General features: G+C 34.5%; 9 protein-coding genes, 1 long non-coding RNA gene and 1 pseudogene across 10 annotated transcripts; 4 read left to right on the forward strand and 7 right to left on the reverse strand.

Annotated features, from left to right (window-relative positions):
• Positions 1–4,499: 4,499 nt before the first annotated feature.
• Positions 4,500–15,981, forward strand: LOC127813329 (respiratory burst oxidase homolog protein A-like). The gene is made up of 14 exons (XM_052354255.1): positions 4,500–5,648; positions 5,756–5,915; positions 6,122–6,170; positions 7,296–7,409; positions 8,262–8,684; positions 12,644–13,030; positions 13,131–13,226; positions 13,404–13,519; positions 13,826–13,993; positions 14,087–14,246; positions 14,371–14,568; positions 14,657–14,785; positions 15,295–15,373; positions 15,481–15,981. Exons 1-14 carry the CDS (start codon positions 4,988–4,990, stop codon positions 15,588–15,590), a joined length of 2,850 nt encoding a protein of 949 aa, XP_052210215.1. The 5' UTR covers positions 4,500–4,987; the 3' UTR covers positions 15,591–15,981.
• Positions 15,982–18,230: 2,249 nt separating this feature from the next.
• Positions 18,231–19,162, forward strand: LOC127813527 (late embryogenesis abundant protein At1g64065). The gene has a single exon (XM_052354537.1). The coding sequence runs from the start codon at positions 18,270–18,272 to the stop codon at positions 18,927–18,929; it is 660 nt and encodes a 219-aa protein (XP_052210497.1). The 5' UTR covers positions 18,231–18,269; the 3' UTR covers positions 18,930–19,162.
• A 1,418-nt stretch (positions 19,163–20,580) lies between these two features.
• Positions 20,581–21,264, forward strand: LOC127813439 (uncharacterized). The gene has a single exon (XM_052354400.1). It carries the CDS (start codon positions 20,581–20,583, stop codon positions 21,262–21,264), a length of 684 nt encoding a protein of 227 aa, XP_052210360.1.
• Positions 21,265–24,275: 3,011 nt separating this feature from the next.
• LOC127812578 (probable membrane-associated kinase regulator 2) lies at positions 24,276–25,869 on the reverse strand. The gene is made up of 2 exons (XM_052353008.1): positions 24,613–25,869; positions 24,276–24,518 (listed from the first exon to the last, which is right to left on the reverse strand). Exons 1-2 carry the CDS (start codon positions 25,670–25,672, stop codon positions 24,457–24,459), a joined length of 1,122 nt encoding a protein of 373 aa, XP_052208968.1. The 5' UTR covers positions 25,673–25,869; the 3' UTR covers positions 24,276–24,456.
• Positions 25,870–32,261: 6,392 nt separating this feature from the next.
• On the reverse strand, positions 32,262–33,989 carry LOC127813440 (glycosyl hydrolase 5 family protein-like). The gene is made up of 3 exons (XM_052354401.1): positions 33,573–33,989; positions 32,869–33,451; positions 32,262–32,701 (listed from the first exon to the last, which is right to left on the reverse strand). The coding sequence occupies exons 1-3, from the start codon at positions 33,987–33,989 to the stop codon at positions 32,262–32,264; spliced, it is 1,440 nt and encodes a 479-aa protein (XP_052210361.1).
• A 4,706-nt stretch (positions 33,990–38,695) lies between these two features.
• LOC127813750 (uncharacterized) lies at positions 38,696–48,236 on the forward strand. The gene is made up of 3 exons (XR_008026181.1): positions 38,696–38,898; positions 40,292–40,354; positions 47,875–48,236. It is a non-coding gene; the product is annotated as an uncharacterized LOC127813750 (long non-coding RNA).
• Positions 48,237–55,631: 7,395 nt separating this feature from the next.
• Positions 55,632–56,309, reverse strand: LOC127813442 (secreted RxLR effector protein 161-like). Its single transcript, XM_052354403.1, has one exon. The coding sequence runs from the start codon at positions 56,307–56,309 to the stop codon at positions 55,632–55,634; it is 678 nt and encodes a 225-aa protein (XP_052210363.1).
• Positions 56,310–75,692: 19,383 nt separating this feature from the next.
• On the reverse strand, positions 75,693–82,048 carry LOC127813444 (glycosyl hydrolase 5 family protein-like). Its single transcript, XM_052354404.1, has 5 exons — positions 81,461–82,048; positions 80,757–81,339; positions 80,211–80,619; positions 79,905–80,097; positions 75,693–75,995 (listed from the first exon to the last, which is right to left on the reverse strand). Exons 1-5 carry the CDS (start codon positions 82,046–82,048, stop codon positions 75,693–75,695), a joined length of 2,076 nt encoding a protein of 691 aa, XP_052210364.1.
• A 7,961-nt stretch (positions 82,049–90,009) lies between these two features.
• On the reverse strand, positions 90,010–90,793 carry LOC127813445 (uncharacterized; annotated as a pseudogene).
• On the reverse strand, positions 90,595–91,453 carry LOC127813031 (phytosulfokines 3-like). The gene is made up of 2 exons (XM_052353710.1): positions 91,269–91,453; positions 90,595–91,118 (listed from the first exon to the last, which is right to left on the reverse strand). Exons 1-2 carry the CDS (start codon positions 91,380–91,382, stop codon positions 90,927–90,929), a joined length of 306 nt encoding a protein of 101 aa, XP_052209670.1. The 5' UTR covers positions 91,383–91,453; the 3' UTR covers positions 90,595–90,926.
• A 33,615-nt stretch (positions 91,454–125,068) lies between these two features.
• Positions 125,069–126,969, reverse strand: LOC127813448 (glycosyl hydrolase 5 family protein-like). The gene is made up of 3 exons (XM_052354409.1): positions 126,382–126,969; positions 125,678–126,260; positions 125,069–125,508 (listed from the first exon to the last, which is right to left on the reverse strand). Exons 1-3 carry the CDS (start codon positions 126,967–126,969, stop codon positions 125,069–125,071), a joined length of 1,611 nt encoding a protein of 536 aa, XP_052210369.1.
• Between the last annotated feature and the right edge of the window lie 2,281 nt (positions 126,970–129,250).

The following is a 129,250-nucleotide window of genomic DNA, read 5'->3' on the forward strand; positions in this document are numbered from 1 at the left end:
CTTGTTAGCTAAGTTTTGACTCGCACAAAAAGTTGGCGTAATTATTTAGGCACTGTCTCATCTCGAAGAAAGACTTAGTGAAATAAAAATATTTGTGAAGACGGGGACTATCTCTACTTAGATAGAAAGATACTATGAAACTCTACTATTTCATAGGATTGGCTTTGGGTTTTTCTTGGGTGTAAAATGTAAAATTCATCATCTTAAAGGCTCTCCACACACTATCCCATGCACGTGGAATTGGTTAATCACGGTACAAGACAGCGCACCAGATAGGAGACACAGTGTATGGTGCCCACAATGAGTCACCCTCACAAGAAGGTGGAACTCCCACACTGCGACTACAATAACTCGAACCTGCATCATTGAGTATACAATCTGCTACTTAAGAACTAACCGTGCTACGCTCGTAGGGCGACTTTGGGCCTTTCTTAGGTGGAGGGTCGAGAAACCCCCTTCTAATAGAGAGGGGAGTGGGCTCGAACCATCAATAAAATACTATTTTGAAGGAGTTATAATTTTAATTCTAACCTTATGTTAAGATTTACGAGTCAATGGACAGTCAGTAGACAATTTCTGTCTAATTAATCACATGGGTTCATTCATGGCCTTTTGCCGCCCAGACCAAACCCTACATAAAATGTGTTTTAAAAAGAACAAATAATGAAGGGAGCAAAGTGCATGCATGTGGTTCATGTTACAATGCATATATGATATGTCTAGCTAGTTTGCTAAAGTTAGTGCTAATGTAACATATTCAATTTTAATATTATTATTATATGAATTTTAACAGTACTAATATTTATTTTTTTAAAAATAAAATAAAATAATTTTTTGTTTTTTCACTACATTTTTTTCAATTATTTAATACATAATTAAAATTCAATTATATGTGGGAGTCCAATTTGGTAATTTAGCAATTGGGGGTTGGTGGGATATTGACTTCGGCTGATGGTGTGGGGGCCCATTTAAGATGTGGGCCCTGCCCTTGGGAGGTGTTTCTAGAAGCCCACCAACTTACCCCCCCCCCCCCCCCCTTCTCTCTCTCTATGTATATATTATATAAATAAATACCTACTTTTTGATCATATTATGAATTCTTATTAATAGAATATTTTTAAATATTCTTTACGTATATTAATTAAAAAATAAAAAATTAATTACACTAACAATATTTAAATTCATAATTCTTAAATAATAATTAAAAAGTAAACTATAATAGTCACCCATCCACTATATATGTACAGATATACAAATAAATAAAATTTATTTTGTACTATTTTTTATATCTTGAGCCAATCACATACTATTATCCATTACAATATTATAAAAATACACAAACTTTCTATATAATCACCATCAATTACAATGTAGAAAAAATTAGTATTATTAAGATACCTCGTGCTAGGAGTGTTCATTTGATCCAAATCAGACCGAATCAACCATAGATTGGACTGGGCAAGGATTGAAATCTGCAAAAAATTTAGATTGATTAGGGTTAGAACTGAATAAGTTCAGTCCAAATCGACATATTTCTTTTAAAAAAAAAATTAATATAATATTTAAAAAAAAAATCATTTGTGTTATGTGTATATAGTATGCTATGTATTATGTATTATTTTTTAATTTAATTATCATTAATATTTAATAACTATAACCAAATTTTGATCTTAGATAAAAAATAGACTGGAGTAGACTAAAAGTCAATTATAGTTAATATTAAAATCATAGTTGAACAAACCAAAACAACTCTTATAAGAGTTGCAATCGTGTTCTTTTTTTGCTTCTTTTTTCATTTGAACTCTTACTATTCAAATTATTATGTAGAGTTTTCTCAAAGAGTAGGATTAATGTATACATATAGTGCTTTTCTCCAGTTTTTTTTCTTCAAGTTTAGTGTATTTTATAGGAGAAGTCAATTTCTTTGAGTGGAAAAGATATGATATTTACTCAAGAAAATGGTTATCAATCAGCAAATATCTCATCTACCCATTTGAAAATGGTGATTATGTTTAGAATATTCTGGTTACCATAATGTTTTATAATCACATTTTCATACAAAATAATATAATTTATATATTTCAAAAGACACACAACCATTAAAAAGATGACTAAGCTTGTGTTTGATTGCACATTTTTTTTCATGGAAAATGGCCAATTTCTACCCAAATTTGAGCTTTTGTAGTGTTTGATTAACCAATTTTTCACAATTTTTTTTTTTTCACTTTGGCTCATGTGACCCTCATTTCTCACTTTTACTAGAATTCATTTTTCCAATGAAGGGTGGAATAGATTTTCCAGACAATGAGAGACGGAGCGATCTTCCAGAGGCAGAGGAGAAGAAGAGTGGCCGAGGGGACAACGTCGATGGCGACAGGAGAAGCTCGGCGGCGACAAGAGAAGCTCGACAGCGACAGGTAATGACGGTGGTGATGGCAGTGGCGGCGACGGACTGAGCAAGAGAGAAGGCGGGCGAGAGCAGTGGCCAGTGACAATGGCGATGACCATTGAAGGCGGCAATGGAGGTAGCGGCCGTGGCCATGACATCCTTAAGCTGTATGTATATATATTTGATTTTTTAAATATTTTATGTAATATATTTGATTTGTTTTTAGACAATTTTTTGAAATTCAATTAAGCCAATCAAACACCTTCAATTAATATTTTACTTAAAATTTAATTCTATGTAATTCATTTATTTAGAATTCATTTTCTTTTCACTCAAATTCTACCATTGCAATCAAAAGCACCCTAATTGAAATGGTTGAAATTGGTTGTCTCAAAATTTGCCTCCTCAAGAATGCTTGTAAGTTGCGTAGAGTTTGAATCTCTCAATTTACCTTTTAAATGCTCATGTCAATAAAAAAATATTGGTAAATAATATCTTGGTTGTGAATAAATATGTCACACCAGGTTATATAATTATTCTATTATGTGAAAATTTTATTTAAAAGTATTTTTACGAATTTATTTTATTTTATTTTTTTTGAATAATTGGAGACCATATATATTGAGAGGTGTCTAATAAGAAAATTTAGAATGATAAAAGGGGACATATTGTGGCCAAATAATTTAATCCATGTGGCCAAGCATCTATGAGCCTTTCGTGGCTCATATTCATTCAAACCTTGTTTCAATTGTGCCACTGCCCACATGACTCCATTTTTGTGCAGTCCCCCAAAAGAGGCTTTGTAAGACAAAGACAAGCAATTTAAGCTAGAAGAAGAACGAAGAAGAAGAAACATGTAGGAAGGGGATGGGATAGATGATGTTATTCCTAATGATGAGATCTATGATTTTTTTTTTTTTAGTTCGATCAATCTTTGACGTGTAATTAACAATAAGATGCGTATCAAATTAACTTTACGAAGCTCTAATTTTATAGACGGGAAAGATTTAGAAAATTCTCGTATAACATGTCGGGTCTTTTGGCTAGATTAACTTTTTTCCCTAAAAGGGAAAATATTAGAGAAAATTTATATTGCTTCTAATATTATTATTTTTTATATGAGAAAAGTGACTTTTGTATTAAATTAGTGTTTTGAAAATTGAATTGGGCTATTGAATCAAAAAAAAGAGAAGTTAATGGTTTAGCAATTTGATCGAGGTTGAATCGATATGTATTTTTATAAAATAAAATAAATATATTTTGATTAAAATTATGATATAAAAGTTTTTAAAAATCAAATTTCTCACATGTTATTCAATATATTTAAAAGTACATTAAGTGATATTAATTATCTTACAAATACATTTTTTTTACAATAATATTAATGTAAATTTATGATGAAAGTAAAAATTAAAGTTATGATCAAATATTCAAGTTAGAAATAAAAAATTAAATGACAAATTATTCATATATTATCAAAATGATAGATCAGATTCAAATAGTGGAAGTTAATTACATTTAAATATTTTAAATTATTATTATTATATTTTTTAATAAATAAAATAAAAAAATTTGACCGATTCAACTAGTTTGGTTTGGACAAATGGTTAGTTCAACTAGGGTGTTAAAAATTCGGTCAATTTTTTATTTTTGTATTTTTTGTGTCTTTTTGAAAATTAGAAACTAACTGTTAAACATCTTTTAACTTATATTAAAAACATATTTTTCATGAATCATACTTAGCTTATAATCCAAAGTTATATGTTATATATATATATATATAAATAAAAAATTTATCTAAATATGTGAGCCCATAACCAACATGTGAAGCTGATGAAATGGAAGGTCAGTCATGCAATGGCTGCCCCACAAAGACTTGCAATCACCAGGTTTATTTGTCTTTATTTATTTATTTATTTATAAATTTCACAAATATTTAATATAACTATATTTATATTATAACTCTAAATTATAAATTTTAAATAGAGGTGATGATGTGGTATCTCCCACTAAAATTACCAAAAAGAAGAGTTTGACTCGGACGATTCCTACAGTCGGCTCAGAGAACCCACCAAACCGTCGTCGGTTTCATTCACCCATCTTCCTGTCCCCTTCCCGCTGAGTCTGACGAATAAATCCCGCGAAATTCCCTCTCTTTCAGTCTCTCCCACAGCCACTTCTCTTTTCTTCTTCGTCTCTAGTTTTCACCATAAATCCCCTCGCCACCGTCCACGCGTTACCGGAATCTGCCACCCACGGGGAGAAGACGCTGACATTCTGGCTTTTTTCTTTTGTTTTTTTTTCCTTACTGTTCCTGCTCTGGGTCCGCCGTTTCTCTCCCCACTGAGCTTGTCTGTTTCACCTTTTCTCTCTCCCCTCTACGTCTTGCCTCGCCACATTCCGTTTTCTCTCTCTAGCTAGGAGGCAGCGACTCTACGCGTACATGTCTTATCTCAGAGATTCCCGACGCGTTTCACCACTCCACTGCTTTTAGAAATCCGTTGAAAAGTTAGAACAAGTGTTCCTTTGCGAGAGATCCTTCTGTCTTCGCATTAGTGTTAGTGGTATTGGTATGTGTAAGGAGTTTTTGTCTCGATAATGAAAGAGTTTGCTAAGCATGGACGCCGGTGGGCGTCCGACACCGTCCCGAGCAGGGCGGTAAGTGTCGGATCGTCGCCGGAAAATGAATCTGTAGTATCGCCGGGGGAGGAGTTCGTCGAGGTGACGCTCGATATTCAAGACGTCGACACCATCGTGCTCCGGTGTGTCGAACCGGCGACGGGCGTCCACATTGAGCGGGACGGAGGGAGCGAAACTCCGGCGTCGGCGTCGACGTCGGGGTCGATTGGCCGGAGTTCGTCGAATCGGCTCCGCCAGTTCTCGCAGGAGCTGAAGGCGGAGGCGGTGGCGAAAGCGAAGCAATTCTCGCAGGAGTTGAAGGCGGAGCTGAGGCGGTTCTCGTGGAGCCACGGCCATGCCTCGCGCGTGCTCTCTTCGCCTTCCTCGTCTTCCCCGTTTCAGAACATCGTCATTGGAGGCGGCAACGGCCTGGAGTCGGCCTTGGCCGCTCGAGCGCTCCGGCAGCAGCGAGCGCGGCTCGATCGCACTCGTTCCGGTGCTCAGAAAGCCCTAAAAGGACTCAGATTCATCAGCAACAGGAAGACGAACGGCGTTGATGCCTGGAACGAAGTTCAGAGCAACTTCAACAAGCTCGCCAAGGACGGCTACCTCTACCGAGCCGATTTCGCACAATGCATAGGTCTCGAGCCTCTTAACGGCAGTTAGAGTGATCGCAATTGTGAATTTTGCCATGAAAGAACTCGAATTCAGTGTGTTCTGATCCATCGCGATCGTGTTTCTATATAGGAATGAGAGATTCGAAAGAATTCGCGCTGGAACTCTTCGACGCATTGAGCCGGCGGCGGAGATTGAAGGTCGACAAGATCAACAGAGACGAGCTTTACGAGTACTGGTCTCAGTTCACCGATCAGAGCTTCGATTCTCGACTCCAGATCTTCTTCGACATGTACGCATTACCATACTGCCCTTTTTCCAAATCCTTTAATTTAAATTAAAAAGTAAAATAAATAAACGAATAACAAAATTACTTCCCAGTTTCCATTCGCTGCATGATCACCGGGCAAATTGGGTAAATTCGGGGACTCAAGGAGGTTAAAATCGTCTTTTTGAGTGGTCATCGAATATTCTAATCGTGTCTCACTAAACCTGCAGGGTGGACAAGAACGAGGACGGCAGGATCACTGAAGAGGAAGTGAAAGAGGTCACCTTCTCCACCCTCCGCTATTATTTCTGTGAATTTTTATAATGCAAAATTAAAAAAAATAAAAGCTCATTTACCAATATTCTCCCTGGGGGCATGACGGTAATTTACCCTTAGTGCTAGCACTATGTTAAAACAAAATAAATATAATTTTTTTTTTTACATAGTCACCCTTGACCTATGAACTTTCAGTTCAAGTCTTGTCACATGTGCCACTATAGTCTGGGGGGGGGGGGGGGGGGGGACATTAATCCAAATATTTTATTACCTAATCTGATGAATTCATTGGTTGACACCTGAAACTAAATGCCGAATTTAAATGCAAAATCCGTACGAGTTGCCGTCTTTGTATGAGATGGGAGGGAGTGGTTGGGGATGGGTTATGGTTACAGGTCTCATTTGGTTAGGATAGATGAAGTTGCAGGCGCGATTGGATCACCCTGAATCAGAAAATTCCAAATCCACCAACTCCAATACGTATAACCCCCCATTGCGTGTTCAAATACCCCACTTTTCCTATGTACCCCCATCTGACGTTTCCCACATGTTCTTCAGCTTCTACTCCTGAAATTGATATTTGAGATGATATTATATATTAGTATATTATATTATGTATTTTGATTTAAGTATTTGGACATTTCACTTTCACTACCAAAATAATGTATTTATTTATATAACAAAATTATTATGTTACTCACGTCGAAAAACGTAACGTTTGTCTGATACAAATAAAATTAAAGAGCGAAAGTGGCCCCTCTCTTGTATTTTCAACGTGAACAAGATAATATTTATTTTTAAATAAAATAAATAGATGAATAGATATACATACAATTATGATTTTATTATTATGTTGAGAGGGGAGCATAGGTCCACAGGGGATGGTGGAGCTCACACACCAGCCGCTAGGTCGAACATGAACAACATAAGAGGACTTGTTCACGATAGGACTGTGTATTAATTAATATATGAATGGCAAAATATAGAGTGCCTTCTAGGAGGGTAATGTAATATTTAATAATTACAATTTTTAATTATCAACCACTAAATTAGACGTTTCTTTCTGTAGATCAACATGCATTGAAATATTCTTCTTATGTTAATTAGCTTCTGTATCTGGATGTGTAGATCATAATGCTGAGTGCCTCGGCAAATAAGTTATCAAGATTGAAGGAACAGGCAGAGGAATATGCAGCTCTGATCATGGAAGAACTAGACCCTGAAAGGCTTGGCTACATTGAGGTTAGCTTCTTTCTCTATTTAAATATAATACTTTAAAATAAGAAAAACTTATTATAGAGTGAATATATATTAAACTCTTATGATATTTTAGGTAAGAGTTAGTGCCTGTGAATGGCCCCAGCCCGGCTACTTGCCTAACTTGAGACTTAGCTTAGTCATCGGTGGTTGAACTGTTTTCCTTTAAATGTAACTTGAGACTTAGCTTAGTCACGACTATTAATATTAAGTGTGACATGAAATACTAATAAATAATCACCAAATACTTTTTAACCATTAATATTAAACGTCACCCGAAATATTAAAACTCCATCCCTAAATAACATTTCCAGTATATTATCTTTGTCAAATCCTCCCGGGATAGTAAGTGGAAAATGATGTCTAGTAACTGGAGAGTGAAAGAGACTTGTGACTGCCATATCATCATTTTCCCTAGCCATAGTCCTGCCACGTTTCCGTCCACACTTGCATTTCCCATTTGGATCTGTTTGGCCCCCCCGGGAATACGCGTATTCAGCACATGCACAGAAAAGCAAAAGATCCCTGCAATGTCCAATAGTGATATATTAATGGGTAAATACTTAAATTTTAATATGTATGATAACATTTTATATTAATATCTTATATAAATTTTGCTTCTGATCTGAATTTTGCTTCTGATATGCGTTTTTTTCGCAATTTTTTAGTGCTCCATTATTGAAGAGATATGAATGAAAAATTCTGTCTTCAAAGGGGTATACCTATTTTTTAAGGCCAATAAGAAAAGGATAATTATTTTCTGCTTTTATTCTCTTATTGTTTGATAATACAAATTAGACAACACAATAGTTTGAAGCAAGGTAATGATAAATGCAGCTATGGCAACTAGAAACACTTCTGCTACAGAAGGACACGTACCTGAGTTACAGCCAAGCCTTAAGCTACACGAGCCAAGCCTTGAGCCAGAACCTACAAGGCCTAAGAAACAGAAGCCCCATTCAAAGAATGAGAACAAAACTTGCATGGTACCTGGAAGAGAACTGGAGGAGACTTTGGGTTCTTCTGCTGTGGGTGATGATCATGGCTGGGCTTTTCATTTGGAAGTTCCTTCAGTACAAACAGAAAAGCGCGTTCAAGGTCATGGGTTACTGCCTCCTCACGGCTAAGGGCGCAGCCGAGACCCTGAAGTTCAACATGGCTCTCATCTTATTGCCTGTGTGCAGGAACACTGTGACTTGGCTGAGGTCCACCAAGCTGGGCTTGTTTGTACCCTTCGATGACAACATCAACTTTCACAAGGTAGGCCATGCCACGCCCTTATTCTTGCATTGCCTTGTTTTATACGTTTATCTTTTGGGCCCACTTGATGAAGTGGCTGTTTTTTACAAAGTCAGCTTCATCTGTTCATCTCATCCTTCAAGCAAAATGGTGGGTGCATTTTCTTCTTTACACACAGTAGTGGCAGACACACGTACTTGCAGAAAGTTATAGAACACCCAGCAAAATTTGACAATTAGAAAAAGAAACTTATCATCTAGATCCATGTCTTCTCATGTGTATGCCTTATCCTTGATTCTGGGATAAATAAGAGAAAAAAAACTAGAAATATAAAGGAAAAGATGTTCAATTTAAAAGAACGTATGATACAGCACAGGGGAAGGGCTTCTCTCTGTTTCTATTGCAAAAATGCTATCGAAACCTTTTTTATTCTTTAATGTTTTTCTGTAAGACAGTAACAGATATGAGATACCAAAACAAGAAAACGAGATGGAACTCTGTCCTTTTTATTTTATTTTGTCATTTCAGCAGTAGTTGCACATTTGCTAGCATGATGTGCTATGGTTAATTTATTTCATATTTTAGGTTCAAGTGAATTGATAACAGAGTATTTGGGTTTAATTCATTGTATTTTTGTTTCTGTTATTTGCTTCTGTTATTTCATTTCTAGTGTTGCTGTTAGTGTTGCTGTTTTGAACGAACGATGGTATTTTGGTAATTTTGATGTATTAGTTTTAGGGCTAGTATTTAAAGGCTGAGATCCATTTAATGGAAAGATCGATGAGGCTATTTACATTTTGTGTCTCTCTCCTCTGCTTTGTTAATAGATAGTAATTCACCTTTTAAAGCCTAATGCCTCTTTGAAACAACAACAATAATAGGACACCAAGCCTTGATCTTACAAAAACTTAAATAGGCAGTGTCGGATTATCTTCTCATTGTATTAATCAATATAAAGAGGTTATGGGATATGGTTAGAGAAATATATTCATTTTTCTAATCACCTATAGATTTTATTTGATCTAATTTTTACTCATTCAAGGGCTAGTTATCCCAACTCACCCACACGCCCCCCCCCCCCCTCCTCAAGATGGAGGATCCATTTCAGACTCCGGTCTTGCTCTGGAGCTACAAAAATCTCTATTTGGATAGAGCCTTAGTCGTGGCACCTGCAAGCTAATCTTTAGTTGAAATGTAGGTAAGTTTAAGTTTTTCAGGCTTGAAGTTATTGCCTCACAAAATGATAATCCAATGGAAGATGCTTCATCCCGAGGGAAAGATCAGTTTGCAATGAGAAAAGTGACTCCAATGTTATGATAGTGCACTTGAGGAGGGTGAGCGGGCCGGCCCAACCCTTAAGCCATGTATGCCACGACATTGCTGTGGTGTTCCCAAATCCCAATATCCCATAAAACTCACATATTTATAGAATGAAAAGTTGCTCATTAGTGGTGAATTTTATCTTTTTAATACTATCAGTTTAATGTTTTGTTTTATTTCTTTCTATAAGAGAATCATAAATGTATAGTTTTTTGCTAGCACTCATCTTTTTAGAGTTTCAAGAAAAATTAGTTTTATTTTTCTTTATTTATTATTGTAAGTTGTTTGAGTTTTTTTTCTTATCTCTGAGTTATTATATTTTAGTTGAAAATTTATTATCATTAAGAGATTATTATATTTTGTAGTTGATTGAATTTTAATTTTTTTATTTAATAAAATAATAAAATATTTGTGTAAAAAAATGTATTATTTATTTTTTTATAAAAAAAAATAATACTCGAAGTCCTCAATAAATCCTTTTTGCCTAAGGCCCCCAATTCTATTGGGCCGGCTTTAAATGAAATACAGGCTCTTGGAGTAGGTTTTCAATTCAACTGATTTTTATTGAAGTTTGAGCTAATGACCTGTGTTCTGCCTCTGTAGAGCAGTGAGCTACTTTTTTGCAGAGAGGATTTCCAAGATATGATGTTAAATAACATAGGTTGTTATGGAGGACTTGTCATTCTGGATCACCACCCTAATCAGCATCGTTAAATGCTGTCAAATATACGAGGGAGCTCTTCTTAGGTAGGAGACCATGAAAAATTATTCCTGTGAGATAACAGACCACTCTTTAATTCCTACCATTGTTGCTCAGATGGGTTATGCATGAGTTGGATAGTTTCTTTACAACAATGGCCTTATCAAGTCTGGTTAAGGACAAGTATCAAAGAGTGCCTACCTGTTGTTGGAAAAGAGTAGCATCTCCAGGGGCAGTTTCATCACACCGTTTCAGCTCTACTGGGGTGGACAAAGGGAGTGTGAACTTCTTTGGCACCATGCAATCTAAAATCCTAAAAGATATCTCAGATATATTTTTAATGAGATGGAAAGTAGTCCTGAGGCACGTGGATCATTTCAACTTCTAAAAAGTAATTAAGTTCCCGAAGAGCTTTCAAGGAGAATGATATTATTGAAGCACCAAATGGTGTCGTGTGACTTAGCGAATAGGATGGCTACGTGCGGCAACCGCAGGCTGCCATTTGGCACCTATAGGATGGTCACACGCGGCAACCATCCGCTCTGTCCTTAAGACGCCCAATTGTCTTTTTGTTGGAGTAATCGATCATGTTGCACGATTTGATCTTAGCCCCTCATCCAAGCTTTATGAGTCTCCATCCCAGCCATCAAAAATCACTATTAAGCTCTCTCCTCGAGATATGATTGGTCAGACGGATGAAAAGGGAAAATAGAGGGAGAAAGGGTGAGTCATCGTCTTTGGGCTAGGGTTTCTTTTGGGGTTCCTTCTCGTGCTCTGTATAATTTTTCTTTTCATGTTATTTGGTTCTATAGGATCAGCCTCTAATCTGTATTTATGATTATTAGGACATTTTGATAAAGAACCATTGGTGTACATATAGTATTTGTGAGTGATTTGAGGGTGTAATCTCCATTCTTCATTATAGTGCAATGAGCTCTTCTTGCCAGAGTTCAACGTGGACGTAGCCCTATTTTGGGTGAACCATAGTAAAAATCCTTGCCTCTCCTTCATTTTTCTGTTTACGTTTCATATTTTCTGTGTGTATCTGTATGTATGCTTCCAGCCACAAAGGTAAGTTTCCTCTGATTGAACTCATCCTATTTTACCCTAGAGTTCCTTGTCTGTTCGCAACAGAGAACCCTTTGGAGTATGGGGTTGATGGTGATAGAGGTAGTGCAGGAATTTTCTTATGCCGTGAACGGATTGATCCTTTAAAGCTTCTGAAGGTCTGATACCATATAAAAACATGGATAGGCAGAGCTGTATTCTTTTCTCATTGTATTGATCAATATATGGAGTACATAGGATGTCGGATGTGGTTATAACATATAGAAATATAATCAAAATTCTGATCACCTATGTATCTTATATGATCTAATTTAGACTTCTAATACACACACACACACACACACACACACACACACATATATATATTCAAATTTCTAATTTAGACTCATTCTCACTGAGAAGTGAGAATGAGCTGTTGGACAGCTCTCTTACAAATCCCATTAGTTGGTCGGCTGAAAGATCTAACAATTTTTGTGCTATGTAACCACTACCTAAGGCAACCCTAGTTACCTAATCTTTCGTGGATGAAAAAAAATTGAGCTCACCATTACAGACTATGGATAATATACGTAATTGCTTAATAAACTACACCAATAAGATTAACCAAGTATCATGAACTAAAAGGAATGATCATATTAGCTTCCGGGTACAGCAAAACAGGTATGCAATTGCAAGTATGATCGGTTAGTAAATAACTGATTGAATTTCTGCTGTATTAGATCCTTTTTAGTCTAAATGCTGAAATTATGCAATTTCCCTAAAGTTTCATGCCAGCTATCAGAAATTATCTTATTTTTGTGAAATCAATCTAGTTTTAGCTTATGCTTCTTGTTTTTGTTAATTTATTTATAATGTCTCTTTTTCCTCTGCCATATGTTCCTCGGCATTGTAGACTGTTGCGGCAGCCATAGTAGTTGGTGTTATACTTCATGCTGGAAACCATCTGACTTGTGACTTCCCAAGGCTTATAAACGAGTCAGAAAAGACGTACGAATCTTATTTGCCTGGTGTTTTCGGTCCTACTAAACCCAATTACATTAGTCTGGTTCGAGGGGTTGAGGGTGTGACAGGAATACTAATGGTGATCTTCATGGCCATTGCTTTCACGCTTGCAACCCGTTGGTTCAGGCGGGGTCTTATTAAGCTGCCCAAGCCTTTTGACAGGCTGACAGGCTTCAATGCCTTCTGGTATTCACACCATCTTCTTGTCATTGTCTATATCTTGCTCATCATCCATGGCATGTATCTGTATCTCGTGGACAAATGGTACTATAAGACGGTATATAATTTTGAAATCCTTCGCTTTAATTCTTCAGAATTATTTTAAGTTTGAGAAATGTTAGCTTCTCCTGTCTCAAGAACAAACATTTTGCTTGCAGACATGGATGTTTCTTGCTGTTCCTGTTCTCTTATATGCTGGGGAGAGAACCCTGAGATTCTTTCGGTCTGGCTTCTATACTGTCCGACTTGTAAAGGTTAGCATCCATGCCTACAATTCTTGCCATACCATTCAAATATTTGCATGTTCTGCCCCACATTTATAGAGCATTCATATGACTCAGATTATTGCCTTGTATATGGATCTCCAGTGTCTAGCTATCCTCATGTTTCTTTTTTGGCATCCTAAAGCTTTCTGAACTGTTAATTCTCAGGTTGCCATATATCCAGGCAATGTACTTACCTTCCAAATGTCCAAGCCTCCCCAGTTCAGGTACAAGAGTGGGCAATACATGTTCGTCCAGTGCCCTGCTGTCTCTCCATTTGAGTGGTAAGTCACACTACTTCACACCCTCCAACATTCAATTTCCATTTGTATAAAGTGTAAAGGGTGCTAGTGCACACAATTTGCTTAGGTTTTTCCTTCTTGAATGTCAGTCCACCGTGGAAGAAAAACTTGCATGTAGGTAAGGCATTGTAGTATTCAATTTGGTCCTGATCCCTAACGATCTACAGTAAATGTCAAGAGTCACAAGCAAATAGTCCATCAGATAATGCTCGTACCAATAAACTTTTAGTTAAAATATTAAGGGCTTCAAGATGCTCAATGCTTGTGCCAATAATTTCTTTATTCCAGGCATCCATTCTCCATAACCTCAGCCCCCGGTGATGACTACCTTAGTGTTCACATCCGGCAGCTTGGTGACTGGACGCAAGAGCTTAAGAGGGTATTCTCAGAGGCCTGTGAGCCTCCGGTTGCCGGGAAGAGTGGGTTACTCAGAGCTGATGAAACAATGAAAAAGAGGTATATTTCATCTCGTATGTTGTATGGTCTGTTTCTACTGTTTCTATTCCTCGATTGCTCCATTCAATGGTCAAGTAAATCGTCATGCTACAGTTTGCCAAAGCTCTTAATAGACGGGCCATATGGAGCTCCAGCGCAAGATTATAGAAAATATGATGTTCTTCTTCTTGTTGGTCTTGGAATTGGGGCAACACCTTTTATCAGTATTCTGAAAGATTTGCTCAACAACATTGTTAAGATGGAGGAGCAGGCTGTAAGTAACATTTAGGATGATGGTTTCATTTTGCTTCATTTGCCTTCATGTTTGCTGCTACTTCAATGATCACTTTTTATATTACAAGTAAAATCTTTGACCGTGGTGACTCCGTGCATTTCAGGAATCAGTCTCAGACGTTAGCAGAAGCTCGGATCAGAGCATTAGTGCCTCGGATTCTTCATCTCATGTTAAGGATCATCCGAAAAAAAAGAAAACCCTGAAGACCACAAATGCTTACTTTTATTGGGTAACTAGGGAGCAAGGTTCATTCGATTGGTTCAAAGGGGTCATGAACGAAGTTGCTGACCTTGATCAAAGGGTAAGTTGAAACAATACAAGATCCTCCCTTTAGTTGCTTAGTTTTGTGGATTCAGTTATTGTTAACTTGGCCATTTGGATAATCTCAGGGTGTCATTGAGATGCATAATTACTTGACCAGCGTTTATGAAGAAGGGGATGCTAGATCAGCACTCATCACCATGGTTCAAGCACTCAACCATGCTAAGAACGGGGTCGACATTGTATCAGGCACTAGGGTAAGATCAATCACTTCCTGGCCTCCCTATTGTCTTCTTATAGAGCAGATTTGTTCAGTTCAGCTCATTTACATCTAAGCAATGTTATATATTTAGAACTTCAAAAGCAGAAATTTTATATGAAATTATGCATATCTCCAACTGTTTGGTACCCAGCACTTGCTTGGTAACAAATAAAAATCGCAGAAATAAATTCTATCGCACTTGCAAAAGATCAAAATTAGAGACACGGATTTAATGTATTTTGACAATGTGTCTACATCAATAAACAAAAAAAGAAACAAAAATTCACTATGTGGATAATGGGCTACAAAGAGATCATAAACTCTCACTCGCAACCTCCAATCCCCAATACTCCAAATCTCACTTTCTTCTTCTTCTTCTTTCTTTTTTTGGGCACAATTTCCTTGATTGCTTAATTTGTGCCTTCCATATCTCAACTAAGTTCTGAAAGTTTCAGTTGGCATGTTCATGTGAATGAAGTACATTAATTTGCTTTCATCTTTCAGGTGAGAACACATTTTGCAAGGCCTAATTGGAAAAAGGTTCTCTCCAAAATATGTACAAAGCACGCCAATGCAAGGATAGGTGAGCCAAGCCAAACCCCTACCAGAACTAGTACTAGCTATGCATGCCATTGTAGCTCTTCTCCGAAATACTAATTTTATCCAAATGGTTTTGAAACTTTGGGGCAGGGGTCTTCTATTGTGGGGCACCTGTTTTGGCCAAAGAACTCAACAAACTCTGCCATGAGTATAACCAAAAAGGTTCCACCAAGCTTGAATTCCACAAGGAGCATTTTTGAGGAGCTCTATGCACCATCACCACTCAATCACTTTGTACAGTATTTGAAGGTACTGCAAGCAATGGAGGCATGCAGAAGATTCATGCCGGGAAGAACTTGCACATGTCACCACCCGAATAGACGGGCTCTTATTAGTTGATGAAATGAGCTACACGTGCCTTCGTCCTGCTAGTTGTACAACTGGCAGTCGACTCAAATTTTAGAAGGTATGCACCAAAATCAACTGTTTTGAATAATCGTCACATGTATTAGCACGTAGGATGTACGTGTTTGTAATGTAAGTACGGGTAAATTTAAGCAAAAATCTAAACTAAGCTGTATGATTATGATTCCTGTTTCCATAGAAATGTTTTTTTGGACAGGAAGATAGAGTTATTCAAGTTTTAACCTATATTTTCTTGTAAGCTTTCTTATTACTCGTGTAAGCTTTTTATTCCTACTCGAGTAAACTCGCTCATTACTCGAGTAATTTCTTATTACTCGGGTAATGAGAAGCTATCGATTCTTTAACATATCCTATTTTCTGACAATATATAAACAACTTGATGCCAGTTTAGCTAATTTGCCCTTCTGATTGACCAAACTCATCTGCACCCAGTACAACAATTGAATAAATGATTAAAAGTATGCCATTTCTTAGTCTGGATTGAGATACTTATTGCAAAAATGATATATGGAGAATACTTGGAATCTTAAATGGTAATAGTCTGGATGTCAAAATTGACAATCGTCACAAACAGCAATAATCTAACCGAGGTGTGATTAACACTATTTTCAACAAGTCACTAAATTGGTTCCCTTTGGAAACTCTTTAATTAATTCTTTTAATACTTCAATTGCAGAGGAAGAATTGCAACACTTGAAGAAGTCAAATTGCAATTGAAAAATGCAATTTGATTTTTGATGTGTCATCATAAAAAGGGTCCATTAAAAAAAATAAAAAAGAAAAAAAAATCTAAAAACCTAAAATAATTAAACTTTTGTAAGTTCAAGTTCGAAAAACAGTAAAGGTCTCTCGAAAACCGAAGCCGGGATGACCTTTACGGTATCCAGGAGACTTGCGCACCATAATTAAAAGCAAGACGGAAGCCACACGCAAGGCCAAGGAAAGCCAGCAGGCGCAGCAGTTGCAAAGGCTGCAGAGGCGAGCCGCAATGCACGAAGCAGCAGCAGGCGTTGCAAGCTCGGTGAGGCAGCAGGCTTTGTGGCAGTCGTGGCGAACCAGCGGCCTCCGCAGACCCCCTGCAAATCCCACTTCAGCTAATGAACTATTTAACCAAAGAAAGATTGATTATTTAATTAAAGAAACTATGAGCCTTCCAGATGCGCGCGCGCGCACACACATGCGCGTCGTGATGAATGGATGTGCTTTAATTCACAATGGACAGGGTTTCGGGAGACATGGCCCTGTTTGTTGCAGCTTAATTAAAGAAATTATAACTTCTAGTTTTTTAGATTATAATTTTTAAAACTTAAAATAAGTTGTGAACCTGTTTGTTGCAACTTCTTAGAAGTTGTAGTTAAATAGTTGTGGTATTTGATATCATAAGCTGTAAAATAACTTATTTTTGTATAATTATCCATAATACCCTTAGTAGTTATAGAATGATAATTTAAAAGTTAATTAGTGTATATATATAAGTTTAAAGTATTATAAAAAAATTAATTAGAGTATAGAGAGAGAGGAAGATGGTGAGAGAGAGGAAGAAACTTGAAAATGGAGATGGTGGTGAAGAAGAAAAATCCATGATTGCGTAGATAAAAGGGTAATTCTTTGTTAAAAATAAAGGTAACATTGTCAAAAAATATAATTATTTAAGCAGAAGTTGTAAAAGTTGGGGTATTCCAGTTTTGAAAAAGCCAACTTCTACCCCTTCTAAAAGCTAATAGAAGTTATAAGTTAGAATTCCATAAGTTGAAACAAACACTACATCCCAACTTTTTTGAAGTTAGAAATTAAAAGTTGTAACTTTTAAACTACAACAAACAGGCCCATGGTCTCTCGGACTCCCAGAGTTCATCCCGGTGACCATAGGATGAGGTGTGACATAAATTCTGTTTAGTCCATAAAAAGCTTTGGCTTTGGGTTCTCAAATTTATCTCTTAAGATAATTCATTAAGTGCTCACTAATTCTTTCTAACACAATTAACATAAATAATTTTACCTAAAAAAGTTAAATTAAAAAAAATTACGAGTAAAATTAACAAAATATCATTATAATTATATTATTACAATAATTTCAATCTATTGACTATCTTATATAAATTTATATTCTGATAGATACGAAAAAGATAAATCTTGTTAAATTATAAAAATAATTTTTTAATTATAATATGTCCCAATCACAAACAAATTTGAACTCCTAATCACAGAGAAATTTAAGTTTCGGGCTTATATTATAGAAAGTTAGCCTTTCATTATCATTCATTCGAAAAGAAAAGAAGAAGACATCAAGATGAAGCCGCCCAGAAACCTTCAAGATTAATTAAACCGAAGCTGTTTCTGGAAGCTTTCTTACGCGTACCTGACGAGTGACGACGGTCTCAATCTTCAATTCATGCATATATATATATATATATATATATGTAATTAAGATTACACGCTTTGATCACAACTGTGTGTGTATATATATAATTCACAATTATATCTCTCTTCTTATTTAATCTGATTCTTCTTCTATGGAAGAGATCATGATCAGACAAGCCGATCCATTGGCGCCGGCCAGAATCTTTCCGAAGAGCGACGAGGAGAGCGGCATGGCCAACCCCAAGAACGCCAGCCGGCGGCGGCGGCCAAGAAGCAGCAGCAAGTGCTTCGTCTACATCCTCGCGGCGCTCGTCTTTCTCAGCCTGGCCGCGCTAGTCTTCGCTCTAATCTTCCTGCGCGTCCAGCCGCCCAAACTGGAGATCACCTCCGCCGCCGTGAAGAATCTCAAGTACGCCACCTCCCCGGCGGCCTCCCTCAACGCCACCATCACGGCGGAAGTCAGCGTCAGGAACAGAAACTTTGGGCCGTTCAGATTCGAGAGCAGTAGCCTCGTGGTTCTGTATAAGAATGTGAGCCTCGGCGGCGCGAAATTGGAGGGTGGGGTGGCCGGAGCAAGGGGGACGGAGAAGGTGGGGGCGGCGATGGAAGTGAGATCGAGCTGGGTTTTGGCAGAGAATGGGGTTTTCGGGGATGAATTGGGATCGGGATTGGTGGAGCTGAGAAGCCATGGAAGAGTGGAGGGGAGAGTGAGGGTGATGAAGATGAACAGTGGGAAGAGGAGCGTGGAGATGAATTGCACAATGACCCTCAATCTGAAGATCCAAGCTATTCAGTATTTAAATTGCAGCTGATTATTTATTTATTTTTTATTTGTGAATATATATATTTTAATTATTTTTAATTGTTGGGGGTGTTACAATAATTATTAAAAAAAAAATTATGTCATTTTATAAATATTCAAAGGAGCTATGCCAACTCTATCTTAAATCCCTCCCGATAATAAAATAAACATATCATTAATGTATAGAATAACAAAATTCAAAAAATGATGAATTTATTACATAGTGTAATTCATCCGAAATTCAAAAGGTGAAGGTTGAAGGTACCTTGAATTAATACAATAATAAATACAATATTCATGAATTGTGAAAATCAAGAATGAATGTGCATGTTGACAGTGCTATTCTTTTTTTTTTTTTTTTTTAATTTTTACACTTAAACAGAGTTGAAGTGAATCATAAATTTTAGATAATATAGAATAAATTCGAGCCAAAAATAGTCTTAATATTAAGGATCCTCGAGTTTTTGTATATACTAATTAATGATGAATCTAGAAATAATTCAAACTTAGTTATCTCAGGTTCGTGATAAATTTGTCGAACAAATATAGATAACATTGAACCTAGTTAATTAGAGTTGAGTTCTCTAAAAGTGAGTTGAGATATTTAGAATAATTTCTAAGATGCTTAGATATCTCGTGTTAGTGGTGAACCAATCGAGCTGGGATTATCTCCAATGCCTTTGAGTTTGGTTATTTTTAATCGTATTGATAGGTGTCGAGTTTCTCGATATTAAAATTTGAGAGTTAGATTACGTGAATTTTGTCCCTTAATCTTAGACAAGAAAAAAAAGACACATGTCATCTCCTTATTGTTCATCAATAGTGACATGTGAGAAGATAAGATTGACTGATATCACCCTTAAATATTTCTTAGTCCATTTCTTTACAAAATATAAATAAGTCATCTCGTTATTGCTCATCAATTGAGACACGTGATATTTAAATAATGTTTGTTAAAATGAGTAAAATAAAATTTAATTAATATAATTTATTTATAAGTTATTCGAAAGGAAAAGTGATAAATTTATCTTGAAAGTTCCAAGATGGAAAGTCATGTGATTTTTTTTATAAAATTTAATAAATTTAATAAAAAAATATTTTTATTCAAAATATTTTTCATATTTCATATTTTTTATTCTATATTTTAATTAACAAACACTATATTACAAAATAAAAAATCTCATAAATTGTAATTGTAAATTAATAATAAGAAAATTTGGTGCTTAAAGGTCAAAAGTCTCTTACTTGCAGCATAGTGCCAAAATGGAGCACCAACAATTCCCACTTTCATCCTCTCGACTATTTGTCAATGAAAACAAGAATAGAAACTTCTATTAATTATTAATTAAGTTCTGTTTGGGGAAAAAAAAGAAATATCGGCCAAGCAAAATTCCACAGTCAAAGTCAAGCGTGAACCAGCCGGCTGTGGCGAAGAGTCGAATAGTCGCGCCATTCATTCGGAACCATCAAACACTGAATGGGAACGAAATTTACAATGTTGACTAGTATAAATTATATCACCAAACAAACACGCCCCAGCCGCCCCCACTAACAAGAGCTCCTCTCTGGAGCTCGACCTTGGGATTTGGTTTGAAAGGCTGACTGACTTCGGCACCGTCGAAACGGTGATCGTTGATTTGATCAGAGAAAGGCCGCGACACATGGCCAACGACAGTCTGGAGGAGAAACCCCTGGCCCCAGCCGCCGCCCGCCGCCTCGCCATCATCGATGAAGCGGCCCCGTCGCCGAAGCTGAAGGCGGAGGAGCACCGGTGGCGGCACGGGACATGCATCAAGTGCTGCGGCTGCGTCTCCGCTCTACTGCTGGTCCTCGCCGTGATCATCCTTGTCCTCGCCTTCACCGTGTGTCACGTCAAGGACCCTGTTCTGAAAATGGAGTCCGTAAACATCAACGGTCTCGACGGGATAACCAACCTCACTGGCGGTGCCCCGGCGAAGAACCTGACCGTTGTGGTCGGCGTTGCGGTGAGGAACCCTAACGCAGCGTCGTTCAGGTTCAGCAACGCCTCAACCGCCGTGTACTACGACGGCGTGGTGGTGGGCGAGGGCCGGAATCCGCCGGGCGTGGCGAAGGCACGGCGGACGCTCCATATGAACATCACAGTCTATGTTATGGTGGACATAATACTGGGGGTTTCGAGTCTGAGTGAGGATCTGAGGTCTGGGGTTTTGCCGGTGAGAAGCTACACCGAGGTTCCGGGCAAAGTGAAGATACTGAAGATTGTGAAGAAGCATGCTGTGGTGAAGATGAACTGCACCATGAACGTTAATATCGAAACCCATAGAATTCAAGATCAAGATTGCAAACGAACAGTTTCATTCTAGATCGATCGGATTATGGTTCGTGAGGCCGCCATATTGATGAATGGATTTGAAGCTGTCCATAGATAAATGAATAATAATATATAGTTTTCACAGAAGGCAAGGAAATGCTATTTCTATACCCAAAAGATGTATTTTGTGTGGCATTCGAGTAAGGAACACAAGCATTATTGTGACAATACACAATTGAGTAATCTACACGCAAATTACCCAAATGTCAGGACTCCATTTTGGACCAAATTAAAGACATGTCCTTTTATTTAAAGGTTGTAATATATATATATATATACATATATGTTTTTTTTTTCAAATTTAAGTCAAAGGTGATGTATTTCTATAAATAATTATTCCAAGAAGGGTTTATTCTGGCTGAACTTTTATTCTTTCCACCGCACTTGGCGCCATGGCTTTCTCCTCATGGAAGACTTCTACCGCCACTTTAAATTGGTAGGGCACAAACCTACTACTACTACTAAGGGCTACTACGAAATATTTGTTAGTTAAGATAAGAGAAAAAAAATGTTAGATATGAAAAATATTTTAGATATTTAATTTTTCTAATATGTTTGTTAAGTTTTTTTGACCATTTTTAAAAAATTCTTCACGTAATCTCTTATCTTTTCATTTCAAGATAAATTTAACTGACTCTTATCTTGTTCATTTTAACAAATGACTCCTAAATGTGTACTAACTACCAACCACTGCCATACGAACAAGCACATGAGAAGGGCGGAGCTCGTTGAATTTGACCATTCTAGGTCACTTCATCCCACCCAAAGCTTCGACCCTTTCATTGCCTTCAAGTTAGAGTTCGCTAAAATGCACTCCATTAATCCTACGAGCTTGACTGGCCGGCCCTGGGCATAAGCTAGTCATCTAGACTCCTTCATCCGATTACTTTTATTTTTTGATAATTTTAAGGAAGTCTATAAATTAATATTTATTTTTTTAATAATTATCATAATTTAAATTATTTTATCAATTATCATAATTTTAAATTATTTTATTTTTAATTTAACAACAAAATATTTCAACAAAAAAAAAATAATAATGGTGGGAGATACCCTCCCGCCTTGTTTCCTTATCAAATCTTTAAAGTCTAAATTCTTATTGTCTTTATCTCTCTCATATACTCTTGTCTTCATCGTCTCTAATTAGTTGATCGTCGTTGCTCGTCAGTCACCGTTAGCGAAATGCGACTTCTATTTAGGTATGCACTGCTCTCTAGTTTACTATTCGAACTTGAAAATTTTGTTTGACTTTTCTTTCTACTAATTTTAAATTTTACAATTAAAAAGGGAAAAAAGAATATTAAAAATTATTTTTAATGAGCAAACAAGTACACACTAAGTTTTCAAAATTTTTGGTATTAGTGGGTCTGGGATTGTTTTGTGGGTGATGAAAAATTCTAGAAAGTGCAATTAATTTATTCTATTTTTTACTATTGTGATCTTCTGTTAATTTGTTCTACAAATTTCAATTTAAATATCACATCTAATCAAATTCTATTGTTCTTCAATTACATTTGAATTTGAATTTGATATTGTATTAATTTTTATATTTGAATTGATTTATTATATCTACTAAAAAATATTTGTTAATTTTTCATCTAAAAATGTTAAAATAGTAAATTTAAAATAAAATATTATGAATTTTAAACTTTATTATCGTAAATTTGAATATTTTTATATAATAAAAAATTTTATTCTTATTTATTACATATAATTTTATTTTTAAATATAGAAGAAGTAAGTATAGTTTGGGTCCCTAAAATTTCAAGGCGACCCTGGTCGAGTGCAATACCAACAAATAACGATATCATGGAGCCAGATCATTTTCCCAACTTAAAGGGGTTTAAACCCCCCACTTCCCACTCACCTACACTTGTAGCCTTCTTATCTCGCCTAAGTTGGCACATTAGAGCTCATGACTCCCCTCTTTTGGGTTTTGGATCTAAGTGGATTTTAGTGTTATGTCTTCTCTAATTTTTTAGGATCATTGTTTTTGTGCAATATTCAGTATTCGTGTCTTTGATAATGTTTGAAAAGATAAATCGTAAAAATTGAGTTTTTGACACTTATAAAAAATGATAATCAAATTCATAACTTATCAAATTAACATCAATATATTCCTCATCCGATCTCTTATTTGCCAATAATAATGGGTTATGGTGTACTGTCGTATTATATTTTATTTGGGTATTCGATCATTTGGTTGCTGCAACCATCTTAAGTTGTGTTACATTTTTTACTAGGCGGCTGCTGCTATAAATTTACTGGTCCCGAACGGCGCGTCCGCCCGCAGGTCGGCGCCGGCGGTACAAACGTTATCCAGTGAGTAGAGCGGAGATGAGATCCTGAGATTGTGCTTAAATATTAACTACTAAAATTAAATATCTATGCGTAGGAATCATGATTGCGATGGAAAATGGTCAAACATAAGACAAGAAGAGCCTGCAATAAAGCGACAACTTCAATCTCCCATGTCCTGTCCACTCACTCCCCTTTATTATTTCACTTCACCATTCCCCATAACATACAAACACCCACCCACCCACATATATATATATATATATATAGATATGATGCGGCTTCAATAATCAAAATCTTCAGAAGCTAGTGGACTATAGTCATGTGGTGAGATCGTACACATAAATTCAATGGGCGGTAACCATGGTAAATTTTCTATGTTGTTATACTGTTTATATGGTGGGTATAATACAATTCTAAGTTTCTAACTCATCTTTGTGTTCATTAGGTGAGATCCGTTGAGTCAACCTAAGTGTGTCGAGATATAGAGGCCAAAAGAGTAGATAGTTGAACCAAATGCCATCTGAATCACTAGTTGAACTGATTGTTGCAGGCTATAGAGACCCGTAGTTCAACCAAGAAGTCCTTTTTGGCGATGCGTTGGCGTTGAAATAGCTCACCAGTAGGTGATCAATATCATTATTCTAAGACGAAGAAGAAGCAAACTGAGCATGGAGGAGCAACTGGATACAAGAGACAAAGGAGGAGGGGGAAAGGTTCAGGCTTTTCTCTTTTTGTTTTTGGGAACGAATTTACAGGGAAGAAAGTGGCCGCTGGTGGGTCACTTTAGTCCTCAAAATCATACCGAAATTAAAGAACCAAAGTGAAAAGACGGTTTCCATTATCGGCTGCTTGCCTTCCTCCGCCTCTTTGAACGCTTTCTGCGCTACGATTTGTCGTGGGATGGATCGCTCGCCGACCTCGACAGAAGCGACGACGGCTCCAGCTCTGCCGGAAGCAAAAGGAGAATCAATTGCAGCAGAAAGAAATTAAATGGGAGATCAATTCATTGTTTGTTTGGTATCTGTATGTATAGCTATACCTCTGGATGAAGCGATGAAGGATCGCTTGCAGTGTTGAATGGCGCCTTGAATCCCGTCCTGCTGCTGCAACAGCGAGTCGTCTCGCCGTTTCGCCTGAACCGACCCAGAAGAAGGCGCCGTCGAGGAGGCCGACCGGCTCTTCCCCAAATGCTTCGTCACCACTCGCAGCCCCGCCGGCACATTCCCCTGCTTCTGACCCTTTTCGTTGCTCGCGCGCGGTGACGGTTCCTTCTCAGCCGCCACTGAGGTGTTAGCCGCCGGCGGAGGGGACGGTTTCTCCGCCGCCGTAGAAGGCGGAGAAAACCTCAGTTTCTCGGCGTACCGCTTGGAGACGCGGATGTACAAAGGCTTAACCATTTTTAAGTACCTTAGAACGGCGTCTTTGGAGAAGGGCTTCTCATCCATCGCTGATGTTTCGTCGGAGATTTGCTGCTTCTGGGACTTGTTGGTTTCTCTGGCGAACAGAGACATGATCGGCACCTCCTCCACCTTGAATTTCACGGTGAAATGCTTGCTTTTCGGTTGCTTCGGCAGCTGCAGCTGCTGCTGCTGCTGGGTCTCCTCATCTTTGGGCTCTGGTTTCTCGGCCAAATTGGTCTTCGGTTTCTTGAACTTCAGCATCATGACCCTAAACTTTGTCGCCGACTTAAGGAGCGAGAACTGCGACTTCGCCGCCGTCGGCTCCGCCTCCACCGGCACGAGCCGGCCATTGAAGAACAAATCGTCGGAAGGCGACAGCGCGACATTAGGATCCGTCCGGTCGGCGCTCGAACCGGATGAGAGCGTGAACTTGAAATCCCTTTCATTCTCGCTATCTTCCTCCTCGCCGCCGTCCGTACCATCCCCTTGCTCATCCACTTCGCCGTCGTCCGGCACGGCGAACTCCAAATCGAAGAAGGGTCCATCGTCGTTGTCGCCCTCTCGTTCATTGTCGTCCATCTCACCCGCCTGGTGGCTGACGGAGGTGACAATGGTCGTGGTCCCGTGACCAGCATTAACCCCTCCGTCGAGTGTTCCGCCGCCTCCGCGCCAGTACCTGAGCAAGCTGAAAACTTCCATGGTTGGGAGAGCCAGGGCCAGAGAGAAAGAGCTAAAAGGCAGGGTTGATAATGGAGCTATAAAGGCAGAGAGAGAGAGAGAGGGGCCTGGCTTATATGTGTATTTCGCTTTCTTGCCTGTTACTTGGTTTCAGTTTCAGAGCAGGGAGCAGAGAACAGAGAGAGAGAGTAGCCATGTGAGAGAGACCAGTCTGCTTACTGTCAGATTAAAATGCTTAACACTTTTATATACGTTGTTTCGGAAATTGCCATTTTCACCCTAATCTTTAACATAATATGATATTTTAATATTTTTTGTATAATGAGTGTTAATAAAGTACCAACACATTTGGATTTAATTGGAATAAAAATGACACAGTTAACAGAATTAAATCACGTTTTGTTGGAGAGGTTAAAAAAAGGTAAACCCTAATAACTATTCTGACGTTTAATTTAAAAGTCAAAAAATAACTCATTTGACACTTTTTAAATTATATAGTGAATAAATCACTCATAAGTCTTGTTGACTTTTGTTAAAATTTCAAATATATATATTTACTTTATTTTAATTTATTATTATTTTAATTATATTCTTAAATTTATATTTTTGAATATATTTTCTTAAATTATATTCCTAATAACTATTCTTAAATTTCAAATATATACTTTTACAATCAATTTAATCTATTTTTTATTTATATGTCAAAGTATAATTGTTAAATTAATTCAAAAATATAGACAAATAAGTGTAATCAAAATAACAAGAAATTTGAATTGTCATATAAAAAAATTTAAAATATAAAAATTAAATTCATTCAAAAATATAAATATATGATTGTAATCGAAATAACGTAAAATTTAAATAATCACAAAAAAAGGTAAATTATATGAAATCTCCCTACATTTTGGGTCATGTGCAACTTATCCCTGTGTTTTCGATTGCACAAAAAAATCTCTTGCATTTTCAAAATGTTATAATCAGCTATAATTTGTTATTATTTTACATAATTTTGTGCAATTTATTGGTTAATTAATGCAAAATTTTATATTTTTTGATATATTAAAATTATATATGTATAATTATGTATTTTGTATGTAAATTATTATATAAAATTATATAAAATAACAACAAATTGTGAGTGATTGTAACATTTTGAAAGTGCAAATGGGGTTTTTGGTGCAATCGACAGCACATGAGGTAAATTGCACATGACACTAACTGCAGGAGGTTTCATATAATTTACCCTAAAAAAATATAAAATTTATGAGGCAAAAATATGAATTTGACATTTCTTAAAATACAATAGTTAAATTAAAATAATTACACTTGATATAATTTTTATATTTAAAAATACATTAATTTTAATTTTATAATTCTAACTGCATTTTTTTCTTATTAATATAGTAAAAAGTCTTATATTTTAGAGCTATATTTTTTAAATGTAAAGAATATTTTTATTTTTTTATAAACATAAGGGGTGCGGATGGTAACTTTACATCGTGCCACGTGGCAACCATGCAGATGAGTAGCGGGAGCAGTTACAAAAAGATTTGACCTTTAGATTGAATTTCCCTGATTGGATCATTACAGCCGTTGATCAATCAACCTGGGGTGGGCCCGCGTCCGAAGTGCCAGGAGATGAAGGGTAATGATGAGGAGGTAGCGACCGTAGGAAGTGGGGTCCTGCTGGTGAAGTATTTTAGCGGGACCCTCTCTCACGTGACATATCCGTGCCTCCTTCAGCATTAATAAATGCCCCCAACCACTCCTCGTGGCTTTTGTTTCTGGGAAGTAATATTTAACCTCCGTTTGTTTTTTTGAGGAGAAGTAATTTTTTTGCGGGGTGGGAAATAGTTTTTTAGAAAATAATTTTTTAAAAGTTGTTTTTGTATATGTATTTTTTGTTATTTAGCTGTAATCTGAAAATGTTATTAGAAAATTATTTTTAGTGTATGGCTTGTACTTAAAAAAATATAATATTTTTTTCTTTATCACAATATATATATCATAAAGATAAAAAAGCATAACAAATAAAAAATATTAATAATAAAGATTAAAATATAATAATATCATATATATATAATAGTAAGAAGAGAATGAGTTAGATACAGAGTTTAAAGTTTAGAGTTTAGGATCAGACAACAAATGATGGTTGACAAGAGATTGAGTGAGATAGTGACGATGAGAGATTGGGACAATTACTCATACATAGACTAAGAGAGGCTAATTTGGCCGAAGATGGACAAAGATGATGATACAATTGGAGCCCGATGGATAGACGTAGCATTCCAAAAAAATTGAAAATAAGTAAAAATAATTAATTTAGATGTTTGAGGATATGTTAGAATATTTGGAGATTTTTGAAAAAAAATTTATTTATGATATTTTGAAGAAATAGAAAATTAAGGTGATTAATTAAATTAATTGAAAATATTTATGAAAATAATAAAATAACATATAAGAATAATAATAATAATAATAAAATATTTAATCAAATTAAATTAGTTAATTAATTAATATATATATATATATATTTGTATGCGTGGCCTTGTGTTGGCCATTACCTTTTTTGGCTTAAAAGCCACTTGAAGTTGCTATATATAATGCAACCTTGGGCAGCAAGTATTAAGGCCAAATTTGGCCGTGTTTGAAGCAGAAGGCAGAAGAAGAAATGGGAGGAAGAAGCAGGGGCTGCGAGCAGCACGGGAAATGGGAGGAAAAATAGGTAAATAAGGAGAAGAATTGGAAGATTTTGAGATTGTTTTATGATTAAATTGGTCAGGTAAGTGGGTCAAATTAATATAAGTGTTATATGTTGAAGTCATAAATTTTATATGGTTAGATTTAATTAATATGAGTCACAGTTTTAATAATTGCTATTAAACGTTTTATTTTATAGTGGAAGTGCGAGAAAAGCTATGATTGGCTATTATCAGGCAAGCTCCTAACCCTCTCCTCGTGTTATTTATTTCTCGTGAAAGTCTTCGAGGTTTCTTGTATTTTAAACCCTCACTCACCTTGACTCGGTTCCACGCTTTAATAATAATAATTCGCGTGGCAATTACTTTATGATTTATATTTTATTAATGAGGTTATTGTTGATGGAATAAGTTAAGCAAAGTTATCTTGGTGTCTTTCATTTTAACCATTACAGAGCTTTGTATCGCTCCATTTTCCTTGGGAATGATGTCGAACCCACTGGCATTAGGTTCTTAGAAAATGATATGATATTATGGAAATATGTTAAAAGTCTATTATGTAAGATGAGATGGTTTTTCTACGAATAAGAAGGAAATGAAAATGGTATCATGATGCTATGTGGATATGTACATGAAAAGTTATGGAGAAATATTGTGTAATGTTAAGTTTAGAGGATATAAAGTTAATAGTGTCAGTAAGTGTGTCTAAGGGTATGAGTACAAAGTCATTGACTGTCGACCGTGGGTTGCGGCAGTTGATGGCTAGATGTATGAGCACCAGTCATCGGTTGTTACGATAAGCGTTAGATGACCAGAAGAGTTGGTACTCCGGATTCCCGCCTTGGTTTGTGCATATCATGATATGTGTGCTACAGGGAATTGGGTTGCATTCATGTGGGGACATGCTTGTGTGTGATGGGATGTATGAGCATTTGCATGACTCGATTGGTCTAAGTGCCAACTTGGGTATCCTAGGTGAGCATATGCATTTAGAGCATATCGTATGTGTGAATTCTTATGTGTGGGCGTAGCAGGGTTTGATGCTTGGTTTATGGGGGCCTTGTCATCACGTTTATGCTACAGAAGCCTTTGCATTTCTTATGTGTTGCATTGCATGATTCTAATGTTACTGTTATTCTGGATGGGAGTACCGTGCCAGGTGTCAAGAGTACCGACTCGGTGAGCTTTGGCTCGGCTTAGATATTAGCTCGGGGTTGGCCCGAGGGAAAACCAAGATTGAGTATGGGTGGCGGCGTGATCCACGATAAGATCTTAGAGTGAGACCCACGGCAACATAAAGACCTTGGGGTGAGACCCACGGCAACAGTAAGACCTTGGGGTGAGACCCACGACAACAGATTATGATGTGGGCGACAGGAATGAGCATGTAAAGGAAATGGTATGGGGGTAGCTTATAAAAGGCTGCCAACAGGTATGTATGTTGGACTTGGGTGCCAGTGTGTGTTTTATGTGGGCCCCAAGAACCGTTTATATGAGATTTATTATATGTTTGTGCATCTAAAAATAAGACAAGTATTGGGCATGGCATGATATGACATTGCATTGGCAAGATTTGTATGGGGTGTCATGTGAAAAGTCATATCCTAAACCTATAGCCTTCATTTCTAGAGCTTGCTGAGTCTCGCGACTCATGTTGTTTTACATCATTCCAAGTAAAAGAGTGTCCCGAGATCGCAGGTGTGTTCAGCAAGGTTTGGGTCTAGGCCGTCGTGTCATGGTAGCAAGTGCAGAGTTCTCCTGAAATTAGATCTTGGGTGTCATTATGCCTTTGTTAAGGTTAATGTTTACGTTTTTAAGATTGTCGTATGTTATGTAAACCCAGGTGGGCCCAAGTGATGAATGGTTTTGTAAAGATGTTTATGAGATGTTATAATAAAAAGAGATTATGATTAAATAAGGGTTGTGTTATTGTTCGATATCATTTTAGTAATGACCCTCTTATGGATCCTCTATGCTAGTAGGGGGCTCTGGGAGGCGGGCCGTTACAATAGAGATGGAGAAGGACATAAATGGTGACATAGAAGGGCAAATTTGGATCGAGACAAGGCTCACTAGAGATGGTAAGTTGGCGATGCTCAATGGACAAAGGCTGCGATGCAAGAGTTGACCAACGGGCCCACAATGTAGGAGGAGTTATGGATGGGCGTGACGAAGCAAGAAAAGCTCAATGTAGGCAAAAAAGATGCTGTAAGTAGGGGTGTTAAAAAAAAATCGTTAAACCGTGAAAATCGACTACACCATTTTAATAGTTATGACATGTGTTTGAAAATATGTTTAAATTTGTATTTTAATTTTTGATTAAGTTGTAGTTAATTTGTTTAAACTATTTACTAGTATAGTTTCATTTTTTTTTCTTGTAAAAAAAGTTAATTTTGAAATGAACAACTCAAAATATATTAAAATGATCAATCAAAAAAGATTTAGGCCCATTTTGTTAATCTACTACGCCCAATAGAAAGTCCACTCGGACAAATTGTGAAAACTGTACAATATTTTGCAATACAATTTGATGCGGTTTATGAATATCAAATTAGATAGTGCAGCTTAGAGTAATCAAAAAATTACATATATAATTTAACATATTAAAAAGGAATTAGAATGATCAAATTACACCTTGAACACCCTTAAACTGTAGGATTTGGATCTCTACTAGATCTCCTAGTTTAAGATAGTGAATTCTTGATTTCAACTCCAAAGTGACTTTCTGACTTTTGTTTTAGCCTTAGGAGATTACTTTCCATTGACTAGAAAGTAATTTCTTTTGACTTTTGATGTTTTATTGCTGCCAAACATAAAAAAAAAAAAAGAAAAATCCAAAAAAACACTTTTCTAAAAAATGTTTTCTATCAAGCAAACATAGCCTTAGACACTTTGCTTTTAATATTTTTGACTAGTAGATCTATCAAATATTTAAATTTCGATAATATAAAATATAGCACATTACTGTATAAATATTATTAAGGCTTGCCGCCAATTGAGCTGCATGATCTTCACAAGGGTTATGCTTTAGATGCCTTAATGCCACTCCCCAGAGAACAAATTATTAGTTTTGGATCATCCTCCCCACATTTAATAAGTCCTAAAGTTGACGGCCAGTTTGGGTCACTAGGGTCGTAGGGTAGTGGGAATTATAGGAATATGGACTGTTTCGTGTAGTATAAGATATTAATATAAAAGGTATTATAATTAAGTGTTTTCAATAAATGTAGTATTGATGGATACTTAAGATCGAATATATTATGTCAACACTTAATTGTGATATGTTTATTGATATTTATGTAACAATTACATTAATAATACATCGATACACATTTTATTTAGGAGGCGTTTGTTAATCAAGATATGGGATGAAAAAGCTAAGATATATGATACATTCTGAATTTTTATCATTTTTTAACATGTTTGTTAATCTGAAAATTCTTAAAAAAATCATTAATGATCCCTTATCTTGATCTTTCAAGACATGCTTATCTCTCCTCCTTTAAGATAAGCATATTTTAATCTTTATAGATAAGAAAAAAAAAGATTTTTATGTCTTCTAATGTATTTTAAAAAATTTAACAAATAACTTGATAAAAATCTTAGAATGCTTTTTAACCTTATCTTGATCATTCCATATCTTGATCCGAAATATATTTCAATCTTATTTTGATATCTCTTATCTTTCATTTTAACAAAAGCTCACATACAATATTATCACAACTAAACGTGAAAATAACATTTAAAACATTTACATCTTATAACACAATCTTCAAAAACTAGTCTTTTTTATTCAAATCTGAACAAATTTTTGAAGTTATATCGAAGAGACAAAACTCAAAACTCTAAACTCTAGTCTCAAAAATGGAAACTCGAAACTAGGAACCCTAAATTCTAGTTGGTATTTATTTTCATTTATGATTGGATGGGATCATCTTGAACCACTGTCTCTGGGGATCATCCTCGCAGCGAGGAACATCTTGAAGATCAGATCCCAAGCAAAGACACTTGTTGGTGAGGATTCTTGAAGAGCCAGAGGCGCCGGAAGAATCCCAATCCAAACACAGATATCTTCCATGTTCGTCTCTGCTGGCTATATGAAGCTTCGACCCAGAAACCATGTTCCAGTTACTCGAGCAATTACTCGTCACGATCGCCGGCAGCCCTTCTCCGACCGCCGCCAGGCACCTCCTGTCGCCGCCCATTAAGCTGATCGGACCGCCTTTGAGGTGGTTCCACTTCGCCCAGCTCTTGCAATCTCTCAGGTAAATTCCATCCTCGACAACCTCCGCGCACTGCCCGGTTTTTGGATGGAATAGGATGTTGTAGCTTCGATGACGTGCTTTCGGATCTGCAACCAAATTGATATAAATATGAAAGAATCACATATCTTTTAGGGTACAATATGATAGAGATAAAGTTCCGATATTCAATCCAATTTGAGATAATTTATGGATATTTATCCCTAAATTATCCACTTAATTGGATAAGAACAACTCAAATTGGCTGTCAACATACCCCGGTTCATTTGTTGAATAAGCTGCAACCTTGACTGCATCTCTGAGCTTCGAAAATGGTCCCAATTGGCTGTCAACATTCCGAAGGATTCCTCCATCCCAATCTGACCTTCTCTAAAAATGTAGCTTCCTTGCAGAGTCCACAAAGCCCACTCAAGATCTTGCTCAGCCACATGGGCAAGCAAGCAGCTCATATACCTATCTTGTTTCTCTTCTACATCCTTCATGTTCATGCCAAATTCACTCAGAAAAAATGGAAACTGTGTTTGCAGAAACCCAATTTTATCAATGAACTGCCTGGTGGCATTGCCGCAGAACTCGTTCGGTTGGTACAGCCACTTCTCCGTTGGGTCACCAAATGGGTACCAATGACCCTCGTAGACCAGCTTCTTGCCTATGTTCAATTTAAGGGGCTTTTGCTTTAGGAACCTTAGAGATGTATCATAAGACAAGCCTGAGACAATCACCAGGACATCTGGGTTTGTCCTGTGAATGATTTCTGCACCTTTCTTTATGTACTTGTACCAACCTCTCCGGTTCTGGCGCGGCCCTCTTAGCTCGTTTCTCATGCTCATCGCAATCACCTGTAAACGACAACAACATATATATCAGGCCTTTATAACTCGGTTATGTATATATATATATTATCAGCAAGAGTGTTTTCAAACAAAGTATATATCAGGGTTCAAAAAAAAATTCACCCACCCCAGGATTGCCTTTGTATAGCCTAGCTACGGTTGCTAAGCCTTTCAACCATTCATGGGGATTGAAGTACTTGTCTCCGAAGAACCCGTTGCCATCTTTGTCGGCACAGCACCACTTGGGTAAGCTAACATGGTTGTCTAGCACCACCATGACATCATGTGCTGCAAGCTCGTCGATTACAGCTTTCTGAGCCTCGAGGAGGTTGAGGCCTAGAACATGAGGGTTGTGCTTGTACACCCCGGCCTTGGCATCGGTTAAGTTCCATCTCTCGAGGGACTGAGCCACAGTTAGATTGGTATGGTGGCCCCTTGTGAACATATAGGTAGCCCAAGTGAGCCGAACACAGTTAAACCCTAATGAAGCAACCCTAGCCGCAATGTCCTTCACTGGCTGCTTGTTAATCCCCTCTACCACCATGCCATGTAAATGGCCCGACCAGTTCACGCATCTCAACTTGATACGATCCCCGGATGAAGAAACCACCCATCTTGATTGTGTTGACAGAGGCCATAAATCGGTACTAATACTAACTACTACTTGACTGAAGAAGAACAAAGTGATTAGGAAGAAGATTGTCAACTGCGGATGCCTCATGATTTGCGATACAAAACAATGAGATTTAATTTGAAAAAAATCTCTCCCTTGAGAGCCTTTAAATAGGCTATTAATTCCGCCTAATTTCAGATAAAAATAAAAAAAAATCTTCATCCAATCTCTAAAGAAAGGATAACTATAACCACTTTTTGAATTAATTTAAATATACTTTGACTTCATCTACTTATTATCCCTCTGTCAAGTTATTTATCCCATGAATAATATATTAACCATAAATAATATAATTATTTAAAACATCATAACTCAATCTCAAAATGCCATTTTTGCATGTGGGCAACAAATTCACGAATTGTCTAAAGAAGTCAAATAAGGGAAGGGAATGGTTCATGGAGAATAGGGCTGGCAATAAGTTGAGCTGAGCCGAGCTAGGCCCAGCTCGAGCTGCTTAGCTTAGCTTGATTGATTTTAACTTGGCTCGTAGCTCGGTTCGAGCTCGATATGAGGTGATTTTCTTAGCTCGAGCTCGGTTCGATGATGACTACGAGTTAGCTCGGCTCGAAATTGACTATTACCTTACTTTTATATATATATATATATTTAAATAATATATGCAATATACATAATATATATTTAAGTAATATATTATAAAATTATTAAGTATATATTTATATTATTGAGTATTAAGTAATAAATATTTTTTTATTTAATAAATTTATAAAATTAATATATATATATAAGTATATCGAGCTGGATCGTGAACCAAATGAGTCGAGCTAATGGTAGTTCAAGCTCAACTCATTTACTAAATGAGCCAAATATTTGAGCTCAAACTTAACTCATTTGTATCATGAGCTAGCTTATTGAGCCAATTTTCGAATCGAGTCTTGAGCCAGCTCACAAGTAGCTCGGCTCATTGCCAGCCCTAATGGGGAATGATAACCTCACCGCAGTTGGTGTATATTGTAAATGTAAATCAAAACAAAACCACATAATTTAGTTTCGTTTGGTTGGGTTTAAAAATTCACAGGGTAAATTCTACTCAAATTATTATTTTTTATTTTAAATTATTTTTATGATGACTGTTTATAGTATAAAAATGATGCCAAAAGTTTTTGTAATTTGTGTTTCTTGTTCAGGTACACATTTTGTCATTAATGTCGATAATTAAATCATAATTAAGCTAAAATTATCCTTAACTAGGGTTCTAAATAAAGTGTAAATAAGATAATTTTGACATACAAAAATACTTATAAGAGTTCTAGAAAAGGATAAATATTATCCACAAGAATATCAATTTTAATGGATAATAGAATATCACAATAAATATTATCCATAAGAATCATAATTCTAGTGGGTCTAGGAATGTTAAAATAAATGTTATCCATAAAAATCTTAATTTTAGTGAAATTCAAAATATTAGAATAAATATTATTTGGAATAATTCTGCGAAAAGGATAATTCTGACATAAAAAAATACCTATAGGAGTTCTATAAAAATAAATAAATAAACATTATCCATAAGAATTTTAATTTTAGTAGATAATAGAATATCACGATAAATATTATCCATAAAAATTGTAATTCTAATGCATCCAGGAATGTCAAAATAAATGTTATCCATAAAAATTCTAATTTTAGTGGAATTCAAAATATTAAAATAAATATTATCTAGAATAATTCTGTGAAAAGGATAATTTTGTTATAAGAAAATACCTTCAAGAGTTCTACGAAAATAATAAATATTATCCATAAGATTCTTGATTTTAGTGGATAATAGGGTATCAAGATAAATATTATCAATAAGAATTCTAATTTTAGTGGATTTGAGAATGTCAAAATAAACATTATTCATAAAAATTCTAATTTTAATAGAAATCAAAATATTAGAATAAATATTATATAGAATAATTATGTGAAAAAGATAATTCAGAAATACGAAAATACCTACAAGAGTTACGTGAAAATGATAAACATTATCTATAAGAATCTTAATTTTAGTAGATAATAGAATATCAAGATAAATATTATCCATAAGAATCATAATTCTAGTGGATCCGGGAATGTTAAAATAAATATTATCTATAAAAATCCTAATTTTAGTGGAACTTGAAATATTAGAGTAAATATTATCTGGAATAATTATGTGAAAAAGATAATTTTGACAATCGAAAATATCTACAAGAGTTATGTGAAAAGGATAAACATTATTTATAAGAATCTTAATTTTAGTAAATAATTGAATATCACAATAAATATTATCTATAAGAATCCTAATTCTAATAAATTTAAGAAGTCAAAATAAACATTATTCATAAAAAATATTAATTTTAATAGAAATCAGAATATTAGAATAAATATTATTTGTATTAATTCAGGAAAAAAGATAATTCTGACATACGAAAATACCTACAAGAGTTATGTAAAAATGATAAATATTATTAATAAAAATCTTAATTTTAGTGGATAATAGAATATCATGGCAAATATTATCCATAAGAATCCTAATTCTAGTGGATTCGACAATATCAAAATAAATTTTATTCATAAAAATTCTAATTTTAATACTAATTTTAATATGGCTTTTAAATCTTCAAGTTATTTGTGTTTAATTTAAGTATCGAAGTGTTTGCATAGTGACTTCTTTACATTGTTTAATTAATTTTTTTTTTTGTAGAGTTCAAATGACTTAACAATAATGTTTCTAATTAATAAATCTACTATTATGTTTGAAAACGACAACAACAACAAAATTTAACGAGACAAATGTTAATTTACTATTAAATTAATTTAAATAATGAATCTAAATTTAAAAACAGGATTTACCCTACAAAGAGGCCGGCCGAATATTTTATTGCTAATTCAAAGATTGCATATACAAAACCGTAATAGATTTCATGTGCTTGGAATGATGCACTTTTCCTCAAAGGGTTCCAAATTTTCTTTAAGATTCCATGCGCCATTTTGGGTATAACTCTATTTGTGTGTCCATTGTGTTTGCTTATTAAACTGAACACTTGAAGTTTTGCAATTAATTTGTACCAACTAAGTCGCTCGCTTGATTTCTAAATTTAAGAAGAATAATTGCTAATTGTAAACAATGGGGTTTAATTTGAAAAAATCTCTCCCCTTAGAGCCTTTAAATGGGCTATTAATCTCCGTTAATCCAATAGATAAAAAGGGATAAAAACAGACCAAATCTTCATCCAATCCCTAAAGAAAATGTAATTGTAGCAACTTTTTGAATTAATTCAATAACACTTTGACATTACAAGAAAACAACGAATTTGAAACAAATTTTTAGATAAAAATTTCAAACGGATTTCGAAATCGAAAAATATCCATCTTAATTTGAGACAGAACGATTTCCTTCTCAAATGTGATACGGATTTTAAGACAAAAAAATTTTCATCTCAAATTTAAGACAAATTTTGAGACAAAAAATTAATCGTCTAAGATTTGAGACAGATTTTGAGATGATAAATTATTCATCTTAAATTTGAGACGAATTTTATATACGCGTCAAACTTCAAATGAATTTAAAATATTAATTTATAAAAATTAAAATTTTTATTATAAATGTAGCCCAAATTAAATATATTTATTTAAATTAAAGTCTAAGTATATTTATTTAAATTCTAAATAAATATATTTCATGTGCATAAAATATAAAATTAAATATATAAAAATGTAAACTAAATATGTAAACATTTATAAATTAAAATATATATTAAATGTATAATAATTAACTATTGATAATATTTATTAAATGTATACAAAATAAAAAAAAAGGGAGAAGAAGGAGAGAAAGAGGCATTTTTGCATTTAAAAAAATTAGAGTATGAATTATATTTTGTTTAATGTGAAAAGTATACTAAAATTGAATCGAATAGTATTTAGGGAATATATAAATACTATTCTTAGATTAAAGAGATTATATAAATATTAGAGTAATTATTTTATGAAGCAACTAAGTTAGAATATCAAATATGTTGTTGGCTCTAAGGAGTTTATAAATTTTAAAAAATTAAATAGTAGAATCATGCATTTTATTTATTTTAAATTTATGTTATGTTATAATATATGTTCATTTATATTATTATATAAAGCATACATTATATTTTAATATTATAAAACTCTATAAATAAAGTAATTTTTTAAAATATCATTTGTATATTTTACATAAAAAATTAAAAATTTATAATTACAAAAAATTTAAACTTAAGAATATTTCTAACATACGTTTAACTTAAGAAACTTATGTCCAAATTTGTTTTTATTTTAATTTTATCTACAAAATTAAATTATAACTATTAAATATATTTTGTGAGTCATCAGATTCAATCTGGGCCGTTGATGCGAACAGTGCCGACGGTATTGTGCGCCGTGTCCGTTCATGTCTCCGAGGCTAAACGGCGAACGTTAAGCTTGACGTCGCCATCCGCACGTGGCGCGATACGATGTGGGGGAGAGTAACGGAGGGTTATAGTTGGGGGCTCGATGAGGGAACACGTGGAGTGGGTGTGGACCTGTACGTACGTTTAGTAGTTTCGTTTACTCATGGCTTTGGTGTGGCGGTGGTCACTGTAATGGCTTTCAGATCTGGCGACACTTTGCTCCGAATAAATCTTGGACATTTTAGGGCTGGACCGCCATCATCAACCCGCTGAAGCCCTCTCTACTTGTCATGGCCGCCGCCGCCTTAACGCCGCCGCTGCCTCCAGCTCCTCGCCGCCTCAACGCGGCCGCCGCTGCCTCACACCGAAATCAAATGGTACAGATTTCAGTTTCCTTCTTCCATTTCTACATCCCAATCAATGGTGCATATTTCAGTTTCCTTCTTCCATTTCTATTATATTTGAGTTTCCCTTCATCTCTACTATTACCCTTTACCATTTCTACTATATTTTTATCACTCGTGGCGTTTTGGCCGAAAATTAAAAATCAGATCCACGGAAATCCAGCCGTTAGATCTTGCCCATTTTTGGATATATTAATCCTCTTGGGTTGGTGTTTCAAACGGTAGTCTCCGAATATGGAAATCGTCGGTCGGCGGTGGTTGCCGGCGGCGGCGGCGGTTATGGCTGGTTTAGGCTATTTTTTGGGGGTGGTAATACTAATCCCCTTGTCCTGACAAAATTATTTTATTCACTCTATATTCTGACTTTAATTATGCTTCCATCTTAAGCATATGCTAATTTTGAAAAGCCAAGTCAATTGAAGTAAGTTGGATTAATAGGGTGTTGCCAATTAGCATTAACGAATCAAAAAGTGAAAACTGCTAGGAAGGCAAGAAAGACTGAGTTGAGTGGTTGGTGGGTCCAGATTGTGGGCTTCCTGTATCTATTTGGGATAAATGATTTGGGAGGGGCTCCCATATCCTATCCGAATCATGCTAGATGTACATCATTGTTGTACATTTTGGACTATATAAGGGGTATTAGGATAATATGATCAAAATATCTCTCGTCTCATATGTGCCTCACGCGTCTCTATGTACCTTATTAGGGACTTTTTTTGTCATTGATACACCTTTATGTAGCTCAAGATGTACTTAAAGATGTATCAATAATATTTTTCTATTCATAATATAGTTTGGACAAAAGTAAAACAATCCTCCCAATTGTCAATATTGACAAGAAGGCCACTGTCAGAGTTGTAAAGAAAACATTTCGAATCGTGGGTAATTGGGAGTAAAGAAATCATGCTAGATGTACATCATTTTTGTACATCTTGGGCTACAAAAATGGATATTATGACTAAAATATCCCTTGCCTCTATGCGGTTCATGAGCGACATTTTTGTCATTAATACATATTTGTGTAGTCCAAGGTGTACACAAAGGTGTACCAATAGCATTATTGGTAAAAAAATGGGGAAACACAACATATAGATGACCTAGTCTTAATCACAAAGCCTGGTTATTGTAGAAAAAAAAAAAAACACAATGTCTATCATTTAATGGGAAAATTCCACGTGGTACCATTGATTAATTATCTATATGTGCAAAATCATCAAGGCATGGCAGATACATGATTGGGAGGTCAGGAGATAACATTTTAACATTAGCATAATTATTTCTTAAATATTTTTTTTTAATGTGTTTAGATTTTAAGTCTTTTAAATTTATAGGATTTTCATTTTAATTAAGGGCCAATAATAATCAGGGTATCATCCACGTCCACTGCTGCCCTTCAATACCGTCCAATGAAATAGCTGTTGTATTCCTGGTAAGTATTCGTTATTCACTAATTATTTTTAACTTCAACAAAGGAAATAGCTCTCTTTATCTGTTCACTGTGTCTACTTATTAAATTGAACACTTTTAAGTTTGTACCAACTAGATCTTTGCTTGGCTTCTAAATTTAAGAAGGGTAATTGTTAATAGTATGCAATGTGGTTTAATCTAAATAAATTTGTCCCCTTAGAGCCTTTAAATAGACTATTAATCCCACCTAATCTAGCAGATACAAGTGATAAAAACAGAAAAAATCTTCATCTAATCCCTAAAGAAAATGTAATTGTGACCATTTTTTGAATTAATTCAAGAACACTTTTGACTCCACTTATTCTCCCATGTTGACTCCATCAAATTATTTCTCCCATATCTATACACCTCCTTCTAAGTGAGTTGATAATAACTTTAGATATGTCTTATCCAAAGAGATTGGGTGTTTTTTTTTCTTGGATTTCATGTGTTTAGGATGATGTAGTTTTCCTCCCAAGGTACCAAATGTTCCTTAGGATTCCATTTTTTTTTTTTAATACATTTTATGTGCTTAGGATGTTGTAGTTTTTCTCTCTGGGTTCTAACAAATTTTTCTTTAGGATTCCATTAGGGTTTCTTTTAATAGATTTCATTTTCTTGGAATGTTACAGTTTTCCTCTCAAGTTTCAAATTTTCTTTAGGATTCCATGTGCCATTCTGGGCATAGTGCTTTTTGTGTGTTCATTGTGTCTGCATGTTAATAAATTGAACACTTGAAGTTTTGGACCAATTCAAAATTTAGTCGCTCTGCCTTCCACCTATATTATTAATTATTAGACTTATTTTGTGCATATTTTCTACAATTAAGTTTCCCTTTTCCAAGTGCTTCTACTAATAAGACAATTTTTTTGCTTTCTTTTTCTAAATGGGAAATGGGAACAAGTTGGAAAAATGATACAAATTCACGATCACATGTTATATATCTACTGAAAATGTTATTTGTACACTCAATTATAGTACTTTATTAGTACAAGGACAAAAATGTTACACCAACATGAATAATACATTAATACATAAATATCATTTTAAATAGAATAAATCTATATTTTTGTCCTTGTACGTGTTGATTCAAACTCTTCGTTATTTTGATTACATTTATTATTGATTTATATTTTGAATTAATTTAATTCTTATATTTTAATTTTTTTTATTACACTTATAGATTTGCAGTTTGAATTAATTTAATTTTTATATTTTAATTTTTTTTTACGTGACAATTCAAATTTTCATTGTTTTGATTACAGTACTGAATTTGCATTTTTTAGTTAATTTAACTATTGTAGGTGTGGTGTCTATTTTGTTATTTTATTTTATTTTTAAATAAAAATATGAGTTAAATTAATTAAAAAATATAAGCAAAATTCATTAAGTTACTAGAATTGATTACTTAAATGTGCTTGCTAGGGGTGTGCATTCGGTTATAATCGAACTGAATCACCTTATTTTAGCTAACCGAACTAAACCAAACTTAAACAAATAAACGAACCTAAGTACTCCACTAATCGAAGTAATTGAGATCGAACTAATCGATTTTAAATTTAAACTAATTGAACCAAAAATCGAACCAAAACTTACCCAAAAATTGAGTACCATATGGCCGAACATATATGAAGAATGCATGGAGTTGGACACAAAATAAGATTAAATGAATATGATAAGAGAAACATAAACAAAAAAAAAAATGATAGCTCAAGATTGTACCAATGGCCGATGAAGAAGCACAAATCTAGAGATGAAACTAACCTCAAGGCTATAGCGAGAAAGAGGAATAATAGTTAGTTGCTCGATCCAGAGATGAATGCCAAGCAATAGATCTGGAGTGAGCGTTAGAAACATAGGGTTTTGAGGTGAGTGGAGGGGTTATGGATATACGGTTCGGTTCGGAACTTCAGTTATTTTAAGTAAAAATCGAATCGAACATCAAAAATTGAATTTTTCAAGAAAAAATTAATCGAACCGAAATTTTAAAAAAAATAACCGAACCGAACCGATTGAATTTGTTGGTTCGGTTACTTCGATTTAATCGAAGTTGTGCTCACCCCTAGTGATTGCAAACTAGAATTGATTTTTTTTAATATTAAAAAATGTACTTATTAAATCGCTAATAGACTTTTGTTTATACCATCAAATTAATTTTCTCAAAATTTTATCACTTCATTGTTTAATAAGTGATGTATCATAAACAAAATTCATTAAAAGATCGAAAAAGTTCAAAAGATTAAAATAATTATTTAGATTAAAAATGTGTAAAATTTCTCTTGATTTGAAAGTCATGAATAAAATGCAAATATAATAATTTTGGCATTTGAAAATTCTTTTAAGAGTTTGGAAAAAAAAAACATTATTCATAATAATTTTAATTTCAGTGGATAATGGAATATTATGATAAATATAATTTATAAAATTTTTAATTTAGTGAATTTCAAAATATTACGATAAATATTATTTAAAAAATTTTAACACTAAGGGATTTAAGTCTTTTGAATTAAGTATCAAAGTATTTACGCGACGAGTGTTTTATGTTATTTAAATATTCTTTTTCTTTTAGAGTAATTGCTTTAATGTCGATGTTTTTATTTAACAAAATTATTATTCTATTCGAATGACAATAATAATAAAATTTAATGAGATGAGTGATAATTTATTATTAAAATAATTTAAAAAATCAATCTAAATTTAAAACCACTATTTACCCTATAAAGTTGCCCCATATTTTATAGCTAATTCAAATATTACATGTACAAATCCATAATACATACATAAAACTTCATGTTTATCTTGATTATAGATAAAATCTATATGATAAGGGAGAAGAATTTTTGAAAATGTATAAAATGTATTAGAGATACATTTTGTTTGTATGATTGAGATGAATTTTAAATATATATATCAATGGTTGAGATTAATGGATGTTCTCGCCCAACAATCTTTTTCCTAAGTATCACAAATGATTTGCCTCCCCATCTACCCATTTTCCCTCTCTATCTCTCTATCCCTATCCCTATCTTAGCTTTTGCCACTCATATCTTTGTTTACCCTTTTATATCTCTCTTCCTCTCCGTTTTTCTTCTTGAATTTTAAACATTTTGTTTGCTCTCTCAGCTTTTGCCTTCTTTAGAGCTCACTTCGATTGTGGACCACTCTGACCACTCTTACCATTGTTCACTCCGGTCACGACATCACTTTGGTTGCTCAGTTATTCATTATAGTAATTTTTTTTGTTTTTGCTTTTGTCTTTCCTCATTTTTCTCTGTTTTTGCTGTTTGGGAATGTCTCATTGTATTTTCAGTGTGTTGGTTAGTTTTATTTGGAATATTTGATAGTTAATTTAAATATTTTATTTTTTTCATGAATACTTTCAATGCATTTAAACTTTCACTTTGTGAAAGTTGTTTGTGAAATTTTAAATGCATTGAAAGTATTTATTTAGAGCTATTTAAAAAGAAAGGGAGGGTGATTTGTTGTGGAGTTATCTAAAAACTTAGTCTGAGAGGAAAGGGACTGTTTATTTGAAACTATTTAAAAAAAAAGTAAGTGATTTGTTTAGTTAATCTTTCTACAACAAAAAAATTAAACTCACGTACTTAAAAAAAATATATTTAACATTTTATTATAAAAAATATTATACCATTCAAATGTAATATATTTGATTCTAAAAAGAAAGAGACTATTTTAACATTTATATGTAATATGACAAAAGAGTTTATGTTTTTTTTTTGGGTACCTTTTTAAGAGAGTATAATATTATATGTTGTATTTCAAAAGATTCTAGTCGATGCATATGTGTGTAATACTTTAGTTGACTTCATGAAATAATTATTTATTATTACTTATAAAATGGCTTTGTTATTTGTTGATTTTTTTTTTTACATAAATTTATGTTTGGAGTTTTTTAGTGATAAATGGTGAATTTTAAAATATTTATGATTGTAATGGGTTTTGATTTTAGTTTTAATTTTATTTTTATAAAATTAAAGTTAGAAAAGATAAGAGTTCAAATTTGGATAATTGTCGTGTTTCGATTTTAATTTTATCATTTTAATGTAATTGTTAAATTACATCTATTCTAAATATTGGGTTGGCCTTTTTTTTTTTTTTTTCTTAGATGTTTATATTTTTATTTTTTCTCCTCTTGATTATAACTCGTTAATAATTTTCATCCATGGCAATTATTTATTTAAATAAAATTTTAAATTTTATTATCCGATTTGGTAGCAACTGATTTGGGAATAACATTTCATTGTTAATGAAATCTATGTTAACTTTTAGTATTGCTAATTTTTTATTTCTTAGTGTCTAAAATTATATAACCAAATATTTTTAGGTTGAAATACACCAGTTATGGACAATATCACTATTATTGGTCAAGTAAGTTTTTTTTTTTTCTTCATATAAATTAAGTACCTTTCTTATAATGTAAGGTCTATTTTTTTTTTTTTAAAAAAACTTATCATATCTAATTTTTTTTAATAAAATATTTTTTTTCTCATACTTTATAGGTGGATAGATACTTATACTGAACTGTAATATCAACTTTATTTATTAATTTTCTTATTTATGTGTATAAAATTTTATTTATCACTCTATAGTGTTTGTATGTATAAATTCGATTGTTTCAAGAAAAAAATGTTAATGTTGTTATTCGTGATGCGTGACCTTAATAGTATTCGCATTCGGGAGGAAAGCTAAAATGTCACTTTGAACATTGAATATGTATTTTTTTATTATTTTAAAAATAATTTATAAATATATTTTACTTATTTTTATAGACAAAGGAAAAAGACAGAGTAATATTAAAGAAAACAAAAATGGCTATTCTTTCTGGTAATGGAAAGAAAAATACACATCTCATGATATGGTTTTTCAATAATTTTTAATTTTTTTTGAATATTATATAAATATTTTTAGGAATTGTATAGTGTCACGTACTTTTTTTTATGTATATTTTTTAAAAGTTTTTTTGAAATATTTATTCAAATTTGTTTTTATTGAATGTGAAATGTTTTTTTGAAACACCTTAAAGTAAACATTTGTGCAATATGTTAATGCATTTGTATGAACATTAATTTGAATTTTTAATATATTTGTCTATTTGTGTGAACACATGTTGTATTTATAATATAGCATAATAACAAAAATATAAGAGAAGAAAATAAAAAAGAAAAAGAAGAAGAAGAAGAAGAAGGAGGAACAAATATGTAATGAAATGGAAATTACATAATAAATTTTTTTTAATTTTTATTTTTTTTATAAGAAGTTTCAAAGGAAAGAAAAAATTGACAAAAATAAAATTTAATATAACGGAAAAAATAAGAAGAGTAAAAAAGAAAGTAGAAAACATTTTATGTACCTAATGATATAATATTTACCTTTTTAACGTATATTTTGTAAAGAGATGGGTAGTGTCTTTAAACCAACAAGTGCATAGTGAGTTTGTAGTTTTGTTGCCTAATGTGTTTTTAAATTATTTTTTTCTCTTTTTTTAAATTTTATTAATGCATGCATTGGTTCTTATGTGACTAAAAACTCAACTGAGCGGAGGAAAAGTTAGTTAAACGGAAGAAAAAATACATGATGAAACAAAAGCAAGAAATCTGATAATCTTCACATTTTATGCACTTACTTATATAATATTCTCATTTTAGGCACACAATGATAATGTGTTATCAAAAGCTGGATTGGCCCATCGTACATGACGAGAATGTGAAAAAAAATCAAAAGTCATGTTTTGCATACCAATTAGGACGACACCTGTGATGAAAATGAGAAAGATCAAAAGAATGAATTAACCTAAGACAATTTTTTTTTAACACCAAATTGGTGAATAACTATATTTAATTCTTGAAATATATACTTTTACTAATACCATTTTATTATATAGATTTTAATTTGTTCACAATTTATTTTTGTAGGCCTGCTTAAGAGATGGCAAATGAGTCAGGTGGCCCATGGGTCGGTTTGCCTCCCAGCTTGGCCTGGTAATGTAGCAAATGGGTCGGGTCGGGCCAATACTTTGTGACCTGTGGCCGCCTTGGCCCGTTTATTAAGGGCCATAGAGCTGTGCCAGGCCTCTATTTTCCATTGCTCGACCTAGCCCGGCCTGTTCATTTGCCATCTCTAGCCTACTCTTACAACCCCATCTGGAAATGTTGGTGTGGTCATTCGTGATGAGCACGACCTTAATATTATCCGTGTTCATGCGATAAGTACAAAATCAAGTCAAACATTAATGTATTTTATTTATATAAGATTTTTTTTAATCTTTTAAATATTTTATTTATATTTGTTAGGTAAAAGAAAAAGAAAAGGATAACCCAATATCTAAAGAAAAAGAAAAAACAACTCCTTTTAATAAAAGAATGATAAATGTATGTCAAGTGGCATGAGTGTATAAAATGAATTTGTTGTTTTATATTATTTTTGCAAAATTATTGTTATTTGTTTTTCTGTAACTTATTATTATTTGTATGTGTTTTTAAAATTTATTTATTTTTATTTTGTATGGATACATGTGCATTTATAATGTATCATTAATAAATTGTTGCTTATATGAAGAGAATAAAAAAAAGAAACAAAGGAATATAGAAAAAATATAAAAAGAAATGAGAAACTAAATAAGGTAGGTTTTTAATTCTTATTTTTTTTAATAAAATAACAAAATTCATGAAGAAGGAAAGAAATAAAGATAACACTATTAAAGGTATAAAACAAATAAAATAGAAAATAAAATAAACAGAAAGAGAAGAAATAAGTAAATAGTTTCATTTTAAGCATAAAATATTCACATATTTTGCACCAATGATAAAATATTTTCATTTTAGGCACAAAATGATGATGTAATATCAAAAACTGCATTAGTCTAACGTGCACGCCGAGAGCTTGAAAAAAATGAAAGTCATACTTTTAATTTCAATGCTTGCAACGAGAACAAGAGGGATTAGAAGAATTTGTTAAACTAAGATAACTTTTTTTAACACCAATTCGTTGTGATCACACTCGCCTGGAATGAGAAACAATAACTGAAGATTTTCATTTGGTACAAAAACAAACAATGGTTACCTATCATTCTACTTGTTCGTTTTTTATGCCATGTACATCTTTAGCTCTACAAAGGAATTAATAAACTATTGTCTAATATTGAAATACGTATTTTTACTCGTATCGTTTTATTTTATAGAATTTTATTTATACACAAATATTTGTAAGTCTACTCCTATAAATTGATTTTTTCAAGAAGATCTATGTACTGACGATGAATTAAAAGATATGCTTATGAGTACATCAATTGACGCCTAGGCACACAAAGATTCTTGCCACCATTATCTTGGCAAGATGAATGTATTATGTCTTTATTGTTCAGCCTTACGTTAGATAGATGAAAAATTGACAAAATTATCTATGAAGCGTTCTTTATATGGAACTTGCTGTTTGGAAGCAAATATTATGCTACCTTTACTTATTATACCCCTTCCACCATTTCAGGCATTGTATGATGGGAATAATGATCAATCAAGATCATTTTGAAGTTATATTCGAGTGTACAATGCAATTAATGCTTTTACGAGTCTTTGTATTATATTGGATCCTAGAGTACTCAGTGGAAGGGGCCCTATATCATTCATAATTCATGGAGAATTACGACATTGAATAGGATCACTACAACCACAACCAGGGCAAAATGCGAGTTATGCTCAATTGTATATCTGACCCTAAATTAGTTTTAGAAATTTGTAATGGTAGAAATCCTAACTTGAGAAAGGATGTTCTTAAAACTATTCAAGATAGTTTGTTGTAAATCAATGCATTTGTAGATAAATTTCATCAAGCTTGCCATTTTACATCAATTAGACTCGACAAGACATAATCTACCTGCTTATCTTCATTACAATTCAACAATTGATCGACGACAGTACGACCTAACAACTGTAGATGAGATTGCGATTGTAATACTAGGTGATAAAACATAGGTAAGTGGAATGAAAGATACTATCTTAGATTTTTGAGTCGAAAATGTAAGAGTCGATACAAATTAATGAATGTCACCCAGCATACTTGGCATTACATTATGTTCTATTATTTTCATATGATGAGTTTGGATGAGAACTTGAGTTGAAATTGTGGAACGTTCAGTATGATCGACCTTTAACTGATCAATTTACTCAAATGGATTTTTATAGTTATCATTTGTTTGAATGACTCACCGAGTATTTAACAATTTTGAGAGGTGGAAAACTATTTCAAGAGTTTTTGGTAGATGTTTGGGTGTAACTGAACAAAATCGATTGACATACTATAAGTTTAATCCAGGGAAATTTCGAGCTGAGATTTATCAAGAGTTATCAAATATGAATTCAGATTATGTGCTACCTAGTTAAATTGGTCAAATGTTTGTTTTGTCATCTTCATTTATTGGTAGTCTTAGGCATATGTTTGAAATATTTTAAGATTCAATGGCTATCATGCAATACAATCAGCACCCAGATATTTTTCTTAACATGACTGTAAATCCTAATTGGTCAAAAATTACTTTAGCATTATTATCACATCAAAAATCTATTGATTGTCCTAATTTAATTGCCCTTGTTTTTGAGTTAAAGAGAATGTTTGATGAAGGAAATAGAAACAAATAAAGTGTTTGGAAATAAAGTTGCACATATTTTTACAGTTGAATTTAAAAAACGAGGCCTCCCTCATGTGCATGCACTTTTATTTCTTATGGGTCCGAATAAAATTCGGACATACGCTCAAGTAGATAAATTGGTTTGTGCAAAATTTTTAGATCCAAAAGATGATTCTATATTTTTTGAAACTATCAAATGTTGTATGGTACATGAATCATGTGGTGCTCGAAATCCGCAAACACCATGTATGGAAATTGATAGTTGCACTAAGAGATACCCTTGAGTTTTTATAGAAACAACTATGGATTAAGATTGATATCTTATCTATCGTCGTTGCAATAATGGTCAAGTACATATTGTGAGGGGGTAAGAAGTTGATAGGAGGGATGTCGTACCATACAATACATATATTTCTAAAGTTTTCAATTGTTATATAAATGTAAAAGTTTGTGTTGGAATGAGATGTGACAAGTATATACATAAGTACATTTATAAGGGTTGTGATCGTACAATGATGGTGTTAGAAATGATAAATGAGATTCAACAATATCTTGATACAAGGTATATTGGACCTCCAGAAGTTGCTTGACGATTATTTAGTCATCCTTTGCATGTAGAGATGCCAACAGTTATATGATTGACATTTCATTTACTTAGAATGCATCGCGTTATTTTTAACTCAAAAGAGTCATTAAAAATGATTCAATCTAGAACTGGTCATCAAATGTTAACTCTTACTAACTTCTTTGCATATTGTGCTGCACTGAAGATAAATGTTCATTCACACATCAAAAAATTTTAAAGTATTTTGTTTGGCTAAATTTAGAAAAGAGATGGAAATCTAGAGAAAAGGGATATACAGTTGATAAAATGTACTTTGCTAACTCTAATTATAGTAAAAGATTTTATTTGCGTTTGTTACTAATCGTTGTCAAATAACCAAAGTCGTTTCAGTCTTTACGCATGAGTGATAATGTTGTGCATGATACATTTAAATTAACACGTGTTGTAAGGGGTTTTTTGAAGATAATGAAAAATGGATACAATGCTTGAAAGAAGATACAGTTATGAAAACTAGATATCAATTGAAGAGATTGTTTAGTATTATTCTCACCTAGTGCTCTCCACTAAATTTATATGCATTATGGAATCAATTCTCAATGCATATATGTGATGATCTTGCACATAAGATTGGTACATTGTTTGTCATTTCTAGCCTATTTGTGCCTCAAATTGAAGATTATGGTCTCCATCTTTTGAATCAAATGATTTATGAATCAGGCAAAAGTTTAATTGATTTCCTACCCATGCCACAACTTATTGCAAATTAGAGTGCAATAGTTGGTAATTAATTGATATTCGAACATCAACAACTGCAAAGTGAGGCAATACAGATAGATTTGCAAATTACTATTAATTGTCTCAACAATGAACAACATAATGCTTATAACACAATTATTTATTTAGTTTTTTAAAATAACGGTATTATTTTCTTTTTGAATAGGGGTGCTCGAACAGGGAAAATATTTCTGTATAATACGATTGCATTAAAATGTCGCAATCTTGGGCATATCGTTGTTACTGTGGCTTTATCTAAAATTGCATTATTGTTACTGGTAGGAGGTCGCACTGCATATTCAATATTTTTCATGCCGTTAGATGTCTTGAAAAATTCAAATTGTGAACTTAACAGACAATTATTACAAGCTATGTTATTTAGAGAAACAAAACTCATAATTTGAGATAAAGTTTTTATGCAATAAAGACATTTTGTTGAGGCGGTTGATTGTATATTGAGAGATATTTGTAATAGTGAAAAGTCATTTGGGGGTATTACTATTATTCTTGGTGGACATTTTCGATAAATCTTACCAGTTATATCCAAAATAGTTCATGAGCAAATTGTAAATGCATCTTTAAGACACTCTGTTCTATTGAAACATATACATATCTTAACATTGAATTTGAATATGCGCTTGAATCATGAAGGCCATGAAAATGCTAATTTTGCAAATTTCTTAATGGAGATAATACTACTTTAATATTTTTTCTTATTATATAAATTATTTAAAATTAATAAATTGTGTTTACAATTTTAATTTTTTATTAATTTTATTTTTTTTAGATTGGGATCAATCCCTAAGAAATCTTTAACCTTTTATCAACAATACACAAATATCAAGATTTTAATAAATTGCTTTCTATAGTTTATTCGTAATTGAATATGATAGAGACGTTAACTCCAACATTTTTAACTGACCGCACAATTTTATCTGCGCATATTGATGATTTAAATGATATTAATACTATTACGTTGAATATCTTTCCAAAGAGATTATGTACTTATCTTGTAACAAATAAAAATGATTATATTAGTGACATTAATACTCTTATATTGAATATCTTTTCAGGGAGATTATGTATTTCTCTTGCAATAAATAAAATGTTCGAAAATAATGAAATTGATCATACAATTACAAATAGATACCCTAATGAATTTTTAAATTTATTGGATCTTCTTGCACTGCTAACTTTTAAGGTAAATGTTGAAAGTGAGTTGTCCTATAATATTGTTGAGAAATATTGCACTGAAAGATGGATTATGTAATGGTACAAGATTGATGGTTACTAGGTGCGATACTTACATAATTGAGGCTCAAATTTTAATCGGAGAAAAGTTGGCAATTTAGTATTCATACCATGGATATCTTTGATACCATCTTCTTCAGAAATGCCTTTTCAAATGACAAGACGTCAATTTTCACTCTGATTGGCATATGCCTTAACTATTAATAAATCTCAAGAATAATATGTGAAATTTGTTGGGGTTGATTTGCACATACCAATATTTAGCCATGAGCAATTATGTGGCATTGTCCAGATGTACATCCTTTGATCGTATAAGTATTTTTTTTTCAAAAAATAGTTTGGATTTTAGTACAAATATTGTTTATGCTAAAGTGTTATTGTAGGGTTTTATGTAGATTAAATCACGTTTTATCAAAAGGTAACCATATAGATTTATTTCTATTGATTATATAATTTTTTATAAAATTTTAATTTAATAATAATTTGAAAGATTGATTTTTGTAGGATTAGATTGAAAAATCTATAGAGCTTAAAAGGAGAAATACATCTAACTTGTTTCGATAGGAATGTAATAAAGTAATTTTAATTTTAAAATATTTTAATATGTATATTTCTAATAAATGTAATAATTTATATTTTTTTTGTTTTCACAAATTACTAGATTATTTTGCATATTTCTCATTGGGGATATATACAAGTTGATACAAAGACTTTTGGAAAGTAATGAGGAGGAAGTTTGGGCAAACACATGTTTGAAGACATGTTATTGACACATCTTTTATAAAGTGTACATATTTTGGAAAGATTTAATTCACTTTTTGTATAATATTCTGTAATTTAGAAAAAATTAAAATTAAAATACACATAAGTTAGTGCTACGAATATCAAATTAATTATAATTACATAAGACAAACAAACATTATATTATCATACACCAAAAGAAATTAAAATTAAAATACACATAAGTTAGTGCTATGAATATCAAATTAATTATAACTATATAAGACAAATAAACATTATATTATTATACACCAAAAGAGCGGGTTAAAACTATACAAAAAGTGGGTTAAAGTTTTTCAAAATATGTACGCTTTATAAAAGATGTGTCAATAACATATGTTCAAACATGTGTTTGCCCAAACTTCCTCCTCATTACTTTCTAAAATCTTTGTATCAACTTGTATGTATTCTCAATGAGGAACATGCACAACAATCTAGTAATTTGTGAAAATAAAAAAAATATAAATTATTACATTTGTTGGAAATATACATATCAAAATATTTTGAAATTGAAATTATTTTATTACATCCCTATCGACGCAAGTTAGTTGTATTTCTCCTTTTAAGCTCCATAGATTTTTCGATCCAATCCTACAAAAATCAAATTTTCAAATTATTATTAAATTGAAATTTTATAAAAAATTATATAATCAATAGAAATAAATTTACATAGTTACCTTTTGATAAAATATGATTTAATCTACATAAAACACTACAACAACACTTTAGCATAAACAATATTTGTAGTAAAATCCAAACTATCTTTTGGGAAGAGAATACTTATACGATCAAAGGATGTACATCTGGACAATGCCACATAATTGCTCATGGCTAAATATTGGTATGTGCAAATCAACTCTAACAAATTTCACATATTGTACTTGAGATTTATTAATAGTTAAGGCATATGCCAATTGGACTGAAAATTGACGTCTTGTCATTTGGAAAGGTAATTCTGAAGAAGATGATGTTAAAGATATCTATGGTATGAATATCAAATTGCCAACTTTTCTCTGATTAAAATTTGAACCTCAATTATGCGAGTGTTGCACTTAGTAATCATCAATCTTGTATCATTACATAATCTATCTTTCGGTATAATGTTTGGAGACACTATTATAGGACAACACACTTTTAACTTTAAAGTTGGCAGTATAGGACGATCCAATGAATTTAAATATTCATTAGGATATATATTTGTAATGGTAGGATTAATTTTATTATCTTCAAGCATTTTATCTGTTACAAGATAAGTAGATAATCTCATTGGAAAGATATTCAACGCAATAGTATTAATGTCACTGACATCATCGTTACGCGCAAATAGAATTGTGCGTTCAGTTAAAAAAATTGGGGTTGACATCTCTATTATATTCAACTATGGATAAATTGTAGAGAGTAATTTATTCAAATCTTGGCATTTGTGTATTGTTAATGGGAGGTTAACGATTTCTTGAGGGTTGGTCCTTATCTAAAAAAGTAAAATCAATAAATTAAAAATTAAGAGTATAAACATAATTTATTAATTTAAAATAATTTATAAAATAAGGAAAGAATGTTAAAATAGTGTTACCTTCATCAAGAAATTTGTAAAATTAACATTTTCATGGCCTTCATGATTCAAACGCATATTCAAATCCAAAATTAAGATATGTAGATGCTTCCATAGAACATAGTGTCTTAATTATGTATTTTACAATTTGCTCACGAACTTTTTTGGATATAACTGGTAAGATTTGTCGAAAGTTTCCACCAAGAACAACAATAATACCTCCAAATGAATTTTCACTATTACAAATATCCCTCAATGTACGATCAACCGCCCCAACACAATGTCTATGTTGCATAGGAACTTCATACCAAATTATGAGTTTTGTTTCTCTAAATAACTCAGCTTGTAATGATTGTTTGCTAAGCCTATAATTTGAATTTTTCAAGATATCTAATGGCATGGAAAATGTTGAATGTGCAGTGTGACCTCCTACCAGTAACAATGATGCAATTCTAAATGAAGCCACAGTAACAACGATATGTCCAAAGTTGCAGCATTTTAATGCAATCGTATTGTACAAAAATGTTTTCCATATTGCAACACCTCCATTCAAAAAGAAAATAGTTCATTTATTTTGAAAAATTGAAAAAGTGATTGTGTTATATGCATTTCGCTATCCATTGTTGAGACAATAAATAGTGATTTGCCTATTATGCCTCACTTTGCGGTTGTTAATGTTCGAATATCAATTGATTACCAAATGTTGCACTCTAATTTGCAGTAAGTTGTGGCATGGGAGGGAAGTCAATTAAACTTTTGCCTAATTCATAAAACATTTGATTCAAAAGATGATCATAATCTTCAATTTGAGCCTCATTTGAGTTAGAAATGGCAAACAATGTACGAATCTTATGTGCAATGTCTTTATATATTTGCGTTGAAAATTGATTCCATAATGCACATGGGTTTAGTGAATAGCATTGGGTGAGAATAATACTAAACAATCTTCTCAATTGATATACAGTTTTTGTTGGGCTGAGACATACATACACACACAGACAAATGTCCCAACCACCTCTAACACAGGAAGATAATAACAATGACTGATAACACAAAATAGATCGATGCAGCACAAACATAAAAACAGTAAAAGAGGCACAAGGTTTTTACCGTGGTTCACCCTAAAATATGGCTACGTCCACGTTGAGTTCCGATTTAAGGGAGCTCACTGCACTATAATAATGATGATAGATATACACCCTCAACTCGTTAACACTCAATACAAAATACAACAAGACAAGTATGTAAAATGGTAACAGTAATAGCTTACAACCATAAACGAGCCAACACACAAGATCTGTAGGACTCAAACAGCATTGAAGAGAAAGATGATAGCAGTAGACTGAAGAAATCAGTGAGCACCGATGATCCGCCATGGATCGCAGCTAGGGTTTAAATAGCCAAATGAGATGATAGGTTCTGGGAGAGAAAATCGGCAGATTTAGGGCTAAGAATCAAATGCGATTGAAACAAACGAAGACCAAGCCTTTTATATAGGAGAGCATCGGATGGGCCACGGAGCTAACAGACCGCGGAAGGTTGCTGAATGGGTCAAGCCCATTAACCTTTCATCCCGCGGCCCTAATTGAGTTGAGGCTTCACTATCAACATTCTCCACCTTAAAGACTCAACACAAACCTGTAGAATAGTGTAGCATGCTTCAACCTCTTACCTTCATCACTCTAGTTGGTTTTGGGTCAACCAACATCAATGTGTAGCAAATCCAAACAATGTTTGAATTTTGCTGTTGACACCACCTTAGTCCCCATGTCGGCTGGATTCTCTTCAGTAGGAACTTTCTGAATGCTTACCTTTCCTGTTGCAACCTGATCTCTGACATAATGGTATTTTATGTCTATATGTTTAGATCGTTCATGGTACACCGAATTTTTACATAAGTGGATAACACTCTGATTGTCAGAAAATATGTCAGCATTTCTTACTAGTAAGTGGATTTCAGCTAGTATACCTTGAAGCCAAATGGCTTCCTTAAATGCATAAGTCAAAGCCATGTATTCTGCCTCAATGGAAGACAGCGCAACCAATGACTGCAGCTGTGCTTTCCAGCTGATGCAATTACCTCCAAGAGAAAACATATAGGCTGTTATGGATTTTCTAGTGTCATGATCACCTGCAAAATTAGAGTCTACATACCCAACAAAATCAAGATTTTCACCTCTTTTCATATAATTTAACCCTACTCTGGTTGTACCTTTAATATATCTCAGAACATATTTCAGTGCATCCCAATGTGATTTTCCCAGATTAGACATAAATCGGCTAAGCAATGAAATAGGGTATGCAAGGTCAGGTCTAGTGCTTATCATTGAATACATGATAGTCCCTATTACATTGGCATAAGGAATATCTTCCATTTTAATACGTTCAGCATCAGTTTTAGGGCATTGAGATTTTGATAAAATGAAATGTCCAGCTAGGGGAGTGTTTACAGGTTTACAGCCAACCATGCCAAACTTAATTATTGTTTTTTCCAAATAATCATGTTGATGAATTTTCATATAATTTTTGCTTCTATTCCTTTCAATTTTCATACCAAGAATTTTATTTGTAGGACATAAGTCTTTCATATCAAAGTTGGCATTTAATTGAGACTTTAAGTTTTTAATTTTAGACTTAGATTTTCTAATCAATAAAATGTCATCAACATATAGAAGCAGGTAAACAGGTTCATCAGATATTATAAAGTAAAAACAAGCATCGAAGTTGCTTCTAACAAAACCAGCTTTCAATGCAAAATCATCAAACTTTTTATACCATTGCCGTGGGGATTGTTTTAATCCATATAGAGATTTTTTAAGAAAGCAAACATGTTCTGGATGAGAAGGATCTACATAGCCAGCAGGTTGATCCATATATATAAGCTCTTCTAGGTCCCCATGTAAGAAAGCTGTTTTAACATCTAATTGTTCTAGTTTTAAGTCAAAATGAGCAACAATAACTAGCATCAGTCGAATTGTTTTAAACCTTACAACTGGTGTGAAAATTTCAGTATAGTCTATCCTTTTCCTTTGGGTAAACCCCTTAGCAACTAGGCGAGCCTTATACCTAATAGGATCAGATTTGTTCATTCCCTCTTTCAGTTTATATAGCCACTTACACTTTACCTACTTATGGTTTTCAGGCTTTGCAACCAACTTCCACGTTCCATTTAATTTTAAAGATGCTATTTCCTCATCCATGGCTTGTTTCCATTTTAGGTGTTCATGAGATTTAATGGCCTCTTCATAACAAGATGGTTTAGTAGATTTCATTTCAGCTCCTGCTAACAGAGCACAGTAAATTAAATCGGAGTAGCCAAACCTAGCAGGTGGTCTTACTTCTCTCCGGCCTCTATCTCTAGCAAGCTGATAGTTGCTGAGATCTGGATGAGGGGTGTCTACAGCCACCTCTTCAACTTCAATTTCACTATGGTTAGGCTCAGAATTTTCACCTAAATTACTGTCTAACATTGGATCAGACTCCTGAGAATTAGGTACTATCAGCTGGTCATGAGTACCAACTCGGTGCTCCACCTCAATATAATTTCCACCTCTATGTTCATGATGTTCTGAAGTTTCTTCCTTTTTATTTAAGGATTTGCAAGGGAAGTTATCTTCATTAAATACAACATCCTTACTTATTATAATTTTTACTCCACCTGAAGTCCTATCCCATAGCCGGTATCCCTTAGTCCCTTCTTGGTATCCTAAGAATATACACTTCTTAGATCTAGGGTTCAACTTACCCTCTGACTGATGAACAAAGGCCTCACACCCAAAAACTTTAAGATAATTGTAGTTTAGCTTCCTATTGGTCCATTTTTCTTCTGGGCAAACAAGTTTTAATGCCGTTGAAGGACTCATGTTTACTATATATGCAGCAGTGTTTAGAGCTTCCCCCCATAATGATTTAGGCAAGTTAGCAGTAAGTAATAAGCATCTGACTTTTTCTAATAAAGTTCTATTCATCCTCTCAACTATCCCATTTTGTTGGGGTGTATATCTTACTGTTCTATGCCTAAGTATGCCTTGGGAACTACAATATTCATTAAATTCTTTGCTGCAGAACTCTAACCCATTATCTGTTCTTAAAATTTTAATTTTTCTTCCTGATTGATTTTCTACTAGAGTTTTCCATGACTTAAATTTATCTAATGTCTGATCTTTAGATTTAAATAAGAAAACCCAAACTTTCCTAGTATAATCATCAATAATAGAGAGAAAATACATGTTTCCACCTTGAGTAGGTGTCTGAGATGGACCCCAAAGATCTACATGTAAGTATTCTAGGCATGCCTTCGCAAGATGAGTTCCTTTAGGGAAGCTCAACCTGCGTTGCTTGCCAAGGATACATGACTCACATAAATTTATAGAGTCAGGTGTCAGAGAAACTAGGTAGCCTTGGCTTGATAAAGCCTGCATACCTTTCAAGCTCATATGACCAAGCCTCAAGTGCCATAGATCTGTTCCCTCAGATTTAACAGTGCATGCAGCAGGCAAGTATGAAGAACAGCAACCATTCAAGACATATAAACCATTTTTCTTGGTACCAGAAAGAACCAACTTATCATTCTTAAATACAAACAATGAACCTTTTTCAGCTTTATAGGATAACCCTTGTTCATCTAAAGTACCAAGTGATATTAGATTTCTTTTTAAATTTGGCACATATCTTACCCTTGTGAGAATTCTTAAGTTGTTGTCATGGAGTTTAAGTGATATGTTCCCTATGCCTTCTACTTTGCATGAATGATTGTTTCCCATATAGACTGTTCCCTTTTTATTATCATCAAAATTATGAAACCATTCTAGGTTAGGACTCATATGAAAGGAACATCCTGAATCCATAATCCATTCACTAGAGGAAGTTTCAGAAACAGTTAAGACTTCTGCTAAACAATTTGAGGTTCCTATAAGATCAATCGAGTTTGCCTTTTGATTTTGTTTCTTTAAGTCATAGCAGTATTTTTTAATATGGCTTTCCTTACCACAATGATAACATTTCCATTTAAGTTTTTGTTTTCTTTTGTTATCCTTTTTCTTGCCCTTAGAGTTAAATCCAGTAGATTGTTCAGAATTAAATTGCTTCTTCTGAAATTTTCCTTTTGTGAATAGGGCATTACCATGTTTCTTAGAGGCATTTAATTCTAGTTCTCTAGCCTTTATCCCTGACATAACTAATTCAAGTGTGGGGACTATACCAGTATATTGAAGAGCATGTTTTACCACATTATAATCATCAGGTAGAGAATTTAGTAAGATCATTGCTTCACTAGTGTCTCCTAATGCTTGATCAGTTCCCTTAAGAAGAAGAGACATCCTAGTAAACTCATCTATGTTTTCATTCATAGACTTAGAGGTGTCCATTTTGAAATTAAATAACAGACCTTTAAGATAAACTAAATTAGGGGCAGCCATAACAGCATATAATGATTCTAGTTTATTCCAAAGATCAAGAGGTGAGGTTATTCCATCTACTTTTCGAATGACACTGTCACCTAGATGCAGAAAAATAAGGTTATAAGCCTCTTCCCTAATCTCAGCTATCTGATCTAATTGTTCCCTAGTCCATTTCCTATCATCTGGTTATAGGGCAATGACCAATTTATGATGTGAGAGCAGAACCCTCATCTTTTTCTTCCAACTCCCAAAATCCCCTTTACCATCGAAAACCCCAATTTCAAACCTAGTGGTAGTCATCTTGCAATCGGGTACCCTAACCTCTAGTCACTATTGGAGATTTTCTCAGTAAACCCTCACTGACTGAATCTCTCATAAAACCCTAGAGGACAGTTACCCAAACACGAACAGAAAACAAACAGCAAGATAAACAAGGTAATCGATTTAGGCTCTAATACCACTGTTGGGCTGAGACATACATACACACATAGACAAATGTCCCAACCACCTCTAACACAGGAAGATAATAACAATGACTGATAACACAAAATAGATCGATGCAGCACAAACATAAAAACAGTAAAAGAGGCACAAGGTTTTTACCGTGGTTCACCCTAAAATAGGGCTACGTCCACGTTGAGTTCCGGTTTAAGGGAGCTCACTGCACTATAATAATGATGATAGATATACACCCTCAACTCGTCAACACTCAATACAAAATACAGCAAGACAAGTATGTAAAATGGTAACAGTAATAGCTTACAACCATAAACGAGCCAACACACAAGATCTGTAGGACTCAAACAGCACTGAAGAGGAAGATGATAGCAGTAGACTGAAGAAATCAGTGAGCACCGATGATCCGCCATGGATCGTAGCTAGGGTTTAAATAGCCAAACGAGAGGATAGGTTCTGGGAGAGAAAATCGGCAGATTTAGGGCTAAGAATTAGATGCGATTGAAACAAACGAAGACCAAGCCTTTTATATAGGAGAGCATCGGATGGGCCACGGAGCTAACAGACCGCGGAAGGTTGCTGAATGGGTCAAGCCCATTAACCTTCCATCCCGCGGCCCTAATTGAGTTGAGGCTTCACTATCAACAGTTTTCATAATTACTGCCTCTTTCAAGCATTGTATCCATTCTTCATCATCTTCTAAAAGCTTTCTTACAATACATGCTAATTTAAATGTATTATGCACAACATTATCGCCTGTGCGTAAAGACTAAAACGACTTTGATACTTTGACAACGATTAGTAATAAACGCAGATAAAATATATTCTACTAATTGCATATCTCCTTTCTCTTGATTTCCATTTCTTTTCCAACTTGAGTAAAACAAAATACTGTGAAATTTCTTGATAAGTGAATGAACATTCATTTTCACTGCCAGCATAATATGCAAAGAAGCTAGTAAGAGTTAATATTTGTTGACTAACTCTAGATTGAATCGTTTCTAATAACTCTTTTGGGTTAAAAACAACGCAATGCATTCCAGGTAAATGAAATACTAATCGTACAACTGTTGGCATCTTTGCATGTAAATGATGACCAAATATTCGCCAAACAACTTTTGGAGGTTCAATATATCTTGCATCAAGATACTATTGAATCTCATTTATCATTCTTAACACCATCGTTGTACAATCATTACCCTTATAAATGTACTTATGTATATACTTGACACATCTAATTATGGCACAAATTTTTACGTTTATATGACAGTTGAAAAGTTTAGAAAGATATGCATTATATGGTACGACATCCCTGTTATCAACTTCTTGCCCCCTCACAATATGTACTTGACCATTATTGTAACGATGATAGATAGAGTATCCATCTTGATTCATAGTTGTTTCTATGAAAGCTCGAGAGTATCTCTTAGTGCATTTACTATTTTTCATACATGGTGCTTGCAGATTTCGAGCATCACATAGTCCATGTACCATACAACATTTGATAGTTTTAAAGAGTATAGGATCATCTTTTGAGTTTGAAAATTTTGCACAGACTAATTTGTCTACTTGAGCACATATTTGAATTTTATTTTGACCTTTAAAAAATAAAAGTGCATGTATATGAGGGAAGCATCGATTTTGAAATTCAATTGTAAAAATATATGCAACTTTATTTTCAAACACTTTATTTGTTTCTATCTCTTTCATCAAATATTTTCTCTTCAACTTAAAAACACGAACAATTAAATCAGGATGATCAATAGGTTTTTGATGTGATAATAATGTTGAAGTAATTTTTGGCCAATTGGGATTTGTAGTCATGGTAAGAAAAAAATCTCTAGGTGTTGGTTGTCTCGTGTGATAGTTATTGAATCTTGAAAGATTTCAAATATATGTTTAGAACTATCAGTAAATGAATATGGCAAAACAAATCTTTGACCAATTTGATTAGGTCGCACATAATCTGGATTCATATTTGACAACTCTTGGTAAACCTCAGCCCAAAGTTTCCCTTGATTAAGTTTGTAGTATTTCAATCGATTTTAGTTAGTTACAGGCCAAGTATCTACCAAAAACTCTTGAAATAGTTTTCCACCTCTTAAAATTGTTGAATACTCCGTGGGTCGTTCAAATAAACAATAACTATAAAAATTTATTTGAGTAAGTCGATCAGTTGAAGGTAGATTATGCTAAACGTTCCACAATTTCAACTCAGATTCCCATCCAAACTCACCATATGAAAATAATAGAACATAATGTCATGACAATTATGCTGGGTGACAATCATTAATTTGTATCAATTCTTACATTTCTGATTTGGAAATATAATATAATATCTCTTATTTTACTTACCTTTGTTCCATCAACTAGTATTACAATCGCAATCTCATCTGCAGTTGGTAGGTTATATCGACGTTGATTAGTTGTTGAATTGTAATGAAGATGAGTAGGTAGATTGTGTCCTGTTGAGTCTAATTGATGTAAAACGACATGAGCCTGATAAAATTTATCTACAAATGCATTGACTTGCAACAAACTATCCTGAATAGTTTTGAGAACATCCATTTTCAAGTTTGGATTTCTACGATTATGAATTTCTAAAGTTGAATTAAGGTTATAGATATATAGTTGAGCATAACTCGCATCTTGTCTTGGTTAAGGTTGTAGTGATCATGTTCGATGTCGCAATTCCTCATCAATTGTGAATAATGTAAGGCCCCTTCAACTAAGTACTCTAGGATCCAATGTAGCACCAAGACTCGTAAAAGCATTGGTTGCATTTCGAAAGGAGTTTGATTGATCATTTTTCACATCATTCAACGCCTGAAATGGTGGATGGGGTGTAATAAGTAAAGATAGCCTAATCTTTACTTCCAAACAGCAAGTTCCGAATAAGGGACGCTTCATAGATGATTTGTCAATTTTTCATTCATCCAATGTAAAGCTGAATAATAAAAACATAATACATCCATCTTGCCAGGATAATGGTGGCAAGAATCTTTGTGTGCCTAGACATCAATTGATGTACTCATAAACATATTTTCTAATTCATCATCAGTAGATAGATCTTTTTGAAGAAATCAATTTGTGAGAGTTGATTGACCAATGAATATCTGTGTATAAATAAAATTCTATAAAATAAAACGATATGAGTAAAAATATATATTTCAAGATTAGACGCAGTAGTTTACCAATTTCTTTGTGAAGTTAAAGATGTGCTTGGCATAGAAAACAAACATGTAGAATGATCGGTAACAATTGTTTGTTTTTGTCTCGAAAAAGAATATTCAGTTATTGTTTTACACTCCAGGAGAGTGCGATCACGATGAATTGGTGTTAAAGAAAGTTGTCTTAATTGAACACATTATTCTAATCCCTCTTGTTCTCGTTGCAGGTATTGAAATTCAAGGTATAACTTTTCATTTTTTTCACACTCTTATCATGCACGTTGGGCTAATACAGCTTTTGATATTACATTATCATTTTATGGTTAAAATGAAAATATTTTATCATTGGTGCAAAATATGTGAATATTTTTTGCTTAAAATGAAACTATCTTCTTATTTCTTTCATTTCTCTTAATTTTGTTTTCTATTTTATTTGTATTATACTTTTAATAGTGATATCTTTATTTCTTTCTTTCTTCATGTATTTTGTTTTTTATTAAAAAATAAATAAGAATTAAAAACCAATCTTATTTAGTTACTCTTTTCTTTATATATTTTTTCTTTATTTTTTCGTTTCTTTTTTTCTTATTCTCTTCATATAAGTCACAATTTATGGATGATACATTATAAATGCACATATATCCATACAAAATAAATAAATTTAAAAAACACATACAAATAATAACAAGTTACAAGAAAATATATTACAATCATTCTACTAAATAACAAATTTATTTTATACACTCATATCACTTGACATGTATTTGTCATTCTCTTGTCAGAATGAGCCATCTTTTCTTTTTCTTTTAACATTAGATTGACATTTTCTTTTTCCTAATAAATATAAATAAAATATTCAAAAAATTTAAAAAACCTTATATAAATAAAGTACATATAATGTTTGACTTGATTTTATATTTACCGCACGAACACGGATAACATTAAGGTCGGATTCATCAAGGATGACCATACTAAAATTTCTAGATGTGGTTATAGGAGTAGGCTTACAAAAATGAATTGTGAACAAATAAAAATTTATATAATAAAGTGGTAATAGTAAGAGTATATATTTCAAGAATTAAACACAGTTGTTTACCAATTTAGTATTAAAGAAGATTATCTTGGGTTAATACATTTATTTGATCTTTCTAGTCTCGTCGCATGCGTTGTCCCAATTGGTATGCAGAACATGACTTTTGATTTTTTTCACATTCTCGTCGTTCACATTGAGCCAATATGACTTTTGATAACACATTATTATTGTGTGCTGACTGCACTCTCACCCTGTAATTAAAACACAATAAAAATCTTGTATTTTTTTCTTTATTTAGGTGAGAGGTTTATACTCGTCAGTGTACGAGTGCAGTTGTAGTCCAAATTTTAAATTTATACTTTTTGGATGAGTCCAGATCGTCCACTGAGAGATTTATTTATGATAAAAGAAAAAGAATGTCACACAAGCGCACACATATTTAGATGGATTGGTAACAAGATTTTTTTAGATAACAAAAGCTAGAAAATAAAGCAAGGTAGAAGTTGAAATAAAAGTTTGATGTGAGGATATAAAATTGGATAGTACTTGAGTTAAGACAATTTCAACACCAACCCGTTAATTCTCAAATTTTAGCAGACAAGGTTAGTAACATTAATTTAATTTCAGATATAAGGGTTTGTTATTAAATGTAATTAGAGATGGTGATAGTTCTAGTTTAAGCAATCCCCATACATGATATGCGTGATTCTAATTTAAGTAACTACCATAAATCTAATTACAATTAATATACAAAACAACTAAATTAATCATCCGGATTTGAGTATGATAGCGTTTACAGTTCTAGTAACTCTCATGTGTGACATGAAAACTCTAAATTAGGCTTACGCTCCAATCCAAATATAGTGATTTTTCAATAATTAAAACACACTAATATTGAAATTTAAATTAATGTTACTCATTTAAAGTGCAGCTTTCTTTGGGAATCATTGGCGTTGGACACTGTCCTTGCCTTAACTCAAGATTAGATTTAGCTACTCATTTCCATTGAAAAGTTAATTGACAAGAATTTAAATAGCGTAATTTAAATAATAGAATTTAAATGACATGAATTAAAATAGCAGAAACTAACCGGCCATTTAGGTGGTGAATAATTAAAAGACAAGAATTAAAATTGTAGAAATTTAAAGGCATAAATTAACCGGTCATTTAGGCGGTGGATAATAAATTAACAATAAATGACGTAAGAATTTAAAAGAATAAAGAAATGAAGTAAGATTACAAGGGAAAACAAGAGAGAATAAGAGCAATTCTCTAAGAGAAACTTTAAGAACAAAACTAAATTTTGATTCAAGTAATAACATCTTCACAAATGCACCAAAACGAGTTATTTATAGCCCATAAGATGCAATACAAACCACACAATTATTCAACTAAACATAATTATATCTAATGAGTACTCACAAAATATTCACCTAACTAGTGGAAGAAAATTAGGAAAAAGACAAAAAAAATAAAATAAAAGACTTTAGGTGGTGGAATACTCATAAGAATACAAAAGACTTTAGGTGGTAAAGTACTCATAAAAATACAAAACAAAGAAAAGTCTTCTACAAATTGGGTTTTGTTGGGCCTTTGATTGGTCTTGAGCTTTTGGTTGGTCTTGGGCCTTTCTTATGTTGGATTCTATTTGATAGTTGGACCAAGTGCACTTGAAACATTCTCTAAACTCCATAGTTGGCCCATGATTTTGAGCAACAATAATGGGTAATCCAACATCTTCGATTTATGCCCCTAATTAATTGTAGAAGTCAACTTCCTTGTTTCATCCTGTAATAATATGTAATGCAAATAATTATTTATTTTATGCATAATTATAAAGCCAAAATGGGGATATAATTAATTAAGATTTAAGAAATATTAATCTCTCATCGTGTACCTAAAATGAGAATATTATATAAGTAGGTGCATAAAATATGAAGATTATCCCCTTTTCCTTCCCTTTCATCATGTATTTTTTCTTCATTTTAACTAATTTTTCCTCCTTACTCGATTGAGTTGTTAGTCACGTAAGATCTAATATATCTATTGACGAAATTTTAAAAAAAAGGAAAAAAATAATTTAAAAACACATTAAGCACACAAAACTGCAAACTCACTATGCACTTATTAGTTTAAAGACATTATCTCTTTTTACAAAATGTATGTTAAAAAGGTAAATATTAAATCATTGGGTACGTAAAATATTTTTTACTTTTCTTTTCACTCTTCTTGTTCTTTCCGTTATATTAAATTTTATTTTTATTTTTTTCTTTCTTCCTTAAGAATTTTTTATAAGAAAAATAAAAATTAAAAAAATTATATTATGTAATTTACTTTTCATCACATTTTTGTTCCTTTTTTTTTTTTTCCTTTTTCGTTTTCTTCCCGTATATTTTTATTATGTTATGCTGTAAATGCAACATGTGTTCATACAAATAGACAAACTTATTAATATTAATGTTCATACAAATGCATACTTTAACATAGAAAAACATTTTGCACTCAATAAAAAGAATTTTGAATAAATATTTATTTTTTTAAAAAAATATACATAAAAAAAGTATATAATACTATGCAATTCTTAAAAAAATTTGTATAATATTTGGAAAAAAAATTTATTGATAAATCATATCACGAGATGTGCATTTTCTTTTCCTTTGCCAGAAGGAATAGCCTTTTCCATTTCCTTTGATATTGCTTTGTCTTTTTCCTTCGTTTTTACCTATAAAAAATAAGTATTAACAGATTTATAAATTATTTTTAAAATGATAAGAAAATACATATACAATGTTTAAAGTGAGTTTTAAGCTTATCTCATGAATGCGAATAGTATTAAAGTTACACTTATCGCGAATAACAACATTAACATTTCTTTTTTTAAGAAATCGAACTTATACATACAAACACTTTAGAGTCATAAATAAAATTTTATACATATAAATAAGAAAATTAGTAAACGGTGTAAATCTCCATCTATCTATAAAATATGAGGAAAAAAATATTTTATTAGAAGAAAGTTAAATATGATAAGTTTTTTATTTAAAAAAAATAGGTTTTATATTATAAGAGAGATATTTAAATTTATATGAAGAAAAAAAAAACTTGTTTGATTAAAAATAGTAATATTGTCCATGCTGTACTTTAACATAAAAATATTTGGTTATATAATTTTAGACACCAAGAAATAAAAAATTAGCTATACTAAAAGTTAACATGAATTTTGTTAGCAATAAATGTTATTTTCAAATCAATTACTACCAAATCAGATAATAAAATTAAAAATTTTATTTAAATAAATAAGTGGCATTGATAGAAAATACTTAATGGGTTACAATGAAGAGGAGAAGAAATAAAAATATAAACATCTAAGAAAAGAAAAAAGGCTAACCCTATGTTTAAAATATATGTATTTTAACAATCATATTAAAATGATAAAATTAAAATCGGAGTATAATAATTATCTAAATTTGAACTCTTTTCTTTCTTAACTGATTTTAATTTTATAAAAATCAAATTAAAATCAAAATCAAAACTCGTTATAATCATAATTATTTTGAAGTTTAAAATTTATCACCTGGAAAGTTCGAACATAAATTTATGCCAAAAAATAAAAAAAAATCATCAAATAACAAAGTCATTTTATAAACAATAATGAATAATTATTTCATGAAGACAATTAAAGTAATACACACACATATACATTCATCAGAATTTTTTAAAATATAATATAAAATATTTTACTTCCTTAAAAAGGTGCAAAAAAAAAAAACATGAACTCTCTTGTCATATTATACATAAATATTAAAACAGTCTCTTTCTTTTTAGAATCATACTGCAAATATATTATTTTTGAATAGTATAATTTTTTTATAATAAAATGTTAAATATATTTTTTTAAGTATGTGAATTTAAATTTTTTGTTGTGGGAAGATTAGCTAAACAAATCACCCTCACTTTCTTTTTAAATAGCTCCAAACAAACAATCCCTTCCTTCTCAGATCAATTTTTTAGATAGCTCTATATTAAATTACCCTCATTTTCTTTTTAAATAGCTCCAAATAAATACTTTTAATGTATTATTCATGGGAAAAATAAAATATTTAAACTAACTATTAAGTATTCCAAATAAAACTAACCCAACACACTGAAAATATAATGGGATATTCTCAAACACAACCATTAGCAAAAACATGGAGAAAGGAGGAGAGACAGAAGCAAAAATCAAAAAATTACTGTAATGAATAACCGAGCAGTCAAAGTGATGTCGTGGCTGGAGTGAACAACGGTGAGAGTGGTCTACAGTCGAAGTGAGCTTTGATGAAGGCAAAAGCTGTAACATCCCCTATCGAGCGATAGGAAGGACCGGAACAACTTACCCTGATGGGCCTACACGAACTTCCCAGGGGGGTCACCCATCCATGGATTGCCCCAGGTCAAGCACGCTTAACTTGGGAGTTCTTTGCCAACATTCAGCCCAAAAGGTATCCAGCTGGTGTTGTTTCCTTTCTTACACTATCCTCGATATATTCTAACTTCTCTGGGCTCTCGGGGTATTACATTCTCCCCCCCTTGAGCACATGACGTCCTCGTCATGCGACCTTACAACTGGTCCCAGACCTTCTCCCCTTGGGGGCTGCCATCCTAGAAGCCTGCCAGAAGTCGCTCCTTGTACAGGCCCTCGAGCCCCAGCGCCACTCCCCGCCCTCATCGGACCGCTTTCGCCAAGGGTCGGCTCTGATACCACCTGTAACATCCCCTATCGAGCGATAGGAAGGACCGGAACAACTTACCCTGATGGGCCTACACGAACTTCCCAGGGGGGTCACCCATCCATGGATTGCCCCAGGTCAAGCACGCTTAACTTGGGAGTTCTTTGCCAACATTCAGCCCAAAAGGTATCCAGCTGGTGTTTTTTCCTTTCTTACACTATCCTCGATATATTCTAACTTCTCTGGGCTCTCGGGGTATTACAAAAGCTGTGAGAGGAAACAAAATGTTTAAAATTTAAGAAGAAGAATAGAGAGGAAGAGAGAGAGAGAGAGAGAGAGAAGTTAGACAGAAATGAAAGGCAAAAGTTGAGATAGGGAGAGAAAGAGATAGAGAGGGAAGATGGGGAGCCAAAGGATAGATGGGGAGGCAAATCATTTGTGATGCTTAGAGAAATGATTGTTGGGCGAAACATTCAATAATTTAAGCCATTGATATATAGATTTAAAATTTATCTCAGCCATACAAATGAAATGTATCTCTGATATATTTTATACATTTTCAAAAATCCTTCTCTCCTGATATATATATGTGTGTGTGTGTGTGTGTGTGTGTGTGTGGATAGATAGAGAGAGAGAGTTTCATACAAGACATGTTGGAGAATTAATTGTGGTTTTGTAGAAGCCCAAATGTTTTTAAAATGAGAATGGGCATGGCCCAGTGAAATTGGGCTTACTCACTTCAACCTACCTCAGCCTCAACCTCCACAAATCACCTAACCCACCATTTATGCTATTTTCTTTTTTTTACCAAAAAAATTGATATAAATTTAGTCCTCTTTATATTACAGTAATATTTTATGTAAAAAATGATTTATATAAATATATCTTTTGAGTTGAGGTGATAAATTTTATAATTATTATTAATTAAATAATGTCTTATAACTCACAATGAGTTGAATGTTTGGTTATCACGTTAACAACATAGGTATATAGATGATGGCTTTCTAAAAGTTTTCACCTTGATAAATTTAATATCTCGTTTAATTAAAAAATATCATTTTTATAATATAAAATAATAAAAGCACAGTAACAATAGCACGACACAATATAACAATATCGACAAAGTTTATATTCACCCCATAACACCAATAGTCTACATAAAAATGTGACGTATAACAAGAAATGAGCATTATATATACGAAAAATATATTATATACACATGAAAAAAATTATATTTTGTGTCTAAAAATGTGAGTCTAAGGATAAAATAAGTTTTAGAGAAAAAAGTCTAAGAGACTTTCTTGACATAATAGTTCCCAAAAAACTCTCCCATAAGCCATTCCCAGGTAGTCTCGAGAGACCTTCACAAGGCTCTCTCTTGAGTCCAAGAATTTGTCAATTTATATTTAATGTCTCTATTTGGAATTTTGAAATAAATGATTTTAAAAAATATGGATATTCTGATACTTTTCAATTTCAGTTTCTGTTATATGTATTTTATGATCGCATGAAGTAGGCTGGATTCGATCTAACAGGCCGACCCAATCTCTTGAAACCCAAATAGGCCCAAGGCCGAGGTTGTCAGATCCAAGTTGCACGTAGCCTACTCTGAGCTTAGGCCGTGGAATCATGCGAACTCCCAGCGATGCATTTAGCTTGCAGATCGCGGAACCAAGCGAGCTCTCAGCGATGCATTCAGCTCGCAGACTAACCATTTAGCTCGCATATGCAAGATGATCACGGAATAACCAGAGAATAGTCGTGGGCTAGGCGTCATTCTGGCTGAATCGTCCGGTCCCAATTCGGGCCCTCTCTCTCAGCCCATCTCTTGGCCCATGCCGATCCCATCTTGGCCCTATACCAGCCTGCAGTAATATCATTGCAGCCTCTACTGGGTATCCGCGTACCCGCCTCCATCCACATTAATGAGGGTCCCGTCAACACCATGCTGCCACATGGGGACCCCTGCTGGCGCCGATATTCAATCTCATCACCTACAAAAGCACGACACAAACGGAGAGGACATCTTCTCCTCCTATATGAGCAGGCTCTCTTCAGAGCCAAGGTATGCTTTCCCTGCTAGTTTACTGATACATAGTTTTTTCTTACTCCCTTACTTACTTGAGCGTCGGAGTGCTTATAGGGGCCAACCGCCAGGAACACTCACCGAATCACACAAATTTCCCTGGTGCGTCTTCTCTTCTCCCATTTCGTGTCCATTTTTTAGAGCAAGGCAAACGAATCACGATCGACCAAATTCGTACGTCGACATTTTGGCATTAGAGGAAGGGGGCCTCTGATCAATATCAATGGCGAGAGGGAGAAACATAAGAAATTCTGAAGACCATACCAAGCAACTGCCGGAAGTTTCACTAGTTAAGGGCACAGTCGTAATCGCTGGAACTACTTTTGTACCACCATTGGCCGGAGCCGCCCCTGGCATCCTCGTGTGGATTCCTTGCCAATATGTGGCCCCCACCCCCAGGCTAGAGGCGATACAGGCTTGGCAACAACATTAAAAAGCACTGGAGAATACAGTTATGCAGCTCACTGATGCGGTTAGGGCGTTGGCCCAAACGTAAGGTCAAGCAGCCCAAATGCAGGCGGAGGATACGCCACCCGGAGGTGTCCCTTAGCCTCGTGGTGGAAGACCTACTCCGGACGAAAGAGAAGTTAAAAGAACGCCATGATGGGTTGGATCAGTACATTCCTCAAATTCCCGGTCTCCAGGGACGGAGGGAGGGCGATCCCTTAATAGCGAGCTGGAGGTGCTCCCTACAAATTGCAGGGCGATGATGAATCGTTATAGAGATTGCCGCGAAAAAATTCATGAAGGGAATCGGGGACGTGGAAATTCGCGCCAAGGAGAAAGCTCGGTCAGGGTAAGCCCAGACCGTGCCACATGTCGCAACTCGCGAGACCCCGAGAATAAAAGGCGACGTATGCCGCAAGATCACCATTCGCCAAAGCGAGCCATCGAATGGTAGAAGCGATCTCGTACTGGGAGATTTATGGATCCAAACCCCACCGTGGAGGGATTATTGCAGAAGGTCTAACAGCTGGAGGCAAGACATGGGATCCATGATCGGAGGGAAGGTCACAAAGAGAGGACCCCATTCTCCAGGGAAATCGAACTGAAGACTCCCTCATAGATTCAAAACCCCCAATATCCCTCAATATAACGAAGACGACGATCCATATGATCATTTGGATGCTTTCAACGTCTAGATGGATCTTCAGACGTCAAGTTCATTGGTGAAATGTCGTGTCTTCCCTGCAACCTTGGGAGATATACCTCAGACCTGGCTAAGGAGTCTCTGTCCTCGCAGCATCTATAGCTAGGAGGAGTGTTAGAGAAAGTTTATCAGTCGATACAGGTCGCTTAAGAGGCAACTCACCCCGACCTGTCACCTCGCTACGGTGTTCTAGTGGCCCAATGAATCCTTGAAGGATTACATTGAGAGGTTCAAGCGTGAGGTCAATAATGTTGAGAACACATATGATGAAAGTACTCTGATCGCGATATTTGTGGGGCTCCGGAAAGATAGGAAGCTCTACGAGAGCATCTACAAATCCCCCGTAAGGGACCTGGGTGAGTTCTACGAACGAGTTACTAATGAGATTAGATGGGAAGAGACCTTTTGCTCAAAGAAGTCGGGTGACCAAAGGGATGAGACTAGAAACACCAGCCAGAACAAGAAGAGAGACAATGACGATAATGATCAGGTCGCTAAGAACTCAAGGAACGAGCTAGGAAACGAGCTACCTGCGCATCGAGGTCGCTACGAGAACTACAGCATCCTGTCTGACACTCAAGATATGATCTTCGCTAGTGAGAAGAGCCAAGAGGATTGTGGGAGGCCTAATCCTATAAGGACTCCCAACAGATTCAGAAATAAGAACAAGTTTTGTGCTTACCACAACGAAGCGTGGCACAACACCTTCGAATGTTAGGTGTTAAAGGACGCGATTGAGAAGTTAATCAGGAGAGGTTACTTGCACGATTATGTGGTGCGACCAGAAAGCTAGTAGCCCCAGGAGCCAGCTCAAACAGAGCCTCGTCAAGCTCTTGGGTAAGATTGAACATCTGCAGTAAGAACTATTTGTACTATCCATAGTGGGCCTCGTATTACAGGAACCTCTAACAGGTCGCGTGAGGGTGGCTACCTATCAAACAGCGAGCTGCGAGGTATTACAAATAGGAGGATTCAAGTTCAGTGCTATGACGTCGGTGATCTCGAACTGCACCTTGTTCTTCATGGAGCTCACAAGGCCAACGATCGGACACTAGGCTCGAACTGCGAAGGCCCTTATATTATCAAAGAAAATCTGGGAAACAGAGCGTATCACTTTGCAAATGGATAGGGTTGTTCTTCTACGTGCTTGGAATACGGAGCACCTCTATCCTTACTCCCAATGAGCGTAATTGATTCTTACTTATGCTCTAACTTTTTGTTACAATTAATTCTCGTAATTCTGATTGGAATTTATGAATTTTTCATTCTGTACGCTTATTGCACTTTACTCTTGTTCATATTCGATTAAATGTCCTTAAAATTAGGGGTAGAGATACCATGGTCTGCGAGTTGGGGCTCATTCATCTTAGTCTCCGTGCTATGATTTGGGGCTTATCTAAGCTATCTTAGTCCTCCCCTAGGTCGTGGTTTGTGAGCTGAGACCCATTCATCTTAATTTAATGTCATGGTTTGACACCTATTGAGTAACCACTTCCATTAAAGATTTCAAGCTAAGGGTTCACTAGCTGGGGTCCTGTCATCTTTACTCAAGTCATGGTCTGCAACCTACTTGGGTGTTCTCTCTTAGCTCGTTAAAACCAAGTAAAAGTCATGGTATATTAGCTGGGATCGCACCACGATCTACCTGGACATATAGCTTGGTGATGCAAATCAACTCTCGACAGAGCCATGGTATGTTAGCTGAGATTGCACCACGATTTACCTGGACATATAGCTTGGCGACGCAAGTAAAAGCCATGGTATGTTAGCTGAGATCGCACCACGATCTACCTAGACATATAGCTTGGCGATGCAGATTAACTCTCAACATAGCCATGATATGTTAGCTAAAATCGCACCACGATCTACTTGGACATATAGTTTTGCGATGCAAGTAAAAGCCATGGTATGTTAGCTGAGATCACACCACGATTTACTTGGACATATAGCTTGGCCACGCAAGTCAGAATCATGTTATGTTAGCCGGGATCTGCTTTTGCTTGCCCAAATGATTATATTCCGTGATCTACTGGACGTGTAGCACAAGATGGCATGATTTGAAGCGATTGGGCAAAAGACAAAAAGGCAGATCGACAGATTGTATAGCCCACTTCAACCAATATGCATTAGCTCTCAGTCAGTAGGTCGCACTAAGAGCTGAGAGGGCTAATGTTATATGTATTTTCTCATCGCATGAATCGGGCTGGACTCGATCCAGCAGGCCAACCCAATCTCCTGAAGCCCAAATAGTCCCAATGCCAAGGTCGTTAGATCCAAGTCGCACGACGCCTACTCCGAGCTCAAGCCGCGGAATCATGCGAGCTCTCAGTGATGCATTCAGCTCGTAGACCGCAGAACCAAGCGAGTTCCCAGTGTCGCATTCAGCTCGCAGACCGACCATTTAGCTCGCATATGCAAGAGGACCACGGAATAACCAGAGAATAGTTGTGGGTTATGCGTCATTCTGGCTGGACCGTTCTGGCCCCTCTCTTGGCCCATGTCGGTCCCATCCTGACCCTATACAAGCCTGCAGGAATACCATTGCAGCCTCTACTAGGTATTCGCGTGCCCGCCTCCATCCACATTAATGAGAGTCCCGTTAACACCATGCTGCCACCTAGGGACCCCCGCTGACGTCGATATTTAGTCCCATCACTTGCAAAAGCACGACGCAAACGGAGAGGACATCTCCTCCTCCTCCTATATGAGCAGGTTCTCTTTAGAGCCAAGGTATGCTTTCCCTACTAGCTTACTGATACACAGTTTTTCCTTACTCTCTTACTTACTTGAGCGTCAGAGTGTTTGCGGGGGTCGGTTGTCGGGAACACTCACCGAACCATGCAATTCCTGGTGCATCTTCTCTTCTCCCCTTTCATGACCATTTTTCAAAGCGAGGCACACGATTCACGGTCGAACAAATCCGTACGTCAACAGTTTCTATAAATAAAGATTTATTTGATCGAGATATAAGTAGAACGCTACTCAAATCATATTTCTCTTAAACTTATATAGTTTTCCAAAAAGATTGATTTAAACATTGGGGAGACACCCCATGCCTCTATTTCTCTTTTATTTTATAGATCTCTCAAAAACTAAAAATTAAACACAAACACTTTCTCACAATTACAAATTTATTAATTTTAATTTTTTTAATTCTAACTATATTTTTTTCTTATTAATATATTAAAAAATCTTTATATTGACTCTAAATTTAGAAGATATTTCTACATTTTTAAAATGTAAAAAATATTTTTATTTTGGACGAATAGACTAATATATCCTAAACTTATGATCAATTTTTAATTTTATTCAATTTTGACATTTGCTTTAATTTGGTCATCGAACTTTCACTTTTGTTTTAATTTTATCCTTGATCTAATAAGTGTGTGTTTCAACTTATGTGGCAACTGATGTGGCGTGTTGACGTGTCCATTATTGGACACGTCAGCAAAATGGCACCATTTTTGGGTTCTATCACGGATTTAGTGATCCAAATTCGTTCATGGATTTATAAATGGATTGAGTCAAATTGGTTCAGATCTGACCCAATAGGTCAACCCAGCAACTTAATGGGTTAACCCACCTTCTTCCCCCAAATCACTTAGGATTTGCTTCATCCATCTCCCGTCGCCGACGTCTTCCTCCTTCATTGTCGTCAGCCACTTCCTTCTACCTCTCTCTTCATCTAATTGTTGTTGACCGCTCTGTCTTCCTTACCATCATTGTCGATGGCTCTAGCTGCTAGCTTGCTCCCATTAACAGTAGCTATAGAGGTTGTCGATTGGAACAAGAAGAAGGAGGGCAGAAGACCAGAAATCGAACGATTCAATCGATTGAGAGGATGACGCCATAGCCGATGACACGACGACCACGATCATGACGACGCAATGTCCACCATCACTGAAACATCGCCCATTGCCATGGACAGATCCACGACTTCCATATCGCCCCATGTTAACCAACGAAACCATCTCTATCAATTTCCTTTGGTCTTCATCATCTCCATGGTGAACCCACGAGAAGAAGGCAATCTCGTCTACAGTGTGTGAGTCCCAGTCCTAGCTGGACATGAAAACCATGACTGTGACCCACAACAGAGAAGACAACAAAGCCCATGGGCATGGCCGATTTCCAACTATGGTTGATTTCTAGCCTCAGTCGACAATGTCGATGTTGACCCATGCTCGCCAGCGACATGAATGGCGATGACATATACTGCCGCTAGCGATAGCTTTGGCCATGGTTGGTTAGACGACGTCGTTTTGTTGATGTATTCATTATTGAACACATTAGCATATCATAACAACTGCTATGTAAGGTAGGGCTAGAGATGGCAAACGGGCTGGGCCAAATCGGCCCGCTTAAAAACGGGCCAGCAGATTGCTGGCCCTAGCCCGGCCTTACACGGGCCCGCGGGCCAAACGGGTAGCAAGTAGTGAGCGAAAAAGGGCGAGGGGCGAGACTGAGAGCGAGGGGCGCGGGCGATTGACTGCACTCTCACCCTGCAATTAAAACACAATAAAAACAAATCATAATAAAACTTTTATATTTTTTTTATTTTAGTGAGAGGTTTATACTCGCCAGTGTACGAGTGCAGTTGTAGTCCAAATTTAAATTTATATTTTCTGGATGAATCCAGGTCGTCCACTGAGAGATTTATTTATGGCAAAAGAAAAAGAATGTCACACACACGCACACGCATTTGGACAAATTGACAACAAGATTTTTTATGGTTTTGTTTTTAGACAACAGATACTAGAAAATAAAGTAAGGCAAAAATTGAAATAAACATTAAACGTAAAAATATGAATTTGGATAGTGCTTGAGTTAAGACAATTTCAGTACCAACCCGTTGATTCCCAAATTTTAGCATAAAAATTTAGCAACATTAATTTAATTTCAGATATGAGGGTTTGTTATTAAATGCAATTAGAGATGATGATAGTTCTAGATTAAGCAATCCCCATACATGATATGCGAGATTCTAATTTAAGCAACCACCATAAATCCAATTGCAATTAATACACAAAACAACTAAATTAATCATCTGGATTTAGGTATGATAGCGTTTCTAGTTCTAGTAACTCTCATACATGGCATGAAAGCTCTAAGTTAGGCTTACGCTCCAATCCAAACCTAGTAATTTTTTAATAATTAATACACACTCATACTGAAATTTAAATTAATGTTACTTATTTAAAGCGCAGCTTTCTTTGGGAATCATTGGCATTGGACACTGTCCTTGCCTTAACCCAAGATTAGATTTAACTACTCATTTTTATTTGAAAGTTAATTGACAGAAATTTAAATGACGCAATTTAAATAACAAAATTTAAATGACAAGAAATTTAAAAGCATAAACTAACCGGTCATTTAGGCGGTGGATAATTAAATGACAAGAATTAAAATTGCATAAATTTAAAGGCATAAACTAACCGGCCATTTAGGCGGTGAATAATTAAATGACAAGAATTAAAATTACAGAAATTTAAAGGCACAAATTAACTGGCCATTTAGGCGGTGAATAATAAAGTAATAATAAATGACATAAGAATTTAAAAGAAGAAAGAAAAAAAAGTAAGATTATAAGAGAAAGTACTAAAGAAAATGAGAAAGAACAAGAACAATTCTCAAAGAGAGAATTATAAGGAAACAACTAAACTTTTATTCAAGAATAATAATCACACTTACAAATGCAATCAAGTGAGCTATTTATAGGCCACAAGATGCAATACAAACCACACAATTTTAATTATTCAATTAGACATAATTATATCTAATGGGCACTCACACACTTAAAGTTAAATGGATTTTAGCTATAATACACACCTTAAAGTTAAATGGATTTTAGCTAAAATACATACCTAATAAAGCACTCATAAAGTTAAATGGATTTTAGCTATAATATCCACCTAATAGTTAAATGAATTTTAGCTAAAAAACACACCTAATAAAGCTCTCACATAAAAAATAAAAATAGATTTCTATAAATTGGTTTTTAATCTTCATTAGGATTAAAAATAATCCTTGGGCCTTCTCCAAATAATATTTTCCATGAGTTGCTCAAATTGGGCCTTAATTCTTCATGGGCTTGAATTCTTCATGGACTTTAATTCTTCATGGGCTTGAATTCTTCATGCCTAAAAAAAATAAAAATAATTTAATGTTATTAATAAATTATATATTATATATATGTATTACACATGGCACATATATATATTAGATTATATTATATATATATTACATGCATGCATATAATGATATATATGTATTATATATAATTTTATATATTATTATTATTTACTTTAGAACTTCATTTCATTCATCTTTCAATTTAAATTTACATATAACCATAAAATATATATTAATATCTAATTTAAACCATATTTAAGATCGAAAGAAGGGTATAATTATAACAAAATTTTTACAAAATTAACCACTAATCAGCGATAGAGGGCGAGCGAGGGCGAGGGGCGTGGGCGAGGGCGAGGGTGAGGGCGAGGGCGAGGGCGATAGAGGGCGAAGGTGAGACAGAGGGCGACTGGGGGTGAGGGCGAGGGCGAGACAGAGGGCGAGCGAGGGGCGCGGGCGAGGGCGAGGGCGAGACAGAGAGCGACGTGAGGGCGAGGGACAGGGCAAGGGCGACAGAGGGCGAGGGCGAGATTAGCGAGCCAAGCGGGCCAGCTTGGCCCGCCACCATTTGGCCCGCCGGGCCAAGCGGGCGGGGCCAAATCGACCCGGCCTTAAATGGGCCAGCAAAATGTTGGCCCTAGCCCGGTGCCGGGCCGGGCCCCAACGGGCCAGCCTGTCGGGCCAAGCCCATTTTGCCATCTCTAGGTAGGGCACACGCTTGCTAGATCAATGATAAAATTAAAATAAAAGTAAAAGTTCAATGACTAAATTAAAATAAAAGTCAAAACTAGATCAAATTTAAAATTAATCATAAATTTAAGATATATTAGTCTATTCTACCTTTTATTTTTTTTAGTGCAGATGGTAATTTTACCTAAAAGCTATCATCTCCTTGCCTTTTATTAGTCTATTTTTTTATTTTTTTCTCAAATGTAATTAATATTTTTTGAAATATGTTTGTAACTAATATTTTTTAAAATTGTTTACTTATAATTTTTATGTTTGTAAAATTATGTTTACAAACTTATAAACATAATTTTACAAACATAATAAACATTATATGTTTATAAACATTACAATAAAATTATGTTTAAAATATGTTTATAATTACTAATTACAAACATAATTTTTTATATATATTTTTTATTTTTTAATGGGCCGAGCTGGGCCATTTTAGCGAGCTAGTTGGTGGGCCGGCCCGCGGGCCATTTTGGTGGGCCAGGCAAGGCTGAGCTGGGGGTCACATATCACTAGCCTAGTCCGACCCTCATTTTGCTGGGCAGATCGGGCCAGTCAGTCTGCTACAGTAAGAGGCTGGGCCGGCCCATTTTCCATCCCAACATAAAAACAACGGGAGCAATTATAAAAAGATTTGACCTTTAGATTGAATTCCCCTGACTGAATCATTACCGTCGTTGAATCAATTGACTGGGGGTGGGCTCGCATCCCAAGGGCAAGGAGATGAAGGGTAATGATGGAGAGGTAGCGACCGTAGGATGTGGGGTACGAATCTGGGGTCCTGCTGTGGTGAAGTATTTTAGCGGGACCCTCTCTCACGTGACATATCCGTGCCTCCTTCAGCATTAATAAATACTCCTTGTTGCTGTTGTCTCTGGGAAATAATATATTTAACCTCCGTTTGTTTTTTAGAAAATAATTTTTTAAAATGTGTTTTTTATATGTATTTTTTTGTTATTTAGCTGTAATCTAAAAAAATATTATTAAAAAAACAAAGAGAGAGAGGGGAGAGAGTTGGACAAAGGACCAAATGGCAAATGGTGCCCGACGAGAGGCGAGCGAGACGGTGATGGTGAGAGGCTGAGGCGACGTCTCACACATAGACTAATCTGGGCGGAGATGGATAGAGATGGCAATGTAGGTGGAGCTCGATGGACAGAGATGGAGAAAGACGGAGATGACAACCTAAAGGGACTAATTTGGACTGAGACAAGGCTCGACAGAGACAAATAGTGACGCAAGTAGAGCTTGATGGACAAAGACCGCGACGCAGAAGGAGTTGGCGGACGGCTGCAACGCAATCGACAATTTATGACACAATCTTCAAATCGAAACTCGAAACTCTAAACTCTAATCTTGTTGGTATTTATTTTCATTTATGATTGGATGGGATCATCTTGAACCACTGTCTCTGGGGATCATCCTCGCAGCGAGGAACATCTTGAAGATCAGATCCCAAGCAAAGACACTTGTTGGTGAGGATTCTTGAAGAGCCAGAGGAGCCGGAAGAATCCCAATCCAAACACAGATATCTTCCATGTTCGTCTCTGCTGGCTAAATGAAGCTTCGACCCAGAAACCATGTTCCAGTTACTCGAGCAATTACTCGTCACGATCGCCGGCAGCCCTTCTCCGACCGCCGCCAGGCACCTCCTGTCGCCGCCCATTAAGCTGATCGGACCGCCTTTGAGGTGGCTCCACCTCGCCCAGCTCTTGCAATCTCTCAGGTAAATTCCATCCTCGCCAACCTCCACGCACTGCCCGGTTTTTGGATGAAATAGGATGTTGTAGCTTCGATGATGTGCTTTCGGATCTGCAACCAAATTGATATAAATATGGAAGAATCACATATCTTTTAGGGTCCAATATGATAGAGATAAAGTTCAGATATTCAATCCAATTTGAGATAACTAATTGGATAAGAACAACTTAAATTGGCTGTCAACGTACCCCGGTTGATTTGTTGAATAAGCTGCAACCTTGACTGCATCTCTGAGCTTCGAACATGGTCCCAATTGGCTGTCAACATTCCGAAGGATTCCTCCATCCCAACCTTGCCTTCTCTAAGAATGTAGCTTCCTTGCAGAGTCCACAAAGCCCACTCAAGATCTTGCTCAGCCACATGGGCCAGCAAGCAGCTCATATACCTATCTTGTTTCTCTTCTACATCCTTCATATTCATGCCAAATTCACTCAGAAAAAATGGAAACTGTATTTGCAGAAACCCAATTTTATCAATGAACAGCCTGGTGGCATTGCCGCAGAACTCGTTGGGCTGGTACAGCCACTTCTCAGTTGGGTCAACAAATGGGTACCAATGACCCTCGTAGACCAGCTTCTTGCCTATGTTCAATTTAAGGGGCTTTTGCTTTAGGAACCTTAGAGATGTATCATAAGACAAGCCTGAGACAATCACCAGGACATCTGGGTTTGTCCTGTGAATGATTTCTGCACCTTTCTTTATGTACTTGTACCAACCTCTCCGGTTCTGGCGCGGCCCTCTTAGCTCGTTTCTCATGCTCATCGCAATCACCTGTAAACGACAACAACATATATATCAGGCCTTTATAACTCGGTTATGTATATATATATATTATCAGCAAGAGTGTTTTCAAACAAAGTATATATCAGGGTTCAAAAAAAAATTCACCCACCCCAGGATTGCCTTTGTATAGCCTAGCTACGGTTGCTAAGCCTTTCAACCATTCATGGGGATTGAAGTACTTGTCTCCGAAGAACCCGTTGCCATCTTTGTCGGCACAGCACCACTTGGGTAAGCTAACATGGTTGTCTAGCACCACCATGACATCATGTGCTGCAAGCTCGTCGACTACAGCTTTCTGAGCCTCGAGGAGGTTGAGGCCTAGAACATGAGGGTTGTGCTTGTACACCCCGGCCTTGGCATCGGTTAAGTTCCATCTCTCGAGGGACTGAGCCACAGTTAGATTGGTATGGTGGCCCCTTGTGAACATATAGGTGGCCCAAGTGAGCCGAACACAGTTAAACCCTAACGAAGCAACCCTAGCCGCAATGTCCTTCACTGGCTGCTTGTGAATCCCCTCGACCACCATGCCATGTAAATGGCCTGACCAGTTCACGCATCTCAACTTGATACGATCCCCGGATGAAGAAACCACCCATCTTGATTGCGTTGACAGGGGCAGCGAATCGGAACTAACATTAACTGGCCGACTGAAGAACAGAGTGATCAGGAAGAAGACGGTCAATTGCGGATGCCTCATGATTTGTAATTTGTAACGTAATTGCTAATAATAAACAATGAGATTTAATTTGAAAAAATCTCTCCCTTTAGAGCCTTTAAATAGGCTATTAATCCGGCCTAATCTAGAAGATAAAAAAGGGGATAAAAATAGAACAAATTTTTATCCAATTCCTAAAGAAAATGTAACTATAAGGGTGCATTTGATAGAGTTGAAAAATGAGAGTGGAATTCTAATTCCATGGAATTTCAATTCTCACTCTAACTCCTAAGAATTTTAATTTCTTGATTTCAAAGAAAATATTCACTTTTTGAACTAAAATGGAATTCGAATTCCATGGAATTGAAAAGCTGTTTGATAGAATTGTCTGAAATTTAGATGAAAAATAAATTTCACCCTCATTTTTCATGTCTATCAAACACGCTCTAATTATTTTTTAAATTAATTCAAGAACACTTTGACTCGATCTACTTACTTTCTCATGTTAACTCTGTCAAATTATTTCTCCCATATCTACTACATCTCCTGCTACTTGAGCTGATCATATATAGCTTTAGATCTGTCTTATTTAGAGAGATTAGTGTTTTTTTTCTCTAGATTTCATGTGCCTGAGATGTTGTAGTTTTCCTCTCTCCATTTCAATAAATTAATTTCTTTAGGATTCCATTAAGGTTTTTTTAATAGATTTCATGTGAATTACATGTTGCAGTTTTCCTCACAACTCTCTTTGTGTGTCCGCTTTGTTTGTTTGCTTATTAAATTAAACACTGATGAAGTTTTGGATCAATTCCAAATTTGAGTCGTTCTACCTTCCACCTACATTATTAATTATTAGACTTATTTTGTGCGTATTTTCTACATTTAGTTCCGTTGGCAATTTCCTGAGGTGATGTTGTGGGGGTGGGGGGGGGGAGTTCAATAGTTAGAGCAATTTTGAAAGTTAAAATTCACTTGTCGCTTTCACGTTTATAGTGGAGTTAGGGATCGAATTGACTGCTGAGTTCTCTAATTTATATCTCCTGCTAATATCGTGGGCCTGAATAGTGAGGGGCGCTTATGATGATGCATTAATCAAAAAAAAAAATTACCCTTTTCCTATTAAATAATCAATCTAAATTTAAAAAGACAATTTACCCTACAAAGTGGGGCAATATTAATTATATAGCTAATTCAAAAATTACATTTGCAAAACCATAATACATACATAAAACTTCATGTTTATCTTGATTATACATAAAATATATTTATATAATATGAGTGATGGTTGCATGAAGTTTCCATGGTACAAAATTACGTCAAAAATTTGTTACATTCTCATATGCTTAGACAATCTGGTTTAGTTAAGACCCATTTCATTGAATATAAGTATATTAAGTGTTTAAATTTCTACAAAGGTGAGGCTTCATCTTCATATAGTTTTTGACGATTAAATTAACTTGAGGAGTTAAAGTGAATAATAATAGTCTTTAAAGATAAATATCAAATATATTTATTTAAAGACTTTATCTTTTTTATAGGTTGATCTCTCAACATTAAGTGAGATTTTTGGTATGATATCATGCCCAAAATTTTTAAACTTACGGGGATAGGATATCATAAGCTTGGAACATTTCATCGAGTAGCAAAGGAACTAATAGGCCACGTGGAGTGCGATTTTATTTACTCCCTTTAACGAGGTGATTATCACCTTCACTACTTTTGTAAGGGTGAAAAGTAATGAAACGGCAATCAAATATTATTCACATATCGTTCCGTTACTTTTCACCCTCACAAAAGCAGTGAGGGTGATGATCACCCCGTTAAAGGAGTGAACAAAATTGCACTCGACCACGTGTTACCTCTTGATCGCGTTTTTGTTGGTAGGACACATGATATAAAGTTTGTTTGATGCGTATAAAAAAATTATAGGAGGGTGTGGACCTCATCCCTTGCATTTTGCTTGAGGCAGTTAATATAATAAATTTGACTGCAATTAACTTTCCTAAGAAGAAACCTTTGGGGATAAACTTATAAATAGACACAATATCTAGTCTCCTCAACCTCCACAAATAACCTAACCCACCATTTTATGCCATTTTTTTTACCAAAAATTCTGACGTAAATTTGATTCTCTTTATAATATAGTATTATTTTATGTAAAAAGACCATATCTCGATAGTGTCGATTGACAGGGACAACGAATTAGTACTAATACTAATTGATTGACTAAAGAACAAAAGTGACCAAGAAGAAGATGGTAAATTACACGTCTCATGATTTGCAATTTGTACCAATTAGATTGCTCACCTGGCTTTTAAAGGTAATTGCTAATAGTAAACAATGTGGTTTAATCTGAATAAATCTCTCCCCTTACTTTTAAATAGCCTTTAAATTTAATCCTGAAACTTTTAAATTAACTAATTTTATAATTACTATTAATTAAATAATGTCTTGATTAACTCACACTAAGTTAAATGTTTGATTATCTCGTGAACGTGAACAATAGGTATATAAATGATGCTGTCTAACAGCTTTCACCTTGATAAATTTAATATCACTTTTAATTACAAAATACTATTTTTATACTATAAAATAATAAAAGCACGATAACCATAGTACTATACAATATAACAATATCGGTAGAGTTTATCCTCACCCCGTAGCACCAATATTCTACATAAAAATGTGACGTATAGCAAGAAAGGATCATTGTATAATATGAAAAATATATTATATGTTGTGGGTGAAGCATCTAATCGCTGTCGTCTTGTTGAAGGGCAATTTTGGCAACCTCAGCAGTCCACGTGGACGGCTGATGGACGGCCACTTTGCAACCATCAAGGCCTCGTCTCTCTGATATCCGGCGCCTCTTGATTGTCCTTGCTCTGCCCGATGCCCTTTGCTTGTTTTCTCTACCTTTTTGTTAATCGTGTTCTACGATTAATCGATGGCCATTGATGTTGTCTTTTTCAATTTCAATCCCAGCCGTTTAACTCTCATATAAATGGAATAGTGCCTCGGGATGATAATGAAGACGAGAAATATCGCAGAAAGAAAGAGGAAGAAGAGAGAGTAATCGGTTGTGGGGTTCTTTGAGTAAGCTCTGTCTTTTGGTTTGTATAGATTCTTTTCTCGTTGTAATATTTGGTTCTTAGGTTTGCTTCTAATCTGTATTTGATGATTGTGAGGCCTTTTTGTTAGAAGAACCATTGATGTATATTTCCGATCCTTGTAACCCTACTCAATATAGTGTAGTGAGTTCTTTCTTACCAAACTCAACGTGGACGTAGCCATTTGGGTGAACCATGGTAAAATTTCTGGTGTCCTCTTCTTTTATTTCCTGTTCGTTTTGTTTTGTTTAACATATTGTTGCTTAAGTGTGTCATTGATTCTGCTGAAAGTATTAGGGTTTTGAATCAGCCATTTATTAGCTTTCTTGTTGAGTCTTTCGCTCGGTCCAACATTATGTATACATGAAAATTGAGGAGAATCTTAGTGACCATCAACTAGCTAGGGATAGGAGCAAAAGGGCAGTGAGACCACCCTCAAGATATGCATATTCAGATTTAGTTTATTGTGCCCTGGTTGCTAGGTATGAATTGAGGGATAGTGAGCCTTCTACTTTTGAGGAGACTGTCAACTCTCAAGATAGTGTTAAATTGCAGCAAGCCATGGATGAGGAAATGACATCTCTTGCTGCAAATAGGACTTGGGAACTTATTCCCAGACCAAATGATCAAAAATTAATCCAATGTAAGTGGCTGTACAAATTAAAAGAGGGTATGTCACCCTTTGAACCAATTAAGTACAAGGCAAGGTTAGTTGTAAAGGGTTTTACCCAAAGAGAGGGAATATATTACAATGAAATATTTTCCCCAGTTGTCAAGTTTAAAACTATCCGTTTAATGATAGCTATTACTATTCATTTTTTTGACTTAGAACTTGAACAACTAGATGTTAAGACTGCCTTCTTGCATGGTGACTTGGAGGAATAAATATATATGGTTCAGCTGGTTGGATATACTGACTCTAATAAACCTCAGCATGTCTGTTTATTAAAGAAATCATTGTATGGCCTAAAACAGTCACCTAGACAATGGTATAAGAAATTTGACCAATTTGTTTCAGAAATTGGCTTTGTTAGGAGTCAGTATGATAATTGCTTCTATTTCACCATTTTAGATATTCCTATTTATTTGCTTCTATATGTAGATGATATACTGTTAATTAGAAAATCCAAGACTAAAATCAATGAATTGAAATCTATGTTAAATATGAAATTTGACATGAAAGACTTAGGGCATGCTAAGAAAATCCTAGGAATGAAAATAGAAAAAAATATAAGCAATTTCAGTTTAAAAATTCAGCAACACGATTACTTGTTAAAAGTTGTGCAAAGATTTGGCATGAATAATTGTAAAGCTGTTTCGGCTCCCTTGGCTGGTCATTTTTTGCTTTCAAAAGCTCAATGTCCCACCTCAAATTCTGAAATCATTAAAATGGAAAATGTACCCTATGCAAATGCCATAGGAACTATTATGTATTCTATGATTAGTACCAGGCCTAACCTTGCTTATTCAATTTCTTTACTAAGTAGATACATGTCAAACCCTGGGAAACCCCATTGGGATGCCTTGAAATAATTGTTTAGATATATAAATGGTTCTGTTAACATTGGTTTGTGTCATAAAAGAAGATATGATAATCTTGATCTAGTGGGGTATGTAGATTCAGATTTTGCAGGTGACAAAGACTCCAGGAAATTCACTACAGCTTACTTCTTCACATTAGAAGGTAACTGCATCAGCTGGAAGTCACAATTGCAGCCTTTGGTTGCATTGTCTTCTACTGAAACAGAATATGTGGCAATCACTGATGCCTTTAAAGAAGCCACATGGCTTCAAGGCCTCCTGAGGGAAATCAATTTGCTTCAAAGCAAGGTGGTGGTATTCTCGGATACTCAAAGTGCTATCCATCTCTGTAAAAATCCGGTATATCATGAGAGGTCTAAGCACATTGAGGTAAAGTTTCATTTTGTCCGAGAACTGGTAGCAAATGGAACTGTGATGATTAAAAAGGTTTCTACTGAGGAAAATCCAGCTGATATGGGAACCAAGATCTTGACTGCAGCCAAGTTCAAGCTTTGCTTGAATCTGGTGCACATTGATGTCGATTGATCCTTCAACTGACTGGAGCGATGATGGTATGAAATTGAAGTATGCTGCACTATGTTTTGAGTATTGGGTTCATTCTCCCCTGGATGCTTCAAGGTGGAGATTGTTGTGGGTGAAGCATCTAATCGCTATCGTCTTATTGGAGGGCAATTTTGGCAACCTCAGCAGTCCACGTGGACGGTTGATGGACGACCACTTTGCAACCATCAAGGCCTCGTCTCTCTGATATCCGATGCCTCTTGATTGTCCTTGCTCTGCCCGACGCCCCTTGCTTGTCCTCTCTGCCTTTTTGTTAATTATGTTCTACGATTAACTGATGGCCATCAATGCTGCCTTTTTCAATCTCAATCCTAGCCGTTCAACTCTCATATAAATGGAATAGTGCCTCGGGATGATAATGAAGACGAGAAATATCGCAGAAAGAAAGGGGAAGAAGAGAGAGTAATCGGTTGTGGGTTTCTTTGAGTAAGCTCTGTCTTTTGGTTTGTATAGATTCTTTTCTCGTTGTAATATTTGGTTCTTAGGTTTGCTTCTAATCTGTATTTGGTGATTGTGAGGCCTTTTTGTTAGAAGAACCATTGATGTACAGTTCTGATTCTTGTAACCCTACTCGATATAGTGCAGTGAGTTCTTTTTTACTGAGCTCAACGTGGACATAGCCATTTGGGTGAACCACGGTAAAATTTCTAATGTCCTCTTCTTTTATTTCCTGTTCGTTTTGTTTTGTTTAACATACTGTTGCTTAAGTGTGTTATTGATTCTGCCGAAAGTATTAGGGTTTTGAATCAGCCATTTATTTTCTGTCTTGTTGAGTCTTCCGCTCGGTCCAACATTATATATACATGAAATTTTTTTACATAATAACTATAATATACATTTTTTGGGATTAGTGTTATTGCGCGGTCCCCACCCCTTATGTTTTCAAAAGAGATAAATTACATGTAGATGTTTTGTCTCATTGCGTATGGTAAGAAATCGAATCAACGATTTATTAGTGCGAATTTTAATTTATGATGGTCCAACCACTTGATCTGTATCCTGAGAGTTAAGATACACTTTTTAGTAGATCATATTGTTGTCTAAGAAAACAAGTTTAATGCTGAAATAAGCTCAAGAGAAGAAGACCTAAGAGAGTTTCCTAATAGAATAGTTCCTGGGAAACTCAAAAGCCATTTCCAAGTAGTGTAGAGAGATCGACCTTGACAAGGGCCTCACATTTAATGTCTGTGTTTAAAAATTTGATATAGATAATTTCAAAAAATTTAAGATATGACTACAACGTTACTCAAATCATTTTTTTCTTAAATTTATATAATTTTAAACAAAAATTAATTTAAGCATCGAAAGATTGGAGACCCCACGGTCTTGATCGTCTTTTATTTTACAAATCTCTCAAAAATTAAAAATAAACACTCTCAAAATTATAAATTTATTATTACATCTTTACAATATATATTATATTTTTTATATCATGTAACAAGTCGACGCCGTAAATATTATAAAATTAATATGTTATGATGGCGGTCCAACCCTGAAATGTCCCAAGGCTTATTAGGAGCGAAGGGTCGCCAGATATGAAAGCCATTACAGTGACCATCGCCGCACCAAAGCAATGAGTAAACGAAACTACTAAACGGACGTGCTGGTCCGCACCCACTCCACGTGTTCCCTCGTATTGCGCCCGACTATAACCCTCCGTTACTATCCGCTACACCGTATCGCGCCACGTGCGGACGGCGACGTCAAGCTTAACGTTCGCCGTTTAGCCTCGGAGACATCAACGGACACGGCGCACAATACCATCGGCACTGTTCACATAAACGGCCCAGATTGAATCTGATTGATGAGTCATCAATCAGATTGCTAAAGAAGCTTCGATGAATTTCTATTCGGCCAGAAGTAGTGCCCGAAGAAGTGCCATCCCTGAACAGAATTACAATTTTACCCATAATTCAATTGATAGAAATACCCCTGTTCTAAGTTCAGTCCTTCCCTCCCTCCGACGCTCTGTCTCTCACTCTCTTCTCCCTTCTCTCTCAGTTTCTCTCTCTGTGTTCTCTCTTGTTCGATCCTTTTCATTGTGAAATCTCTCACTCTTCTCACTATTTTCTCTCTCACTTGCTCCCTCTTGTTCTCTCTAGTTCGACCTTCCCCATCGCTCAAAGACAAACCGGCCGTAGTGCGAGCCTTCTTCTCGGATCGAAGAAGGGTCGTTCCGCCCGTGCGGCTTCATCTCCGGCCCATGAAAGCAAAGAAGAATTAAGCAGTCTTGTGGCTGAGCAGTAGATGTGCTTTGTCAAGATTATGTGAATTTTTAACTATTGTTGGCTACGGCCCTGTGTTTTAATGCTCAATTAAGGATTAGAGTTCACAATCTGGATCAGATCCCATTCCCTAGGGCAATGGGTAGGAGTGTCTGGGTTTCTGCTTTGAGTGGTCAGGTGACTTAGTTAATATGTTGCGTTGCTTGTCAAAAAAACTGGTTCCTTACACTTCGGGGTTTAATAGTGTTTGGTCTCTTTCATGTTTTAGATGGTGCAGTTTCTTTGCACATAACAGATTTGATGATTACCCCCTGAAGGTGCTTAATGTTTATTAATAGTTAACCATTTACAAGAGTTGCTTTGGTTGAAATTTTGATCTTTATACTGCGCCCAGAATGTGGTTTGGTATATTGACTATATTTTGCTCATTGCCTCGTGTTTTCAATCAGGCCATGGCACATCCAGAGCCAGACTCTGAAAATGGTGATAACTTTCCCAAGCATGATAATGCTAATAAAAGAGAGACCATTTCAACTCTCAATTTGTATACCTCTCAACGGGGGCCCTGCGAGACATAACCTTTTACACAAAGCTGAAAAAACAAATTCTATTTCATCAAATCTAAGAAAACAAAGCCATTCCAAAGGCTGTGCAGGAGCATGGTTGGCAAGAGATTCCTTGAACGTGCAAAAATTATACCCATCACCACTCCGAGGAAAATAAGAGGCAGCATTCTCTGTATGCTGAAATGGGCTAGTGCAAAAGCAACTGAACTCACAAGGATTGAACACCATAGTGGCATGTACTTGGTCAAGGATAACAAAGCCCCGGAACAGGATCTCCTCCCACGCCGGAGCGCATACTGAGACCACAAGCATATTCAGCGCCATGGCAACTGGGTCCCGTGCTAGAATCGACTCCTCGATGTTCGAGAGAGCAACTGGACCGGAAGGCAAAAGAGGCCATAACTCGAGGTTAAACTCTGAAAGCCAGTTGACAACGGGGAACATGAGGCACCCAAGCCCCAAGGGAAACATCAAATAGCCAGTTCCCTCTTAGGCTAAACCTAAAGAAATCAGATGGAAGGGGGTGAATTGATATACTAAATTCTTTTTTCTTAAAAGTTCTTTTGATAAAAATGAGATGTCATCTATAAAGAGAGCGACCAGTGTTCTTCTCATCAAAAGACTTTCTTTCCATACAAAATTAATCAAATACCTTCGATCAAAAAAATATTTTCTCCCCATACAAATTCTAAACTTACAATTGAAGACATTCATACGATCTATAAACACACTCAATCTGTGCTTGCAACCAAAAACACTAATACGATCCACAAACACAGTCATACGATATGCTTCCAATCAAATACACTCATACGAACTGAACGAGTATGTAAGATCTGAAACCGGACAGCTACTCATCAACACATGTCTCAAACAAACTCAAACTAATTAATCATGAACACATGTCTCAAACTAATTAATCCCCAACACAGGGAGGTTGAGATACGTCTGTGTGTGTGTGTGTATTCATGGCGGCTTCTGCTTCTGGGTCACAGGTGTAGATATAATCAACATGGGCGGCCAGTGTTCTTCTCATCAAGCACTCTTCTTCTCCGATTCCTTGGCAGCTCTCCTCCTCCGCCGCCGCCGCATCATCAACTTCGACAACCTTAATTTACATCAAAAGAACAGAACAGACAGAAAAACAAAATCATTAATTTATCAGAAACCTACAAGAAATGAAAGGGCGGCGTACGTTACGTATATGTATTGACACGATAAATTTTGATTTTTATCCTAGAAAATCAACGCGACTCACCACGGAGCGATGTTGGGCTGTCTTGCCGAGAAAAGCGGGCTCCGGGCGGGCGGCGCACGTTAGGAACGGGAAGAAGAGCAGGGCTATGATGAAGAGGGTGGGGAAATTGGCCATTGTCTCTCCGACTCCGACTGCGAGCTGGTGAAGTCTTGAAGAGGAGGGGACTGGGAAATTTGTAGACAAGAGGGCAAATCTAAAACAAATAAGTAGCCGTGGAGCATTTCCAAACAGTTCTCTTCCCATCATATATATTATTATATATGTGCGTGGGTTTTTTATTGGAATGGTCAATGGTGAACCGAAATAACGGAGGGGAGGGAGTGGCCGGTAAAAGCTAGTGCAATTTTGTGGACCCCATTTAACTTAAATTCAACGGAGAGAGAGGGAGACAGGCAAATGGGAGTGCGATTTTGTTCACCCCCTTTAACGGGGGTGAACGAAACCCCCGTCAGTGGGGGTTAAAAATATTTTTTTTTTTGAAAAAATAATATTTTATCCTTATATTGAAAATTGCAAAAATTAATCATGTTTTGAAAAAAATATTTATTTTTAGTCATTATTTTGAAAAAAATATTTTCAACCACTCAAACAAACTAATTGCTGAAAACAATCACTTTCTAGTTTTGACTCAGTTTTATTATGTCAATTATTATTGTAAGTCTATCATTTTTTTCTGAAAAAAAATCATTTTCATCCACTCAAACAAACTAATTGCCGAAAACAACTACTTTCCAGTTTTGATTCAGTTTTAATCCTGTTAATTATTTTTGTAAGTCTGTCATTTTTTTATAAGTTTTAATCCATCCAATTTTAATTCTGTCACATTTTTAGTTAAGTTCTAAAAATATTTTTTTTTTTTAAATATGGTTAATTTTTACAATTTCCAACATAAAAATAAAACATTATTTTTTTTAAAAAAAAGTTATTTTTTTAACCCCCACTGACGGGGGTTACGATCACCCCTGTTAAAAGGGGTGAACAAAATTGCACTCGGCAAATGGAATGGAATTTGCGCGCCGCTAAATGTAAGTTAACCCATTTCTTTTTTTCCTTCCCATTTCGTCTTCTCCTCCCCCTCTCTATCTCTCTCTCTCTCTCTCCATTTCTTCTTCTCCTCCCCCTTCTCTCTGTCTCACTTAGTCTCAAATGGAATGGAATTTGCACACCGCTCAATGTAAGTTAACCTATTTCTTCTTCTCTCCCCCCCCCCCCCCCCCCCCTCCCCTCTTTCTCACTTATTTGTTTAGGGGCATTTGTTAAAACGAGAAAGTAAAGAAGTATCAAGATAAAGTTAAAATATATTTTAAATTAAAATATGAAATGATCAAAATAAGATTGAAAAGTATTTTAATATTTCTATCAGAGTGTTTGTTAAATTTTTTATAATCCATTGATAATTGTATTTTTTTCTTTTTATGTGTTTGTTAATACGTATGATAAATACCAAGATAAGAGTTTTTTTACCAAAATATCTTTATTATTAAATTTATGATTAAAATACTATTTTATGATTAATATGAATTGTCAAAAAAATAAAAATAATATTTTATTTTCTAAATTCATGTTCAAAAATAAATTTAAAAGGAGTTCAAAAGTAGAAATAATTATTATTAGAATTACAATAATTTCATCTAGATAATTAAAAATGGCCAAAACATATTTTCATAAATTATAAGACTTAAATAATATTAATTATAATTTAAAAATGTATTAAATAATATTAATTATAAGACTTAAATAAATAATTTTTTTTAATAAATTTAAATATTTAAATTGCATTAAATGGCATTAACTATCCTACAAGGGGCATATAAGTAATTGAACATTATTTTGAAAGAGCCAGATAAATTTATCCGATGAGGAAGGTCGGATAAATTTATCCTGAAAGATGGAGATAAGAGATCACGTGAGGCTTTTTCGAAAATGATCAGATAAATTTAACAAACACGTTGAAAAGATCAAATATTTATAATGGTTTCCATATCTGATCTTTTATCTCTCTTATCTTGATTAACAAACACCCCTTTAAAAGAAAGTGATCTAGGCAAAGAATTTGTTCTATAGCGTGGCTATATAATATAGAAGCCTGTGAATTAATTGTTAAACTCTATTTAATTATTAATATTATATTTAACCATAAAGTAATTTTAAGTAATTTTTTTATTATTCAAAGTAATATACATATTTTATTTTTTATACATCTATCTAAAAATTTTGTATAATATAACATCGTTATAAGATATTACTATAACAATACGTAAAAGAAAGAAAAAGAAACAATACTTTGGTTGTAAATGTTAAAAACATAACTTTTATCTCTCCATTACAATTTATCTTACAAAAGATTAAAATGAAATCATATCCTGTAATCTAATATTTATCTTACAAAAGATTAAAATGAAATCATATCCTGTAATATTATTAGATTACATAATATTTATCATATATTATTACATATAATATTTAATATTTACCCAACAATATCTTTCAGCAAAAAAAGGTTTTATTTGAGTTTTATAGTGTCCAAATAATGGTATATAGTTTCATGAATTTGTTTAGTTTAAGTACTAAAAAGATTTTAAGAAGCAAACAAATCATGATTAATGATATTTTGCTGTTCAAATTACACCGCATATAAACTAAATCAAACAAAATCAAAATCAGGATGACTCATGTCTTCTCTGGAAGCCCAAATAAATTTGATAAACCCCCCCTCCCCATGTTGGAGAGAGAAAGAGTGAGAACATTGGAGGTGGAAGGGACGTCGCAACCACTGTTGGAGAGGACGTCAGACTATGTTGCACAAAAATACCTCATAGGTGTCGTTTCACCGTTTTTGAAACGTTTCGAAAACGTTTATTATTCTCATTTCAGACCCTATTTATACCTATTTTTTAAAAAAACGTCTGTTTTCACATTTCCGTTTCCTATCAGAAACATTTTCCATTTTCCGTTTCCGTGCAACATAGACGCCGGAGAGAGTAGAGGGTCGCTGCTAGCCGTTATAGGCAGACGACACGCTGGAAAGAGAGGAAGGCCACTGTAAGTAGACGACACCCCGAAAAAAAAGAGGACACCAAGGATGGAGGGGATGTCGCGGCCACTGCTGGAGGGGAGAGAGAGAGGGGGGTTGCTGCACTACAAAAAAATCGACATTTAGCGACGATTTTTCACAACTACCTATTTAGTAGAGGTTAAGTGGGAATGTTGACAAAACTAAGGTTGTAGTTGAGTCTGGATTAGGAAAAGGGGGTACATAAAACAGTTTTCTGGCTCAAACCTTACTAGAATGAGGGCAATCAACATCCCATTCCCCACCACCCCCCCCCCCCCCCCCCCCCCCCCCCCCCCCCCAATGTGGAATGCCTAGCTATTGGGCTGCAGATGAAAGGGAAAAATACAAAAGAAATAAATAAAAAACAGACTACAAGTCAATGGAGAAAGTAGCCCAGACATTGAAGATTAAATCAGAAGCTGGCATAATTTAGGCACCAATCCAGGAACCGGATCAGAGCCCAATGCAAAAACATTTGGACAAAGTAAATGAATGTTGATTTGATGGAAAACAAATAATACGCACTATAATCCAAATAAGCACTATAGTTATCATTTTAGAAAATGTATAACATGAAAAAGTTTTGGTTAAGCCCTTACAGGATCAGCCCATTTGGCCTCTGAAATTTTCCTCCTCTGCTCAAGAGACTTGGGTGCTTTTTTGCTACCTTTTAGTCTTGGAGTGCTCCTCCTTTGTTCAACACTTTCCAACCACTCCTGCTCAAGCTGTTTATCCAATATAGTGTAGGAGTCCCACTGCAACTCCTCTTCACCAACAAAGCCCCTTCTAGAAGCCTCTGCTATCAAATTCTGCCACTCAAAGTAGCAAGATCTCCCGTAGCATCAGCTTCTGACGGCGCCTTTCCCACCCCAACCGCAATTTTTTCCCTTGTTTCTTTGCTGCAAAAGAAAAATTAACATAATAAGTAAATATAAACACATAAAGCAACTCGTTAAATTAAAGTGGTTAAGATGGTACCAAGCTTTGATGGGTGGGTCATCCTCACCTGCCCATGGAAAGCAAATAAGAGAGTAAAGCAAATGATTATACAGAATAAGGACTTTTTTTTTTTTTTTTTCCTTTTTTGGGTTTGGAGATTGAATTTTAACATAAAACTTAATTTTCAAAATAGATCATATTAAATATGAAACAAGTGAGTCTCACCACCATACACATTGATAAAAGTTAAGATGACGAATTTATCATTTTAATAGTATTTGTGGCTTAGACCGAATGTTCTTAACAATTACGAATCCTTATGATTACATCTAAAATAAATAAAAAAAAATAAAAAAAGGGGGCATATGCATGATCAATCATCTATGCATTGAGTAGAAAGTGGTGTAGCTATCTACTATGCCCACAGGCAGTGGCGGAGTGACAAATTTTAAGTGGACAAAAATTAAATCCTAAACTCTAAATTTTATTTAAAATTAAATAATATAATAAAATTAAAATAATATAATATTAAAAAATATATATCAATAAATTATACAATCGACATATTTTCATATTTTAATAACGTCGTATAATACTATCATTATCAATTTTATTAAATATCTATTTTTAAATATACACAATTAAATTGTCGTTCAATCATTAATTTTCAATTTGATTGTGCAGCCGAGTCTTGATAAATTTTATGATAGACTATCGTTCAATTTTTAATCTCTAATTCAATTATATAGTTGAGTCTCGACAAACTTCATCATAGAAAATATATTTTTTGCCACAATTTCAAATATGTAATTGATAAATTTGTAATAAAAAATGAAAAAAAATTAATCCCTCTAATTAAAAATAATTAAAGAAACAGTCAAAAGAGGTTAACATACACAAAAGAAAAATAAGTCAAATTTTCATATATTTTATTTTTAATTTTCAACTAATACTGAAAAAAGTACTGGCAGTCGCCACCAACTACCATGATCGGTGATTTTCAGCTATCAGAGGCAACCACTCGACACTTTTATTCTCATCAACCAATATACCCAAAAACCAATAAAATCTAACAGCCAAATTTCGTAGATCTAAGCTTAAACTTCTGGTCAAACCCAATGTGCGTAAACGCATTGGCAATTGTCACCGACCAAAGTGGCCGATGGTTTTCGGCAATCACTGAACACCCTTATCCTCATCAACCAATATACCAAAAATCCATAATTTTTTAAAAATTTAGGATGGAAATTTAGAAAAAAAATTAATTATTATATATAATTTTTTTTTTTTAAATCCAGAGTGCACAACTGCCCAGCTTTGACTATATATGGCTCCGCCACTACTGTCAGGACATGAGTGCAATTTTGTTCACCTCTTTAACGGGGTGAACAGGACCCCAAATACTTTGGGGTTGAACAGGACATGACTGCAATTTTGTTCACCCCTTTAACGGGGTGAACAGGACCAACCCCCCCCCCCCCCCCAATTGGGGTGAACAGGACCTGAGTGCAATTTTGTTCACCCCGAACAGGACCCCCCCCCCCCCCCCCCAATTAAAGGGGTGAACAAAATTGCACTCCCAGGACATAGGATCGTACTTTAATATACCAAACAATGGCATATTGAACCACATTATATACTCTTTCGGCCGCAAATTAAGGCTAATTTGTTTGTGCAAGGTTTTTTTTTAAACTAAATAATAAATAACTCATAAAAAGTGGATTAACATCAATTTAAACATGGGTATTAAAAAAGTGGGTACGTAGGAAAAGTGAGGCCACTAATGTACCACGTTTGGAAAATTACTAACTCAAAGGGGACGGGAAGCCAATTATTTAGTTTGCTTATTCTTTTAATGGTGTTAATAAAAAGAGAGAGAAACAAAATTAGCATAATTGGATTCGTATACTCGAAGGAGGATTAGCAAGCAATTGTTTCATTGAACTGTGAATCCGTTTGCCATATACACGATCAAATTCCAAGCAGGAGGACGTATACGTTTGCCGTCTAATTCTATATTTTGATTTGCTTAGCAATAAGGTCGAGTCCCATTAATGATGCTAGAGCTTGAAGTCTCGACTCACTAACAAGAGGGCATGAAGCCTAAAAGGAAAGACGGTCTCGCATGTTGGGCTTTCGAAAGACCCTTTCAGGGCCGAACCTTCCATGAGGCAGTTGCCTCAGGGCCCATGAAAATTTCACAATTTAAGGGCCCATAAATTGAAAATAGCTCGTGCAAATTTCACAACTTAGGCCCCATGCTTTTTTCGCCTGCCCACCCCTTTCTCGTGACCCTTCTCCCTCTCTTTGTTTCGCTCGTTGCCTTAGCCCTACCTCTTTGGCTCCATCGCGCCTTACCCTCGCCCCCTTCTCGTGACCCTTCTCCCTCTCTCTCTTTCGCTCGCTGCCCTAATCCTACCTCTTTGGCTCCATCGCACCTCACCCTCGCCCTCGCTCTCGCCTCTCGTTGCTGTTCCGTCGTCGGTAGCTCGCTGCCTCTCTCTTTTCTTGCTGGTCCTCGCCCTTCGCCCTCACCCTCGCCCTCGCCCTCGCCCTCGCCCTCGCTTTCTCGCCTCTCGTTACTCGATCGGTGATCACTCGTCCTCACCGACTTGCCTCGCCCTCATGGCCGGTGGCTCGCTGCTCGGGCGCTCACCCAACAAGCATCACCTCTCGCTGTTCTACTTGGTCGCTAGCTCGCCATCACCCTCCGTCGCTCGCCCTTGTGGGTTGTGGCCGGTGGCTCGCTACCTCTTGATTGCCGATTGGGTCATCAGATTAGATTTGCTTCTCAGATGCTCTAACTCCAGATCTGCTTCAACTTTATGCGGTTAGTTGCTCCTTCATTTCGTTTCATTTATGGTAGTATCCTTCGTTTCGTTTCGTTTAAGTATCTTTCTTATAATGTAAGCTTCATTTTTTAAAAAAAAAAAAAACTTATCATATCTAATTTTTCTTCTAATAAAATGCTTTTTTCATCATACTTTGTAGGTGGATGGATATTTACACTGAATCATAATATCAACTTCATTTACTAATTTTTTTATTTATGTGTATAAAATTTTATTTATCACTGTACAGTGTTTGTATGTATAAGTTTGATTTTTTCAAGAAAAAAATGTTAATGTTATCCATGATGAGCGTGACCTTAATAGTATTTGCATTCATGAGGTAAGCCTAAAAGTTACTTTGAACATTGAATATGTATTTTTTTTATCATTTTAAAAATAATTTATTTATATATTCTACTTATTTTTATAGGCAAAGAAAAAGACAGCAATGTCAAAGAAAAGAGAAAAGACTATTCCTTTTGGCAAAGGAAAGGAAAGTACACATCTTATGGTTTCTCGATAATTTTTAAAAATTTATTTTTTGAATATTATATAAATATTTTAGGAATTGCATAGTGTCATACTCTTTTTATGTACATTTTTTAAAAGCTTTTTTTAAATATTTATTCAAATTTTTTTTTTATTGAATGTGAAATATTTTTTTAAAACATGTTAAAGTAAACATTTGTTTGTATGAACATTAATTTGAATTTTTAATATATTTGTCTATTTGTGTGAACACATGTTGCATTTATAATATAGTATAATAAAAATATAAGGTAAGAAAACAAAAAAGGAAAAGAAGAAGAGAAAGGAACAAATATGTAATGAAAAGGAAATTACATAATATATTTTTTTTAATTTTTATTTTTTTATAAGAAATTCGTAAGGAAAGAAAAAAATGACAAAAATAAAATTTAATATAAGGAAAAAAACAAGAAGAGTAAAAGGGAAAGTAAAAAACATTTTATGTACTTAATGATATAACATTTACCTTTTTAACGTACATTTTGTAAAGAGATTAATAGTGTCTTTAAATCAACAAGTGCATAGTGAGTTTGTAGTTTTGTTACTTAATATGTTTTTAAATTATTTTTTTCTCCCTTTTTAAATTTTATTAAAACATGCATTGGTTCTTATGTGACTAATAACTCAATTGAGTGAAGAGGAAAAGCTAGTTAAAAGGAAGAAAAAATACATGATGAAACGGAAGCAAGAAAGGGGATAATATTCACATTTTATGCACCTACTTATATAATATTCTTATTTTAGGCACACAATGATAATGTGTTATCAAAAGCTACATTGGCTTAACGTGCACGACGAGAATGTGAAAAAAATCAAAAGTCATATTTTGCATACCAATTAGAACGACACCTATGATGAAAACGAGAAAGATCAAATGAATGAATTAACCCAAGACAATCATCTTTAATCTCAAATTGGTAAACAACTGTGTTTAATTCTTAAAATATATATTCTTATTAATACTACGTTATTATATAGATTTTAATTTGTTCACAATTCATTTCTGTAGGCTTGTTTAAGAGATGACAAATGAGTCGGGTGGCCCATGGGTCGGCTCATCTCCCAGCCCGGCTTGATAATGTAGCAAACGGGTCGGGCCAGGCTAATACTTTGTGACCTGTCGCCTGGCCTGGCTCGGCCCACCAAAAATTGAGGTGGCCCACCAAAATGGCCAAACCCAACCCGCCTTGACCCATTTATTAAGGGCCATAGGGTTGTGCCGGGCCCCCATTTCTCATTGCTTGACTTGGCCCAGCATGCCTATTTGCCATCTCTAGCCTGCTCTTACAATTCCATTTAGAAATGTTGGTGTGGTCATTTGTGATGAGCATGACCTTAATATTATCCGTGTTCGTGCGATAAGTACAAAATCAAATCAAACATTAACGTATTTTATTTATATAAGATTTTTTTTAATCTTTTAAATATTTTATTTATATTTGTTAGGTAAAAGAAAAAGAAAAAGAAAAGGTTAACCCAATATCTAAAGAAAAAGAAAAGATGGATCATTCTAATAAGAGAATGACAAATGTTTGTCAAGTGGTATGAATGTATAAAATGAATTTGTTGTTTTATATTATTTTTGTAGAATGATTGTAATATGTTTTTCTATAACTTGCTATTATTTGTATGTGTTTTTTAAATTTATTTATTTTTATTTTGTATGGATATATGTGCATTTATAATGTACCATTCATAAATTGCTATTTATACGAAGAGAATAGAAAAAAAGAAACGAAGGAATAAAGAAAAAATATAAAAAGAAATGAGAAACTAAATAAGATAGGTTTTTAATTCTTAGTTTTTTTAATAAAAAAATAAAATTCATGAAGAACGAAAGAAATAAAGATAACACTATTAAATGTCTAAAACAAATAAAATAGAAAACAAAATAAATATAAAGAAAAGAAATAAGAAGATAGTTTCATTTTAAGCACAAAATATTCATATATTTTGCACCAATGATAAAACATTTTCATTTTAGGCACAAAGTGCTGATGTAATATCAAAAGTTGCATTGGTTCAATGTACACGACGAGATTGAAAAAAATGAAAGTCATACTTTGAATTTCAATGTTTGCAATGAGAACAAAAGGGATTAGAAGAATGTGTTAAACTAAGACAACTTTCTTTAACATCAATTCGTTGCACTTGCCTAGAATGAGAAACAATAACTGAAGATTCTTATTCGGTACAAAAACGAACAATGGTTACCCATCTACCTGTTCGTTTTTTATGCCAAGTACATCTTTAGCTCCACAAAGGAATCAGCAAACTATTGTGTCTAATCTTGAAATACATACTTTTACTCATATCGTTTTGTTTTATAGAATTTTATTTATACACAAATATTTGTAGGTCTACTCCTATAAATTGATTTTTTCAAGAAGATTTATGTATTGATGATGAATTAAAAGATATGCCTATGAGTACATCAATTGACCTCTAGGCACAGAAAGATTCTTGCCACCATTATCTTGGCAAGATGAGTGTATTATGTTTTTATTGTTCGGCCTTACATTGGATAGATGAAAAATTGACAAAATTATCTATGAAGCGTCCCTTATTTGGAACTTGCTGTTTGGAAGCAAAGATTAGGCTACCTTTACTTATTACACCCCCTCCACTATTTCAGGTATTGTATGATGGGAATAATGATACATCAAAATCCTTTTGAAATTATATTCGAGTGTACAATGCAGTTAATACTTTTACGAGTCTTTGTGTTATATTGGATCTTAAGAGTACTCAGTGGAAGGGGTCCTACATCATTCATAATTCATGGGGAATTGCGACATCGAATATGATCATTGCAATCACAACTAGGGCAAGATGCGAGTTATGCTCAACTGTATATCTATGATCCTGATTTAGTTTTAGAAATTCGTAATGGTAGAAATCCTAACTTGAGAAATGATGTTCTCAAAACTATTCAGAATAGTTTGTTGTAAATGAATGCATTTGTAGATAAATTTTACCAATCTCATGCCATTTTGCATTAATTAGACTCGGCACGACATAATCTACCTACTCATCTTCATTACAATTCAACAATTGATCGATGTCGGTATAATCTATCAACTACAGATGAGATTGCGATTGTAATACTAGGTGATGAAACAAAGGTAAGTGGAATGAAAGATACTATCTTAGATTTTCAAGTCGAAAATGTAAGAGTTGATACAAATTAATGAATGTCACCTAGCATACTTGACATTACATTATGTTCTATTATTTTCATATGGTGAGCTTGGATGGGAACTTGAGTTGAAATTGTGGAACGTTCAGTATAATTGACCTTTAACTGGTCAATTTACTCAAATGGATTTTTAAAGTTATCATTTGTTTGAATGACCCACAGAGTATTCAACAATTTTGAGAGGTGAGAAACTATTTCAAGAGTTTTTGGTAGATGCTTGGGTGTAACTGAGCAAAATCGATTGACATACTATAAGTTTAATCAAGAAAAATTTCGGGCTGAGCTTTACCAAGAGTTGTTAGATATGGATTCAGATTATGTGTGACGTGGTTAAATTGGTCAAATGTTTGTTTTGTCATCTTCATTTATTGGTAGTCCTGGACATATGTTTGAAATCTTTCAAGATTCAATGGCTATCATGCAATACAATCAACACCAAGATATTTTTCTTACTATGATTATAAATCTTAGTTAGCCAGAAATTACTTTAGCATTATTATCACATCAAAAGCCTATTAATCGTCTTAATTTAATTGTCCGTGTTTTTGAGTTGAAGATAATGTTTGATGAAGGAGATAGAAACAAATAAAGTGTTTGGAAATAAAGTTGCACATTTTTTTACAATTGAATTTAAAAAACGAGGCCTCCTTCTTATGCATGCACTTTTATTTCTTGTGGGTCCGAACAAAATCTGGACTTGCGCTCAAGTAGACAAATTGCTCTGTGCAGAATTTTTAGACCCAAAAGATGATTCTATGCTTTTTGAAACTATCAAATATTGTATGGTACATGAATTATGTGGTGCTCGAAATCCGCAAGCACCATGTATGGAAAATGGTAGATCTACTAAGAGATACCATCGAGCTTTTATAGAAACAACTATGGATCAAAATGGATATCGTATCTATCGTTGTTGCAATAATAGTCAAGTACATACTATGAGGGGGTAAGAAGTTGATAGCAGGGATGTCGTACCATACAATACATATATTTCTAAATTTTTCAATTGTCATATAAATGTAAAAGTTTGTACTGGAATGAGATGTGACAAGTATATACATAAATACATTTATAAGGGTTATGATCGTACAATGATGTGTTAGAAATGATAAATGAGATTCAATAATATCTCGATACAAGGTATATTGGACCTCCAGAAGCTGCTTGACGAATATTTGGTCATCATTTGCATGTAGAGATACCAATAGTTATACGATTGACATTTCATTTATTTAGAATGCATCGCGTTATTTTTAATCTAAAAGAGTCATTAAAAATTGTTCAATCTAGAATTGGTCATCAAATGTTAACTGTTACTAGCTTCTTTGCATATTGTGCTACAGTGAAGATGAATGTTCATTCACTCATCAAGAATTTTTGAAGTATTTTGTTTGTCTCATGTTGGAAAAGAGATGGAAATCCAAAGAAAAAGGATATGCAATTGGTAGAATGTATTTTGCTAACCCTAATTATGGTGAAAGATTTTATTTGCATTTGTTACTAACTGTTGTCAAATGGCCATAGTCATTTCAGTCTTTACGCATAAGTGATAATGTTGTGCATGATACATTTAAATTAACATGTGTTGTAAGAGGCTTTTAGAAGATGATGAAAAATGGATACAATGCTTGAAAGAGACTGTAGTTATGAAAACTAGATATCAATTGAAGAGATTGTTTAGTATTATTCTCACCTAGTGCTCTCCACTAAATCCATGTGCATTATAGAATCAATTCTCAACGTATATATGTGATGATCTTGCACATAAGATTGGTACATTGTTTGTCATTTCTAGCCTAATTGAGCCTCAAATTGAAGATTATGATCTCCATTTTTTGAATCAAATGATTCATGAATCAGGTAAAATTTTAATTGATTTCATACCCATGCCACAACCTATTACAAATTAGAGTGCAATAGTTGGTAATCGATTGATGTTCGAATATCAACAACTGCAGAGAGGCACAACAAACAAATCTGCAAATTACTATTGATTGTCTCAATAATGGACAACAGAATGCTTATAACATAATTATTTCTTTAGTTTTTTAGAATAAAAGTATTATTTTCTTTCTGAATGGGGGTGCTGGAACAAGGAAAATATTTCTGTACAATACGATTGTATTAAAATGTCGCAACTTTGGGTATATCGTTGTTACTATGGCTTTATCTGAAATTACATAATTGTTACTGATAGGAGGTTGCACTGCACATTCAATATTTTTTATGCCGTTAGATGTCTTGAAAAATTCAAATTGTTAACTTAGCAAACAATCATTACAAGCTAAGTTATTTAGGGAAACAAAACTCATAATTTGAGATAAAGTTCCTATGCAACATAAACATTGTGTTGAGGCGGTTGATTATACATTGAGGGATATTTGTGATAGTGAAAAGCCATTTGAGGGTATTACTATTATTCTTGGTGGAGACTTTCGATAAATTTTATCAGTTATACTCAAAATAATTTGTAAGCAAATTATGAATGCATTATTAAGATACTCTGCTCTATTGAAGCATATACATATCTAAACTTTGAATTTGAATTTGCGCTTGAATCATGAAGGTCATGAAAATGTTAATTTTGTAAATTTCTTAATGGAGATAATACTACTTTAATATTTTTTTTATTATATAAATTATTTAAAATTAATAAATTGTGTTTACGATCTTAATTTTTTATTAATTTTATTTTCTTTAAATTGGGACTAATTCTCAAGAAATCGTTAACCTTCTATCAATAATACACAAATATTAAGATTTGAATAAATTGCTCTCTACAGTTTATCCACAGTTGAATATGATAAAGACGTTAACCCCAATATTTTTAACTGAACGCACAATTATGTCTGCACGTAATGATGATATCAGTGACATTAATACTACTACGTTGAATATTTTTCCAGGGAGATTATGTACCTATCTTGTAACAAATAAAATGTTTGAAGATAATGGAATTGATCATACGATTACAAATAGATATCCTAATGAATATTTAAATTTATTGGATCTTTCCGTGTTACCATTTTTAAGGTAAAAGTTGAAAGTGGTTGTTCTATAATATTGTTGAGAAATATTGCACTGAAAGATGGACTATGTAATGGTATAAGATTGATGGTTAGTAGGTGCGCCACTCACATAATTGAGCCTCAAATTTTAACCTGAGAAAAGTTGGCAATTTGGTATTCATATCAAGGATATCTTTGACACTATCTTCTTCAGAAATGCCTTTTCAAATGACAAGATGTCAATTTTCAGTCCAATTGACATATGCGTTAATCATTAATAAATTTCAAGCACAATCTATGAAATTTGTTATGGTTGATTTCACATACCAATGTTTAGTCATGAGCAATTATGTGGCATTGTCTAGAAGTACATCCTTTGATCGTATAGGTATTCTCCCCCCTAAAGATAGTTTGGATTCTACTATAAATATTGTTTATGCTGAAGTGTTGTTGTAGTGTTCTATGTAGATTAAATCACGTTTTATCAAAATGTAATCATGTAGATTTATTTCTATTGATTCTATAACTTTTTATAAAATTTTAATTTAATAATAATTTAAAATATTGACTTTTGTAGGATCGGATTGAAAAATTGATGGAGCTTAAAAGGAAAAATACGACTAGTTTGCTTCGATATGGATGTGATAAAGTAATTTCAATTTCAAAATATTTTGATATGTATATTTCCAACAAATGTACTAATCTATATTTTTTTTTGTTTTTACAAATTACTAGATTGTTGTGCATGTTTCTCATTGGGGATACATACAAGTTGATACAAAGACTTTTGAAAAGTAATGAGGAGGAAGTTTGGGCAAACACATGTTTGAAGACATGTTATTGACACATTTTATAAAGCATATATATTTTGAAAAGGTTTAACCTACTTTTTGTAAAGTTTTAATACTCATTTGGTGTATGATAATATAATATTTATTTTTCTTATGTAGTTATAATTTGATGTCAGTAGTATTAACTGGTGTGTATTTTAATTTCTTTTAATTTGTAGAGTACTAGCTGCTATGCATTATTTGATATTTAATTTTTTTTGAAGTACTCTACAATTTAAAAGAAATTAAAATTAAAATACACATCAGTTAGTGCTACGGACATCAACTTCTAACTATATAAGACAAACAAACATTATATTATCATATACCAAAATAGTGGGTTAAAATTATACAAAAAAGTAAGTTAAAACTTTTCAAAATATGTATGCTTTACAAAAGATGTGTCAACATGTTTTCAAACATATGTTTGCCCAAACTTCTCCTCATTACTTTTCAAAAAGTCTTTATATCAATTTGTATGTATCCCCAATAATGAATATGCACAACAATTTGGTAATTTGTGGAAATAAAAAAAAAATTAAACTAGTACATTTATTAAAGATATACATATAAAAATATTTTAAAATTGAAATTACTTTATTACATCCCTATCAAAGCAAGTTAGTCGTATTTCTCCTTTTAAGCTTCATTGATTTTTCGATCCAATCCTACAAAAGTCAATGTTTTAAATTATTATTAAATTAAAATTTTATAAAAAGTTATATAATCAATAGAAATAAATTTAAATAGTTACCTTTTGATAAAACGTGATTTAACCTACATAGAACACTACAACAACACTTTAGCATAAACAATATTTGTAATAGAATCTAAATTATCTTTAGGGAGGAGAATACTTATACGATCAAAGGATGTACATCTAGACAATTCCACATAATTGCTCATGGCTAAACATTGGTATGAGTAAATCAACCCCAACAAATTTCACAGATTGTCCTTGAGATTTATTAATGGTTAAAGCATATGCCAATCGGACTGAAAATTGACGTTTTGTCATTTTAAAAGGCATTTCTCAAGAAGATGGTGTCAAAGATATTATTGGTATGAATATCAAATTGCCAACTTTTCTCCTGTTAAAATTTGAGGCTCAATTATGCAAGTGTCGCACCTAGTAACCATTAATCTTGTACCATTACATAGTCCTATCTTTTGGTGCAATGTTTCTCAACAATATTATAAGACAACACACTTTTAACCTAAAAGTTAGCAGTGTAGAAGGATCCAATGAATTTAAATATTCATTAGGATATATATTTGTAATGGTAGGATTAATTTTATTATTTTCAAGCATTTTATCTGCTGCAAGATAAGTATATAATCTCTTTGGAAAAATATTCAACGCAGTAGTATTAATGTCACTGACATCATCGTTACACGCAAATAGAATTGTGTATTTAGATAAAAAAAATTAGGGTTGACATCTCTATTATATTCGACTATGGGTAAATTGTAGAGAATAATTTATTCAAATCTTGACATTTGTGTATTGTTGATGAGAGATTAATGATTTCTTGAGGGTTGATCCCTATCTAAAAAAGTAAAATCAATAAAATATTAAGAGTGTAAACATAATTTATTAATTTAAAATAATTTATAAAATAAGAAAAAAAATGTTAAAATAGTATTACCTCCATCAAGAAATTTGTAAAATTAACATTTTCACGGCCTTCATGATTCAAGCGGATATTCAAATCCAAAGTTAAGATATATATATGCTTTCATAGAACAGAGTGTCTTAATTATGGATTCATAATTTGCTCACGAATTCCTTTGGATATAACTGGTAAGATTTGTCGAAATTTTTCACTAAGAACAACAATAATACCCCTAAATGAATTTTTACTATCACAAATATTCCTCAATATACGATCAACTGCCTCAACACAATGTCTATGTTGCATCCGAATTTCATCCCAAATTATGAGTTTTGTTTCTCTAAATAACTTAGCTTGTAATAATTGTTTTCTAAGCCTACAATTTGAATTTTTCAAGATATCTAATGGCATGGAAAATGTTGAATATGCAATGCGACCTTCTACTAGTAATAATGATGGAATTCTAAATAAAGCCACAGTAACAACGATATGCCCAAGGTTGTAGCATTTTCATGCAATCGTATTGTTCAAAAATGTTTTTCATATTACAGTACCCCTATTCAAAAAGAAAATAGTTTCTTTATTTTAAAAAACTACAGAAGTGATTGTCTTATAAGCATTTCGTTGTCCATTGTTAAAACAATCAATAGTAATTTGCAGATTTACTTGTTATGTATCACTCTACAATTGTTAATGTTCGAATATCAATTGATTATCAAGTATTGCACTCTAATTTGCAGTAGGTTGTGGCATAGTGGAAAGTCAATTAAACTTTTGCTTGATTTATAAAACATTTGATTCAAAAAATGACCATAATCTTCAATTTGAGCCTTAGATATGACAAACAATGTACAAATCTTATGTATAATGTCATCACATATTTGCATTGAAAATTGATTCCATAATGCACATGAGTTTAGTGAAGAGCACTGGGTGAGAATAATACTAAGCAATCTTCTCAATTGATATCTAATTTTCATAACTACAGCCTATTTCAAGCATTGTATCAATTCTTTAGCTTCTTTTAAAAACCCCATTGTAATACATGCTAATTTAAATGTATTATGCACAATATTATTGCCCGTGCGTAAAGACTAAAACGACTTTGATATTTTGACAACGGTTAGTAATAAACACAGATAAAATCTTTCACCACAATTAGGGTTAGTAAAATATATTCTGCTAATTGCATATCCCCTTTCTCTTGATTTCCATCTCTTTTACGATTTGAGCCAAACAAAATGCTGTGAAAATTCTTGATAAGTGAATAGACATTCATTTTCATTGCCAGCATAATATGCAAAGAAGCTAGCTAGAGTTGACATTTGTTGACCAGCTCTAGATTGAATCATTTCTAATAACTCTTTTGGGTTAAAAATAACGCGATGCATTACAGGTAAATGAAATGCCAATCGTACAACTGTTAGCATCTTTGCGTGCAAATGATGACCAAATATTCGCTAAACAACTTTTGGACGTTCAATATATTTTGCATCGAGATATTGTTGAATCTCATTTATCATTTTTAACACCATCGTTGTATGATCATAACCCTTATAAATGTACTTATGTATATACTTGACACATCTCATTCTGACACAAATTTTTACGTTTATATGACAGTTGAAAAGTTTAAAAATATATGCATTGTATGGTACATCCCTGTTATCAATTTCTTGCCCCCTCACAGTATGTACTTGACCATTATTGCAACGATGATAGATAAAGTATCCATCTTGATTCATAGTAGTTGTTTCTATGAATGCTCGAGGGTATCTCTTAGTGCATTTTTCATACATGGTACTTGCGGATTTCAAGTACCACATGGTCTATGTACCATACAACATTTGATAGTTTTAAAAAGTATAGGATCATCTTCTAGGTTTGGAAATTTTGCACAGACCAATTTGTCTACTTGAGCAATATTTGAATTTTGTTCTGACTCTTAAAAAATAAAAGTGCATGCATACGAGGGATGCTTCGTTTTTTAAATTCAATTGTAAAAACATGTGCAACTTTATTTCGAAACACTTTATTTGTTTCTATCTCTTTCATCAAACATTTTCTCTTCAACTTAAAAACACGGCTAATTAAATCAGGACGATCAATAGGTTTTTGATGTGGTAATAATGTTAAAGTAATTTTTGATCAATTGGGATTTGCAGTTATGGTAAGAAAAATATCTAGATGTTGGTTGTATCGTGTGATAGTTATTGAATCTTGAAAGATTTTAAGTATATGTCTAGAACTACCAGTAAATGAATATGGCAAAACAAACCTTTGATCAATTTGATTAGGTCGCACATAATCTGGATCCATATTTGACAACTCTCAGTAAATCTCAGCGCAAAGTTTCCCTTAATAAACTTGTAGTATTTCAATCGATTTTGCTTAGTTGCAAGCCAAACATCTACCAAAAACTCTTGAAATAGTTTTTCACCTCTCAAAATTATTGAATACTCCATGGGTCGTTCAAATAAAGGATAATTATAAAAATCCATTTGAGTAAATCAATCAGTTGAAGATCAATCATACTAAACGTTGCACAATTTCAACTCAGGTTTCCATCCAAACTCACCATATGAAAAAAATATAACATAATGTCATGACAAATATACTAGGTGATAATTATTAATTTGTAGCAACTCTTGCATTTTCGATTCGGAAATATAATATAATATCTCTTATTTCACTTAAGTTTGTTCTATCAATTGGTATTACAATCGCAATCTCATCTGCAGTTGGTAGGTTATATCGACGTCGATCAGTTGTTGAATTGTAATGAAGATGAGTGAATAGATTGTGTCCTGCTGAGTCTAATTGATATAAAATGGTACGAGCCTGATAAAATTTATCTACAAATGTATTGACTTGCAACAAACTATACTGAATAATTTTGAAAATATCCATTTTCAAGTTAGGATTTCTACGATTATGAATTTCTAAAGCTGAATTAAGATTATAGATATACAGTTGAGTATAAGTCGTATCCTGTCTTGGTTAAGGTTGTAGTGATCCTGTTTGATGTCGCAATTCCTCATCAATTGTGAATAATATAAGGCCCCTTCCACTAAGTACTCTAGGATCCAATGTAGGACCATGATTCGTAAAACCATTGGTTACATTGTACACTCGAGTATAATTTTGAAAGGAGTTTGATTGATCATTATTTCCATCATACAACGCTTAAAGTCGTGGAGGGGGTGTAATAAGTAAAGGTAGCCTAATCTTTGCTCCAAACAATAAATTCCGAATAAGGGATGTTTCATAAATGATTTGTTAATTTTTCATCCATCCAATGTAAGACTAAACAATAAAAACATAATACATCCATCTTGCTAAGATAATGGTGGCAAAAATCTTTGTGTGCCTAGGCATCAATTGATGTACTCATAGACATCTTTTCTAATTCATCATCAGTAGATAGATCTTCTTGAAGAAATCGATTTATGAGAGTAGATTGACCAACGAATTTTTGTGTATAAATAAAATTCTATAAAACAAAACAATATGAGTAAAAATATATATTTCAAGATTAGACACAATAGTTTACCAATTCCTTTGTAAAGCTAAAGATGTGCTTGACATAGAAAACGAACATGTAGAATAATGGGTAACCATTGTTTGTTTTTGTGCCAAGTAAGAATCTTCAGTTATTGTTTCACACTCTAGAAGAGTGGGATCACGATGAATTGATGTTAAAAAGAGTTGTCTTAGTTGAACACATTCTTCTAATCCCTCTTGTTCTCATTGCAGGCATTGAAATTCAAAGTATAACTTTTAATTTTTTTCACGCTCTCATCATGCATGTTGGGCCAATGGAGCTTTTGTTATTACATTATCATTTTATGCCTAAAACGAAAATATTTTATCATTGGTGCAAAATATGTGAATATTTTGTGCTTAAAATGAAACCATCTTCTTATTTATTTCATTTCTCTTAATTTTGTTTTCTATTTTATTTGTTTTATACCTTTAATAGTGATATCTTTATTTCTTTCTTTCTTCATGCATTTTGTTTTTTATTAAAAAAAATAAAAATTAAAAACCAATTTTATTTAGTTTCTCTTTTCTTTATATGTTTTTTCTTTATTTCTTCGTTTCCTTTTTCTTATTCTCTTGATATAAGTCACAACTTATTGATGGTACATTATAAATGCACATATATCCATACAAAATAAAAATAAATAAATTTGAAAAAGCACATACAAATAATAGCAAGTTAGAGAAAAATATATTACAATCATTCTACAAAAATAACAAATTCATTTTATACACTCATACCACTTGACATGTATTTGTCATTCTCTTGTCAGAATGAGCCATCTTTTATTTTCCTTCAAACATTGGATTGATTTTTTCTTTTTCTTAATAAATATAAATAAAATATTCAAAAGATTTAAAAGATCTTATATAATCTTATATAAATAAAATACATACAATGTTTGACTTGATTTTGTATTTATCGCACGAACACGGATAACATTAAGGTCATACTCATCACGGATGACCACACCAAAATTTCTAGATTTGGTTATAGGAGTAGGCTTACAAAAATGGATTATGAACAAATTAAAATCTATATAATAAAATGGTAATAGTAAGAGTATATATTTCAAGAATTAAATACAGTTATTTACCAATTTGGTGTTAAAGAAAATTGTCTTGGGTTAATATATTCCTTTGATCTTTCTAGTTCTTGTTGCAGGCGTTGTCCCAATTGGTATGCAGAATATGACTTTTGATTTTTTTCACGTTTTGGTCATGCACGTTGGGTCAATGCGATTTTTGATAACACATTATCATTGTGTGCCTAAAATGAGAATATTATATAAGTAGATGCATAAAATGTAAAGATTATCCCTTCTTTTCCTTCCTTTTCATTATGTATTTTTTTTTTCGTTTTAACTATTTTTTTTTCTTCACTCGGTTGAGTTGTTAGTTACATAAGATCCAATATATCTATTGACAAAATTTAAAAAGAAAGAAAAAATAATTTAAAAATACATTAAGCACACAAAACTATAAACTTACTATGCACTTATTGGTTTAAAATCACTATTCATCTCCTTACAAAATCTTTGTTAAAAAGATAAATATTAAATCCTTGGGTACGTAAAATATTTTCTATTTTTCTTTTCACTCTTCTTTTTCTTTCCGTTATATTAAATTTTATTTTTATCTTTTTCTTCTTTCCTTGAGAACTTCTCATAAGAAAAATAAAAATTAGAAAAATTATATTATATAATTTCCTTTTCATCATATTTTTGTTTCTTGTTCTTTTTTTTCTTTTTTGTTTTCTTCTCTTATATTTTTATTATGTTATGTTGTAAATGCAACATGTATTTATATAAATAGACAAACTTATTAATATTAATGTTCATACAAATGCATTAGCATGTTGTACAAATGCATACTTTAACATGTTTCAGAAAAACATTTTGCATTCAATAAAAAAAAAATATACATAAAAAAGAGTATATGATACTATGCAATTCTTAAAAAAATTATATAATGTTTGAAAAAAAATAAAAATTGTTGAGAAACCATATCACGAGATGTGCATTTTCCTTTCCTTTGACGGAAGAGATAGCCTTTTCCATTTCCTTTGATATTGCTTTGTTTTTTTTCCTTTATCTTTGTCTATAAAAAATAAGTATAACAGATTTTTAAATTATTTTTAAAATGATAAGAAAATATATATCTAATGTTTAAAGTGAGTTTTAAGCTTATCTCATGAATGTGAATAATATTAAGGTTACACTTATTGCGGATAATAGCATTAACATTTTTTTCTTAAAGAAATCGAACTTATAGATACAAACACTTTAGAGTCATAAATAAAATTATATATATATATATAGATAAGAAAATTATTAAATGGAGTTGATATTACAGTTTGGTGTAAGTCTTCATCCACCTATAAAGTATGAGAAAAAAAACATTTTATTAGAAGAAAATTAAATATGATAAGTTTTTTGTTTAAAAAAAAATAGGCTTTATATTATAAGAGAGATACTTAAATTTATATGGAGAAAAATATTTGGTTATATAATTTTAGACACCAAGAAACAAAAAATTAGCAATTCTAAAAGTTAACATGAATTTTATTGGCAATGAAATGTTAGTTTCAAATCAATTGCTATCAAATCGAATAATAAAATTTAAAATTTTAATTAAATAAATAACTGGCATGGATAAAAAATACTTAATGGGTTACAATCAAGAGGGGAAGAAATAAAAATATAAACATCTAAGAAAAAGAAAAAGGCCAATCCTATGTTTAAAATATATGTATTTTAACAATCACATTAAAATAATAAAATTAAAATTGGAGTATAATAATTATCTAAATTTGAACTCTTATCTTTCTTAACTGACTTTAATTTTATAGAAATGAAATTAAAATCAAAATCAAAACTTGTTATAATCATAAATATTTTGAAGTTCAAAATTTATCACTTGAAAAGTCCAAATATAAATTTATGCAAAAAAAAAAATATATATGATAACCAAATCATTTTATAAGCAATAATGAATAATTATTTCATAAAGACAATTAAAGTAATACACACACATATACATTCACCAGAATTTTTTGAAATATAATATAAAATATTTTACTCACTCAAAAAGGTGTAAAAAAAAAAAACATGAACTCTCTTGTCGTATTACACATAAATATTAAAGCAATCTCTTTATTTTTAGAATCACACAGCAAATAAATTACTTTTGTATGGTACAATTTTTTTTTTTATAATAAAATGTTAAATTTATTTTTTTAAGTATGTGAGTTTAATTTTTTTTGTTGCGAGAAGATTAACTAAACAAATCACTCTAACTTTCTTTTTAAATAGCTCTAAACAAACAATCCCTTCCTTCTCAGATCAATTTTTTAGATAGCTCTATAATGAATCACCCTCATTTTCTTTTTAAATAGCTCTAAATAAATACTTTCAATGTATTATTCATGCGAAAAATAAAATATTTAAACTAACTATTAAGTATTCCAAATAAAACTAACCCAACACACTGAAAATACAATGGGATATTTTCAAATACAACCATTAGCAAAAACATAGAGAAAGGAGGAGAGACAGAAGCAAAAATCAAAAAATTATTGTAATGAATAATCAAGCAGGCAAAGTGATGCCGCGGTTGGAGTGAACAACGGTGAGAGTGGTCAGAGTGGTCTACAGTCGAAGTGAGCTTTGATGAAGGCAAAAGCTGAGAGAGGAAACAAAATGTTTAAAATTCAAGAAGAAGAATAGAGAATAAGGGAGAGATAGAGAAAGTAGATAGAAATGAAAGGCAAAAGTTGAGATAAGGAGAGAGAGATAGAGAGGAAAGATGGGGAGCTAGAGGATAGATGGGAGGCAAATCATTTGTGATGCTTAGAGAAATGATTGTTGGGCGGAACATTCATTAATTTAAGCCATTGATATATAGATTTAAAATTTATCTCAGCCATACAAACGAAATGTATCTCTGATATATTTTATATATTTTTAAAAATTCTTCTCCCTTATTATATATATATATATATATGTGTGTGTGTGTGTGGATAGAAGGAGAGATAGTTTCATACAAGACATGTTGGAGAATTAATTGTGGTTTTGTAGAAGCCCAAATGTTTTTAAAATGAGAATGGGCATGGCCCAGTGAAATTGGGCTTACTCACTTCAACCTACCTCATTCTCAATCTCCACAAATCACCTAACCCACCATTTATGCTATTTTCTTTTTTTTACCAAAAATTTTGATATAAATTTAGTCCTCTTTATATTACAGTAATATTTTAAGTAAAAAATGATTTATATAAATATATCTTTTGAGTTGAGGTGATAAATTTTATAATTATTATTAATTAAATAATGTCTTATTAACTCACACTGAGTTGAACGTTTGGTTATCACGTTAACAACATAGCTATATAGATGATGCTTTTCTAAAAGTTTTCACCTTGATAAATTTAATATCGCGTTTAATTACAAAATATTATTTTTATAATATAAAATAATAAAAGCACAGTAACAATACCACGACACAATATAACAATATAGACAAAGTTTATATTCACCCCATAACACCAATAGTCTACATAAAAATGTGCCGTATAACAAGAAAGGAGCATTATATATACGAAAAATATATTATATACACATGAAAAAAATTATATTGTTGTGTCTAAGAAAATGAGTCTATGGTCGAAATAAGCTCTAAAGAAAAAAGTATAAGAGACTTTCCTGACATAATAGTTCTCGAAAAACTCTCCCAGAAGCCATTCCTAGGTAGTCTTGAGAGACCTTCACAAGGCTCTCTCCTGAGTCCAAGAATTTGTCAATTCACATTTAATGTCTCTGTTTGGAATTTTGAAATAAATTATTTAAAAAAATATGGATATTCTTTAACTTATCAATTTCAGTTTTTGTTATATGTATTTTTTGATCGCATGAAGTGGGTTGGACTCAATCTAGTAGGCCGACCCAATCTCCTGAAGCTCAAATAGGCCCAAGGCCGAGGTCGTCAGATATAGGTCACACGTCGCCTACTCCGAGTTCAAGCCGCAAAATCAAGCGAGCTCCTAGCGACGCATTCAGCTCACAGACCGACCATTCAGCCTGCATATGCAAAAGGATCACGGAATAATCAGAAAATAGTTGTGGATTAGGTGTAATACCCAAGAACTTTGGGTTATTATTTTAAAGGAAAAATGAAAATTCAGAAAAAATAAGTATCTGAAAAGCCCACAAATATTTTACCAAATCAGCCGAAAGGAGTACCCTGAAGCTTAAATGCCTAAGGAAATTGGATCGCCTTTAACGAGTATATTAAGACATGATTTTTAAGATCAAAAGAAATCAAATCAAAAACTATTTTCGATATAGCTATGGATCGGGCTGAAAAATTGAATTCTTGTAAGAGACTCCCGAAATGATGACGGAAGCCTTAGGAAGCTTTGATTTGTCGAGTATAACAACCCTTCAATGACATCAGGAAGAAATGAGTAGGTTTACAGCCAAAATGAAGAAGCGAGCCTAAGTGTAATTTTTCAAAATTGTCGGAGGGGGTCAAAATAACATTTTTCAAAAGTTTCAAGGGAGATATGAAAAGATTAGAACTTAAGGGACTTAATGAAAATATTCAAAAGTTGTGGGACTTTTGTGAAAGAGTGCCAAATCATAAAAGAAAAAAATAGTAGGGCAAAAGTGCAAAAAAAAAAATGAAGATTTTGGCCATGGAATCCAACCAGGCCATGAGGGGTCGCCGAAAGCCACTAGGTTGGCATCGAAGGTGGTCAGGGAGGGCTAAGGAGTGATGATGAACCAATAATGGCCATTGGGGTGGCCAGATTTTCGAGAAATTCAGCTAAGAAAGTTGGCCGATTTAGCAATGCCTGCAACTTGCTTTTTCAGGTGTGGGTGGATGCTTTTAGGTCAATCCAGGGGAGGTGAGAATGTTTAAGGCAATGGGTGAGGCGGCGAAGACTATTTCAAGCTTCAACTTTGCTTATAAATAGAGCATATGTTGGCCGAAAATTTCAAAGAATTGAATCTCAAAATCGAGACCATTTTCGAACAAATTGAGAGGCAAGGATAGAGGGCTTTTGTTGCCCATAGGTTGGAAAGCATTTCTGGAGAATTTGGCCAGCAACGAAGCAGAAACGAAGGAGATCCGAGACTTCATCGGAAACCTAGGCGGAACCTCTGGCCGAGTCTTCGAGTTTCAAATTGACCGGTTTCTCAACCTTCTTTCGAGCCATCTCAGGTATCATCGTGATCAACTTAGTCTGGGCTTCGTTGAGATGCAAAAATCTCAATTTTCCGATGTACCGTCGTCGGGGAAGATAACCAGCACGTGAAGCTCACGCGCCAATCTCATTCACCCTATCAAGTGCAGGCGCGTGAAGCCTTGTTAATTTTCAATTTTTTTTTAATATTCTTGAAAAATTATTTTAGAATTTTCTGTGAAAAAAGATTGGAAAAAAAAGTGATGTAGGTATTTATTTTGGATTGTTAGTGAAATTAATTAGAGAAAAATAGAGAAAATGGCAAGAAAAATGAGGAAAAATAGTTTTTATTGATGATTTAAATAAATATCTTGCCTAGAGTGCCTTGGGATTTGAGGTGAAACAATTTGTGTGAATTTCGAAGTTGGCACGAAAAACGAGGTAAGTCACCCGCTTTTCGAGGTATCCTGATTTTTGAGAAAGGTGAGTGGTTTTGTTCCTATAACCCGTATACGACATGAATACCTTTCTATACATGATATTATGTATGTTATGATCATCTTCGTCATATTTGTCATACTCTATTGCATGGAAAATTGTAATATTCACATGGTACGATTTTATATTCATATTGAAACTCGCGCATGGGATTGGGATGTCGTCCTAAGAGTATAGCCGTAATTCCCAAGGGTAATTGATGAAACAACGTTAGGCTTATCCTGCGGAGGTTCGGGATTCTGGCTAAGGTTCCGTGTTGGGCTGGTGGGTTAGAGAAGTTATACTAGGGTATCTGTTTATAAATGTCCATGCATCATTAATTCATTCATGTTTATCTAACCCTCACTTAGAAGATGCTAATATTGGACTATATTCTTGGAATATTCTACATTCCAGACGAGACAAGTGGCCGAAAAGACAAGGAGGTGATCGAGGCCTGATCGCGATGCAAATTTTGTGGGTTCTATGTGAGACTATAACCATATATTTCATTCGGCTGTATTATTTAGATTTCAAATAAATGCTTGTAAGTATGTGTTGGGTAAACGATGTTTATAAACCCTGGTTATGTTTTCGATGTTTCATGCAGGTTCTGATCTTGCATCCGCTTATGTTAAAAATGTATCATTCCTTCGCTATGTTTGGGAGTGTTATATATAAAGATTATGTTGAGTATTTATTGTTGATTTATGTTTGATGTAAAAAAAAATTATAGCATATATTTTAATGCCCTGGAAGGCGGGGTGTTACACTAGGCGTCATTCTGGCTGGATTGTCCAGGCCCAATCCAACCCTTATCTCTTGGCCCATCTTCTGGCCCATGCCGGCCTCATCCTAGCCCTATATCAGGCTGTAGCAATATCATTACAGCCTCTACTAGGTATCCGCGTGCCCGCCTCCATCCACATTAATGAGGGTCTCGTCAACACCATGCTACCACATGGGGACCCTTGCCGATGCCAATATTCAGTCTCATCACCTGCAAAAGCACGACGCAAACGAAGAAGACATCTCTTCCTCCTATATGAGCAGGCTTTCTTCAGAGCCAAGGTATGCTTTTCCTGCTAACTTACTGATATACATTTTTTCCTTACTCCCTTACTTATTTAAGCGTCAGAGTGCTTGCAGGGGCCGGCCATCGGGAACACTCATCGAACCACACAAATTTCCCCGGTGCGTCTTCTCTTCTCCCTTTCATGTCCATTTTTCAGAGCGAGGCAAACGAATCTCGGTCGACTAAATCCGTACGTTAACATTTTGGGTCTAGAGGAAGGGGCCTCTGATCAATATCAATGGCGAGAGGGAGAAACACAAGAAGTTCTAAAGACCATACTAAGCAATTGCTAGAAGTTCCGCCAGTTGGGGGCACAGTCGTAACCGCTGGAACTACTTCTGTATCACCATTGGCTGGAGCTGCCCCTGGCATCCTTGCGTGGGTTCCTTGCCAATCTGTGGCCCCTACCCCTGGGCTAGAGGCGATGTAGGCCTGGTAGCAACGTCAAGAAGCACTGGAGAATACAGTCATGCAGCTCGTTGAAGCGGTTAGGGCGTTGGCCTAAACACAAGTTCAAGCAGCCCAAATGCAGGTGGAGGCTATGCCACCCGGAGGTATCCCTCAGCCTCGTGGTGGAAGACCTACTTCGAATGAAAGAGAAGTTAGAAGAATGCCACGATGGGTTGGATTAATACATACCTCAAATTCACGGTCTCCCGGGACGGAGGAACGGCGATCCCGTAATAGTGAGCTGGAGGTGCTCCCCACAAATCGCAGGGTGATGATGAATCGTTATAGAGATTGCCGTGAAAAAATTCATGAAGGGAATCGGGGATGTGGACATTCGCGCTAGGGAGAAAGCTCGGTCAAGGTAAGCCCAGACCGTGCCACATGTCGCAACTCGCGAGACCTCGAGAATAAAAGGCGACGTATGCCGCAAGATCTCCATTCGCTAGAGCGAGCCATCAGATGGTAGAAGCGATCTCGTACTGGGAGATCTATAGATCTAAACCCCACCGTGGAAGGATTATTGCAGAAGGTCTAACAGCTAGAGGCAAGACATGGGATCCATGATCGGAGGGAATGTCGCAAAGAGAGGACCCTATTCTCCAGGGAAATCGAACTGAAGACTCTCCCTCGCAGATTCAAGACCCCTAATATCCCTCAATACAATAAAGATGACGATCCATATGATCATTTGGATGCTTTTAACATCTAGATGGACTTTCAAACTTCAAGTTCACTGGTGAAATGTCGTGTTTTCCCCGCGACCTTGGGAGATATACCTCGGACCTGGTTAAGGAGTCTCCATCCTCGCAGCATCTGTAGTTGGGAGGAGTGTTAGAGAAAGTTTATCAATCGATATAGGTCGCTTAGGAGGCAGCTCGCCCCGACCTGTCACCTCGCTATGGTGTTCCAGGGGCCCAATGAATCCTTGAAGGATTACATTGAGAGGTTCAAGCGTGAGGTCAATAATGTTGAGAACCCATCAGATGAAAGTACTCTGATCGCGATATTTGTGGGGCTCCAAAAGGATGGAAAGCTCTATGAAAGCATCAACAAATTCCCCGTGAGGGACCTGGGCGATTTCTACGAACGAGTTGAGATCAGATGGGAGGAGACCTTTTGCTCGAAGAAGTCTGGTGACCAAAGGGATGAGACTAGAAGCACTAGCTAAAGCAAGAAGAGTGACAATGGCGACAATGATCAGGTCGTTAAGAACTCAAGGAACGAGATAGGAGACGAGCGACCTGTGCACCAAGGTTGCTACGAGAACTACAACATCTTGTCTGACACTCAAGATATGATCTTCGCTACTGAGAAGAGCCAAGAGGATTTTGGGAGGCTTAATCCCATAAGGACTCCCAATAGATTCAAAAATAAGAACAAGTTTTGTACTTACCACAACGAGGCATGGCACAACACCGCCGAGTGTTGGGCGTTAAATGACATGATTGAGGAGCTGATCAGGAGAGGTTGCTTGCACGATTATGTGGTGCGACCAAAAAGCTAGTAGCCCTAGCAGCTAGCTCAAACAGAGCCTCGTCAAGCTCCTGGTAGGATTGAACACCTGCGGTAAGAACTATTTTTATTGTCCATGGTGGGCCTTGTATTACAGGAACCTCTAACAGGTTGTATGAGGGTGGCTGCCTATCAAACAAAGAGCTGCGAGGTATTATAGGAGGATTCGAGTTCGGTGCTATGACGTCAGTGATCTCAGACTGCACCTTGTTCTTCATGGAGCTCGCAAAGCCAACGACCGGACACTAGGCTCGAACTGCGAAGGCCCCTATATTATCGAAGAAAATCTGGGAAACGGAGCATATCACTTTGCAAATATGGATGGGGTTGTTTTCCCACGTGCTTGGAATACGGAGCACCTTCGTCCTTACTCCCAATGAGCGTAACTGATTCTTACTTGTGCTCTAACTTTTTGTTACAATCAATTCTCGTAATTCTGATTGAAATTTATGAAATTTTCATTCTGTACGCTTATTGCACATTACTCTTGTTCATATTCGATTAAATGTCCTTAAAATTAGGGGTAGAGATACCATGGTCTGCGAGTTGGGGCTCATTCATCTTAGCTTCCGTGCTATGGTTTGTGACTTATCTGAGCATTTATCTTAGTCCTCCCCCAGGTCGTGGTTTGCGAGCTGAGACCCATTCATCTTAACTTAATGTCATGGTTTGGCACCTACTGAGTAACCACTTCCATTAAAGATTTCAAGCTAAGGGTTCACTAGCTGGGGTCATGTCATCTTTACTCAAGTCATGGTCTGTGACCTACCTGGGTGTTCCCTCTTAACTCGTTAAAACCAAATAAAAGCCATGGTATGTTAGTTGAGATCGCACCACAATCTATTTGGACATATAACTTGATGATGCAGATCAACTCTCGACAGAGCCATGGTATGTTAGCTGAGATTGCACCATGATCTACTTGGACATATAGCTTGGCGACACAAGTAAAAGCCATGATATGTTAGTTGAGATTGCACCACGATCTACCTGGACATATAACTTGGCGATGCAGATCAACGCTTAACAGAGCCATGGTATGTTAGTTGAGATCGCACCACGATCTACCTGGACATATAGTTTGGCGACGCAAGTAAAAACCATAGTATGTTAGCTAAGATCACACCACGATCTACTTGGACATATAGCTTGGCGACGCAAGTCAGAATCATGTTATGTTAGTCAGGATCTACTTTTGCTTGCCCAAATGATTATATTCCGTGATCTGCTGGACGTGTAGCACAAGATGGCATGATTTGAAGTGATTGGGCAAAAGACAGATCGACAGATCGCATAGCCCGCTTCAACTAGTATGCATTAGCTCTTAGTCAGCAGGTCGCACTAAGAGCTGGGAGGGCTAATGTTATATGTATTTTCTGATCAGATGAAGCGGGTTGGACTCGATCCAGCAAGCCGGCACAATCTCTTGAAGCCCAAATAGGCCGAAGGCCGAGGTCGTCAGATCCAAGTCGCACGACACCTACTCCGAGCTTAGGCCGCGAAATCATGCAAGCTCCTAGCGATGCATTCAGCTCGCAGATCACGGAACCAAGCGAGCTCCTAGCAACGCATGCAGCTCATAGACCGACCATTCAACTTGCATACGCAAGAAGACCACGGAATAACCAGAGAATAGTCGTGGGTTAGGCGTTATTCTGGCTGGACAGTCTTGGCCCAATCCGACCTCTTTCTTGGCCCATGTCAATCTCATCCTAACCCTATACTAACCTGTAGCAATATCATTGCAGCCTCTACTAGGTATCCGCATGCCCGCCTCCATCCACATTAATGAGGGTCCCGTCAACACCATGTTGCCACCTGGAGACCCCTGCCGGTGCTAATATTCAGTCCCATCATTTGCAAAAGCACGACGCAAACGGAGAGGACATCTCCTCCTCCTATATGAGCAGGTTCTCTTTAGAGCTAATGTATGCTTTCCCTACTAGTTTACTGATACACAATTTTTCCTTACTCACTTACTTGAGCGTCGAAGTGTTTGCGGGGGTCGGCTGCTAGAAACACTCACCGAACCACACAAATTTTCCTGGTGCGTCTTCTTTTCTTCCCTTTCGTGTCCATTTTTCAGAGCGAGGCAAACGAATCACGGTCGAACAAATCCATACGTCGACAATTTCTATAAATAAAGATTTATTTGATTGATATATGACTAGAACGCTATTCAAATCATATTTCTCTTAAACTTATATAGTTTTCCACAAAGATTGATTTAAGCATTGGGGAGACACCCTATACCTCTATTTCTCTTTTATTTTATAAATTTCTCAAAAACTAAAAATTAAACACGAACACTTTCTCACAATTACAAATTTATTAATTTTAATTTTTTAATTCTAACTATATTTTTTTCTTATTAATATAGTAAAAAATCTTTATATTGACTCTAAATTTAGAAGATAATTTTACGTTTTTAAAATGTAAAAAATATTTTTATTTTGGACGAATAGACTAATATATCTTAAACTTATGATCAATTTTTAATTTTATTCAATTTTGACATTTGCTTTAATTTGGTCATCGAACTTTCACTTTTGTTTTAATTTTATTCTTGATCTAGTAAGTATCTGTCCCAACTTATGTGGCAACTGATGTGGCATGTTGATGTGTATTATTGGACACGTCAGCAAAATGGCACCATTTTTGGGTTCTATCACGGATTTGCTAATCCAGATTCGTTCATGGATTTATAAATGGATCGAGTCAAATCGGTCCAGATCTGACCCAATAGGTCGACCCAATAACTTAATGGGTTAACCCACCTTTTTCCCCAAAATCACTTAGGGTTTGCTTCATCCATGTGCCGTCACCGACGTCTTCCTCCTTCGTTGCCGTCGACCACCTCCTTTTACCTCTCTCTTCATCTAATCGTTGTTGACCACTCTATCTTCCTTACCATCATTGCTGGTGGCTCTAGCCACTAGCTTGCTCTCATTAACAATAGCTATAGAGGTTGTCGATCGGAACAAGAAGAAGGAGGGGAGAAGACCAGAGGTCAAACAATTCAATCGATTGAGAGGATGACGCCATGGCCGATGACACGACGGCCACGATCATGACGACGCAATGTCCACCATCACCGAAACGTCGCCCATTGCCATGGACAGATCCATGACTTCCATATCACCCCATGTTGACCGACGAAACCATCTCTATCAATTTCCTTTGGTCTTCATCATCTCCGTGGTGAACCCATGAGAAGAAGGCAATCTCGTCTACAGTGTGCGAGTCCCACTGCTAGCTGGACACGAAAATCGTGACTGTGACCCACAACAGAGAAGATAACAAAGCCCATGGGCATGGTCGATTTCCAGCTATGGCTGATTTCTAGCCTTAGTCGATAATGTCGATGTTGACCCATGCTCGCTAGCGACAGCTTTGGCCATGGTTGGTTAGACAACGTCGTTTTGTTAATGTATCCATTATTGAACACGTTAGCATATCATAACAACCGTTATGTAAGGTAGGGCACACGCTTGCTAGATCAATGATAAAATTAAAATAAAAGTGAAAGTTCGACGGCTAAATTAAAATAAAAATCAAAACTAAATAAAATTTAAAATTAATCATAAATTTAAGGTATATTAGTCTATTTTGCCTTTTATTTTTTCAGTGCGGATGATAATTTTACCTAAAAGCTATTATCACATTGTGCTAGGTGGCAACCATGCAGATAAGTAGAGATGAGAAATAGACGGGTCGAGCCAGGCCGAATTTGGCCCGTGAAGGAGACGGGCCGAGTTGGGCGACCCGGCCTATTTTCCATCTCTACATATAAGTAGCGGGGGCGTTATAAAAAGATTTGACCTTCAGATTGAATTCCCCTGACTAAATCATTACACCCGTTGGGATCAATCAACTGGGGGTGGGCTCGCATCCCAAGGGCAAGGAGATGAAGGGTAATGATGGAGAGGTAGCGACCGTAGGATGTGGGGTACGAATCTGGGGTCCGGCTGTTGTGAAGTATTTTAGCGGGACCCTCTCTCACGTGACATATCCGTGCCTCTTTCAGCATTAATAAATACTCCTTGTGGCTTTTGTTTATGGGAAATAATATATTTAACCTCCGTTTGTTTTTTAGAAAATAATTTTTTAAAATGTGTTTTTTATATGTATTTTTTTGTTATTTAGCTGTAATCTAAAAAATATTATTAAAAAAACAAAGAGAGAGAGAGGGGGGAGAGAGTTGGACAAAGGACCAAATGGCAAATGGTGCCCGACGAGAGGCGAGGGAGACGGTGATGGTGAGAGGCTGAGGCGACGTCTCACACATAGACTAATCTGGGCGGAGATGGATAGAGATGGCAATGTAGGTGGAGCTCGATGGACAGAGATGGAGAAAGACGGAGATGACAACCTAAAGGGACTGATTTGGACTGAGACAAAGCTCGACAGAGACAGAAATAGTGACGCAAGTAGAGCTTGATGGACAAAGACCGCGACGCAGAAGGAGTTGGCGGAACATCGACAATTTATGACACAATCTTCAAATCGAAACTCGAAACTCTAAACTCTAATCTTGTTGGTATTTATTTTCATTTATGATTGGATGGGATCATCTTGAACCACTGTCTCTGGGGATCATCCTCGCAGCGAGGAACATCTTGAAGATCAGATCCCAAGCAAAGACACTTGTTGGTGAGGATTCTTGAAGAGCCAGAGGCGCCGGAAGAATCCCAATCCAAACACAGATATCTTCCATGTTCGTCTCTGCTGGCTATATGAAGCTTCGACCCAGAAACCATGTTCCAGTTACTCGAGCAATTACTCGTCACGATCGCCGGCAGCCCTTCTCCGACCGCCGCCAGGCACCTCCTGTCGCCGCCCATTAAGCTGATCGGACCGCCTTTGAGGTGGTTCCACTTCGCCCAGCTCTTGCAATCTCTCAGGTAAATTCCATCCTCGACAACCTCCGCGCACTGCCCGGTTTTTGGATGGAATAGGATGTTGTAGCTTCGATGACGTGCTTTCGGATCTGCAACCAAATTGATATAAATATGGAAGAATCACATATCTTTTAGGGTACAATATGATAGAGATAAAGTTCCGATATTCAATCCAATTTGAGATAATTTATGGATATTTATCCCTAAATTATCCACTTAATATTGGATAAGAACAACTCAAATTGGCTGTCAACATACCCCGGTTCATTTGTTGAATAAGCTGCAACCTTGACTGCATCTCTGAGCTTCGAACATGGTCCCAATTGGCTGTCAACATTCCGAAGGATTCCTCCATCCCAACCTTGCCTTCTCTAAGAATGTAGCTTCCTTGCAGACTCCACAAAGCCCACTCAAGATCTTGCTCAGCCACATGGGCCAGCAAGCAGCTCATATACCTATCTTGTTTCTCTTCTACATCCTTCATATTCATGCCAAATTCACTCAGAAAAAATGGAAACTGTATTTGCAGAAACCCAATTTTATCAATAAACAGCCTGGTGGCATTGCCGCAGAACTCGTTCGGCTGGTACAGCCACTTCTCAGTTGGGTCAACAAATGGGTACCAATGACCCTCGTAGACCAGCTTCTTGCCTATGTTCAATTTAAGGGGCTTTTGCTTTAGGAACCTTAGAGATGTATCATAAGACAAGCCTGAGACAATCACCAGGACATCTGGGTTTGTCCTGTGAATGATTTCTGCACCTTTCTTTATGTACTTGTACCAACCTCTCCGGTTCTGGCGCGGCCCTCTTAGCTCGTTTCTCATGCTCATCGCAATCACCTGTAAACGACAACAACATATATATCAGGCCTTTATAACTCGGTTATGTATATATATATATTATCAGCAAGAGTGTTTTCAAATAAAGTATATATCAGGGTTCAAAAAAAAATTCACCCACCCCAGGATTGCCTTTGTATAGCCTAGCTACGGTTGCTAAGCCTTTCAACCATTCATGGGGATTGAAGTACTTGTCTCCGAAGAACCCGTTGCCATCTTTGTCGGCACAGCACCACTTGGGTAAGCTAACATGGTTGTCTAGCACCACCATGACATCATGTGCTGCAAGCTCGTCGATTACAGCTTTCTGAGCCTCGAGGAGGTTGAGGCCTAGAACATGAGGGTTGTGCTTGTACACCCCGGCCTTGGCATCGGTTAAGTTCCATCTCTCGAGGGACTGAGCCACAGTTAGATTGGTATGGTGGCCCCTTGTGAACATATAGGTGGCCCAAGTGAGCCGAACACAGTTAAACCCTAATGAAGCAACCCTAGCCGCAATGTCCTTCACTGGCTGCTTGTGAATCCCCTCGACCACCATGCCATGTAAATGGCCTGACCAGTTCACGCATCTCAACTTGATACGATCCCCGGATGAAGAAACCACCCATCTTGATTGCGTTGACAGGGGCAGCGAATCGGAACTAACATTAACTGGCCGACTGAAGAACAGAGTGATCAGGAAGAAGACGGTCAATTGCGGATGCCTCATGATTTGTAATTTGTAACGTAATTGCTAATAATAAACAATGAGATTTAATTTGAAAAAATCTCTCCCTTTAGAGCCTTTAAATAGGCTATTAATCCCGCCTAATCTAGAAGATAAAAAAGGGGATAAAAATAGAGCAAATTTTTATCCAATCCCTAAAGAAAATGTAACTATAAGGGTGCGTTTGATAGAGTTGAAAAATGAGAGTGGAATTTCAATTCTCACCCCAACCCCTAGGAATTCCAATTCCTTGATTTCAAAGAAAATATTCACTTTTTAAACTAAAATGGAATTCGAATTTCATAGAATTGAAAACCTGTTTGATAGAATTTCCTGCAATTTAGATGAAAAATAAATTTTACCTTCATTTTTCATGTCTATCAAACGCACTTAATTACTTTTTAAATTAATTCAAGAACACTTTGACTCGATCCACTTATTTTCTCATGTTGACTCTGTCAAATTATTTCTCCCATATCTACTGCATCTCCTACTATTTGAGCTGATCATAGCTTTAGATGTGTCTTATCTAGAGAGGTTAGTGTTTTTTTTTTATCTCTAAATTTCATGTGCTTGAGATGTAGTAGTTTTACTCACTGCGTTTCAACAAATTAATTTTCTTTAAGATTCCATTAAGGTTTTTTAATAGATTTCATGTGAATTACATGTTGCAATTTTCCTCACAACTCTCTTTGTGTGTCCGCTTTGTTTGTTTGCTTATTATTTCAAATTTGAGTCGCTCTACCTTCCACCTAATTATTAATTATTAGACTTATTTTGTGCGTATTTTCTACATTTAAGATGCCCTTTTTCCTATTAAATAATCAATCTAAATTAATTTAAAAACACAATTTACCCTACAAAGTGGGGCAATATATTAATTATATAGCTAATTCAAAAATTACGGCTGCATTCTCTTTACTTTTCAATTTTTAGTTTTGAATTTTGAATTCATTTTCAGTTTTTTGTTTTGGTAGTCTGTTTTTAGAAAATTAAAAATACGTTTTCTTTGTCATTTTGAAAAACTATTTCTCAAAATAGAAAATTAGAAAACGTGTTCTCTTTGAAATTTTGAAAATAATTTTTTAATAATATTTTATTCAATAAATTTGATTATTCAATAAATTAAAAGTATTTAATGTTTATAAATTATTAACAAAATATCTATATTTTAAAGTTAATGAATTTTGTAATATTTTTTTCATTATAATAATAAAATATAAATAAATAAATGTATTTTGAGTTTTGAGTTTGTTTTGGATGAAAACACTCAAAACAACTTTTTGTTGTTTTGAGTTTTCTTTATATTTTTTTTTATTTTCAAAAATACATTTTTAAAAACAATAAAAAGAACGTGTTTTTATTATTTTAGAAAATTGAAAACTAAAAATGACTTGAAAACAACAAAGAGAACGCAGCCTACATTTCCAAAACCATAATACATACATAAACTTCATGTTTATCTTGATTATACATAAAATATATTTATGTAATATGAGTGATGGTTGCATGATTATACATAAAATATATTTAAAATTACGTCAAAAAATTGTTACATTCTCATATGCTTAGACAATTTGGTTTAGTTAAGACTCATTTCATTGAATATCAAGTATATTAAGTGTTCGAATTTCTACAAAGGTGAGGCTTCATCTTCATATAGTTTTTGACCATTAAGTTAACTTGAGGAGTTAAAGTGAATAATAATAGTTTTTGAAGACAAATGTCAAATATGTTTATTTAAAGACTTTATTATTTTTATAGGTTGATCTCTCAATATTAAGTGAGATTTTTGGTATGTTCATGCCCAAAATTTGTAAACTTAAGGATAGAATATCTTGAACTTGGAACACTTCACCGAGTAGCAAAGGAACTAATAGGCCACGTGTTACCTCTTAATGTAGGACATATGACATAAACTTCGACGTGGATAAAAAAATTATAGAAGGGCGTGGACCCCATTTCTTACATTTTGCCTGACACGAGTAACATAATAGAGTCATTTTATAGGGTCAGACAAGTTGACAGACAAACTTATAAAATGGAGGTTAAAAGATTAAAATGCCCTCACCCACATTGCATTAGAAAAAGTGCAATGCAATGTGGACGAGAGCATTTTAGTCTTTCTGCCTCCATTCTGTAAGCTTATCTATCAACATATCTAACTCTCAAGAATTTTTCAACATAATAAATCTAACTACAATTAATCTTCCTAAGAAGAAATTTTTAAAATGAGAATGGGCTTTGGCCCAGTGAAATTCGGCTTACCAAATTCAGCCCACCA

Source organism: Diospyros lotus, chromosome 11 (assembly GCF_014633365.1).
Source record: "Diospyros lotus cultivar Yz01 chromosome 11, ASM1463336v1, whole genome shotgun sequence".
In the NCBI taxonomy this organism is placed as follows: Eukaryota; Viridiplantae; Streptophyta; class Magnoliopsida; order Ericales; family Ebenaceae; genus Diospyros; species Diospyros lotus.

Bases quoted from the DNA above. Each gene is read 5' to 3' on its own strand.
- LOC127813439 (XM_052354400.1), top strand. From the start codon at position 20,581: ATGGCCAACGACAGTCTGGAGGAGAAACCCCTGGCCCCAGCCGCCGCC.
- LOC127812578 (XM_052353008.1), bottom strand. From the start codon at position 25,672: ATGGAAGTTTTCAGCTTGCTCAGGTACTGGCGCGGAGGCGGCGGAACA. The intron at 24,519-24,612 runs GTATAGCTATAC...TGCTTCCGGCAG, and splicing joins CTTCATCGCTTCATCCAGAG to AGCTGGAGCCGTCGTCGCTT.
- LOC127813527 (XM_052354537.1), top strand. From the start codon at position 18,270: ATGGAAGAGATCATGATCAGACAAGCCGATCCATTGGCGCCGGCCAGA.
- LOC127813440 (XM_052354401.1), bottom strand. From the start codon at position 33,989: ATGGTGGTAGAGGGGATTAACAAGCAGCCAGTGAAGGACATTGCGGCT. The intron at 33,452-33,572 runs GTGGGTGAATTT...TGTCGTTTACAG, and splicing joins TATACAAAGGCAATCCTGGG to GTGATTGCGATGAGCATGAG. The intron at 32,702-32,868 runs GTATGTTGACAG...ATTTGGTTGCAG, and splicing joins TATTCAACAAATGAACCGGG to ATCCGAAAGCACGTCATCGA.
- LOC127813031 (XM_052353710.1), bottom strand. From the start codon at position 91,382: ATGGCCAATTTCCCCACCCTCTTCATCATAGCCCTGCTCTTCTTCCCG. The intron at 91,119-91,268 runs GTGAGTCGCGTT...ATGTAAATTAAG, and splicing joins CAGCCCAACATCGCTCCGTG to GTTGTCGAAGTTGATGATGC.
- LOC127813448 (XM_052354409.1), bottom strand. From the start codon at position 126,969: ATGAGGCATCCGCAATTGACCGTCTTCTTCCTGATCACTCTGTTCTTC. The intron at 126,261-126,381 runs GTGGGTGAATTT...TGTCGTTTACAG, and splicing joins TATACAAAGGCAATCCTGGG to GTGATTGCGATGAGCATGAG. The intron at 125,509-125,677 runs GTATGTTGACAG...ATTTGGTTGCAG, and splicing joins TATTCAACAAATGAACCGGG to ATCCGAAAGCACGTCATCGA.
- LOC127813329 (XM_052354255.1), top strand. From the start codon at position 4,988: ATGAAAGAGTTTGCTAAGCATGGACGCCGGTGGGCGTCCGACACCGTC. The intron at 7,410-8,261 runs GTTAGCTTCTTT...TGATAAATGCAG, and splicing joins AAAGGCTTGGCTACATTGAG to CTATGGCAACTAGAAACACT. The intron at 13,520-13,825 runs GTAAGTCACACT...TCTTTATTCCAG, and splicing joins GCTGTCTCTCCATTTGAGTG to GCATCCATTCTCCATAACCT.
- LOC127813442 (XM_052354403.1), bottom strand. From the start codon at position 56,309: ATGGAAGATATTCCTTATGCCAATGTAATAGGGACTATCATGTATTCA.
- LOC127813444 (XM_052354404.1), bottom strand. From the start codon at position 82,048: ATGAGGCATCCGCAATTGACCGTCTTCTTCCTGATCACTCTGTTCTTC. The intron at 81,340-81,460 runs GTGGGTGAATTT...TGTCGTTTACAG, and splicing joins TATACAAAGGCAATCCTGGG to GTGATTGCGATGAGCATGAG. The intron at 80,620-80,756 runs GTACGTTGACAG...ATTTGGTTGCAG, and splicing joins TATTCAACAAATCAACCGGG to ATCCGAAAGCACATCATCGA.